Consider the following 125,841-nt stretch of genomic DNA (forward strand, 5'->3'; position numbering starts at 1 on the left):
TGCCATTTCATTCAAAAAACTGGCAACCAGCACTCACTTTTTGGCATTCAGATAGCAAAGAATTTCATAAATTGAAATGCTGTTCACAAGGGTGCAAACTGACCTCTTAGCATTGGTTTGGAGACTGTATTCCAAACAGCTGTGTCCACCCAGCATAAATGAAGCGTAATGTAGCCATCAGTCCTCTTTCCAGTGGTGTCTTACACTGCCTCTGGCCTCTCTGTCATGCTACATTTTTGCTTAGGATTAAGGTATCCCTAAACCATTGGGGAACATCCATCCCACACCAGTCCTCTCTCGGAGACTGTAATTTGAGAACTACTAAGATGCTAATTAAGGGATTGAGGCATATAAATAGTTTGTAGAGAAGATCATAATGGGGACGGAATACTTTTAGTCTTATCATTAGTTGTCTCTACTGGATCATGTTTTCATAAACCTTTAGCCCACAGCCAGCTCAATTTTTAAACCATTGCTTATGTTTGATCTTTGCTAGAGCCAAATACTGCATTAAGAAACTCAATGACAAGTGAGATGGAAAGCTACTGCTCTGAAGGCTTTTTTTGTTTGAGTTTGAGAGAGGAAAACAACTCAGTGCAGTTTAATGATGTTCTGGTGGATAGAAAGTGAAAATATTTTCATTGCTTTGGAGAACAATAGAGTTGGCCTAATTCAAAATTCCACTTTCAAGTACTGCAATTCCATTTCATTTGTTAAAGCTCTAAATGCACCTTTGATTACTTTCTTATTACTTTCTTATTACCTATTGTAAAAATAAATTTATTATGTATTGTTTATTTTCATGAATACTTAAGCATATCTTCACATTTTATCATAAAAACATTTTTACCTAATTTCTGAATAATAAATGATGAACTACGATCCTCACTGTGCATAGCAAATGTTAAATGTTGTACTGTTTGCAGACATTAAGCTGTCAGTGTTATTTGAGATCTTGCAAAATCATGACCCTTTTAGAAGAAAGGTAGCAGTAAAGCATTCCTTCCATAGCAACTATATTCATAGCAGCAATGTACCAGAGTCAGTCAAACCAAATAAACCATCAGAAATTCCACACTGCTGACCAGTCATTGGGGTTTCCATGGTCAGATTTTGTCTGAAGTCACAATACAGACAAGTGAATTGTAATTTTTTCACTAATGCAAGGCTTCTCATCAATATTACAGTTCGGTTTCTGTAAAGAGGGAACCTAGTGTGGGTAGTGGTGCCACATTTTACTTTAAAATGCTGCTATGGAAATCAGATTTTTTTTTTTAATAGAAGCTGACAAGAGGCAGATTATTATCTTTTTTCTTATTTCTTCCTGGCCTCAACTACATGCTGTCAGTTAGGAAGCTCACAGCTCTGTATTGAGGTGTGTGATTTCCAGTTTGTCTTCTGTGCTGGGATCAAACTGGAATGCATAGCATGTCAGCACAGCAGCATGGGTGATGGCATCATGCGTGACAAAGAAGGCCTGCTTCCCATGCAAGCATTCTCTGAAATGGGACACTCAAAAGACAAAACCTTGTTCATTTCTAAAATGTAATTTTTAATGTGTTCTGATAAATATGACTAGAAATTTGTATTTTAAGATCATAGAAAGCTCTGAAAGAAAAACAATATTCAAAACAACTCACAAGAAAACCCTTTTCTCGATTTCTTTGAGGCTTTTTTTGAAGAAACACAAAACTCCCGAGGAGTGGCAGGAAAGTAGAATATAAAGGCCTCAAATTAAAAATTCAGTTTTGTCTTTCCCTTTTAATATTTTTAAGGGAGGAAAGAAAACCTCCCAAATTTTAATTTTCAAATGATTAGTCTGTTGTTACATAGCAAGGAGGGGAAAGATTTTGTTTACTCCACTTATAATCATGGCACTGAAATCTAAATGAGCTTTTTAATCTCATTAATACAGCATATAATTCAAATAACTGACTTTTAACTTGTGAAAGATATCACTGGTTTTAAGGTGCCACTGAGGACACAGGTGCATGAACAAAGTTACTGTGAGATAAGCCAGGGTGCACATTTGCTTTGTCCTAGTGTGCATAACGTTGCCCGTCTGTGTGCTCTCACTTCATTCTCTGTGGTACTTCACTTCTAACGAGGGGCGAGATTTTCTGCTTCCTTGTGTGTAAACATGTTAACATCAGAGATATGTGCTTCCCTCACCAGTTTCTCCTCCTAATTGAAATAACTACATGACCTTGTGTCTGGCTAGCTACTCATATCTAAAGCAGTACCTACTGATGTACTTGTAACTAGTGAGATTAGCATGATATATTTTAGAAAACAGTAAGTTCTATGACAACTGTTGCTAGCTGATGCAGAAATTACCTTATTTTGCAAGAGGGAAGAGAATACTGGAACAAAGAGGAATTTATACCATCTCCTGCTTTGGTAGGTCCACAAAAACTACTTTTTTAGTAAATAGATGTCTCTAAAGACTTATGTGTCTTTATGTTAATTAATTACCTTTCCTCTTTCATTCAAATTTTACTAGATAGGTAACAGGTAACAGACTGAAACACTCTAAATGAAGGCTTCAAGTCACAGAGCTATGAATGAATGCAACCAAAGATGAGAGAAAAGTGGTCCCAATATTGTCACACCAGTCTTCCGTTACAGAAGTTTGAGGTGACAGTGAATGCAAATTGGACTATAAAACTCAAATGCCGTAGACCCAACAGAGACATGGTCGATAATAGGAGAGTATAGGAATTTCATCTCCACCTAGAGCTTAATGCAATAAAAACCTCTGATATTATATACTGGTAACTCAGTATTATAGATGAGGCATTTTCTTTGAAGACATAAAATGGTCATGATTTTGGTTTGGTCTGTGACCCTAAGGATGACTCCCTGTTACTGCTGGTCAGCTTGTTTGCTTGTTTGTTTGTTTGTTGTTATTTTGCACATCACTCTAGAGAAGTAGAGACTTTGCAAGAAGAATTAAACTGTCTTGCTTAATAGTGCTGCTATTGTAATTCCATAGAGTTCTATTATCTTCTCATGCAGAAGCACATTGTAACTTTTAGTTTTCATTGTTTCAGAGAAACAGTTACATTAAAAAATAATAATTCTGTTTCTGGCTAACATTAAGGAAAGTTGTGGAACTTCTAATTAGATTCTATGTAAAATGTAAAGGATTACCCTTCAGCATAGAGAGAGAGGGGTATCACCAGAACATCCCTCTCCTTCTCTCAGTCAAGGGAAAGAAAAACTTTTTTTTGTATTTTAGGATAGTCCTATTTTAAGAACTAGTCCATGGAGTAAGAGTTTAACGTCATTGCTTCAACTGCAATGTGAAGGGAAACTGGAACATGAAAACAAGCACAAGCAAAGAAATAATATTCTGGCAGTGGAGCATTTTGGTGTTCATTTTCAACAAGGAACAAATAATCTTGCTCCCCTCACTTTAACAACCTACATATCCCTCTTACAAAAATGAGAAAAAACACTAAATATGCCTACTTCCCACTTTCCTTCCTTGTGGAGGAATGGGTAAATTTTTCTGTCTATGCAATGAGTAAGTTGCTGTTATTCCTGGCGCTGTCAGTCTGGAACCATTCACAGACATCCTCTCTCCGTTTATCTGAAGACTCCAAATATATCTTTTAAAAAAGTTACATCCATTGGCAATGCAGTGAGCCAAGTTATTACATGTGCCAGTGATCCCAGAAACAAACTGAATTATCATCATTGTATTTGGTCACCAACATCTGCAAAATTCACATTATTAAATTATAGGCCAATATCACATATTGTACACCAAAATGAGCCCTTTGATTTTTTGCAATAAAAAGGTGCAAGTTGATTTTTTTTTTTTAATTCATACAATACAGATTTATGCCCACCCAAAGATCTCAGTTCCCTGACATAATTTCCCCAAATATATATAACATTCTTTAGAGAGTAGAAAATAAGTTCCTGAAAAGATGTAAGAAACCACTCCAGAGCAAACAATGAAGCCTCTTCATTTCAGAGACAATTTCTATTCCCAAAGGCAATAGGGATTTGATGGACCTGGCAGACTTAATTCCCAAGCCAAATTCCTCTTACAGACAAAACCCTGCTGGCTAAGCCATTCTTTCATAGTCAACGAGCTCCAGCACAGCCTCTCATCCAAAGCTGGCAGTTTGACACAGGAAGAGAAGTGATTTCTCAGGTGAATATGTTGCAAACCATGTCTCCTCTCTAAGCCTCCAGATTTTTTCTCACACACTGAGCAAGAAGAGTAACATCGGTCCCTGTGGTATCTTCCCTGTGCAGGGGAGCAATGACTCATCATTATCTTCTGAGTTTTCACAGAAGAGAAGGAATGGAGCCACTCAAGAGGTATTCTCTGTTGCTGGTAACTACAGATATCTCAACAAAATATCAGAATTGGATGTCTCAAAGGATAGTGGCTAACCAAAAATAATTTGCATTGTAATTTCTTTTTGATCCATAGCCTGGGCTGCTGCATACCCTGGCTTATAACGTGACTTGTCAGGCTGACAGAAATTTAAAGCCTTAAGTCATTGGAGTGTCTTGCCATGTTTTTTTAGTGAATTTGCTGGAAAAAAAATTAGTTTATTAGTTTACAGCAATCAAGGAAATCAGCACATAAAGTTATTTTTGCTCCTCAGCTCATTGTTTATCTGCACTGATAGAGAGATGTTATATTCAGCAGCAGCGATGTACCTCATCAGTTTTTGCTAAGGATGTGATGGTACCTCGCTGATTTTAAACTAAAAACTGATCCTATGGAAGGTTGTCATAAAAGACTGGCTGAAGTTCAGGCAAAACTGCATTTGCCCTATGAGATACTGTTTGTTTCTATAGGAATGCACAGCTTTGAGATGACATCTGAGCAATTTGACTTGAAAATTCCTAACAGCAATCACAAACCAATTCAGCTTTCAAATGAGTGGAGGCAAGTAGGATACATAAGTTGTCAGTTTTCACAAACTGTACTGCCATTGGGATTTTTCAGACATTAAAATGGAGCCATGGTCTACCTTGACGCACAACTCATCCTTGGATGGATTCTGGGCATTCTCCAGCAATTGATGGCCTGTCCCATCCACAAATGGGCCTCGAGCACAGGGCACCTGGACTCCTGCAGTGAGATGGTCCATGGGTCCACCCCTTCTCTACAATCAGCATTGGTCAGTGTTTTAACAAGTTCCAAATATGGCTTATTAATTCCTCATTATCATCCTTTCCATTTTGAATGCCTTTCTCAGGTTGGACTTTCCCTCTAACGTCTGTCTTTGTGATTTGTTCTCTTAGCTATCTTTATGGCTATGTGCTTTATATAAATCCACAATATAATTGCTTTTGCTTTCTTCTTTTCATCAGCCAGTAGGAGAATACTTTCTGGTGCTTCCAGAAGGTTTCCTCACAACCTTCATCCTTTCCTTGTCTTAGTAAAATTAAGGCTGAATTCCCTTAAACTATTCTAGTCTTCCTAAGGCAGCTTTCCCGTGCCTCTGTATTGTGTCTGATTGGCCATCACAGCTTGTACTTCTCACAAAGTCACTTCAACTTCAAATGATGAAGTTATGATTTGATGAGGTATTAGCGCCAGGGAAATGGTGATATTGAAACTGTGTTTGTCCACCGTGTATTTATCAGGACAAAGTCAGTCACAGTTTTTTAATTGTCGTTTGGTGCTTCCTGGGTTTATACTTGAAGTCGTTTTGGGTTTTTGTGTGTGTGTGTGTAAAAATGGAGCTACTGAATATAGCCAGGGATTTTAAACCAAAGACAAATGGAAATAATTTGCTGCAAAATGGCAGCTAAGAAATTGGACAACTTCTCAATCCCTTATGCCAGTAGTTTGCCTAAGAACTCAGTAAAGACCTTCAAATTTAGCCCAACATGATGAGCTGGTCTAATTCCTAGCCTTTCTCCAATAACATCTTACTTTTATAAACCAGTAATTGGCCTCCTGAATTACCAGCAGTAACTACCAAGGACTGGCAAGGAGCGAATTAATAAGTATCTGTTGTTCAAAGCCTTATTTCTGAGCAAATATGATGCTCAAAAATCAAGGGCTTAATAAGGTTGACTTGAAAAAAGGCAGAATGCAGGCAGATTCTGTGCAAGTTTCCCACACACATCTCTGCCAATGAATCTCACTCCTGACCTCAGTACCCCATGCTATTCCAGTTCTGGGCATCTGTTGAGCACAGTCTGTCAACCATGCTGTGCTGACTGCTTTGGTTTTCTGATGGGAACAAATAGGGACTAGGTGGAAACAATAAAAATCACATTCTTTGAGATTAAGGAAAAATAGCTGTGTTTTGAGGCATTCATTCAAATTATGGATTAGCTTGTCTTTTATGGGTATGTTATACCATGCATATTTAAAAGCAACTCCTAAACAAAAAGTCCTTTACAGAAAGCCAGGTCTACAAAGAAAATATATTTTGGTTTGATTTTGCAATATGTTGTAGGTATCTTTTAATCTTTTACAGTCATAAATTGAATTTAAGAGGTTTAAACTTGACACGAGGAGAAAATTTCACCGTGAGGACAGCCAGGCACTGGAACAGGTTGCCAGAAAGGCTGTGCAGTCTCCATCGTTGGGGTTTTCAAGACCAGACTGACAAACACGCTGAACAACCTGGTCTGATCTCATAGCTGACCCTGCTTTGTGCAGGAGGTTGGACTAGAGACCTCCTGACATCCCTTCACATCTGAATTGTCCTATGATCCTTTTGGGACTTTGTTGATGAGAAAGAATGGTTGATGGAGATATCTGTAACACCTGGAATGGATTTGCTGGCCCATGTGCTGTTGTGATTGTTAAGAGATACCATGGTGCTCATGGGGGAACTTTAAAGGGTGTTTTATTACAACTAACCCACTCATGCCACCCAGTTTCTGCTTAGTTCTATTTCTCGTTATTGATATAAGAAGGACTTAACGAGTCACAGAGCTGACTGGGAATTTCTGATAAAACTTTTTTGTAGCAAAATATGGAAGTGTGTCACTTTCAGTTACATTTTTATTGAGCTATTATAGCACTAGAATTACGTAGAGTTAGAAAATAATTTTCTCTCCTAATCATGATTTTCCCAACAAGGTCTTAGTTTCATTCTGTAGAAGTACAAAAGCAAATGAGGAACCATTTTAAATTTTAATGAAGAGAAATGCCCTTCTTCCTAGGAGTTCATCTGCTTCTATACCTGATGTCTCAGCTAAGTGGCCAGAGCTTCATCCTGTATTACATTACTGTCATTGTCAGAAGGTTCATAGGCTTCAGCTGGTCCCAGTCAGCACTGGCAGTTACACTATAAGTTTCCTGAGGAATTTTCTGCAGTTGAGCTACAGGGTAGCTACTACTGGCTCTAGTTTCTGTGGACGGCCTGTGGTTTACTACAGTGACATCTTGCACTCGATAAAATTAGACTCCTGCACTTTCTTGCAGATTGATAGGTATAAAACTTACACAAAGAACATCTATGACCACAGGACCTTGTACCTGATATTATGTGGTTATGATCTTTGCCACGTAACCTGTATATCTGTTCTGGAGTGCTGGTTCACTAACAGTGACTTCAGAGTAAAATGATGCTTTTTTTGGTCAATGTTGTGTGCATTGTTCTTAGGCTGAAAATATGAAAGATGGTATAGTGAATAGCATCTGAGACCAATAATGTGAATCACTAAGGCATCTGAAGTATGTGCAGAGCATAATTAGTTAATCTTACACTTTTTGATAGCATCTGTTTACTGTGTCACAGAAACAAGTTGCTTGCTCATAATAAGCAACTCATGAGTTACTAAAATTTAGTTATGTCTCACAAGCACACATCTGATACCACAAAACTCAAAGTCCACACTGTGCAACTGAATTGGGCACTTCTACATCACTTTTCTTGTTATGATTTCCTGAGGGAACACTTGTGGCAAAAAGACAACTAATATGTCAAACTAGACAGTAAATTGATTTGTTATGTCAAGCTCATTTAAACCAAGTTTTCTACTACAATATTCATTCAATTTTGTGCAGTTTTTTATACCTAAATCATAATAATGCCAAATTTACAGGGATATTGGCTAGCTGTGCATCAGGTTACATACTCATTGAAGCTGAGGTCCCTGTTCCATGGAATTCAACACAAGCAGAATTCAACCCTAAGAATTTACTTCAAAGCTTTTCCAAAAACTAAAAAGTGAAGAGTGTTTGGAAGGTCCAAAGAAGTGGATACTTACATGATGCAAACTAGTATCAATTAAGTTTTGTCAAGATACAGCAGATTAGTTGGTTCTGAAATCTGAGCATATCACGTGAGCAAACATTAAATTTTCTGCATGTACATATTCCTTCCCCCTACCCACACACAAATTATTGGAAAAAATGTATGTGTTATGTTTCAAAACAAAGAGTTGTATCTATTACGTGATTTTATCCATAGCTGCATCCTAATACAAAAAACTATTTTGATTTCATACCCGCAGGCAAATGCATTTAACTGCAGTGCACTGGCTGAGAGCTCTGTTACACGTTCTGTACTAGGATATAAGGTTTTTAAGAATATACAAACTGTTCACTTGTGGATTCAATCATGGCAGTGTGCCTGGGAGCAGCATTGCAGCCTCTCCAGAGCAAACTTAAATGATTTAGTGTAAAATTTAGACTATAGCACAAATGAAAACTAGAAGAAAAATGTCAATAAAATTGCAAGGGAGAAGTAAAGACCCTTATAGCACTTTGAAACATTAGCAATCTTATTCAGAAGAAATTGCAGTATATGCACACTTCCGCAGCATGAAAGGTCATGAATCTGCCTTCCACACTCAGTTGAGCTATTATATTAAATAAGAAAATTCACTCTGGCTGCAGTCATACTTGTGTACATCCCTGTATGCTTCCCCAAGGGAATATTGGGAGAGTGGAAGGATGTAATACATTCTCCCTCACCCATGTACCCTTGCTAATCACAGCCCTTATTTGCCAAGAAAACAAACAAACAAACAAAGTTGTATTCTTCAGTCATATCAGAAGTATTTTGAGAATGTCAAAAGTAATGCCAAACTGAGCTGAAGTTGCAATTACATACTCCCTTCAACCAGGACGCAAATTTGTAGGCACTCATACCTGGATAGGTATCTGGACCCTAATACTCAAACTCAATGCACGTACTAGTTCTCTGGCATGCCTATGCTGATGCCCATCTGCTAGAGTGGCATTGTGCCACTCACAAGGTAATAACACGATTTCAACCGGAGATAGTTGCCAAGCACAAACAGGTTTGTAAGTTGAGCCTCCAAAACACAGTGCTGTGAAAAATCTTTCCTTGTAAGATCCTCTTGGGAAAACACCCACCATATTATGTCTATATGCATGTATTTGAGTACTCGATGTCATGTCTTTTGACATGAAATATAGGATACACACGATGGAATGCTATTGTTATCCCAAAACATGCAACATTTGTTCTAGGCAGTTGGTGAGACTGAAGAGACAAGCCATAGAATCTCAGCAGCAATTAAGATGACAGTAATAATAATAATACAGAATTAATAATTAGTGGTAGTAGCATCACAACAACTGCATTGCTAGCTGCTCTTGAATACAGAGAAAGTTACACTGCATGTCAAAGAGTTAAAAAAACTGGATATTCATTACCCATTCTCAACCAATCTTGTATCTATTGAATTTTGACTGTAACAAATCTTAAATGGTAATAAGGGAAAATTTGGTAATTTCTGGCCAAATTTACAGACTGGCTGAGGTTGGAAGGCACCTCTGGAGATTATCTAGTCCAACCCCTTTGCTCAAAGGACAGTTAGCTGGAGCCGGTTGCTAAGGGCCATATCAAGCTGGGTTTTGAGTATCTCCAAGGATGGAGACTCCACAGCCTCTCTGTACAACCTGCTTCAGTGTTTGACTACCCTCACAGTAAAAAAGTGAGGGTTTATGTTTAAATGAAATTTCCTGTATTTCAGTTTGTGCCCACTGCCTCTTGTCCTTCCACCAAATACCGCTGGCTCCATCTTCTTTTTGCCACCACTTAAGGTATTTATACAGACTGATAAGACCCCCCTGAGCATTCTTTTCTCCAGGCTGAACACCCCCAGCTCTCTCAGCCTCTCCTCATATTAAAGATGCTCCAGCGCCTTAATCACCTTCTTGAAGCCGATTGGTTGGACTAGCTTCAGTAAGCCCATATCTTTCCTGTACTGGGAAGACCAGGAATTGACCCAGCACTCCAGATGTTTCTCACCAGGGCTGAGTAGAGGTGAAGGATCACCTCTCTCAACATGCTGGCAACACTCTTCCCAATGCAGCCTGGGATGCTGTTGGTGTTCTTTGCCATGAGGATACATTGCTGGTGCATGTTCAACTTGTTGTCCACCTGGGTCCCCCAAGTCCTTTTCTGCAGACCTGTTTTCCAGCTGATTGGCCCCTAGCATGTACCAGTGCATGGAACTATACCTCCCCAGATGCAGGACTTTGCATTTCCCTTTATTGAACTTCATGGGGTTCCTGTTGGTCCATTTCTCCAGCCTGTTGAGGTCCCTCTGAATGGCAGCACAATCATCTGGTTTATCAGCAATTCCTCCCAGTTTTTTATCCTCTGCAAACTTGCTGAGGGTGCACTCTATTTCATCATCCTAAAGTCAAGATAAACAAAATTTATTGCTCTTCCGTCATCCGCTGAGCTAGTCATTTCATCATAGAATGCTATCAAGTTTGTCAGGCACGATATCTCCTTTGCAAATACATTCTGTTTACTCCAAATCACCTCATTCTTAATGTGTCTGGAAATGGTTTCTGGATACATTCTGTTTACTCTGAATCACCTTCTTGTTCTTAATGTGTCTGGAAATGGTTTCTGGGATTATTTGCTCCATCATTTTCCCAGGGATCAAGGTGAGGCTGACTGCCTTGTAGTTTCCCAAATCCTCCTTCCTGAAGATATGACATTTGCTTTCTTCTAATCCTCAGGAACCTCCCCTGATCATCATGACCTTTCTAAGATAATCAAGAGTGGCCTCACAATGACATCAGCCAGCTCCTTCAGCACTTGTGGGGGTATTCCATCAGGTCCTATGGACTTATGTATGTCCAATTTGTTTATATGTTCCCTAACATGATCCTCTGCTATACAGCGTAAGTCTTCATTTCTCCAGATGTTCCCACTGGTTCCAGTCTTACCTGGGGGAAGCATATTTGGCTGGGTTGCATCAGAGACCATCATTCTTGCATTGGAGCTTGCAGAGTGTAGTTCAACTTACTGGAAATACGATGGATGATGAAATAGTAAAATATTTTCATAGTTGAAAAATATTATCAAGCCCAAGGTTATGAAAGACACCTCACTCTACCTCCAGTTTTAGGGTGCAGCTTTTTTCTCAGAATTTTTTTAAAAATACAATCCAGCGGGTATCTTTTAAAGCATGTTGCATTGCAGCATTCACTATTTTAGACTGCAAAAATTACTACAAATGTTGGCAAGATTATATCAAATATTTATAATATTGTAAATATAAATGTGTCAAAAGTTATGAAAAGGAAAGTGAGTGCCTTAACTACTAGATAACCAGCTAGTTATCTAGCTAGCTGATTTTTAGATATAGTCACACACTTAGCCCTTCCTTGCACTTGCTCCTGTGGTTAATTGTGCCTCCTGTAAAGTTAAAGGTTACTAGTAAAAAGTAGGGGAAAGAAAGAGAAGCAGAAGCTGGATTCTCTCTAGTGCTGAATGTATAATAACTGCTAAAGACAATGAGAAGTAAGGAGTTCCGGTTTTTTTCAGAATCAAGTCCTGTCTGCCACAACCCGCTCTTTCTCAATCATCCTTATCGCTCATGGTTGTAATATTCTTTTATCCTATATAAACTTCAGACATCCAAAACAAACGCAATGAGGCACAGGAGGCTGTGATGAAATGAGCTATGCTATTCATAAAAAGATGAGTTGAGAGAATGAACATTCTTGTCTACTCATTTGGGATCTACCTCAGTGTAGATCACATTCAAGTTTGTGAATGTTATCCTGTCAATAAGTCTTCTCCAAAGCTAGTTTTTGCAAGCTGATACAGGACTTAAAAATTTCTATTTTACTTAATTTAAGTGAAAATTAAAGACAAAATAAAGACATTATTTAAACCTTAGTAACCATGGAACATGAAAGGGTGTTATAAATTTGTACTAGTGTATGCATCTCCCTCACTAAAATTCAAGCCACAGACCACTTAGTAACATTGCATCCTTGACTTTTTTCTTCATGAAGACATTTTATGTTTTGAGAGAAGACACAGGATATGCATATCTTCCTTGCATAACCTTTAACGAGGTTTTTAACCAGCAGGGTTCTTTCAGATACTGGCAAGCAAAAGCAGAATTCAAGACTTTTCTACAGTTTTGGTGAAGAAAATGTCATTGTTTGTTCATGGCTCCATCACAGGAAAATTGGAAAAAAACTCCACATATTTTAAGGAAATAAAAAATCTGTGACGGAGGAAAGAGTTACACTGGCCTGAACTAAAGGCTGAGCAGGGCTTGGGAGCAGGAGCCACTCACCATATGCAATAACTGGCTCTCCAGATCTGGAGAAGGCAAGACCTCTGCATTCTTTGTGGGGAACTGGATATAGACACTTGAACACATTTCTGATAGTAGCAACTTTAGATCACTGCAAAGCAAGTGAAAAAAAATTATTTTCAAATAAGAAGTACAGAAAAATAACAAATTAATTTGTTTTTGTATGTAAAATATTATGAAATGCCAAGATTTTCTTGCATATGAAATTTACTTAAATGAAGGACAGAAGATAAATTTGAAGTAAATGATACACAAAGGATGGGTTTTGTCTGACTTCTTGGATCTGTAGACCTGGTCTAACCCAGATGATATCACACATTCCTTTGCCTAACTTGGGTAAAAAGGTATTATTTGTATGTTCTGTAACCTATCTAGAGGGAAAAGTAGAATGAGGATTGTGAAGAATTCTGATTCATTCAAACTACCATGTCAAATCATTAAACAGTGGCTACTTTGGCAAGGGTCCAAAACAAGGAATTCTGCAAAGTTCTTACTAGTACTTAAAATGGAAGAAAGGCATTAACAGAGAGAGGAAATTAGTCTGGGATAAAAGGAAGGGGGGGGGAATGATGGAAAGGTTAAAAGAAAGGGAAAAATGTGATGGAAAATTATTTTGTTTAAAAGCTGGCATTTGGTATTTTCAAAGGGCAAAATGTATTTTTTGTTTTATGACAAATGAATGTAAAAATGTGCATGCTTTATGGCCTAGAGGACAAAACAGTAGGATCAATGTTCTTTTTGTACTCTATGAAGCTTGAGATTAAAGTCCCCACTGATAAACTGAACATTCTTTAAAAGTGACCAGAAGCAAACAGTGTCTGTTTGCTGCGACTTTATTAGAAAGATACCACTGAGAATAGCTAAGAATACTATTTGATCTTAAACAGGTTGACCAAATTATTGCAGTTGGCTCCAGTACATGAGATGCTTTCTGCAAATTATTGTTTCTGGTTATAAACCTTTATAATATCTCAGAATGAATTATGTATGTATTTCATGTTTTCTTTTCTTTTATCAGCCTTGATGTTCTCATTTCAAGTTTCGCCCTAGCCTCCTAATAATGCAATATTGAGGCCATTCAGACACTAATTATGCCTCCATGGCTTTCTTGAAATGACTAAATCAGCATCAGTTCTATAATTATCATTAGCAAGTTTGTATCCGTGCCTCACATCACATGAAAAGCACAACTTTAAATGATTTATGAATATATGCATCTATAACATCGAATGTGCACTTTCTAGTAGTATACGTACAAGAGGCATAGAGAAACTTTAGACATATGCACACCTGTATATATGTTCTCATCTTCACTGAACTCTGCTGTGTATCTTACACAAACACAGCCTGATTGTATAAAAGCTAATACAATATTGTTTTCTTAATAGAGAGATGTATGTATGAGATACCCTCAAAATGTGTATATTTAAGCATCCCGACCATTTAAATAGTACAAAATGTAAGCAACTGTTCATCAAGACAAGCTTTCAGACTTGATGATTTCCTAATTTTTTTTATGTTTATATAAAAGCCTAGCAAGAATGACTGACAGGACAGAAGGAAGTATACAAATGCAATTCCTCTATATTTTCATTGTTTCTCCCTTTGAATTATTGATGTTGCCAGTAGTCATTTGTCAAGAAAACAAATCAAGATACATATACTATAGCATTGCACTTCTGTATGTTTGTAAACAGTTTACTCTGCATAATGCTTATATTTTAAGCAAAAGCAAAAAAAGGAAAATATAAAATAAATAATTTTCCTAATTTTTTAATAAAAAAGATACGAAAAATAATGAACATCCAACATAAAAATAGTACAGAAAGGGAGCCTTGAGTCTTTGAGTCAATTATACCCTACAGAATCATCTGCACACTTGGGAGCTGAGGAACATAAGTAGACATATGCAACACAGTATCCTGTGAGGTGGTACAGCACCTCATAGCCCAGTTTGGTCTCTGATAACAACCATTTTCTGAATTTCCTCCTTCCTCTCCTCCCTCCCAATACAGATTCTTTGTTTTGTATGAAAAGTTGTGCTGATCACTGGTATTTTATGACCTACATTATTACCCTCTAGGTAGCAGAATGATAGTGCCAAACTAATTATTGCATTGTCTAATTTTAAATCCAGGTCTAGCGAGATTAACAACTTGCACATTAATTCTGAGCATCAACAGTGCACCTAACATAATGCAGTTTTAAGTGAAAGAAGCCTGCTCTGAAAACTTTTACATACTTTCCTCTGGATCATCAGCTAATGTAAATTACTACAGCTCCATTGACTTCAATGGAATTATGCCAGTCTTCCCAACTGGATGATTTGGCCTTTTTTTTATTCAGGAAATGTTTCTGGTTTAAGCCATGTGAATGTCAGAGGAGAAAAAAATTATTTCACTTATAAATGTAAGATCTCATCTATGTAAGCCCAGAACATGTCTGTTAAACTCAATGGATTAATTCCAGATTTTTATCCCTGTAAATGAAATCAGGATTGGCTTGGAATGTGCTTATGGTTCCTCGACATCCCCCTCCCACAACACAAACACTCTCAGTATAGAGAAGGATTTTTCAGTTCTTCCTAATTAAAAAAAAAAGATAGAGGAAGAAGGACATTCACAGTCATGGAAAGTGTGAAAACTACTTTGTAGATAGGTAGAAAACCAGACTTGGCAGTGTGTCCTTACTTGCTGTTTCACCCTGCTAATTTTTGTGAAGAAACTTATGTGTTGGAAAAACATAGAAGCTCCCTATATCTGAATACTGTCAACAGTCAGGCAAATTTAGATCTAAAATGTAGCTTCTGATCCTAAAAAAACATTAATTTCATATTATTGAAGAGAGAAATGGGTCCTGGAGGTGTGCTGAACCATGTCCATTTAGCCAGAAAATTAAATAATGAAGTGTGTAGCACAGTGGGTATAAAGTTTCATTTTAGATTGAAAAGCTGCGACTGAATTGAAAAGATTCTTAGACTATTTTTCTGTCCTTTCAGTTGCATGGAAAGAAGAAACATCATCAACAATCCCCCTCCCTGCCTCTTCAGCATAATAACTGGCAGAAAACATTTAATAAAAACATTTAATTCAGAGTATTAGGTCCCCAGAATCAGAATCCTAGATACCCAAGGTTGTGGTACTAATGGCATCCTCTGCATGGCTGCTGAAGGGCTATGTTGACCCCCATGATAATATTGTACGGTACTTTGACTCATGTTTAATTCTGATTAAGTTGTGCAATTGTATCAATTTAAGGTCAAGGTCTTGAATAAATTCTTTTGTGAGAACTATTAGCAGGTCTTTTAAAATTAAAAAGACCCATGTGTCTAATGGTCTTATGAGAATAGAATTACAAACGATGATCTTTAAAACAAATTGTAATTTTATGGATACTTATTAAGAGAATTTATTGTATTGGTAATTTGCTATATCGTAAGTACTGCTGCCAGTTTAGTGACTTGTAACAGAAGAGAATGCAGCGGCTACTTATTACTGTATTTTTGTCCTTGCCTTTGGTATTGTTGATTTGGAGTGGGGAGAAGGTTTCTACAAGATATTTAAGGTTTGTGATCTCTTACCGTGCAGTAAGGATGACCTGCAAGTTGCCATGCTCTGGCCCTGATCCAGCAAAGCACTTAAGTGTGTGCTTAACTTTCAGCATTCAAGTTCCATTTACTGTAATGTGATTACTCATGTGCACAAAATTAAGCACATACTTAAGTACATTGTTGATTGCAGCCAATGCTGTGCATTTAGCAAATTTGAGCTTTCTAAGGAAGTTAAAAGAAGAAAGTACAAGTTAGCAAGATTTAGTTATTACATTACAGGCAGTGGGGAAGGATGCTCTCATTAATAGCACCAAACTCAACTGTATTAAATCGCTTTATTAACTTTGTCTCCTAAGTGAGACAATATATTTCTTGCAATGGAAGAATGTCATATGTAGAACAGCTGTGTTGCTCAGATTATCTGAATAGAGATGTTTGAAGTCTGAATAGTTTTTTCTTTTTCTTCTTCAAAAATGTAAGGTATACTTGTCTGATATGCTGGTGCTTTTGCATGTTGGAAACGTATTTTATTTTGGATATTTGACTAAGGCTCATAAACATGACACTCCTAAAAATGAATCCCTAGCAAGAATAGTTAAAAATGTTTCAGTTGTTTGAAAAGCTTTAGAGAATGAAAAGCTTTAGAGATTACTGCACAGATAGATAGATTGATAATGTTGTTTCATGACTTAAATACACCCACATCAACACTAAAGACAATGTTTAAAACAATAAGAGTCATAAACAGTCTTAATTTTACTATAAAAGGAATTTTATTCCGTGAAGATCAATAACATGGTGTAGGAGTGTTACTTAGAGCAAATATATTTTATAGTAAAATTAAGACAATGTTTATGACTCTTATTGTCATTGTCTTTAGTGTTGATGTGGGTGTATTTAAGTCATGAAACACCATTATCAATCTAACTATCTGTGCAGTCATCTCAAAAGAGAGAAAGCGGGTAAAAGTTTGCTCCTAAAGCAACAGCAAATAAAGCCCTATGGGTATTTTATCAGCCATGCAGATCCTATAGCATGTAATCTATCAGGTAAACTTTTTTCTGTGCATATGTGTGATTTTGAGCAATTCCAGTGTTCTGATAAATGTTTTTCTTTCCTTTGATTCCAAAGCTAATTCCATTCATTTGTAGGGTAAATGAGACATTTTATAATGTGCATTTGGAGATGAGATACAAAATGTTTCTGAGAAGAGCATATAAAGTGCTTGGGAAAAGCACCTGGGAAAAAATTGCAATTTTGTAAGCGTACTATTGTTTAATTTTCACCATTCCACTCCCCCTCCAAAATAAAGTGATTTTTTCTTTCTAGGCACTGACTAAATTAAGTCATTAAGTATTAAATACATTTTTATTATTGGTAATCATTAATTGTAGGCTCTTCCGGTAGGATACTTAAAGTCAAGGTTTCATTGTAAGAACCTTTTTCCAGTTGCTTGTAACTTTGTCAAACATAAACCACTGGGCAGCAATTTTCATGCCAAATATCTGCCTTGGGCTGTTTTTTCAAAACTTTCAGCAAATATGGTCAGCTGTTTCTCAGAATGCACTGAGGGAAAATCTGTTTTGCTCATGTTAAGAAATTTTTGAAATATTTTGTTGACTACTGGCTTGTAGTGGGACTCAGAGCTTGGGAAGGGATATTCCTCTTGTACCGGCCTATGAAGGTCTTCCTCAGTCTGGAGAAATCTGATCCTCCGTAAAATTGTTTGCATATTTCATTTACCAGCTTCTTCAAAGATTCTGTCTGCAGTGTATGTATTCTTTCCTGGGGCTTGCAGATCTGATCAGGACTTGCTCTCAGATTTCTTTTTTCAATTGCCAGTGGTGCTAAATACAAAGAGAATAAAGGTGTTTGTCAGATGTTCTCGGCCTTCTTCCTGCAAATCACCAGACAACATGGAATAAGAAGCAGCTTGACCGGAATGCAGAAAAGGGATACCATCAAGGAAGGGGAAAAAAAAAACAAAGGAAAATGCATTCGGGCACAGGAAAAAGGAACAAGTTAAAGGTCATAAAATGTGACGATGGTTTAGGACAAGGACTTACGAGTGAGACTGGTACTAGATAGGGGAGGGAATGGGAAGGATTGCGATTGAGGCATGGAATCAGGGAGGGAATGAGAAAGATGCTGGCACCAAGGCAGAGATAGTACTTGTAAGGGAAAAAAGGAGTTAGAGACAGGGAAAAGAGAAATAATGTGTTTGTAACTGTCATTCCTGTGCCTTAGTATTCCATTGTCACTGTCAAATGTCTCTGAATCCTACTGGCCTCATGTGGGCACCTCATCTTCCTCTAATTCAAATGAGGAGAGGTTATTTTAAATGAGGAGAACAAGTTATTAATGTATTTGTTAAGGCAAATAACAGGGATTAGTGTGGTTCTTACCCAGTTAATGAACAACACAGTGAAAAATAAAAGAAGACGGAGAACAAAAACCCTGAAAACATTCAACTCCTTCCTACAGTTCCCCAAAAGGGACTTTCTGCATTAAAGTTTGCTTTTTAAAAAATTGAGAAATTGTATTAAAAATGCATTTGCTACCAAAGTAAAAATATTAAGCACTCAAAATTCAAGAAATGCCAGAAGGCATAGGTCTTGTCAGATGTTTATGTGACAAACATCTATATATTGTTCTGTTATACAGGGCACTTGCTAAATGAATATTTTTGTTGGATATTGTGAACAATTTCTCCTCTAGGACTAAAATGGAAAATGGAAGTGACTTCAGAGACCAATAGTTTTGTGACGCCAACAGCATCAAATATTCAGCAAGACTGTAGAGAATGACCAATAAAGGGTTTGGCTAGAAATTTCACTGAAGTCAAGGCGACCCAGTCCCCATTCCACAGAAATGGAAACTAACAAACAAGAGAACAAAAATATTGGAAACGCTATATCTTCAAAACTCCAGAATCTAACCCAAAGAGGTTACAAGTTGTAAAAGTTATCAGTTTTTACACCAGCACAGCAAAGATGCAAAAAGTGCCTCTATGGACAGATGTACTCTATATAAAGTTTTTCTTTCTGACACAGTCAGGAATTAAATATGGCCTATGGTCAAGTGATGTTTTGTGATATTAGGTACTGCCCAGTACCTAAGCCAGCATGCTGTGTGCTAAAGGAGTCCAGGAAGACATTATGTGTTCCTGGCTTAGTCACTGACCTAGGGCTTGGACATGTTTGAAGCTTCAGTCAAACTGTGCAGAACAGCGGTACAGCTAGAAGGGAGGATTTCATCCCTTGCAATCTCCTGGGAAGAAGTGGAAGCAAAATGTAACATTAATATTTGGAATGCATTCCTCCTCTGCGTTTGACCATTGTCCCATTGTTTGCTATAGGGCTTATTTAGGGCACTAATTCAACTGAATGTTAGTTGCCTGTGTGCAGAAAAGAGACAATTACTTCTCATCTATATTTATCAATACTTTAAGGCCCACACAGGTGTCATTGCCTCTTGGAGTCTCAGCTCCAGCAAGCTGAGGCAGCCATTGCACTCATGCTGACACACAAAAAGGCGGTCCTAAAAGCCAGTAAGTGAACCCTTAGCTAAAGAGACTGAGGTTTCTGTGACTGACCACTCCAGTCAGAGAGAGAAGAGGTAGCATTTCCCACCTGATGAGGGAGGCCTGTGAAGGTCTGTCCTGACACACACAGTCTGGAAATGTCCCAGCATGTGGATCTGGAGCCACCTCAGCGGCTCAGTGGGGGTCCAGGTGGTATAAATATCTGATTTAGTTGCCTGAGCTCTTAAACAGGTTGTGCTCCTAACAAAGGAAGAAAATAGCCGTGTGTTCACCAATGACCGCAACTCCAAAAAAGAGCACTTGCAGGCTGTTTATTTAAGCACATCCTAGTAGGGAATTACAGCTGCGGTTGCCCCGCGTAAGGTCTGAGAGTGGGACACTGAAGGGATTCCTCAGGACAGAGGGAGGAAGGCAGGCAGGAGGCCCTGCCCTGAAGGTCTGTACTGCCAGCACATGAGGGGAACACAGATGCTGCCAACTGTCAGCATTAAAAGAACTCTGGCATTGTCTGCCACTTGGAAGCTTGCTCTGATTTAAAAATGAAATCCATGTAATTAATGTAAAGGCACTAAAAACTTTTCACAGAACACCGTTGTTTTCATTATAGCTCTTAAAAACCATTACTAGATATACTAAGTAGTAACTACAAAGTCTGCATGCATCACATCAGCATCCCTGGGAGAACTGATGCAGTAGCGTAGTTAGATGTTCTTGTTCTTTGCTTTCTGGGATTTTTTTTCTATTGTTTTGTTTTGTTTTCACAATTCAAATGGTTTAAATGTTATTAATCTAGATTTGCTGAAAAGGTCTGTGAACCTTTCAAGGAGCCTGGTCTGAGTTTGGAGTTTGTAACAATACCCGAAACCAGGCAAGTTTCATGTGGTTTTGAATTTCATTGTGAACGTTTCACCTAGATGTAGAAATAGGCTCAAAGTAACATTCCCAGTTTGAAAGTCTGAGAATTTCCCATTCAAAAGGATCGGGACTCTTTGGTGGTATTTTAAACAAAGAGTGGAATTCATCCATGTACAGATGAGCTGAACACGGCCTTCACTTCAGCCTAATTCAGACCTCAGAATAAGGACTTAATATGGTGTGTAAGCCTTACGCTGACCTTCTGCACATAGATGAATGTCGACCCATACAAACATATACTGCATGGCTACTGTTTCAACTCAGGCTATTTTAATGTGGCATGAGAAGCCTGAAGGGAAGAAAAATGTAGGTATATAAAATGAAAATACTGAGGTTAATGCAATACTAAGATTGATAAATATATTCTTCACTGATCAGAAAATTTCAAAAGCACTGGTGCTCATCTAATAATGCCTTATGATAGTTGCCATTGTTTTCCTACAACTACAAGTCATGGAGCTCTGTAGTTCTGCAAGAAACTCATCTTTCACTTGAGAGAAAAAGTGCATAGTGCCGTGGTTTTGCAAAAAAAAAATGGGAAAAGGAATCCAGATGTATAAAATAGCAAAGACAGAAAGAATCATTTTTATGTTTAACTATATGATTTTTAAACCAACTTCATGACCTTGGGACCATGACTTCTTATTTTTGGTGCTTGGTGCTGGCAACGCTGGCAGAGGCAATATGCTGTGTTGCAGATTTCAGCATCAGAGACTACTGAGTGTAATATGTATAGTTTGGTCAAATTAGTGAACACCAGAGGCTACCAATGTGCGTGTTACCTGCATTTGGAACAGTTGTCTGCTTGCATTCATGCCAAAGCTGCCACTTAATACCCACGAGCTCTTGCAGAAGGGACGATGGGTGGCTATCTGCACAGGTAATGGGCTGACTCAGGCTATGGGCCCATTGCTTGTAGCCACCCGATGCTGAGGGCAGGGAGAAGGTGTCAGAAGAGCACGCCGCAGACTGGGCCACAGCAGATGTGGTGGTGGGCTTTCTCATCTGCTGGCTGCTCTGGGCGGCTGTCTAAAAGCGATTTCTATAGACTTCTGTTGCTATAGCTATGTTGTGAGTTCTAAAAATAGCGCTCTCTATCCCAATATCCAGTTAAACTGTGTTTTCACGCATGTTTTGTTTTAGTTGGGATATAATGGGGAGCAAAAGCTGTTTTGCTAGTATAAGCTGTATCTGCTCTATCTATGCAGCTCCTTGCTTCAGGACACCTTGTTATTTCACTAGCAGTGCTCTCCTCATGTAGCAGTGCTAGCGTTATCCCTAGCTGTCCAAGCGAGCTAGGAACACCTTCCATAACCTTAATAAGCAGAAGTTTGTCTAGCCGTTTTGCTCTGTCCTTTTATTTCCAATCTCTAGGCACAGCTTTGTCACCTGGGGGGCTCAGGCCTCCCAAAAGAGTCTTCAGCTGGTGAAAATCATTTCGGGTTGACTGAATCACTTCATGGACCACATCAATCAGACAGGCCTTCCGGTTCTTTCTTTTCCTCTTCCATTACCCAGTAGGATATGGACTGGCTGACAGCTCACAGCAGCTTCTGCTGGCAACTACTTCTGAGTTTTATTTAGGCCTACTATATTACTGAAAAGGGAAACAGCCAGGAAACCAGCCCATTCCCGCTCCTCCAGATGCTAATCCTCTGGGGCTGGTCTCCTCTGCCTCCTCCAGAGTCCATACTCCCACTGCATCTTCCTTTTTTACTAAGAAAATTTAATCGGTCCTTTCCACATCCAGGACAAACAACCCTCCCAAGCCATTCTTAACTCCTCAGCAAGACCAGGAAGAGAGGAAGTGAAATCACTCCTGGAGGACCCTAAGCCAGAGGCCAGGAACAGCATCCGGACAGCATGGCCTCTTCCCTGTTAGAAGAGAAGGTAAAAGTGCTCTGATAGTTCCATCAGGTGTAAAACCAGGAATGTAGATCTGTCTCGTGGGAAGCCCTCACTCCCCTTTCCACAGCTGCGGTAACAGGGAGGTGGGCGGGGAGACGTGGCGTGGAGGGAGCAGGGTGCCCATGTGCCCCGGGCACCACGGCGGGCCGGCCACGCGGGACACAGACGGAGAAGGACCCGCTTACGAGACAGCATAACCGGTGTATGAGAGGGAGGGCCCAATTTGTGCTGTGTGGCCACTTTATGCCTTCCCTGCCAGCATAAAGAGGCTGTAAAGCCCGTCTAACAGCCCCCCGGGGAATCCCTCTTATGCAAGGGGAGTCCCCGGCAGCTGTGGGCCGGGGTAGCTGGCTCCCTGCCATCCCCCGCCGAGCCGGGGCTGGGGAAGTGCGGGCAGAGGGAGGTGTGGCTGCCGGGGTCCCTCAGCCATTGCCGGCTACCGGGAATGCCTCGCCGCGGCTGCTAGCAGCCGGGCTCCGGCGGGCAGCTGCTGGGGCCCCCCGAGAGCAGCGCGGGGACGGGGCACGTCTGCGCGGCGCTGGCCGCCGCCCGGGCCGGGACGAGCCCGCCGGCGCGCGGGGCACTTCCACCCCGGCCATTTTCCTCAGGCGGGAGGCGGTGGCGGCCAGCGAGCCCCGACACCGGCCGCCCGGGGACGCGGCGCAGAAGCCGGCCGGCGAGGGCAGGCGCACAGGCGGCCGCTGGCCGAGCCGGGACGCCCCCCGGCCCCAGGCGGGGAGGCCCGGGGCGGCCGCGGCGGAGCGGGGGCGGCCGCGGCCGAGGGACCTCCGCCGCCGGCTCACTGCCCGCCTGCCCCGCGGCCGCGGGCCGCCGCTAGGCCCCGGCCCGCGCCGCAGAGCGCCGCCGCGCCCGGGGGGGAGCCCCGCCGCCACCGCGGGGGGAGCCCGCTGCCCCCGTCCCGCCGCCCCGGGGAGCGGGAACGGGACCGCGGCGCGGGCGCCCCGCCGCCCCCCGCGGGAAGCGGCAGCCCCGGCGCGCAAGGCGGCGGAGCGCCCCCGCCCCCCGCGCCGCTCCCCCTTTGAAAACTGATCTTTGGCTCTTCGCGTGAAAGTGATTTGAATTTGGCTCGGCGGCGCTCTGCGCAGGCGTCCAGCTGCTGGCATGCTGGCTCCTTGCAAAGCAGCTGTTTTGGGTTTGAAATTCCAACATGGCAGAGGCTGCAGTCAGTCTTCCCTTCAAAAACTTGGAATGATTTCAAATCATAGGCACCTTCACTTAACCCGAGCCCCCATTCATCAGCAAACACATCGGATCGATGCTACTCTAACCTATCGGGTTCTTGTACCAAATCTCCAGGTAAGAGGATCTTTTTTTTTTTCCCCCCCCTAGTCTTCCTACCATCGTTTTAAATTTATTTAATCTTAAAGCTTTCCGAGACAGCCGCGTATTTTTTCAATCGCCCGCTCGTGCCCTAAATATTTTGCCTAATTCGCAGTCGTTTTCTGATACTAAACACTCCGGTCTGCTTTCCTAATCGTATCCTGGAAAGTACAGATATACAATCGCAGTGCATGGTTTTTCCTCCTTGATCATTGCCAACAATAGTAGGCAGATTAAGAGTTCGCGATTGCAAGCGCCCTCCCCACCTCCTCCTCCTCCTAATTGGATTTATTTTTAAGTTGCGTTGAAAATAATAAACTGCAGGTAACGCGGGGCTGGACTTTGAGGCAACTAAGTTCTGAGCAAATAAGTGCAAATAAGAATCTCGCAAAACAAAAGTTAGGTTTAATTTGCTGTGTCTTGGCCGGGGGGGCACGAATATGTCAGAGGAGCTGTTGCAGTAAAATGTAAGCACATCATCTTGGAGGGGGTACAGCGTGGTGGGCGTATTGTTGGCTCGGAAGGGAGAGAAAGATGTATAATTTAATGGTATATACAATCCACTGATCCTATTACTATCCTCCCTGGAGCTCTTGTTAGTTTCAATGGGAGTGAGTGAAATTGACATGGACTTGCATTCCTGGTCATGTGCTTTTTTTTCCCCTTTCTTTCTTCTCTTGTGATCTGAGATCCCCTTTTTGTTGATGTTGCTTTCCCACTTAATTATATGCATGTAGGTTAAATGAATACCTGACGAAAGGGCCCACGTTTCAAGGCAGTGACATTTGATAGCTGAGAGGAAAAGTGGCTTTAATGAAAAGCAACCTTTGGAATTCCTGCTTGTGAAAAATCCAATTCAGCTTTTTGTGCTGCCAGCAAGAAATGATCAGTAGCACCAGTGTTTATGGTATGTCCGTTTTGGGATCTACTTCCTTTGCATCTAAATAGCAAAGACAAATTTAAATAGCATGATAACGCACCGAGGACTCTGCATGCAAATATTTTGTAATTAATACCAAATGTTTAATAGTATATTTTCACTTGTGTATATATAAGCATTTTTTTCTCTTGCTATCATTTGTTTATCATTTCTGCTTCGATTATAGCATTAGTTTTGTCCATTGTATTGATCTCAGTTGTAAAACCTAAAGTTGCATGTTACTAGCAGTGCACTATATACACCACTGAACTCCAGTGGTATGTAAATTAGTAAAAGTCGGTGACTGGAGATGGGGAAAATGTGTAGCAATGAATATATACACCTATACATCTACGTACTCATACATACGTGCCTAAAATGCATCTTTTCCTTTTGCAAACTAATAATTTTTGAGTATTTATTTGAACTCCAGCTGCTTTTCCCTCTCTTACTTTCAGCGTAATCATCTGCTAGAGGTTTTAACTGATGTGGGGTGGGGGAATGTTTTGCATGTAAACAAACAAAATTACTGTTGTGGCCGAATATTTAATACTGTTTAATAAGTGGTTATTTTATGCTCAGTTTACAAGTGTCTGGTTCCCACTGCTCTGTTCTCAGTGTGTAACAGAATGAAATAATCAGGTGCTGAAACTGGCTTCATTTTAACGGTCACTCTCCAGCCCCCCACGCCACCCCCTCCTCCAAAAAAGTCAGATAAAATGGAGCATGGGGAATTTCAACAGATCTCCTTGTGGTGCAGTAGATGCACCTCTGGGTGTGCAATTAAGGCTAAGGAACTCACAACAGAAGCGACTATTAGTCTGTTTTGTGCAACCAAAAAGGGGGTACGTTCACTTTTAATTGCGTGTGGTAGCAACAAATAAGGATGGAGAGAGACCCTAGGAGAGCGAGCGAGCGTGCGTGTGTGTGTGTGCGTGTGTGTGTTTGGGATAAGGGGGAGGTCTGGCGTGTGTGGCTGATGATCTCTCGTAATAACATATCTGAATGCAAGAAAGAAATTGAGAGAGCAGTTGCACAATGTACACTCCTATTTTGGTGCTGTAGGTGACTATATTGCTAAACATATCCCGGGTGCTATATGATGGGAATGATCCGATTCCATTTTGCATTTAGAACTTGTTGACTTTGAAGCGATCAATAAGGCGACTGTTTATTTTAGATGCACATAATTTGCCCTGAGAAATGTTTTAAGGAGGAGAGCAAGCGAGCGAGAGCGGAACATTTTTTTTTTTCTTTTTTTTTTTTTTCCTAGAGCTGTTGGAGCGAATGTGATTGCCAGATGGGAGATTTCCCTCTGTGATGTTAAAGCTGTAATATATATTCAGAGCAGATTGGACTGCTGCTTGTGATGAGGAGGATATTACATTTATAAATTTTAAATCGGGAATCGGACAGTATGCTGAGAGCTGAAATTGGATGGTGTGGACGGTTTGGACTGTTAAATGTGATTCCCAGATAATAATAATAATTATAGTAGCAGTAATATATATATGTATAATAAACACAATACTATTAGGCAGCTATATATGTTCTGTGGCACTTAAGTATATATTTCCAAATACGATTTCTCCTCTCTTCCCCCCCTTCCCTAAAATGTTAGGGGTTGGAGGTGATTGGGAGGGGGGTTTAAAAGCCTACTGTTAGGAGAAATCAAACGTAATCAGGTTCCTGCTTGAGGAAAAGTTTCGCTACAATTCTTGTTGCAGATGCATCTCTTTCTGAGTTTTTGTTTTGCCCATGTATGTGGCCTGACAGTGCCACAGTCCTGAAAGGCTGGAAAGTGGGAACTAGTCACACTCGAGCAGCTCTGCTGTTGCAAATTAAAAGTGTGTTGTGGTCAGGAAATGAAAGCTACAATGTCTCTTTTGAACAAGTCGTTTATCAAGAGAAACATCTATCAAGTAGTGGCTTGTCACATTGATCCTCTAAAAGTTAGGTCCGAAGTGGAAGCTGCTTTGATGTTTTTGATCCCAAATTTATAAAATTGAAAAAGCTGGAGAGAGTAGGACCGATTTGCACTTAAAATTGACTCTGCTCTGGGCGTGACAAAATCATCAAGTATCTGTGATACAGAGCTGGTAAACCAAGGAGGTATCGGATCTTCTGCCTAATTTTTATTTTCATGTTGAAACTTTAGCTTTGCCACACAGGCATCTCTTTTCATACTTTTAAAGATCCTCTCTATATGCCTGTGCATTATTTCGTCGGGGACATTTTCTTGCTTAGGAATACATCTGTTGCTTCCAAATTCAACCTTTTCCCGTTGTTTTTGTGATGGTATTTATAGAGTTCAGCTTGAGAAGGCAATTTCAGGTTTTTTTTTTCTCTCATCTCAGTCTTGTTTCTTCTTCTGTATTTGTAATCTCAGTTTCTACCTCTCCTCCCCGTGAAGCAAAGTTTCTTTTACTGCCAAAGTAATGTTTATTGCAAGTAAGGTACATTTGAAGATATCTGTTTGCACAGCTTAAAACATGTTAAGAGTCCTGTTAAGTATGTCTTCCCCCTCTCATCCTCTTTTGGTTTCCATTTTTGACATGTGAACCACACTTTCATTCTCAACAGAAGCAGTGTATTTCAAATTGAATATAAAGTTGAGTTTTCAAGTAAAAAAAAAAAGACCAAAATAAAGTCTAAACTGATCTTTTATCTCTACTTATTTTCAATCATTCGAATTGTTTAGCAACTTTTTACAAAAGTTTTTCATTTTGCATGAAGTTTGTGTTTGGATTAGCAAGGAATCCCTTCGACGAAGCAGGGTTTTGGTGTTTGTTTGTTGTTGGGTTTTTGTTTTCTTTTCTTTTCTTTTTGGCTAAGGTATGAGCAAAATCTTCCTTAAAGCAGGATGCTTTGACTTCTTTTCTTCAGTGTCATAAATGAGACTAATACTGCTTATGGATACTTGCTAGGACCCATTTGCAAATAGGCAGCAAACAGCAGCGTGGTGGGAGTTTTGGTGAGTGTTATACTTGCTAATTAATCATGTTTGAAATGAAGGAATCATAGCATGGTAATAAAGGCTCATTGTTTGATGTTTGTAACAGGATGTGACTCCTACATGAATCTGGTGGGTTTGGGGTTTTTGTTGTTATTTCCCCCCCTTCATAATAAGATACCTTCAGTACTCGATCAATTTGTTTTTATTTATTGCAACATCTGTGACAGCACAGGGACACTTCCTTCTCTTTTTCTAGCAGTATTTTAGAAATACGAAGATTGTATTGTTATTGATATCTTCATCATACAGTTCATGGGGGAAAAAATGACAGTCTTATGTCATTAGCTGTTCTTTAAGACTTTTTTTGTTTAAACAGAGCCAAAAATTCTTCTGGGTTTTTTTTCTTCATATAAAAACCCTACTACTCTTTTTCTTATAACTGATGAAATGTCACTTCATGAACTTTTGTGCCCTACTTGCTTACGCATATGTAATAAGGGATAGCAACTAAAAATATATTTCAGAATAGTTTGTATACTAGCCCTTTAAAAATTAAACTGTAAAACACTTGGATGGTGTTTTTGTTTCCTTGTTTTGGTTTTTAATAGGGCTCTTATCAGATGGGTCATCTTTAGGCTTTATTGTTCACCTTTCAATTAATAACTACTATATACGATGGAGACATATGTGATAATCTCTTTCAGACTTGCAAAGGTTTAGTTTCAAAATTTAATTAATTAATTAAGGCTATTTTATGCTGCATGAACAAGGTTTGAAATCTGCTTTTGTTTAGATGGTCTCCTCCTTTTTTAAAATATAATTCCTAGAGGAAAATGATTGTGTACGGTTCCTGTCAATATGTTTTTTCAATGAATGCATACAAGAAGTATTGAATATAATGACTGATCTTCCTGTAGTCTTAATCATCGATTAATAGGCTTATCTGCTTGTTAGGAGTGGGTTTAATGGTACAGAATCAGCATGAGATCTGTGTATATGAAACATTTGTGTGTTGTTTATAACAGACTGAGTTTTGATCTAGCATTCCCAGATCTAATAATACTAATATTTGGCTCTTTGCCCTCAATCAATATATCCCTTAAGTGAACAAACTTCACATAATACTTTAATAAAGTGCCAGATGTATTGATACCGAGTTGATAAATTTAATTACTGGGGTTTTACATTGATTAATTGATCTTATGATTGGAGGAAATTGTTCTGCAGACATTTCTGAAGTATTGAGGAATATTGTATGTCAATAAAGCTTGATTAATTGATCAATCCGCGCTTTTTTTTTCCTCCTGAGTCATTGATAAGAAAAGGCATAAAAATAACTATAAAAAGAATTTGGGATAAACTAATAAGAAATTCTCATGTGTTATTAACAGAGCAGATGAGAAGCAAAGCACTGTGCAAGTGGAAAAAAATCAACTTTGAAGTGGAATTGTGTGTAGTGGGCCCAATCCTTAGCTGGTGTAAAATAGTTTAGCTTTAAAGAGCTACAGTAATTTACAGCTACCAGAATCGGGCCCACTGTGGCTTTTTTTTTTTTGTTGTTGCTTTTTCTTTTTCTTTTTTTAGGACCGTTCTTTAGCTTATTGGAAGCTGTTTTAAATCAGATCTTATGGCTACCAAAATATATGGAATTTTAGATAAGCATCTGATCCAAAATGAACAGTATAGCTATGAAAGTAATTTGAAGAGCTGTAAATTCAGGATTGCGTATCCCTGATATTGTTGCAGAGTATTAAACTCTTGCTGCTAGAGATGCTATCCTCTAAGTGAAAACTTATCTTCCTTATGGGAAAGATCACTTCAGGGAACTCTAGGCTGGGAAAAGGCCTGGAGATTTTTTTTGTTGCTAAAATAATAATAAAAAATTTCCAATACATAGAATTAGTTACAGGGATATTCTCTAGGTGAAAAACCTTACTGGAGTACTTGGCTCCATTTCTGTGAGGCATGCGACCTTTTCACCCTATGTCAATGATATTTTTATAGAGTGTGTGAGAAATGCAAGCATAAAGAAAATTCCTTAAGATCATTCAATTTTTCTTTTTTCTTAAAAAAAAAAAGAAGAAAAAAGAAAAATCTCTGAATCTCAAAACAACATATACATCTCCCTTAGTGAAACTATATTCCTTTAAAGGATGATAGCTAATACAGAAGAACAGAGAAAATCCACTTGCAATATGTTACCATAGGTTTGACAAATAACAATCTTATCCTTCAAGGAGCAGAGTCTCCTAGACTGTAATGGAGGTCAAAAGAAATCTAAGGCTTTCAGTCCTTTAATAATTGTACCTGCCACCCCCTGATCAGCATATTAAAGAGAATGCGTGTATGTGTATTATGTTCCTTAGAAGATAATTTGTATTTGCAGCAACATACTAAATACAAGTGGACTTTACTACTATTGCTTCTAAATACCTGTTGATGTTGGTCTCACTGTGTGACAAGTGAGGGTAAAATGGAAAGAGAAATAGTTGGTCAATCTTCGTTACCGAGTCTTGAGAAACTGGGGGGGAGATCGGGCTTTGACAGGTCAGTTTGAGAATGCGAAGAATACTAGAAAGTGTAATCTGCATAAAGCACCACTGATTAAGAGCATACGGAGACTTCTGCAGTGATGAAAATGCGGAGTCTGTGCTTCCCTTTTGCTGAGTTATATTGCTACGAGGTATTGGCACACACAGTATGGTAATAACAATATTGTATGTCTGTTCCTGTAGTGCTAGTAATGGTGCCTGTAAAACATATCATAATACTGAACTATCTGTTTAATCATATAAGCAACACTCCTCACTACAATGGCTATTGTATTTGTACAATAGAAAGAACAGCCATGCGTTATTAAATTTAAATAATGGAATAAAACTTTGTTCTTTAAACTGTTTTTCTGCATATGGAAAAAAGTTTCATCTGTCTCAGCTATAATTAAAAGTAATGCAACTACAGATGACTGTCATGTCACTGGCTGATTTTTTTTTTAAATAATAGTCTATTAAGTGTGTAGTCTGATGTGCCATGAAACACTGAAATAGCAATTACTAGTCATATTATTTAACTGTTACCGAGAAACGATTTCCTCAGTTCTTTTAAAGTATAGTGCAGCTACTGCTAGTATGTTGTTAGTTAAATTTCAAATATCCTGAAAGTAATGTGGAGAAAAATGCTGAGATTATTTTGATGCGATAGCAAACTTTGGTGATGCAAGTCCATTTTTGCTCCAGGTTCCTTGAAATCATGTATTGCTTGGAGTTTTTGTTATCTGTTTTTAACCCTTTCGTATTCTACTTTTAATGTGTCATGTACTCTTTGTTAAAGCATATGGTTCATTTTCTGTATATGAATTGCTCAATGCATGAAGATGTATGCCACAATTTCTTTTGTGTGATATTTTTGAATGTGTGCATGTATCAAGCTGGTTATAGATTGGTGATGATAAATTGGTTTCAGTAATCTGTATCTTATTTGCATTAATACCCTAGCAGTAAGAGCATACTGTGGTCAAACTTCATGATCTAAGATAGCTGTCTCGCATCTAATTAAGCAGGGTCTGAATGAAGGATTCTCTGGTATGGGTCATAATTAAACTTTTTGTTTCTTGTCTTCAGTGTGATAAAATACTTAAGGGACGCATTAATGCATGTTTGCATAACTCCTGCTAATCTGAATGGAATTTGAAAATGAATATTGAGAAGAGATGGGAGAAGGGGCTGGACCTGGTAGATTACAGGAGTTTGTGGCAGGAATGTGTCTTCACGCTCTCATTCAAAGGGTTTTTTTGCCTGATTTAGAACATGCTGTTTGCCTTTTAATATGTTGGAAATAACATCCCTATTTTCCTCTGAGAGGTTTTTCCCCTTCTGTCTCCTCCATTCTAGCATACAAGCAAGTCATTAATAAAAAAGTGTTTATACAGTGAGCTTGAATTATCACTTAATAAAACTATGAGAACTGTACTGCTGCAAAGATATTCCTAGACAGTACAACAGATGTTGCCGTGTGTACATTTCTTCTGGAGACATGGTGAGGGGAAAAGCCAACAATTACTTTGTATTACTGAATGACAGCAGAGGGTGGATGGGAATGATAAATTTATATGCAGAAATTATTAATCCCTGATAATAGTATCAATATTGACATTTAAAATATTATGAACTGATAGCCCTGCTATACAAACTTCTGTGATAGCTGTGCTTTTAGATGAAAAGTAGCTATTTATATATCTTACGGCTCAGTGTGGTCATGTTGAAAGTATGAACTTACTCATCACAGATTCTGAGAAAGTGCAGGTTAACGTCCTCTGTCTTCTTTAGACCTATCTGATTACTTCAGCCTCCTGTGTTGACACAGAGAAAGAAACAGCTAGATTCTATGCTGGAAGAATAAGGTTTGCAAGCACTGACTGATATAAGGTATCCCATTGTGATACCTAAACCAAATTTTAAAAAATCAAGCATCCTTTTCAAGTAAAACTTGAGAAACATAGAAAGGAACAGCAAAGATGTATCTGAACACACTCGAAGGTGCACCATTTACTTTCAAAAGAGATCTTTCCCATCACTCGTGGATAGCTCCACCATGAAGAGCGATATCAAAAGATCTCAGAAAAGTAACTATTCTTTTATGTCTTTGGGAACTCAGATGCCTACAAGATTGTTTCTGAGAAGGAAAAGAATTGATCCTATTTTCAGTCCCTTGTTGTTCGCATTTGTGGACCACATCGCTATATACAGTATTGTAGAAATAGTCTCTTGGTATATGAATACAGTTCTGTTTCCTCTTGCAGCTCTGAAAGAATAGTGCAATGTTGCTGTATGCAAACTCAGTTTCGACAGTGTGTTTTTATGAATCCTTTCTTGCACTCTATAAAATTGTTTTATTTAAAATACATATGAAGTTTGCTGAAGATCTTTAAGCTTAATTGATAGGTCATCTGCGTGATTAAAATAGAGAAATTCAAATATTTAAAATAGTGTGTATTGGTTTTTATGAAAGTAATATGGGCTTAAAGTCACCTGTGATAATTTGTGAACTGGATATCCCCATTCAGTCAGAAAATTGCTGGGTTTAAACTAGCAAGATTCAGTTATTTTTAATATGGAAGGAGACTGTAAATTTGCTAACTCTTCAGCTGAATGTACACTTAATTTACAAAAGTAAGTGGTTTTGTGTTTACTAGTGTTTGATCTGCAGCTTTATATTAACTACATATCTATACTGGTGCTGTATTGAACATACTATAAATAGGCAGATACTCTTTTAAAGATAGTAATTTTTCATGTCTATATAGAATTTCTGATAATTCTTTATTTCTTACTCTTTGCCTTCGATAAAAGCTGAAATAAATATATTTTGGTAACTGTTCATGCAGCAATGAACCTTTTTTAATCATTGGTTTTCACTTTATTCTTTGACTTCCATTCATTTCATTTCATACTCCTGTCCTGTGTAGGCGTTATTTATGCTATAACACTGGTGTATTTTTCTGCTTCCAGTTTAAAAACTTTAGCGGTAACATTAATTTAGCTGATACCATGGTAGTCCTATTGAGAAATTTAATCTATTATTCAGATTAATATTAGTGTTGGTAGAGAGCTGAAGCTGAAAGTCAGTAAATCCTCTGTAACGACGGGGCATGAAGCACTTCTCGTTATTTGGCCCCTAGCATTTGTCAATGCGACAGTCATATCAAAGGCATGCCTTAATATGCAGAGAACGTCTTTGTTGAGACACATAGTTAAGTAAGTTTGAGAAGCCTTTGTTTTAAGATTTTTTTTTTTTTTTAAGTTAGATGTAGGTAAAATACATCTTGTCATGTGCTTATAGAGACTGAATAACCAGCGCCTAAACGAATGACACTTTTAAAGTTTTCACTAGTTAGAAATGTTAAAAGAGTGATAATGTGATATTTCTTCCATCACTGAGCAGATTATCCATATGGTACAGAGTAACAGACAAACTGACACTAGTATTCATTTAGAGTAATAATTTTCACCGCTGATTAAGGAAAGAAGTTTTGTTATTAAGTAATTAGCAAACACAGTCTTCCCTGCCCTCCTCACCCCAAGATGTCAGCTGTTTAGAGATAGTAGAAGTCGTTGCTTTCATTCACGATAGGCAAGTCGTTTTTAGCTAAAGTTACTGTTCCTTTCTGTTTCAGAGCTGCTACAACAGCTGCAGTTTGAGCTTGAAGGCTCAGAGTGGCTGAGATAACATCATGAATAGTATTGCATCTCAGCAAGTGCAATTCAGGTTTCCACTTTTGGGTGCTCAGTTACCAGAGGCACCAAGTCCCTGCAATTTGCATTGACTTTGGATATGCAGGTGGGCAACAAATCTTAGAAGCCAGGTGATGGGTGTTACAAGGAATTTCCCCAGAAAATGGTAGGCATTAGCTTTATTTGTACTTTAATGCTACAATCTCCCTCTTGAGGTATTAATGCTGTATGATAGAGTAAATAGGGCTTTTGATTTTTTTTACTGGTGGTTGTAAGAACACATTTTAAATTCATCAGGACAAAAATACCTGTGTTACACAAAGGTATAACGAATGACTTACTTGTGATTTTGGATGGAGGAAACTTTAAACTCAGTTTGTTACTGTGTAAATGTTCCAAGGAGCAAAATGCAGAGTAGATGATGCTGTTCTAATTGCAAAATCTCCCTTAGTTACCTTCTCCCTCCTCCTGATCCCCTTCTCCCTTCCCCCTCCCCCCCATGGCTTTTTTAAACAATTACGGGCATTGTGCTCCTTAATGGTGCACAGCTACTGTAAAGATAGATGTCCTCAAATAATGAGTTTCTAATAATAATCAGAGAGAGTTAGATTAAACTGGTTTTGTATAGAAATCTTAGAGTGTGAAAAAGTACACCTAAAATCCTGAGATATATTTACAGGAGCTAAGCCTATTTACAGAGGGCTAACCCAATTTTGTATCTGTGCATGTGTGTGGGGAGGGGGGAGTAGAGGCGTATGTTTGTATGTGCCTACATTTTTTGACCACCTGCTTTAAAGACTTCAGAAGAAGATTATTTTTTTTAGTACAGATTTCTATTTTGCTTTCTGATAACAGAATATGTTTTTAAATCACAACATACTAATTAGCTTCTGTGTTTACACTGGAAAGCTTGCATCCCTTCAAATGACTTCTAGTGGCGCTCTTTCTCTCTGTTGCTTCCCCCCCTCCCGTCTTTTTTTTTCCCCCTCTGAGAGGCTTATTACATTAGATTTGTTGCTTTCTTCCTTGTTCAAAAGTTCTGAAGGGAGGTAAATGAAAGTGCTAAGTACAGTAACAAATAATTGCTACTTTAAAGAGTTGTCACTATATTGGCTAGGAAAAATATTTTTCCTAACAGGTACTGGATCAGCAAGGCCATACAATAAACAGAGCAAAATAGTTTTAACTTATGGTTTAGAAATACATATGCTATTTAAATGGAAACAAACCCCCAAATCTCCCACATACCTTTTTGGGGTTTGGCGAACAAAAGCTCGCTTGTATGCTCCAAATTCCCCTGGGCCTCAATTTGCAATACCATTATTTAAGCCTGGCTGATACAAACCCATTGCAGAGAAATAGAAGCTCTCCTTCCTGGCTTTTCAAAGCCGTTCTGTGCCCCCCTCTCTCTGCCTACCCACGTTCCCCAGCCCCCCCCGCCCTGTTCCCAGCCTCTCGGTCTTACCCTGCCACTGTGAAACTCTTTTGTATTTGAAATATAGTAAATGTAGAAATACTACGCTTCTAAAAGACAGAAAAGTGCCATTCTGCATGGTCTTACTGACATCTCTACCAACACACGTGTAATTCTATCTTCTGACTAAGATCAAGGCTATAATCACTTTAATATCTGTTGTGTCCTCTACCAGGTGACCTGCAGTCTTTCATTGTAAAGATAAGAGACTCTGATATAATAAGTTATTTCTTCTCTAAGTCTGATCTTATAGAAAATACTAACCATAAACTGAGGAGAAACTTGTGCCCACTTAATATGCTCCTGGGGTGCCAGGCTCTCTGGATATCTGCTCATGGGTACAGTACTGTCATCATCGGATGCTCAGCTGGAAGCTGTTCTGGAGCAGAACTGGGTTTGGGTGTAATCCCAGCAGCTAACAGTAAATATGGGAATCACTGTAGCTTGATGCAGCATTGAGTACTACAACTGTATTTATTTTGCTGCTAATAAAATGGCAGTCTAGTTTGTCATCAAGAAGCTTGTCTTTTTGAAATCGCAGTTGAGGTGCAGTTCTGAGCTTTTGAGTTAGTACCTGTTAGTGGGAAGAGCTAAGAAATAGATGAGCTGCATTCCTGAAAGTGGGCGGAAGGATGGTGAGTAATACATGCCTTGGCATGGCATCTGCCAGAAGCGGGTTGCTTTGGTTTTTCCCCCCTGGCTCTAGTTTTGAAAGGTGTAAGGTATTCTGATAAGCAGAGGGGAAAAAACAAAGGGGAAAAATACTTCCAAGCAAATCGTTATAGCATATCTCAATGACTGTGCTCCACACTTAGATTTAATTAGAAGACAACTGCACTGGAAAACTGGTCATTTTAGTCATAGTTAACGACTGGTTCTCTCCTACCCCCCATCAGAACCGATTATATGCTGTGTTGTATAATGTAATTTCTACAAGAAAATTAAGTATGAATAGGCACGATAGTATTGTGTAGTTGCAATAATGAGGTTTTCATTAATGATGTTAATTTATCATTTAACTATCCTTTTAGAGGTGAAAATAACTATTTTCCTTGTGGTGTTTCCTTTTACTATATATACCAAGCCGTATCAAATTGGGGTATTTTGTAAATATTTTAAGAAAAAGACTGTGACTGAACAGTTATTAATATGTTCATTATGTGGTAAAAAGGCACTGAAAGTGAAATCTTGTATACCTACATTTCTTATAGGATAACTAATTTCAGGAGGGATTTCTTTTATGTTGTAATATAATTTACTAGTGTACAGTTTCTACAGTGTCATGGGTAGTTCAATGCTTGATTTCAGGCAAGCAAGTTTGTTTCCTAGTTAGCTGTAATAAGACTTACTTGCTGTCAGTAGTAAGATAATAAGGATAAAAATCATGTATGGCTTAAGAAAAAAAAAATATTCATTTGCATTTGTGCACCAAGTTCCACTTGGCGATATGCTTGTTGGGCTGAGCTATTAAGTGCTATGTGGGCTGTATTTCAACTAGCGTATGATTGACTAGGTATATTAGAGCTTTTTACCTACTGCCAATGCAAAATTTGACCCTGGTTTTACCCTGAGATGTTTTTGCCTTTAAAAAGATCCATGCTTTATGATTACACAGGTGGGTGACAAATTTATTGTTGTTATTTGTAGGGTGTGGCTCCATGTAAGAGTAAGAGTAACCTGAATCTGAACTGATGCTGAATAGATTTTATTTTTTTTATTTTTTTTATTTTGATTCCAAAGTCCAACTGTGGGAATTGATATATCATCTTAAAATTTCAAATCTATATTTTATGCACTGTGCCAAAGCACCCATGAGCTCATTAAGCGAAGACTTTTTCAATTATATGTTGTGTTTATGCATGTATTTATACTTGACAGGAATCCTTTAGAGGTTTTGTTTGCTGTATTAATACTTACAGTGTCTTGGAGTACATAAAATATGCTTAAAAAAATAAAAAGACTAAGCACTGCTTACAGATCTAGTTCTGGTAGCTTCCTCTGTATTTTAGTAGCTGCTGAAAAGTTCCTTGGCCAGACATCCAGCCTCTAGAGGGCACGCCAATAACCTCCTCTGCCAGACCCTCACCCGCACAACCGTCTGCAGCAAGTTTTAACGCTGGCATCTACAGAGAGAATCCCATTTGTGTTGCATAATAAAATCTCTGAGTGTATTCCTTGTTGTTCCTGGAGTTTTCCTACAATAAGTGGTTTGCTTTCCTTTTCTTTTTCTTTTTTTAATCTGGGGGAAGGCTTTTGTATTTGTTACGCTATTTGCCTTTTTTTTTTTCTTTAGTGGTGATCTTTATGAAAGACTCAAATCCACTATGGTATAATCATGTGGCTCACTTACAGTTACTCCTTCACCTGGTAGAAATCTTTCTTTAGGTATACACTGCTCTTTACTGTAGTAAAGACTACAGAGGCCAGTGCACAGTATTTGAGACTTGCAAAATTAGGTACTAAAAATTATTATGTACTAAAATCTAGATAATAAATAATTCAGGTGGGATTAAACCAAGTCAACCCTACTCCAGTCGCCCAGGTTCAATTGCTCAACCCTTTTCTCTCGTGAAATGCCATATTAGTTTTTTGCTCTCCTATGGACTATTGTTACGAACACTGATATTTATGTGAAGTCATACTTGTTCTCCAGTTCAAATGTTTGACCATGGTTCTCTACTCCAGTATATCACCATTAGAAATCAGAGGATTTCCAATAATTCAAATGAATCTGATAGTCTGCTTCAAATTTTCCTTAGATCTACTGAAGTAGAACAAAAGAGCAAGTATTCTAGGATTTGGTACCATAAATTAAGACATGTTCCAGTCCATAGTTTAGTTTTGGTGTAAGAATGTGAGTATGTTTAGGGAGAAATATATATCTAAGAAAATTTTGTTGCACAGTGTCATTAACCAAGTATACAACCTTTCCTAAAAGTGTACTGGTTTAACTTGGGCACTTTCTGCTTGAGCATTTTTAAATACTATTTTGCCAATTGGAATCGAAATGTGGTTGGAGCACATACACTTTAGAAGGAGTAAAAGTATCTCCTGCTGATGACTTCATTAAGTCCTCTGTGTAGTTGAACAGATAGGCCTGTTACTCTGGGCAAACTTTGCTTTTTAATTGCATGAATACAGCGTTTTAACTACACATTTATTGTTGAGCCATGAAGCTTAACTGCATTGTTGAGTTTCTATGTTCTGTACAACATAAGGAAAAACTGAGAAAGAATCCAGCGAAAGTTAAGGGGATTGGTTTTGTTTATTTTGTAGGTCACCTGGCCTATAATCAGGAGATCTATGCTCAATTCCCATTTAGCTTTCCAACCTTTTCTTTAAAAGTAATTAAAAAAAAAAAATCTAAAAGCTGTTTGGTATATGAAGTGTATGGTTTCTGCTTTACAGGTGATACTGGACCAAATTTTGTTGAGGGAGTTTGACAATAACCCATGAACAGTTTGGAAGATTTATTTAGTATGTTCCTAGGTTGCTGCAACCCCATGTGCAAAGTTTTCCATTGCCTCAAAATGTCAAAGAGTTTTTGTTGGTCTAAGGACAATTACAGTTTATGGAGACACAGGAGAAAAAAAAATTTCCAAGACAGAGCACAATCTATGAAAGTGCTAGGTCATATTTTTTATGTCTTGATCACCTGTGGCCAATGGATAGTAGTTAACTTTCTGGAGAAATAATGGTGACATTGTTTTGTGATTCATCTAATCCGCTTTTTCCCAAGGGGCTGAGACAGTCACTAGTGTGTCACTTCAACCTTGGCATACAACCAGGTTGCAAACTTGTTCCTTCGTTCGGTGTTGCATGTTGGAGCTGTGCAGTGAACTGCCCAACATACAGAAATCTCAATAAAAAAGGATGTGTAACAGCTGGAGGGTGGCATGGTTAACCACTTCACAAACCTAATCTCTTCAGGGTTAGAATAAGCTTTAGCTGTCATGGAAAAGGGTCGGAAATATAGTTAGGATGTCTGGCCAGTCTTAAATAACCAAGTTTTTTGATGACACAGTTGTTTACAGTCAGAGACTGTCCCTGCTGGTCTGCCTGGGAGAGAGTAATCTTTTTTTCCTAACTGCCAGTAGAGGATTGGTATCATCCAAGCATATCCCTTATTGTTGTCCTCCAAACCCCAATATTCTGGGCCTTTCTCTTCCACCCAGCCAAATGGGTGGCTTTTACAGCTTGTCCTGAAAGCCAGAAAAATCAGGCTGTGTTCAAGTGAGTGGGGGGAAGCAAGTCCTAGAGCCAGAAACATCCTCGTGAGGGACACGGTGCCTGTGGTCCCTCCTGGGTGCTGGTGGGGTGCCCACTGGAGGGCCTCTGCCCACATCACCCGTGGCATCGTGATGGCAGGCAGAGCTAACTGACTCTCAGATGGATCAAAATAGCAGGGACAAGTGAATATGCTGTGAATGTATTGATACAGTTTATAGGATTTTTTTTTTTTAAAAAGTAGTTATGTGGGGAAAATAATTCAAAATTAATTTCGATGGGAAGTATTAAAGCACCGAGCAACTCAAATGTAAGCTGAATGGATGGTCTCTGATTTTTGTCGCTGGAAGGGCATGTGTCGTGTCTTTGGTCTGAATTTAGAAAAGTGTGAATTTTGTCCTTGTGGCGGAACATTATATCTCTTAAAAGTAGGAGAGGGGAGAAAAATGGCAAAGGATTTTTTTTTTCCTTCCTGATCAAATGAAAGCAAGAGCAAAGCCATCTTCATTTTAAATTCAGGCTCCAAATTTCTCTTTAAACCATTTTTAATAGAAACGGTAAGTTATAAATCATCTAAACAATTACCTGAACACAGAAGGAGTGGGGCCCAGCCTGGGGTTCAGCCCCAGATGTTTCTGCACTACAATAATGGCCCAGCCCAGATATTTACAGCTTAATTTCTGTTCATGTGCACTTGTCCATAGATGGTTCCTTTTCCATTCCCAGTTCAACAACTGAACCACTTATAGTAGAGAGTGATTTAAACTTGAATGATGCCAAATGTGAATAGAGACAGTTTACCTTTGGAAACTTTAAAGTCTGTTTCCAATATTTAAAATGTAAGGTAACTCTTGAACAGAGAATGATTGATCAGTAAGTGCCCCCTTTTAAATGCTGTATTCTTAATTTTTTTATCTATATATGTGTATAAAATCTGATTTTATACTTTTTTTTTTTCCTTAGCCTTGCTGCAGTTCGGAGCAGAGACTTTTTTCCTCCTTTTAATGCTATGCCATCTAGCAGTACTTGCATTGCAAGCCAGTGTCCCTAACCTCGCTCCTCTCCCCATTCCTGTCCTCCTCACTGCTCCTCCCAACCAGTCCCATTGCTTGAAACTAAACAAATTGAAAATAATGATTGGTAACCATCTGCTGTGCTGAAATTCCACGTACAGCAGTTAACTCCATTTTACAAAACAACTTCAATCTAGTGAATTACAGTGCAGTTCTTGGTGGCAGCAGATAGCAACAAGCAGTTCCGAGTTCCTCCAGACAAAGCAGTTCGCGTAGGGAGCATTATGCAGAGTCACTTGGTGGTGGTGGGGATACTTTTGCCATCAGACAGTTCGGTGTAATGCATTTGAAACTGGAGAGAGTCTAACCACGGCCTAATTGTTTCATCTGATTAAAAAAGAGGCCAGTCCATAAAACTGTGCAGACAGGCGATCTTGCAAACGTGCACCCTTTGGTTTTCTGTTTCTGCAGCTGCAGCGCAATGCGATGAGTAGCGTGTTCAGCTTTCAGTCACTTTCATGTGACTTTTGGAGTGCCCAATGAAAAAAACCTCAACCAAAAATTAGATTGCGTAGCTGGTCAAAGTGTATTGAAGAACAATAATTATTCACAGAGTTTCTATTGAAGAAACTCTTTTATTGATGCAGAACTGTAACAAGAAGCACTATAAATAGTGACGAACTGTCAAACAGCAGATATTCAAATAGCGACAGACTATGATGTAATATTAAAATAGGTACCATTATCATCCATGTTTTTAACTCAGTTTCAGTTATTTGAGCTTAGGTTTTGATCGTGTATAAAGAAAGTTGCTTAAAATGGGCAGTATATTGAGTTCAAAGGACCCATACAGTTCATAAATTCTCCGGTGTCTACTGGATTTTTCATCAGGGAGACTTCCAATAAAAATGATCTATTTTAGAAATAATATTGTTTAGTAGGTTGAAATGTGGTGTAATAAAATTAGACCTTCAGTCTTCTAAAGTTACTACTTAGATGGCACCCTTGGGATGGTAAAATGGCTGTATAAGCAGATGAATCAGACAGTTTCACTGATGGATACATTTGTCAGTCTCTGTTACAGATATAATATATTCTTATATCTGTAATCCTGACACTGTTACATCCAAATGAAATCAACATGAGGTTGTCATCTTTAAGCAAATATGTTAAGTGTTGTCTTTTGTGCTTTGGATTTGAAAGAAAGGGGCCCAAGGGAGCCAGCATCATGCAAATGGAACAAATCCCATTTCTTCTGAGCTGTGCTGTTTCCCCCTTCATGGCAGCTGGCTGTGTTATCTTTGTGTGTTTCTCTGAGTGCTGACAATTCTTTCAGTGATCTAAGTTAGGGCACATTAGAAAGTGGAAGCAGCTGTCTGTCGTTATACTGAGAGACGTGTTTGCTCTACTGCAAAGATGAAGGACCATGAATCCTTGACACACTCTCTCCCCCCTCCCCCTTTACTTTCCAACATGATCAACATTCAGACGCACAGATTGTCTGCTTGGACAGTTTTTTGTTCTGACTGACAGCATCTGGCATAGACAAATTTAAAAATACATAGCATGCCATGCTTGGAATTGGAACATCCCTTCTTTATTAATCTTCTCATTTAAACCATTCATTTACATTTCAAGAAAGGTTACAGCTTGATATGGTTGAAACATTTATTTTAAATGAATAACCTCCTAATGAAATACCTTGAATGAGCACCAAACAGTCAGTGTTCATTAAAAATTACACCTGATTAGTATGGCCTTGGAACTGTTGTGAAGACATAAGATTTCCCCATTGTCTCAATCCATAATAAAAAAAAAAAAGAAAAAAAAATGTTTAGCATGTGTGAGTGTGTGTAATTTTTTTTTTTTTTTACCACAGAGCTAAATGAGACTGGTGTTTTCACTTGCAACCCCCCATCATTTTCAAGAGTACCATGTTATAAAGCAGTAGCCTTTAAAATGCTATTTGTCTAATTAAATCTGTTTTTGCTGGAACAATACATTTGAAGGAAACACCTAAATAGTGTTTTGTTTTATTCTGCTAAGGCATTTATGATTTGAGAGACAAGATGCTTTATGATTTGATGTAATCTGAAATCCTAGATATATATTTTTCTACTGAGAAGTAGTCACATGTTAGTATATAAATACTTTACTAGTAAAATAGAACTGAAATGGTGGACCACCCACTAAAATGTTTATGCACATGCACATATGCACACGTACATTCTGTGCACTCTCATCTTCATGATCCAGGTTAGCAACACAGACATGCTTGTCTAGCATTTATGTAAAAATAATATGAAAATTGGCTGTACCAGTCAGAATATGGACTTTGAGTACAGGAAGGGCGGAAGAAAAACCTCTTCTTGTACTAGGCATTTTAGACGCTTTATATCACTGTGGATTGCAGCTTTAACTACTTGCAGTACAGAAAAAAAAATCTTCCGGGGGGGGGGGGGACCCCCAGTATTATAATAAAATAGAGGACTGTTCAAGTGCTTGGCAGTAAATATGTAAAACAAGTATCCTGGCGTATTTGGAGAGGAAAGAGATGCTGTAGCAGACAGGCTCAATTAACAATTGTAAGCAGGAGAGGACTTGTATTCCTTCGGTAAATGTAAGAGAGGTCATTTGCTTTAGGATAAATTCTGACAAATTTCAGATATAGACATAAAGGCTAGGATAAATATGACAAAAGATTTTCAGTTGCACATCAAGCATTTTGTATTTGCAATGGCCATTTACATTTTTTCTCAGTGAATAGATTTCTTTTTTATTAATGTTTTCCTGAATAATATATTTTTAAATTAATTGACTGTGAAACAAGCATTTTGGGACAATAGGAATTTTAATACAGGCTAGAAATATCATTTATGCTTTTTTAAAAATTCTCTTAGTAATGCCTAATCTATTTTTCTTTTTCTGGAGGAAGCACTAAGATGGTAAGTTTTCAGCACAGGTTTTACTATGCTAGTTATGTGTAATCATAAAAGTGAAATCAAATTTTATTTTAAATGAAATCACATTTTTCCCCCCCAAACTGTTCCATTTATATGATAAACTTCTGTTTTGATTTTTTTTTTTAATGACTAGTTATAAAGGCTTGTACAGATATGCATCTGTAAGCAAACTGGGAATAGGTTACAGAACGCAATTCCCTGGTGTAAAAAGCAAGGTTTAGCAGTAATGCTTTTAATCTGGACTTGTAGAGGATTCGGGAGCATCCATAGATCTGCTTCAGTAATTACCATACCCCAAGTGGCACTGGAAGAGACATTTGCCTAAAAACTTGATGTCTTCATTACACTGTTTACATTTTAATTAGAAACATGAAAATTAGTGATTCATACGGACAACTATAGTTTAAGTGGGTTTGCTCACCATCCAATAAATCATGGGGGGGGGGAAGGGGGGGGGGGGAGGCAACCCCACAACCTGCATCTGCAAGCAACAAACCCTCTCAAACCTTACAGTTGTAATAAATAGTTTACTAGGAATCATTCACGGGAATAATGTGTTGGTATTAGAAGCTGGTTAAAATGTGTTTGTTATTTTATTGGAGATGAAATTTCCATGTAAATTAGCGAACGTAATTTTAAAGATGAAGCTACTTGCAGGCGGTACTACGTGTATGCGAATGACGTGTGTGTAGGATATACATATGTAGCCTCTGTGTATGCATATATATAAAATTGTAGCTGTATTAAGGAGAAGAATTGGTGTAGGAATATTTTGGCAGTGCTGAGCACTATGTATGGCTGCAGAGAAGCCAGTTGAGCCTGTTTCAGTACGTCTCCATAAATACATGTAAACATTTGTATAGCTGCACACAGAGATGTATATATACAAATACACACGTGCACGCACACAGAGACAAGTAAGGATATGTTGATAATTTCCCCCTGAATTTTGCATGTACCTGTCAGCACCAGTGGCCTAAAACCACTCCGTCCAGGAGTGATGGGGAGAAGCAGCGGTGCCTGTCAGTGTCCCTGCCTGAGTCAGCAGCATGTCCAGTGCCTGCGCCGGGCGACAGTCACTCATCCAGCCCTGCCCTCCCCGGGGGCCGCCGGCCTCCTCCGCACCGAGGAGAATGACCCCTCTGTCTGGCACGCTCAAGATCCCGAATCGCACCGCATCGGTGTGCGAGTTCAAATCCCTACTCCTAAAGGCAGGGCTGGGATTCCAGCTAATGACTCAGAGATACAGAGGGTCAATGCACTGGTGATCTGGAGTACTGAGCCATCGCGCCGGCTTAGTTGTACTTCCAACCCCCCGCCTCCATAACTCACTGTCTCACCCTCTGCATTTCCACCCCCATTCCCTTATGATAAAAGCGATGATATGCAAAATTGCATTTCTTCTTCTAAGAATACTTTAGGGGTCGTATTCCTTCGGATTTCAGTTTGGTCCGCTCGATTTTAAAAAAATGTTTTGCTTGGGGGGGCATGGGGGAATTGTTTTCTACACTATTAACTTCATGTTACGTTAGTTCCATATAGGCTGTTTTGGGTGTTATGCAAATAATACATGGATAACAAATTTCTTTGAATGGGAGAGTGAGCCTTAGTAGCAATAAGTAAAAACTTGTTGGTTTAATATTAACGTCTTTTTCTTTAAGCAAAAATAAGGAAGTTTCCTTCTCCCTTGCTTTTTAATGGATTTGTTTTTGTCGGAATCCTTAAGGTTTGTAGGATAATCTCTTTCCAGAACTCTCATTTGCATTCTTTTATTTTCTTTTTTTATATATATATATATATATATAAAATTACATATATATTTATAATTCTTCCTGTGTACCTCAGATTTTCAGACAGTCCATGATATACACCAGAATAAGAATTTTATAAAGATGTTTCATATTTGCCAATATGAATTGTATTTTTGTTCTTTCATCATCCAAGTGGTATTTCTGAGCCAGAGAATAAGTGAACCCAGGTATATCCTGTGGCTATTTTAATGGTTTATGGAAGCATTTCACATGCCAAAAATAGACAATAGTGTCTCTTTTTTGCATTTGTTTTAATGTTAAAATACTGTTTCAGTTTATGTCAAACACTTCGTTTAATCTGAAGCTTTGTTCTTCTTTTTCTTAATTTAAGTTTTTATCAAAAGTTATTAGTATTGTCTCTAATTCCTGGTAATTTGGCAGCACTGCAATGAAGTAACTTGGGCGCAGGCTTTGTAGTGCGATTGACTTAGTGGCAGTACTCTGTCTTCATTTGTTCTGGTTTTTCTTTTTTCTTCTTCTTTTTTTTTTTTTAAACCCGTCTTTTTCGGGTCTAGGCATGTTATAAATGTGACTAAACAGAACTGTCTACATCTGCAAGGACAGAAACATGCCGCTTGCTTGTACGTACTGCAAAACTCTAATAGTTTTGTGCTATCTGTTAAATTCAGTGTGCTTTTTGCATTGTGGCACGGAACAGTTGTGCTGTGAGGGAAGCTGGCTGCCTGCCAGCCATTGACTATGAAATCCCGGGTACCTGAGAGCTTATCAGTTCTTTTGCTTTGTAAAAGAAAAAGTGATGAAAATGTTGGTAAACTGCCATGAAGGTTTAAGGCTGCTGGAATAAGGAGCCGTGTAATCAGATTGGAAAATGGAGCTTGAGATTCTCTGCATGGGAAGCAGTCGCCTGTGGACCTACCGAGATGCTGTGCAAGTGCCCGAGCTGACCACTTTGTTAGCAAATCAGCTTGTTTGCTGCAGCAGCAGCAGGGTGGAATAGGCTAGTCCTTGCGATGGTATGTAACACAAGTAATATCTCTTGCTTTGCACAATGTAATCAGCTTGCAATTAGCTCACTCTACATTAACCTTCTTGATATTTTTCCCTTTTGTAAGACTGTGCACTTTAAACAATTAACTATAGAAAGTAATCCTTCAAGCAAATCAAAGCAATCCTTTAATTTTATCACCCTGCTGAAAAAGTATCAGGTGGTCAACTGGTCTTCATCAGCTGCTGGAAATTCTCAGGCTCACTGTAGCGTGGAGAGGTTCTTTAACCCATTCACATTTAGAAAAATGTCAAGATTTTATATTTCTCACGTAACATAATGCTGCATCATGAAGCTGCAATTGGAATTGTTTTAATGAAAAGCCTTGGGAGAGCCCTTTCCTATAAAGACAGCTTTTACGCTTCTGTTTGTTTAGGCATTTCCATACACTACCTCTCAGAAAGCTTTGATGACACAGCCACTTGTACTCATAATTCCACTGCTTCACCTCCAGTGAACTTGATTCACTAAGGTTGGAGAGAACAAGGCTATCGTTGCTGATCTTGTGCATTGCTTTTTAATCCTCTGAAATAAAAGCCAGATAACGGGAAAATTTGTGTGGCAGGCAAACTTCCTTTTAGGTAGGAGAGTAAAAGTTTTAATGCCATTTGTGGAAATGTGGAAGCTTGAAGTTTAGCTGAGGAAAATAAAACTCATTTCAAATTAAGAGTGCAGAACACGATCTGCCTTGCTGCTATTTGAATGGCTTACCCACCCAAAAGTTCCTTTGTCTGTTTGATAGTTTTGGGTTTTATTACAGGCTTGAATTTTCCAGAGACATCCTGTAAAACATGTGATTATTTATACCCTAGTAATATAGTATAATAAGAATATGCCTGGTATTTCATGTAAAAGTTTGCTTCTATTTAAATAATTGTTTGACATGCCTTGATAATTTCTAAACTTAAATCGCTCAGCAGTTATGCTCATATGAATAAAAGCAGTGAAATTAGTGACGAAAATGTTTACGAATAATAATGCTGTGCATGAGCCTTATTCATCTTACATTCATTATATGAAAATAAATATCGTGGGTGATTTAAGGCTGTAATGAACAAAGTGATCTGAAACTTCTGTCCAGATATTTTGTTCAGAAGATGTTGGAAATGGTCAGCAGCTGCTTTGCCGCCCCCCACAAAAAGTCATTTCATTCATTTCATTGAATTCCAGTAGATCAGAGCAATAAACTGAATTTATAATATGTGATCCGCTTTTACCAATGATATCTGTGAAAGCAGTATTGACTGGCTGTGTTAAAGTCATCTTTTATCTCTCTTTGTAGAATGTGAACATGTTTTGAAAATACAAAGCCAGATACTACTAATCACACTACATTTATCATATTTTAATGTTGGCTTTGGCTTAGTTTTAATATGTATAAAAATTCTGGAATTTATGTGCACATCTGTTTTCTGTGTGCCCCAATTTAAAAAAAAAATGCAAAAAAAAAAAAACCTGCATACATCTTATGCTGCAAAGATCTACTTTATATTCTTTTAGAGGACAAACTCCATTAGATATGCACTTACTGTACATTGGATTGTAAATCTTACAATTTAATGGTAATTCAGTGAGCAGTTATTGCTTCTGTGGCCTTTTTTCTTTCTTTTTTGTCCCATCTCACTTGTGAAATAGGGTTACCCTTTACAAGTGTCACATCCATAGATTCATCTTTTGTACTCTATAGTTGTTCCTAGTGCATCATTCTAAGTGAAAAGAAAAATAGGAAGCCAAAGCTACAGGAGGGGCATTGGGGGAGGGGGTCTATAGATAGAAATACAGCATATAGCAGCAGAAAGACCAAGGCAGTTTAGCATCAATCTAACAGATTAAAATTTTGCTGTAAAGGTACATTTTCTTTAACCTCATTCTCATTCGTTTTTCCATACCACTGTAGCTGGCGTTTGAATTCCCAGGAAGCAGAAATGGTGTCTTAATGATACGAGCCTTTTTGCCTTGCTTACACTGTTAATACTCTTATCCCTTTTCTGATATGAAATACTTTTTGTAGAAACAATATACACATTTGTAAAGAAATTATAAAAGGATTCTCCTTTTGAAGATAATGAGTTCTCTTCAGGAACTGCAGGTTACGTGGAACACAAATGAGCTCTAAGTGGAGGGATTTAAAGTCCTGCTACAGCATTTAATTTCTTGAGGAAAGGAGTTCAGTTCAAGGTTAGCCTGTTATTGTGGCACTGGCAACTACTTCTCTCATTCCTGTTCTTCTGCCAGCGGTACCGCACAAAAGGCAGTCATTTTTATTTAATACGTAGGGAGGTATTAATCACTGCAGTGTTTTCTCGCAAAAATTTGTCTTATCAAATTCATTGTTTCACCACTCGTGACAATAATAGGTGTTTAATTACTCAATAAGAGCAGTTTATAGATTCCATTTTTCCTGTTTGCTGGACAAATGGTATTGATTTTGTACTTGGATGCAACATGAAACTGTATTAAACACAATTAGAATTCTAAGGCTGGCTATGTGTATCAGTTATGGTAACTGAGCTCCTTGCTAAAGAAACTGCATCTTCCGAATTTTCACTACATTTAAATTCCCAGGAGAAGAAAAGATCTTTAAGGACACTCCTTTTATTACACGAGTTCTTGGTGTGTTTTTTCTTGGTTTTCACTAGCATTTATGATTGCCACAAATTTTATACATTCAAGACAAATAGTTTATGTAATATTTTTTCAGATAATAATCCCTTTACAGTGGTAATAAGTTGTGCGCTTTCCAACCTCCTCAACAATTTTACCATTGTCTCATCCTACCTTCGTGCCATACTTACAAACAAGATTTCTTGTGTGAAAAATAAAAATTATGTTATACCCCAAGCTTGAGTTTGGACAGTAAAAATTTATGAGACTAGGGAAGACAGCAGACTTCTTTTTCTATTTTTCCTAGAGCTTTCAGTTTTCTTCAAAGGGTGACTATTAAGCCACATGTGGGTTTTTGTTTTTCTTTCTTTTTTTCTTTCTTTTTTTTTATTTTTAGTGATGGTTACTATTCTGCTGTCATTCATGGCATGTTATTGATATATCAGTATCTGCATAGGCTTGAGCCCTTTCTTCAGGTAGGATTTTAGCTGATTTGAAAAAGTTGCACTGCCAAAATAATTGTTCAACGCTTCCTTTGTGGGTCAGTACATTTTTAATTACAATTCTTTTCTGCTACTGGTGCTTTTGTAACAATTTCCAGTTGGGAGTGTTTAATGTTTTCTTATTTTGTGTTTGTTTTTGTTTCCAAAGAGTCAGAATTAAAAAGCATGAACTGAAGGTGAGCATACTCAAGTATTTATATCTGAATCAAGAAAAGAAGAATGATTCCTGTCAATGTGCATTCCACTGTACAAACTTGTTTAAGTAACCAAATCTTTATGATCTTTTGATGCTTGTCGGATTCAAGCTTCTAGGTAAATAAATTAGATAAAATCCTTAGTGGATAATTCCTACTTTTTATTAGTTTTATTTCTGTGTTCTGCTTGGAGCCTACATTTTTCCTTATTTAACTCAGTTTGTGTATTTCTTGAAAAGACAGACAGAATTTATGAAAAATATACCTTGATTGAATGATATTTTTGAAGACAGCATGTCATAGACAGAGATATCGGCGTTAATTTTTCTTGCATCTAAATGTTTTCAATGTACAATTGAAATAGATAAGGGAAATGCAAGTACTTGAAACATCCTTTGAATTGCATATGTAGGTGTGGTGTGTGCTTGTTGGGGAGCATGGTTAGTATCAGGAAACATAGAACATTTTATCACCTGTTTTTAAAGGAAGCAATATTTTTGCCCCCTCCTTTGGGAACCTGTTCATATTGCATAATTTCACAAATGCGTATTAACATACTTACACTCATGTTTTTGTTATAATTTTTCCAAATCTTTTACAGAGTATTCCCCAAACTCTGGAAAGCTCCGACACCTTATTCAAGCTTACTTTAAGAGCTTCAGTGGGACTACTCGTGCCTAAACTTAAGGACACGCTTAAGTGCTTTGCTGGGTCAAACTTTATACTGGGTGGACCTTCTTGTTTCTCCTTTCAGACAAATGATTTATTTCCTATGTGTTCTGAATAACTTGGGAACCAATGGCTCATTCCATTGTTTTTGTTTTAGACGGTGGGTTAGGTGTTCTTCGCTTTATGAAAATCAATACAAATTTCAATTACACGAACAGCAGGTAAGACATTAAAATAAAAAGGATGTAGGGTGTACATTCTGATCTGTGGTGATGTCTCAGCTATCCAGATGTTATGGGAAAATTGAATAAATGTAAGTGGGATTCTGAATAATTGAATATATTGTTCTTATTTATTTGGATTACTGTAGCACTTAGAGGTCTCCACCAAGATGGTGACCTTGTTGTGCTGGTATTGTAAAAACATGTAGTGAGAGACTGTTCTGCGTCAGAGAGGTTACATTCTAAATAGCTGAGACGGACAAAGGTTAATAGGGACACAAAGAGGCGCTGAAATGTGAAGAGACTTGCCCAAGGTCATATAGCAGGTCAGTAGCAGAGCCGTGAGTTAAGCCTACATCTCCGGACTCCTATTGCAGTGTCCTATACACTAGATTGCCTCCCCAATGATTAAACTATCTGCCTTTAATAGCTATTGAGGGAAGTAATTGTCTTTGATTTAGCAGGGAATTTTGGACAGTGCCATTTGACTGCATTTCTACTTGGTTCTTGCATGTCGTAGAAAATACAGATATAATTTGATAATATGGGAAGGAACATTAAAGCATGACTCTTATTTTGCCCTGCTTACTGCAAATTTAGTAAATACTTTCTGAGAGGTGGACACTATTTCATAGAACGTTAGCTACAACTGCTGGTGTTTCTTGCTGTTTTACACGCATATTTTTGCTTTTCAGGTGTAGCATACAAAATCAGAGGTAGGGCTAACCACCTTGATTGGCTCTCAGGGAATAATGTTTTAATTTCTTCGGCCAAGCCATCCTGAAGCCTGTATCCTCCTTATGACAGTTCACTTCAGAAGCTACACTGCTTCATTTCAGTAACTTTATTACCATTTGGCTCAGAGATTGCTATTTCGCCTTGGCCACAGATTTCATCAGTTGCCTGGTTCACCTTTGTCCACACTATACTTGTGAAATGACCTACTCCTTTAGTGCTTGTCAATAGTAAATTGCTGCATCCTCAGTGTCCAGGCTGAAGCACAGTAAAGAATACAACTCTTTATTAAATTACTGGATTTTACACTTAATTTTTTTGGATTAAACCTGAATGTGAAAAGTCTTAATTACCATTTAATACCAAGTAATTAAAGCACTGGCCAGGGTCAACTATATAAAGCACATCAGTCTGAACTGCCACCTGATTAATAGGCTTGGTGATATAAAAAGTTCAGCACAAAAGCATGCTCTGCCAGGGTCACTGCTTTAATAGCTGTGGAAAGTGCAGTTTTTTGCTGTAATTCTGTTCTAACAATTGGATCAAAATAATAATTTGTGAGGTGTTCATGGTTGGCTTCTCCAGCATGACGTCAGGTGAATTATTTGAATTTGACGTCAGTTAAATTGGTTTTGTGGGATATATTGATGAGCAAACCGGTTTGGCTCAGATCTTTTCTTAGTTTCTTTTACATTCTTCAAAGTGAACCATCAAGTATAATTTTTTCCAGCTTTCTCTTCCAGATGAGAGTTCAGTTTAGGGAAGGATAGAAGATACAATGTGCATCAGTTGTGTGTCTATGTTTTCATCTGTTTACATACATACAATCATCGATTTATTGTAGCTCAGGTGCTGTATGCACTTAGGTGTGTATTTGCCTGTCAGTGAGTGTTTGGGAGTGTGTGCACACAGGGTTACACTGAATAGTTGGCTTAATAGTTGTGGTTTTATATCCCTATCTGTCTGTCTGTCTGTCTATCTATCTATCTATCTATCTCCATATTGTATTCTGTTATGAATGCTTTTCCTGCGCCATGCTTAGCCCCAGAGGCTCTGGTCTGCAGGATCATTTGAAAATTGTGCTGTGTTCACGTTTAATATAGTGGGGTTTTGTTTTGTTTTTTAAACACTTAACAGTTTATTGATAGGGCCTGGGCAAACTGCTGCACCTTCAGAGGACTCAATTAGCTTTCGCCGGGCTCGGTGTGCGTGCAGCAGGCAGCCCATGCATTAGCAATTGCAGGATGGGAGCCATAATGATTTTCACCTACTGACGGGTCCGCGAGCACTAGTTTTGACAACACCCTACAAAGTAGGTAAGCGTAGTTATACCCGCTTTAGTACCGAGGCCTCAAGAGGAAGGATTAAAGCCTCGATCCCACTGATAAGTGTGCATGTGCTTAGCTCTAAACATGTAGGCAGACCTCAGAAAATTTGCTCAAAACATATGTCCTTAACTTTGCTGAAAAAGGCTCTCACACTCAAATACAAAGTGAGCAGAAGTTTTCCATGTCAGAGCTAGGTTTTGGGGTTCTGGCTTTGTTCTTCATACTTCAGCACCACTTTCAAATAAACTTACAAATACTGTTTTTTATTATTTACTATAACAATTACTTAATATATAATAGCCAGGGTGTCAGCTCTCATATTTCCAGTGAAGATTGCTGACAGTTGTGTGAGTTATTTGCTGTGAATTCACTTCAGCTTTGATGTCAATGTAGATCAGGTGTTTTACTTTGCTTTTTTGTTACTGTTTTTGAATGCAAATTTTGCTTTCACCTATGCTCTGTATAGTTATAGCACACAAAGTCCTTAGCTGAGATTTGGGTCTCTCTGTACTGGATGCCTCGCTTCTCTGCAAGAGCATGTGTGAAAAGGATGCAGTTAAAGGCAACAGAGAAGAAGTTGGGAGAAACAGTTCTCTTGACTTTTATTACTACAACCTTGTTTGAAAACCATGGCTGTGGCAGCTTGCCCAGCCATGAAAGGGGCCAATGTGCTTTTCTTCCAGCCTGGCTGGAGGTGAACCCCCCACCCCTTTAGGCAAGCCAAAATTTCCTTGAGGGAACTTCTTGGCAGAGCAGCCCTTGGGCTCCCTCGCTGCCTCCTGCTCCGGTACTCTCTTGGGCACTGGCCGCTGGCTCTGGGGGCTGCGTGCGGGTTTTGGAGGGAGCTGGGATTCGTTTCATCCCATCCTCTAGCCTGAGCCACAGGAGTTAGTTTGCGTCCAGCTCTACAAATGGAGCACTGCATGGGTAGTGCAGGACCATATTGCAAATGGTGCCGTGTGGGGCTGGCACAGTTGCTGCTGAGCCCCTGTTCCTTTCTCTCCGGATGCTCATAAAGCTCTCCTTTAGTTTAACAGTTGTGGAGTGCACATTTTAAATAATAAACGGGAAATCCAACTTCCACTCTTTTTTTGGCATTTGCTCATGATCTGCTTCTGTTAAGGATGAATATCTCCTGCTATATGGGAATGAACATGCTGATGTATGCTCACAGGCTCTGAGATAGTGTTCAAAGCAGTTACAGGTTGTTTTATCAACCATATACCTTTCAGTTTTACTCTTAAAACGGGACCAGCACAGCAATAAATTGAAACTTCAATTGTCAGAGTATTTCAGGTTCTGATAAATAGACACAGCAAGCCTAGCTATTTTTTAATATTCCTACTATGATGAAATAAGTTCAGCTGAATGATTCTGGAGAGATGAACAATTTCAGCATACTGAGCAAGGAAAAGGGAACCTTGCAATGCTAAGTAAGTGATTCACTGATTAAGCTATAGAAATTATGCCTCAGGCTGTGCTGTAGTTGGAACTTCCTATAAAACTGTGTTCTTTTCATAATATAGCTGATAGACACAAGGCAATATCAAAATGTCAGTCATTCAAATTTAGGCATTCATAAACACATTTCCAAAAGTGTTGCCCTATTTTGCAGGTGGCAAAATAGAGGCTGAGAAAAATTGCTTGAGAACTGTGATCTAGCAGACAGTGACTCTTGTGGTAGTCAGATGGGATTACTGAAGCTCCAAAGTTAACTTGTAAAAGGGTTAAATTTTGAAAAGGTAGTGGGGCGAAAAAAGAAAGGATTTATTAGTGTATTTGAAATTGTTTTCAGTTCAGTCAGTAGCAGATTGATGACAATAACACCAGCTTTCTTTCTTAAACTGGATCTAGGCTTCCGAAGCATTTTCATATCCTCTGGTAGAATCTGTTGGAAATCTGTCCACAGAACTCCAGATCATCATGGCTGAAAAACCTGGACCGCAAAAATCGGTGTGATGATAAAAAGAACCCGTTGTTTTCAGAGTCCCTTGTTCCAAGACTTAGTTTGACAAGTTCAAAATGGCCCTCCTGTGAATGCATGACAGAACTCTGAAAAATTAGAGCTCAAGTTCTCTGTCTTTTGATATGCTGGTTCTTTATTCTCAGAGATTTAAAAAAACTAGCCACTAGCTTAAAATCGCTCACTAACTCATAGAGAACACTTTTAATAGGAGTATATGTGTGAAAATGCTCTGTAGAGCCTCCCCCCCTCCATACAAACAGAACTAAATTAACAGCAGCAGGGTGGGTTTTGGTGTTGGGGTTTTTTTATGTTCTGGAAAACTGCAGTGGACAGACTAACTACATGACATTTTAGCCTGTTCTAAGGAGGTGAAGGTTAGTAACTGGAAGAAAAAAAAAGAGAATTATGACAAAGGTTGATACCAAATCTAAATAAATATTTGAATGTTCTTTAACAATTACAGCCTGTCGAATTTTTTGATGTACAAACCTATTCCATGCAAAGGAACGTGCTGAGTGCAGACATATTTCCATTGAGTGAAGTGAGTACATCTCAATTCTGATACCTGCTTGACACAGTTTAAAAAAGAAAACAAAAAAAAGAGTTTGATGAACAAAACATAGAATTGTTTGGTTCTATTAAGAAATGTCACCATTTATCTAAGTAAAACTATTAAGCCATAACCTGTATCTTTTCTTTCACCTTGGTGTATGTCTAGGGTAAAGGTTCAAACCAATCCTTTTCATGTAGATAATCATAGGCTGCAATTAATCACAATCTAGTTCTTTTTAAAAGAATCCATTAAGAAATCATACCAGATGAACAACCACTAAAGTAGAAAATCTGATGCATTAAGAGTTACAGGCTTGCCATGTAAAGTTTGTGTAGCCTTTAACAACACTTAGAAGTACATTAAGAGTAACTTATGTGTTACGGCAGTATTCACAGGAATGAAAATTAGAGGGGAAAAAATAACATACAGCTAAACCAAGCCCATGTCCTTCTCAGTAGGAGAGAACATTGATTGTCACTGTGCAGCAAAGAAAGCCTTTGCATGATCTTATGACAAAATGGAGGATGTTAAAGTTACTAACTAGAAAGTGACCACACAATACTGCAAACCAGTTGTTAATGTGGAAAAATTGTTTGTCTTCCATTAAAAGAATACAAAATAAACAGAAAAAAAGTAATTTGCTGTCCTGGAGGGAGATAAACTGCATCTAAATCTGAGTCCTTGCATAGCATTGCAGCTGCCACAAAGCAGCCCTGGTAGGCTGCTCACTAAAGCATCGGGCAGTTGAGGCACATCAGCCATTTCAGGTACCTAAACAGTGGGTGCACCGACCAGGCATCTGGTATCTGGAGGACCTAAGTGAGGTAGGAACATATATCTGAAATAAAAAAGTATGTTTGCAAGCATGATGACCATAACAAGAAACATGCGAGGTTAGATTGAAGACCTGCCTAATTCTGTCTCTCGGCAGAGGTCAATAGTGGATGGTAGAGAGGAGTGTGAGATCCCACAAGTGTGGAGCTACGCAGGAGCTGTGCAGGCATTGCGGCAGAAGGAGCGTGCACCCACACCGCCATAGGCACCGCAGGACTGGACTGCAATGCTCAGCAGGGTGTTTAGTTTCTAAAGGGATGTAAGTCTGTTTGCACTGTGTAAAGCTATTGAATGACAAATAAGAAAGTTTTAACTGATTGCCATAACATCTAGCCATTGAAGCAGATTTAGGGAGGGCTTTTTTTATACAACGGACAATTGTTAATTATTAGCTGGAAATATGCTAATGAATCTAATAGGAATAAAATAAGAAAGAATTCCATAGAAATTGCTCAAACTATTACACTTAATAAGCAGTGATAATCCTTCTGTAGTTTTTTAATCACTCTATCAAGTTCTAGAGAAGTAGTATTTTTTCCCCTGTCCAATTTCATAGATTGGAAATGTCTTAAAATTGTAATTTCCAGTAAATTTATGTAGAGTTTTTCATAGGAATACATATGCTGCTGCAGGTACTGAATTAGCAAGTTTTTAAAAGGAAATAATTATAAAAGTAGAACCTTCCAAGACACAATCTTCATGGAGTCACTTGGGAAGAGTCTTACTTGTGGTACCTCCAAAAAAGTACCAGAAAAGTTCTGCCAGAAAGAAATATGGTATTTAAGACAGAGATAAGAGAATCATAGACTTTATTATATCCAAAAAAATTTTTTTTTTTTCGGTGACAGGCTCACAAAGTACAACTGGTGTGGTGGAAGGAGAGAGAGCTGCTGTATCCTAGCAATATTTAATGACACTTAGGAAGGGCTGAGGAACGTAGGGAAAGGTTTTGCAATGGTTGTCCTTGGTCTGAAAGGCCCTGTGGGCCTGCTCGTGGGATGCTTGACAGGGAGCCAGATCCTGGGGTTATGCTTCTGGAGCTGCAGGAGAGTGGCTGTGGGACGCGCTGGTTGTCTGCATCTTCTGGAGGTTCACCTCTGCATCGTCCTCGCCCTGTCATCAGACTCCTCTACACCTTTTACTGTGTAATGGTGGTGGTGGTCGTGGTCAACTTCTGGAGGCAGAGGGGCGGCAAATGCAGTTTTAGTATGTTTATAAGAGATGTACCTCTGCTAAGTCAGTAGTAATTGGAGAGAGAACTGGAAAAAATGTACGACTGGGGGAAACTACCATGAGTTTAAGTTGCTTTTGCATCATTTAAGTTGCTTTTGCATTGTTTGCAGGATAGCTTTTCAGTAGCAATCTTTGTGTTGCTTATACGCTAAAAGCCTCGTTCAGGAAAACCACGTTTAGGTATGGTTTTAATTAAGTACATAAGTAAGTTTCAACTTTTTAAAATTGAGATGCTCCCCCCTCTCTCTCTTTTTTTTTTCTTTTTTTTTTTTTAACTTACTATACAAGGTCATGTAGTTAGGAAAAAGCAGACAAGTTTTCAGCACTGCGAGCCTTCCTTTAGGTAAATACATCAAGTTATTTGAAATCTCTCTTCTTAAAATGAAAGCATTTGTGTCACGTGTGAAGTCCAGTGCTTTGAAAGTCATCAGAATGTGAAATAATAAACTTACATGTAAAACTACTAATGAGAAGCAAAACATTTTCAGTAGCGCTTAAATGCATTATCGAAATGTCGAAGAATATTCACTAATACCATGTTGCTGCGCCTTACATTTCCAGGTACACTGCAGTCATTAAATCCTGAGAATTGGCTCCAAATACATCAAAATTAGGAACCCCTTTGCACAACTTTCATGTTCAACTCTTCTTACAAGTTGGTAATTAGAGTATTTAACCTTACTCTCCCTCTGTTTATTAGAAAATGCTATTTTTTTAACAATTACAAAAATACTAAAGCAGATCAAGCAGTTATTTTGACAAACAGCTTGAAACATTCTTGCCTAAATTCCACAAATAAAAAAGCCAACTAAATAATCACCGTGAGCAGATTTTCACAGGGACCTCAGTCAACCTTTATAAAGGATAATTACACTGGCTTTTTAACGTGGGGCAAAGGAAATTATAAAATTAGGGCATAAGAGACACTATTCCTATTTTGAGAAGGTAGTAGAATAATTAGTACGGGATTTTTATTGCCGTTTTATTATACAGAGGGGTTTTTTTACTTTCATATGGTTGGATTTCTTTTTTTTCAGGCTCTTAAGCCATGTGTTTAGTGGCACGAATCTGGGCAGAGTGGGTAAGAAACTGCATTCAATGAGATCTCCCGATGTATTAATAATACATTTTTGAAGTTGTGGATGTTTGTGTGTGTTTTAACTCTGCAGCTTCTGGCACCTCCCCCCTCACTAACTCTCTCTCCCCGTGCCTTGTGTCTGGTAGATTAAGAACATCCATTTAAATGCTGCCAGCACTTTACCAGTTACTACATTAAAGTAAGGACTGTGAACCATTGGCTGGGGTAGGTCCATTGCTAGCTGATGCCTTTTGGGGCACTGGAGTGAAATACTGGGTTACAGGGCTCTTCTGATGTACCCGGATCAGAATCAGCCCATGAATCACATGGGCTAAATTGTCTACACGAAGTACGTTGTCCCATATCGTCTACATAATGTTGTGTAGTAGAAGTAAAAGTACATTTGGCATTTCATCCTTTCTTATTCTTTTGTATATCTGTAAATACAGGGCAAAACTAAATTTTTCAGTTTTGTACTGCCTTAATTTGAATGTTTCTATTGAGTAAAATTCCAGAATTAAAACAGTGACACTGCAAACATCTTACAGTCCTGAACACCTTTCCCAGCGTTGCTGTAGTACTTGTGTTCTGTACTGCACCATCATTTCATGAGATCTAAAGATTGGGTTGCAGCAGCAAGGGCAAGCATCACTTCAGTTGGTACAGAACTGGCATTTTAAAACAAAGTAACAAACATTCATTACATTTTGCTACATTTATTTGACAGTTTTAATTTTTTCAAAAGAAAGATTTAAAAAAAAATATTTGATTGCTTTCAATGGGTTTTGTTTTCTTGGCTTTCTTGTACTTTTTGCAAACAGAGAAGGAACTTAACTCTTCTAGATTCAATGTCTGTCCTGGTAATAATGCAAACCTATGTGCTAAAGGAGAGTTTCACTGTTAGGGAATAACTGTAAACAATAAATATGCAAGTAAGAGAGTAACTCTGTGGGACATTTAGCTATTGCCTTATCTTCTTTGCTAAAGGATATTTAAAAAATATAAATACAACCCTGAAATTTTTCATTTTATCTTGCTTGTACTTTTCCAGGCCCACTGTGATTAATTTAAAACACTTAGAAATTATTTTGAAAGGAGTTGTTCCGTGCAAAATATAGGCATGAATTCATAGTTTTGTTTTGGGGTTTTTTCAGGATTTGTTTGACAGAATTTCACCTAACGCTCTATCTAAACCAGCAAGCTTCACTTAGTTTCAGCCCCAAATTACATGGTTCGACCCCAGAAGTTTCCTCCATTTCAACAAATCGAGCCCAAGTTTGTGTGACAGTGGATAGATGAGGTGAGCTGATGAGGGTCTGGGAGGCATTGCAGTCAGAGTGGCAGGTGAGGCAGCTCTCAGTGAAAGGATTTGAAGGACTAAATGTGAGGGTTTAGAAACGGAGGAATTGCCATAGTGGATTACAGCCAAAGTCCATCATGAAAATATCTTAAGTTTGTCAGTAGCTATCAGAAAACACGTTAGAGAAAGGTGTATGGAAATTGTAGTAACAATCAAAAACAAGCTGAGTGAGAAGAATTGTATCAATTAAGTCTAGATCTGTTTTACAAAATCTGTGCTTCCTGAAGTTTTCTTTTGGTAATCTTAACCCAAGGCAGTTTATCTTGGTATAATTGAATTGCACACACATCATCAGACTGGTATGAGTTTTCTTTTCTTCTTTTTTTTCCCCCAGCTGTGGATTAATGCAGTTAGACAGTGCGTTCCCTGTGAACTGTGAGTTATCAGCCAGTAGATACTGAGACTAAGATGAAGAGCAAGGACTATTTTTACTGTAATCAAACAGCTTAATTGAGTTTGGAACATTTGTTTTGGGTTAGATATAGTGGCAGGATAAAATTGTAGGGAAAGCTGAACCTGCCTATACTAAAATTTGCTCTCAACATGGAGACTCTTACAAGGACTGGATAGGTGCAGAGGACTCACATGTTACAAATGTACACAATTCAATTGGTCTTTTAAGTTTTTAAAATTACATTTGTCCTCTTGCTGCACTGTTTTTGCCAGTGTAAAGATCATAGGTTTTATTTGATTATATTTTGGTAATCTGTTAAATGAGACTGGGTCACCTTGCACCATGCAACATTTCACTTCACTGCTAAAACTTAATGCCATCTTTTTATCTTTCACTGAGTGGATGTCAGAGGACATAACATTAACATAAGACAGGCATCTCTAATATTTCATGAATGTCCTTTAAAAAAAACCTCAAAAAACAAACCTAGGAATTAAAAATTGACACTAGACTAGTGAATTTAGTTACCTTTCTCAAATGTTGAATGGTTTTCATTTATGTATCTCATCTATTACAAGACCTATTCTTTGTCAGGCAGGCTATTAAAAAGCACAGGTAGCTTCCTCAGATTGAATATATTGTTTTTTCTCTTGGGTTGGGGGGATGGAGAGATTTTCATGAAAAAGTGGTCAAGAACTGAAAATAATACCCCAAAATAAGGCTGGTAGCTTTTCAGTGGGTTAGAGTTCACTATTAAAAACTGGGAGGCCTGGGATTTTGTGCTTCTTTGTAATTTTTTTGTTTACCTCACTTTCTGTGCCTTAAAAATTAGTCTATACTTTCCAGCTTTATAGGGATGTCAGGTAGGTTCAATCAAGATCTTATAAAGTGTTCTAAAAAAGTACATACTATTAGTAAATTATGGAGCCTTTGCCTCCATTTTTTATATACTACATTTATCAAATGTACTATTCCAAAATCATGTGGCAATATATACGGATGTGGATAGCTATGTGTACAATTATATTTTTTTATGTTATATGTCTACAGATTTATTTAGACATATGAGAATGTTGGGTTAGATACAGCTTTTTGTAGCAATATCCCTGCATGCTAATTTTCATATGTGGTAGAAGACACATAATGCTTACTGATAAAACGTAAGGATGATGTATTTTTTTGCATTCTCTGATACTTAAGGGTAGAACTCTAGTTAAACTTCTGAACATTAGAAATTTCAATGTCTAATCCTTCATTGGACTAACTGTGCCATTAGTTTAAAGCATAAGAGAGAGAGAGGGATGGCTATGGCAGTGTGCAGGACTTACCCATGAGTTGAAATAATCATGAAATAGTCTGAATGATGTAGTGAGAGGATGTATTCTTGTTTCAACTCTGAATATTCATGCCCAAAACTGGATTAAGCTACTAGTGACACCTGATACCTAATTTATATGTAGTAGTTTTGGAAAACGAGAGTGGAAGAGACCTCTAAGATCATCAGTCCAGTCATCTGTTATTGCAGATACCATGTCATATAATATCTTCCTAAATTTGTTGAGTTCCATAAATTTATGGAGCTCCATGCTTAGCATTGATTATCTCCACAAAATTGATATTTTATTTAGCAAAAATCAGTGTTAATAAGTTCACCTATATTAGCATAGTAGAATTTTAGAAATTACTTTCTAGACATACGGGCCAGATAAACAGTTTGGTAGAGTTAATTCATTCCTAGTTTCTAAAATAAGTGTGTAAAGAACTGTCAGCAGTCTTTTCTCTCCCTGCAGTTCTGCCGTCTTTTAAGTACAGAACAAATGCAGATCTGCCCTCAGTGTTGGCATCCCCCCTGGAATTAGGTGGTTTTAACAGACTCCTCGATTTCTTTATAAAATGTTGGCTACGATAGGTGGCTTTCCAGCCAGATTTTGTGAACTAATAGTGACCTCTACCACAACCAAATGACACTGTTAAATTTCCTTAGCCCTTTAGACTCAATAACTGTGTTTTGTTTGTTCTGGTTAGTAATGTGGGTTCTTTTTAATTCACATTATGCAAATGTAAAAATCTATCACCATATGACAATATGTAGATTTGTGGCAGTCCCAAGAGGACCTTGAGTCCATAAACCAGTGGCTTTATTATATAATGCTGCTTAAATGCTGTATTTTCATCTGTGACAGATATAATCTTGAACCTGTATTTTTCATGTTACTTAACTGTTTCAGAACATCATGTGTGAGAGAACGCATCAAAATGGAAATTGCTTCTACAGAGGCAGCAATAAATATTGGTTGGGTATATTGCATTGTTGGGCTCCATGTGTTTTAGGATGTTCTCAATTCTCTTGCCCTAATCAACACTGTAAATACATGCTGCATTTCCTGGTCGTCCATTTGTTGGATTAACAGTTCGGACCTTGCAGTTTCTACCATACATTTTGATTCTTTACTGTATATATTCATGGTTATTTAAGAGCATCCCCTAACAAAATTACTCTAAAACCTCCTGTCCTTTCCAGCTATTCAAAGAAAGGCAAATTATGCAAATTCTGTGCATTATATGTGGGGTTAACTAGTAGGTATCTGAAGATTAGCTAGTTAAAAAGCTGAGAAAAATCTTTACATTCATGCAAAAGTCTGTAGCCCTGTGACACACAGAAATTTGCCATCTTCTCATTTAAATATTGGGAGGGTTTGTGTTTTGGTTTGTTTGAAGAAAAGGTACTTACCGTATAACCTCCAGCAGAGATTAAAATAGTTTATACTGCATTATTGAAATACATCAATATTTGCAGTGATATATGATGTTAAAAAAAAAAAAAAAAGCAAAGGGAAAATATGTCTGATTCTGACAATTCTGTGCGGGAGGTTTTAGACAAAGTTGTTGGCATATTGCTTCTATTGAATATTCCCTTAAAGGATTTTGCTTAAGTCATTTCTCCTTTAAAGTCTTTATAAACATGTAGTTCATGTCCCATTTTTTATCTACTCTCTGCTTTATGCTGTTGAGTTAGAATAGAATCAATCATAGTTCCCCACCTTGTCTTTCAAGTGAGCATAGTACTGTGATGGCCACGTACCTTATTTAGTTTTAGGGCCCTTTATTGTGTCAGTGATAGCACTGTGTTTCCTGTGGAGCCCAAGTACTCTCATGAATGACTTTCCAGCACCAGACGTAGTATATACCAATTTTCTATTGTATACTTTCCTCTGTGGATCAATATGGATTTTAATTAACATCCTAACAAAATTATAGTTATGCTCAAAGGTCTCTCTCCCCTTGTATCTTGCCAGGAACTTGGTCTTCAGCAAGTTCCTATCATACTAGACGTTGTCAAGAACAGACATAATTGAAATCCCTTTTCATTTATCCTGAGGCAAAGGCACTTTTCTTTCTTTCCTCTTCAGTAGATATGCACAGAAGTTTGCTAACTGGGGGGATGGAGCTGCAAGCCTACTGTAAACATCAAAGGTGACTTGATACAGAGATTCTTGGAAGAAGTTTCCACCATACTTGGAGTGTCGTGACACTGTTTCATTCAACTGCTTTTCCACATTGCATTACATTAATAACCTCCTTGCAGGTTTCTTGGCAGATGAGGAGAAAGGGAGGCCTTCAGTGGAAAGTTGGATGATGATTTTGAATGAATGAGGATGAAGATGAACTGTTAGCCTTAAAGCTTGTATGAGGTAGTCAGAACACGAAGAGCCGTGAAGTAGGTCAGTACTTTTGTCTTCTTTTTACATCAGTTGTTCTGCAGAACTGCATTTACAAATGTTTAGCTTATATTCACACATAGCACCGATATTTCTGTGTCTCCTCCTTGACTGTACACTATCCTAGATTATTTTCTGCTGTTTTATCCCTTCTGTCATGTAGCGTTTGAAATCTCTTGCGCTAATAAGCATCTGATACATCTCACCAGGAGTCTTGGCTTCATCTTTAGTCTTCCTTCATTCTAACAATTCTGCCTACAGTACATACTGTTCGCAGGGTAGATCTCGCATATTGCTGTTCAGCTGCCAGGCTCTTGAGTAATAAACCCTGCATTTCATTTCTGAATTACTGTAAATTATGATTTTAGGAGTGTTCTTCCCCTGACAGAAGAAAGTCCAATGCCACATCCTTGACCATGGCTGAAGAGTGCACAGCAGTCTGGGAAATGAGTTTGTCACTGATCACTTGGTTTCTTAGGATGCTTGCAAAAAATATGCTTTATCTGACAGTTTCTTCTTGAGGTGGAAGAGCTTTATAGTGCTCCGTCTGGTTCTTTTGTATGGGATTCAGAAACTTGGCCATTTAGTCCACAATGCCATTTCTTTCCAAGGTTCTGTGACAGTACTGCTAAAAAGGCAAGTTAGCATTCAACACAATTTCAAATTATACACAACCAGCCTAATAGTGAATTTTATTACTTAATGCAGTTAGACTTTGAGATGTTTTGCACTGTGACTTAGACTTAAGAAGGTGAATCCAGTATTAATCAAAGCCAGAAAGCCCATTTTCTGTGACTGGATTGTGTTTTGATGTTCAGTTGTCTAAATATTGCGTTATTGTTACTTGCCCAAGGTTCCTTTAGGAAAAAAGGTAAATTTGATGCCTCTTATCTTCTTCCTTTCTGAAACTGAAATAGGGCGCCCTATTCCTCCCATGTTATAGTACCCAGCAACCTCAGGATGATCATTTGCATCCTTTAAGGCTTGCAACTAATGTTTCCCACTGTGAACACACAGATAACACTACATGCAGTGGCAGGGGGAAGGAACCCCAAATGTTATTAATATCATATATACATTATCTATTAATTTCTTTCTATGTATGTTCTCTGGTAGCACCTTAAAAATTACCACCACTTGCCCACATTGATTAAAGAAAGGAGTGATACTGCTGTGTTATAATATGGATTGGAATCTAACTGGGCACCTTTTTCAGTATCTGCATCATTATTGTCCATTGAATCCATTAGACTTAAGGATAAAACTTTTAGATCATTACTTAGAACAACTTATACTTTTGCTTAATAAGTTGTCCTTTATCAGATATTACTGTCAGCTGTGCTGTATCTAGTACAAATACTGCATATACACCATAACCAGCTTAGATGTCATTTTATTAGGAGTTGCTGTCTCAGCAAAATGAGAATATTAATCTAAAAGAAGTGTATTTTTTTTTCCAAGCAATGTAAACAAATCTATCCTACTTAGAGCTGCAGTGTCAATATTTTGTACTGCCTGTATCGACTTACTCGTTGTGTTTTTTGGCATATGGGACAACTCTGAAGATTCCATTTGTGGCCTTTCATTTTAGGCCAGTTCAGGGTATTTCCAGCCCTTATCTTAGATATTTTTTCATCCCCTGAATAATTTTCATATATACTTAAATGTACATTCTGAAATACCTTAGAAATTCCTTTATATTTGAACATAGTCCCATGCTGCACTGAAAAGTGACTCCTTGGTGATATAGGGAGTGGGTACTCCAGTAAGTTTGTTTCGTTCTGGACAAAAGCTGTAGTAATTAATATTTGTCCAGTGTTCTAGAGAGTGTCTACAACTGCTGAAGCTTTTCGAGCTTTGACCTCAGCTTGCAGATCTTCCACTGATTGCTGAAAAAGAAAAAAACCTCTATCTACCTGGGAAGTTTGCTGAGCATTTTTAGCAAAGGACAGAGATAGCTTAAGACCCGTTTTAGTCAGTGCTGGGTTCCTTTCAATACCAAAATGTCTTAAAGACTTACTCAGTGGGTACTTTTTAGCTTTATTAGTGTTCAGGATATTTGTATGTTTAAATGATACCATTGTAGGATCATTATGCCAGTAATATTCTCACTCATACACCTGTAGAAAATATAATAGGTTTCTGATGCAAATCCTAACAAAGAGATGAAACATTGATTGACTTGTTGAAGATTTTCATTAGAAACACTTTGCTCAGATGCAAATCAGCAACTGGTTTAGACATAAAGTTCTTTACATATGTTCCTCATTCCAAAGCTCATTCCAAAGCATCATTATACCTTTTGTTTGTCTGGTAGAGCCGGTCAATGATAGCCTCACCATAAAATCAGCTTTTTCAGTTAACTTCTTGCCTGGGTTCGTTGCTTCCACTCTCTAGAATGTACATGTTTGCTTAGCTTTAGCCTTTGAAAATTCTGGTTCTTGCTCAGAACCTTCTGGCCATGCTGTCTTGCTTTTCACCCCACTCCAGTTCAAAATGGTATTACACAAGTAAAAATCTTTGTATCATTTATGTCATCAAAGTTGTCTTGTTGAAAAAGTGCCCCCCCCCCTCCCTCCCAATTACTCTTTTACAAAGGTGTTCACTGCTTCTGTGAATAATTCTTTGCTAGTGGCACTACTGTTGTTTCTTTGTCCCTACCATACGTGCTCTGTGGGTTCTTGCTGATTGTCTGCAAAATGATGCAATTGTTGGTTTTTTTCCCCTGTATGTTAACCTGTGTATTTCCACATGATAGTTGTCAAAGCAGGTACAACTCCAAGAGGTGTTTTTGTTAAATTCCAGCTTGAAATCCGTATACTGTTCTGGCCAATGCTTCTCGTAACATTTCTTGTGATATTTTGAATTCTTTCTAATGTTGAAAGGCTATTGGCTTCTGTAAGTATCCATCCTTTCCATCAGACCATTCTTGCCTTCAATAATGTCCACTAAACTGCATGGTTGCCTCTTTCAATCCAAGATCAATTCTAAATCCACTTCTCTCTGGTTTCAGTTTGAACAGTTATGTTACTTGTTTTCCTTTATCACACGAGTGTAGAGAACAGCATTCTTCAAATTCTGGAATAACTTTATAGCCACCTTCAACTGAATTTATGGGAAGCTGATATGTGTGTCCTGTGCTTCAGAGACAGTTGTTATCTAAAGCACCTGACTACCTTTCTCTTTTGCTGGCACCTTTGTCCTGCAGATATGGAATTTCACTCTCTTATTCACTGTTTTGGGAAGTAAAAGTTGGTTGGGCACCATATTTGCTCTATTTATTTTTTGGGGGTGTTTTACTTATCTTCCTCTCACTCCTGTATGTGCAGTGAGACTTCATCACCTGACATGCACATGAGATCTCCACTTTATTCTGTATCTTTCTCCAAAATGAGAGCTCCTCAGCACTCCTGCAGATAACCTTTTTGAAGGGACATATTAAAGACACAAGGAAGGACAGCACAACAGTGAATGCCGTGGAATCACCATTTGTCTGTAGTCTTATCACCTCTTGTAAGCTTACTACCATTTTCTCAGTAGTCCAGCGGCAATCTTGGCATGCGAGGAAAGTTTCCATTAGTTTCTGTCTTTCCCTAATGGTAGCCCGCCACAGTACCAGCAAAAGTTATTTTGCTGGCTTAGCTTCACCCAAAGGTCTTTGCTTTAATTAGATCACCTACCTGTCACTGATTCTGTAGACCTTAAGCCAGAATTATCTGGCAAAACGTGGGCATGAAGGATGCCTGGGTCCAGGTCCAAGCATGTTGAATATGATTCTGTACAATCCTGCTGTTACTTAGTATGGTGCCAACACCAGTGCTTGTGTGGCTAGGTACAAGATCTTTCTTCAGCTGATCTGGAAACAAAACATTAAAGTGGATCCTGAGTACTGAGGTTATGTTACTGATACTTTGTTAATCAAAATCCCTCAGTTTATGGAGAAATCATCTGCAAAATTTCAGCGAGGAATTAAATTACCGGTTGTAACACTAGAGAATCCTTCTTGTATATATGTTTTTAATTGTTTCAGTTACAAATCCTAAAATGCACATGCTAGATTTAATATAAATTACTTCAGAGATGGTTTTTAGCAGGTTTTTCTCAAAAGATCTCCTCCCCTCTGCCCTGATCACAATTCTTCTGATACCCATTTTCCTTGCCAGCCTGAAGTGAATTAGGAGGCTTTGCATGGTGCACAAATGGCCAGAGTTCTTTTGGCCCAGTGAGGAAAGTGGTTTGGAATGGAACATCCATCATTAATAAATAGCAGAAAAAAGGGTTATATATCAAGGTTGCCCATGTGAGTCACTCCTCCAAATCTACTTCACTGCAAACAGGCCGAGATTTCTCTCTCTCTGTTGGTTTGTTTTTTTTTTTTGTTTTGTTTTGTTTTTTTTAAGGCTCCCAGTTGTGGCCTGAGAATAACTGATTTTTTTGCAAATACCTTAGTGAATAGGAAAACATAGGAAAACAAGTATGGGGGTTTCCCAAAGAAGATACTAATGCTTTAGAAATTATATGTCACAATGGAGGGACATATTACTTACGGAGGGACAGCAGCTTAATCTCACAGTGCAGTAGTTGTAGCAGTTGATTCCTGTAACCTGTGAAAATTAAGAGAGAGGAGACTGTTGAAGAGAGCAAGTCTAGGCAGCTCTCTAGTATAGTTCTAAGATATTCTAGAATTTTAGAATAATATTTTTAGGAAGAACACTTTTATTTCTCAGGTTAATAGAAAGGCAGAAAGAAAACCTAAAATAATGCACAAGTCTGTGATGACCTTGATAATTAGCATTTATACATCCAAGTGTATAAATAAATGCAGCCTGTTCTAAAATGAGCCCCACGAAGGCAGACACCTCACAGGATTAGTTTTAGTTCTTGAATTTTCTCTCTTTTGTACCAATTGCTTCAAATGATGACTTCAAATTGGAAACATTTTTGTTATTCTGTAGCCAGGCATTTTCTCCTTTTTAGAAGAAACAGAAATGATAACTGAGTATTTACCAGGACAGTTACCAAAATGAAATTATTAATATAGTTGTCTTTGGGACAATGGGGATTAGAGTAAAGGGACAAACATCCCTGTTCGTGAAATAAATCAACCTTAAGACTCTGTGATATGTATCATTTATGAAAATACATACTCATATATTTGTGTAGTTTGTACAACCAAAACATCTTGGTTGTACATAACATAAATGGTAGTGAAATAACTCTGTAGCTGTTATTTCCATTCACCAAAATACTATCAACGGAAGAGACTGAGGCAAACTTAAACATAACTGCCCTCCCCTCTCAAACCTTATATCTAACATGCCCTTCCCTTGGTGTCATTTTTAGGTGGCTTTTTGTGGTGCCCTCTTTGAGGAATTCTGGATCTGACCTCGCTCTTTAATACAAATATTTAAGAAAAAAAATACTTAGGCCATGTTTAAAGAAAAAAATCTCATATGGACTGTAGAGAAGATGTATTTAATATTAAATGCTAGAGCTATAGAGAGTTTAAACATTCTTTGCCCATATTAGAATTAAAACACATTAGTTGAAAGGTTTACAGAGCTTGATTTAAAAATGCAGCTTTTTTTTCTTGCAAAAGTCCAGTTGCCTCTTGTGGATCAAGTTGGAGCCATCTAGGAAGGTCCTGCCCTCAACCATTAGTTATTTCTCTCAATTGGAAGTTGAAGAAAAGTACCACAGCTGAAGTAAAGGAAATTTTAACCTGAGGTGTTTTGCTTTGTACTGAAGCAGACCACAATTGCTCGTATCTCAGGTGGGAAAGGTTGTCTCCAGTGGATGGGCAGATACTAGGAGCTGAGTGTGATAAGTATTTGAAACAGTTGGATTTGCAGCTCTGCTCATGTCCTTAGTTTTAGACAAGCTCTCTTAGTAAGGCTGTATATTTTTTCCAAAGTGAGAATGCAATAGGTGTTCATAATTTATAAAAATTACTTATCATGGTGTTACTGATGCGAAGTTATAAATCACAAATTGGGAGCTATGCTATTAGTGGTTCACTTCACTGTTAACGCACACAATATATGTAAACAATGTTTAAATGTCTTCACCAGGGTTCTACTCAGCTTAGCTATTGCATCTTATCTAGCACATAAGAAAAAATTTTATTTCATAGTGGTGACTTTCTGCTATATTTTTTTGTTCATTATTGTTTAACCAGAACAGAGAAAATTAACAGCAATGGCTTACATGCATGTATGTATGTGTCTCTGTATATGTATCTGTATATACATACGTAGATATACACTTATGTATTTACATACATGTATGCACATATATACATGTATGCATGTATGTGTACACATCTGTGTATGTGTATGTCAAAGCATCAAAAGCATAACTAAAAATCCATACAGTAGGGTATGCATGAAACCTGTAAGTTACAATGTGTTACTGATTTTAAAAAAACTTTTCTAGTGTTAAAAACAAAATATACTGTCAACATTCAGTATCACTAGTCCTCCTCCTTCCCCATGAATTCAGTGCTTAATGTGATGCTTTGGGCTTTAAAATTGAAGAATTTTATTAGTTGCTAAAGGTATTCAGTAAGAGGGTATTTAAAAAGGAAACGTAAATTGTAAAATTCAGATGGAACACTTACTGAACTGTTGGTATTGTTTTGTCAAAAACTGATTTAAAATGAACTAGAAAATTGCCAAACCATCAAAGTATGGGATGTGGGAAAGTTAATATGTTAAAGAAACACTATCATGAGAAGAAGTAGTGCCATTTTAAAAATGATATTTTAAGAAATTCACTTATATAGAGAATAGGGCAAAATCATAATCCTTTATGAGCCCAATAAAGACTGCCTAGCTACTGCCACTTGATACAATACCTTTCTTATTGAACTTGGAAAAAATCTACTATGGAGGGCTTTTTTTGTGCAATATAGGTTTAGTTGGCTTTTTAACTTAAAATGGAAGAATGATGATACTGTGATAAGCGTGCTTTGGACTGGCCAGGCTGGTGCACGATACCCTGGACCAGCACGTGCAGGCCGTAGTGTACATACGAGCAGGGCTGGTGGCCCTGCAGCCAGGGTACTTTGGTTTGACGTGCTGTTACTGCACTGTCTATATTGGCAATCTAAGTGGCTTGGTAGTGGACTTATACTAGTGCCTGTTTTAAAGACAGAAATATGCTTTTCTTTCTTCAGCAAGAATTGGGGATGTTATTTTTGCTTTAGAGACAGGCAGGTTGTGCAAGTAGCTGAACAAGAAGTAAATCCTTCTTATTTTATTTGATGTGGCTTCTTGTGACTGGCCCACTGTATAGGATGTTCATGTGGCATTTTGGAAGATCAAAAAACGAGATGTCATTTTACTTTAGCTCACTTGTTAATGTTTGTTTAAATAGTTAACTCAGGCATGTAGACTACAGACAAAAGATAAGAACAATTAGTATTTGTACTTTGCTTTGTATTTGTGTAGCTGGTGGTTCCTCTGAAAACTACCTGGTGATAGTAAGACAAGGTAAAATATTTCCATTTCCTAGTCGTCTTACCGTGACTGCTTTCTACTTCAGTCTATTCTTACATGTCCTTATTCATGGTGTGTAAGTCACTGCAAGGGTGTGGGCTGTTTAATTCCTGGTAACCTACTGAGCTGTAAAAAACTTACTATGGTGTGTTGGAAATACGGGTTTTCATGCAAAGTTCAAATGCAAGAGAATACTGCTCTTATTTTATAAGGAAACCTGCCCTTAAAGGGAAAACCAAGTTGAAAAGACTTCCACCTGAAATTGTAATCTAAAATGATTTCAAGCACCACCTAGGATTATTGCATCTGAAGTATAACGATGAGGCTTTTTGAAGTCGGTTGGCTTTGCTTATTTGACGGTATTTTAGAGAAAAACCAAGTCCTGTCAGTGTTGGTAACAATATTCCCATTGACTTCAGTGGACTCTTGAGTTTAACTCCTATTAAACAACTGCTCTCAGTGGTCTGTGGCTGCTCAGTGGCGCTTACTTTCCCATGTGCTGCCATGGTGTCTCTGGCTTTCCACTTCTCATGAGGGAGTTTGCATGCAAATCCCATGCAGCACAGAAAGGCGTTTGCTGGAAACGCCTGCACTGCGTCTGAGCCGGCCTCAGGGAGGTGCATGCAGAGCTAGGAGTGGAAAGACCAGAAGATGTTTGATAGTATCCTCTATACATCTACAGTATTGAAAGAGCATCTCTCTCAAACTATTTTAAGCTGAAATTATTACATTTCAAAATATATTGCTTACATTTTAAATTGAATTTTGCCTATCCCATCATCTTCAGCAAGCGTTAAATAACTTGAAAAATCTTGCAGTCCGTGCTCATTTATAACGTAGTGGCTGTAGTTAGAAATTAATTACAGTACTGTTCCTAAAGCACAGCCTGCCTCCCCATCAAGAAAGCCCTTGTTTCCTTATAAAGAGCCTCTTTGCTGCTATAACGCTTTTTAAAACATACTCTCTACAAGCCATTTAAGAATCAGCAAAGAGTTCAGATGTGTTTCCTTCCTTGGGAGCCTGAGTCTACCTTTCACCCATCTCGGCACCCTGCCCTCTTCTCCCCACCACTTGGAGAAGGATGTCTGAAGCCAGTTGTCTTCTTACCACGTCTTCCCACCTGCTCCGCTCCTCTGTACCCAAGTGCTTCCCACAAGCAGCAGAAGGCTTCTCTGGGGAAGGTGAGTCCAGCTGTTTTGGCAGCCTGCTGCTTTAGCAGCTGAAACCCAGCTCTCTCCTTTGGCACAGACAAAGCAGTCTTAATGCTGCTCATCAAAATACATTCACCGTGGTAAGCATGGGAAAATGAGCCAATGGGAATGCGATATGAATAACTGGAAAAACTGCAATTATGATTAACGCTTCAAGTGCTATTTACTTTAACATTTGACCAAGATAACACTGCTGATTTCTTTTAGCTCAATGTGAAATTTAGAGTCTGATTGTTCTAATTGGCAGAAAAGGGAAAGCTGCCAAAACCACACACTGATTTACCTCCCCCTTGATTCTGTTGACATCACTGAAGTTGCACAGGATACTAATTGTTGAAGAAAGTTACTTTTGGGCTTCGGCTTCTTTCTGCAAACATCCATCTCTGATCTAAAATTTAAGATCCTCCAAGTTAATGCTGTGAAGCAGATGAAAAAAATCCATTAGCTCATCTTTTGCAGCTCTGCAGTGTCCTGCAACTTTGGGGATAGTGGCTTAATTGATCTTTACAAATTAAAATCACAGATGAACCAACCACTAGAAAACAGCAGTAATGGCTAAAAGAAAAGACATCTGTGAATTTGATAGGGACCATTTAAGTATCATAGCCTATAGAAATAACATATGAAGCATTTGGAGAAAGTAGTTCAGCTCTACCACTGAACATCTTCAGGCTCAGACACTTACGAAGATTATATACTGACATGAGAGTGGACTGGTCTAATCTAAAATCCATTAGGCTACCAGATCTATCGTTAAATGAGTAAAATCCACCTCTCTGGTCCGTAGACTGGTGGGATGCATGGATGGCAGAGTGATGTGGGGGAACCTCTCACTGCCATGAAGATATTTATCATTGAAATAGGGAACAAACTGAAGGCCCTCATGTAACATGCAGCAGAGACAACAGCCTTGATGTTCCTGTCCCCTAAATCTTTTTCAAGAAAAGGAAATTGCAAGTACTCTTGGAAGCAGCGGGAGCAAGGGGAATGGCTTTTTTTCTCCCTTTATCCCTCCCAAGAATATACCAACCTCTTTCCAAAGAATTTTATTATGTCTTCTTTCACTGAAACCTTTGCAGTCTTTAGTTTGCAAAATTCCTCTCTGTTTCAAATAGTACTTTGTAAGAAGTGGTATAGGTTATACGTGGCCTGTTTTATCCCTTTGCCAAGTATGAGGCTCTGAAGATATGTGCATTTGTCATACTTTATTTTTACATCTTTTTCTGAGTAGGCATTAAAAAAAAGAGTGAACTTTTAGAAAGAAAAAAACCAGTCCTGATGTTAGAAAGGGTGTGAAAATACTTGGAGAACGTTTTGGGGAAAAAAAAACAAGAAAAAAAAATGAACGCCCCCCCACACACACTCTCTCTTATTAGGACAAGTTTTCACAATATTTCATGAATAATCACCTGACTCAAAATGTATTCTAGTGCAGACTGTTTAATTATGTGTGTAAACAGCAGGATCGCAAGATCCAGGAAAGTATTTAATAACCTTTCAAAAAGTAGCATAGAGTTTGAGCCAGGCAGCTTCCTAATGTCAGTATTTTGTATAGCTAAATCCAATGCAGTGGTGCTGGTTAGTGACACTGATGACACTGGCTGGGGTTATGGGCAAATGCAGGCAAAGGGACAGAAGTAATGGTAAGAGTGTGTACCTTCTGTCAGCTAAAGCCTAGCTGCACTTTTCAAATACATATAAAGAAAAAGAAAGAATTTTTGGTATAGGTTTGGTCAATGTGAAGATCAAGACCTCTTAAAATTGATGAATCTGGAGTTAGCCAGCTGCCTGTTGACATTATTTCCTTCACGCTATCGGGAATAATACAGTATCAGACAGCTAAAGCAATGAAAAGTTTTTGGTGATTGTTTATGCCATATATGTTGCTTAACACATTGCCTACTTTTGATGACCTCTGTTTAGTAAGTTTGAATTGTAGCGAGTCCTTATTTGCATGTGCATACATACTTTTTACGTTATTAAGTATCAGTTTCAACATCATTTTCCCTTTTAGGTTTATAACAAGTGGCCCATCTGAAATCTTTACGGCTTATGCATCTGCTAAGGAATGGTACCTACTGTGTACTATTTTAGCCCAACGGGCACGTGAGGTAATATGGCTTAGTCCTTTTTCATTTCAATTTGTGTTGTCTTGCTTAGGCTCTGGGTGAAAAGGGGACATGTGGACGATGACATTGGCTTAACTCGTTAAGCCAAGATAATTTGATTGTGTGGCTGAGTCTTATCAAGGCCAATCAGTGCAATGGTTTTGGAGAGAAGATCTATCAAAGGACAGACATCCTTGAAGTAACTTACCAAGCTTGTTCCCCCCCCTCCCCCCCCCCTTTTTTTTTTGTCTTATTTTTGCACATTTTAGGACTTGCATGCAATGCTTTGGTAGATCAGAGATCTGTCTTTTGGGGAAAATGAAGGAAGAGGGTAGAGGACGCCTCTCCTTTCTTCAGGCTCCTTTTTCTTTGTCAGTCTCCAACCTTCTTTGCCTCCCTCGGGTGTTTTTGTCACCCTATACAGAACCCATTGCCGGTGCTATCGCACACCGCACAGCAGAAAGGGATTGTTTTATTCCTGCTTAGCACTGTGGATTCACACCCTACAAGACTTCTAGTTGAAATCCAGCCTTGGAGAGCTGGCCTTCTCAGTTGGGGTGGCAGGGAAGGCTAACAGTTTCCTTGGCTGGAAGGCATCAAATTGGATAAACAGAAAACGGGGGCCTGGAGAGTGGGAAAGCTCTTGATGGTGATTAGTTGTCATCCTGCTTGTCAGAACAAATGAAGAAGAGGAACACAATGTTTGCACTGTTTGAACAAGCCTCAGAGAGCAAATTAGATGGTAAATGTGATCATAATTTGCCTGCCTTTCTTGAAACTCCCATGGTGCTGTTAGTGTTTTTCTTTTTTCAGGTAAAAAAGCTTTAACAAATACATACTTCTGTGGAAACTGAAGTGCACTGAGGTTGTTTACAGACGTGGTATGCAAAGATTTCTGTGGTTTAAGTGATAGTGCTTATTGTATCTACATACTGCAGGCTGGTGCAAGGTGTGTAATGTCATTGGAAAAGATAACGTATTTCAATATCGCACATGATGTGGAAAAAAAGATATAGATAGCTATCTATACAAGTATATATTTAGATAGGTATGCATATATTAAATAAGCTTGTGCCTGAGCTTTATATTGCACTTGGTTGAGTACTGTTGATAAGCCAATTATGGTATTTTTTGGAAGGGTATCTGGAATGTAAACTTTTCTGTCCTATTATCCTTTGATAATGTGCAGTGGCAGGCTGTGCCCCTTGCTGAACTGCCGGCACACCTAAGGTGACCACAACTGTTACTAAATAAGAAAATCAGCACTTCTGTGTTTTGTGTATATAGAAACGTGGAGTAACCTGTAGCAGTTAGATAATGAGTTTGAGGTGGAGATGGAGAAATGCTACTTACAGTTTATTTTACACATGAAAGTATTTCACACATAGCAGAAATCGTTAGTGTAAACAAGTATCAATTAAGAGAACAAGTATGAGCATTGTTGGAGAATAAGGTAAAAGCTGTGATGTGAAAGGCTCTCTTGGGCAAAGATGGATGACTGACAGTGAAAAGATTTAAAGTATTTTGATTGCCTTGCAATGAAATCTGAACCTGTGGAAACTAATAAAAATTGACTGAGCTTAATTAGAGACCTATAGGAAGCAAAAAACCTTGTTTAAAAAACAAGTGCTTGGACTGTCATATCGCTGATTTGTAGTTACCCAGCTAGATAGAAAAACATCAAACTGCATCCAAAGTCAGAAATTTCCTCAATGTATTGTAAAAATAAATAAATAAATAGTAACAATAATTGTGGATTCACTGTATCACTATGACATAAAGGGTGATGACAGGAGAATGTAAAGAGGAGCATATTTATTTTTACCTCTTTATAAAGTCATTTTAATATACCAGGCAGCTCAGACTGGTCTTGTTGCTCTCTATCAAATTGCATTTGCCTTTGCATCTCTCTTTATCTGTTATCCATCTTGGTAGGGACCCACTGGTAAAGTACCCTGCTGAAGGGCCAAGGCCAGAGTGTCAACATTACCCAACATGAAAAAGAGAAATTATCTCCGTAAGTAGAGAAGTGCAGTACTAGAGAAGTAGAGAGCTGCTGGCTGTGGTGCACAGCGCTTTAGGAATTACAGTGGCTCTTGGAGTTTCCTTTAGAAATGTGCCTTGTTCTGCATCATATCCAGCAAAGCTCTGTGATGGACATAGATATTCTCTACAGATCTGCTGGGCCTACTTCAGACAGAAACATGTATGGTTTTTTGTTCCTGTGTATTTTGGATGAGCTCAGAGCAGAGCAGTAGAATAAATGAAAAGTATTCTGCTTCAGTCAGTCACCTAACAGTGCCAGATACCGTATTGTGCAAATACAAGCTGGTACGTATATACTTTGGTGGCTGATGCAGTTTTTACCAATATTTTAAAATACTGAAGTTCCAATGAATCAAATTATATTTATAATACATCTGGCAACATACTAGTGTATTCCATATTAGTAATGCACAGTGGCAAGCAATTACATTTCATTTTTCTTTATTGACTATTTGAGGCTTTAAAATATTTATTTGGCAAGTTTGTGTCTCCTTTTTGTTATTTTTAAAGATATGAGTACTTAGCAGGCTCATACACTAATGGTTTTTAAGCTGCAATAGAAAGCACATAGGATATGAACAGTAATGTGAAATAGATTAATTAAAATCAATGTTATTTCAATGAATACTAATTGAATTATTAATGCTTGGATCAGGGTTTTTCCCCGTTTTGTGATTATTCAGCTTGTTGGCTGATGTATGCATTTCTGTTGATGAAAGCCATTTCTCCATCTTCCTTTGTTGTTTTGTTTTTATTCTTCTCTCCTGCCCCTCATTAAAGGAATATGTTATCGATACCAAATAGGAGATAGGGACTTGCTCATAGCCAATTTACTTTCTTCAGTGCTGTCTCCGTCGTCTTTTCCAATCCTGAGTACAATAGCACACAGTCTGTTGCAGAAGTAGCCTAAAAGCTCTTCAAATGCGCTATGATCAAAAGCGGGCTCGGCTGGTGTCGGGAGGGCCGTGGTGTGAGTCCGTAGCTGTAGCTGGGGTGGGCTGTCAGAAACTGCCAAGCCCTGATGCCCAACGCTACCTCTGCGAGCCCACTGCCGCTGGGCTTCCCACCCCGCTGGCCCCATGCGCTTGGGTGGATGGTGAAGAGCTGTGGAGAACCTGCTGCCTAGCTCTGGGCTGAGGAAAATTGCTCTCTTCTCTTTGCCCTGACTGCTATTAATATCCCTTCCCCCAGGCTACTGGATCATATGATTTCAGCTGAAATAGATTAAAAGTTCCTCTGTTTTGATGCCAATAATAATGTGATAAATTTGTTTGCCAGTTCTCTGGGGTTTTTGTTTTTGTAACTTGAAGAGATAAGCTCAGGGTCCAAGGGAAAGACTGTGATCCCACTGAATTTGGAGAGTGGGTTTCCCCACCCCCACTATTATAACAATTATATTATTAGGAAATAGTCTATTAAAAATATGTAATTCACCTCTTAATTATTTACTGCAAACAGAACAGTTTTGTGTGTGCGTATGTTTGCACAGAGCAGAGGAGACAGCGTCTCTTCCTGGAGTGGAGGATTGTCAACAGAGCCTTGGCAAAATGAGCAGTAATTTTTGGGTTGGCTATGGAAGAGCTACAGTTCATACTACTGAGACCTTTGGGGAAAACGTCTATTGCTATGAAGTACGAGAGCTGTTACAGTACCTGTACACATAAATAGGGAAGGACAACAACTTGGTATATTATGGATCTTCAGAGAAGCTAATGCTTTTGAACAACATTTGTTTAAATATTATTTGTTGGATTACAATACATTATGCTGGATTCTCAGACACAACTGAGCTGTAATTCTATTCTTTTCTAGCCAGATAGGATTTGGTCTTCAGTTGAAGACATTGTACATCTCAATAGTAAAGTGTAATGCTCCTGTCTTCAGCAGTATCTGTAGTTCTGTCAGCCAGGTGCAGTAGGGCTTTTTCCCTTCACTGTGAATCAGCAGTACATATTATTTCAATTATTTATTAAAACTGCTACTTAGGGAAACTGCATTAACCAGTAGTACGATTTGCATTTCTGTAATGCTTTCCGTAGCACTCTGAAACTTTACAGATCTGTTATGAAACATGGCTTAGATTGGAAAACATTTTGGGCAGTAACCAAGAAAATGAAATGGTTGTTGAAAGGCAGATTTGTTGCCATCACAGATTCTGAGTGGAGAAGTTCTGAGACTAAGTCATTTGTCCAGTGCCTGTGTCATAGCACTTCCAGCCCTCCTAACAGCGGACACAAAATATCTTTCACATACATTTCTTCACATACCTTTTCTCTTAATTATCATCTCTACCTGATGGGACACTTAAAAGACTCTGGACATGCTTAAGGCTCTGCTGACAAGCAAGAAAGGGTTCATGAAAGTGCTTTATTCATGTATTTATCTTTTCCACTTTTTCTTTTCCCTTATTTTCTGCCCCCGCTGATCTCCATATCTCTGTCACTTGATCTGAATGAGGTTTCTGATATGTCGTGTAACAAGATTTTAGTGATATCCAGCCATTCACCTAAGCAGTTTTTCAACACTGCTAGCAATTGAAGGAGGAAGGAATGTAACTTTTCTTCACATCAAAGAAAATATTCTTACTTTGTTTGGCAATAGCACTGGGAACAGCTTGGTGCACTTATAAAGTATCTTACAACTTGCTGCTGCTGTAGTGGAAAGGGATTAATCAGTCATGCAGAGGAAAGAATGAAATGACTCACATGTGGGACTTGGCATAACACAGTGTCAAAGTCCCAAATCTTTCCTGCTATAAATCTCGGTTCCCCACAGCCCTTCCACATCATTTCTCTGTAGATATTAGCTAAATACTGTCATTCTAGACTTCCATCCAACCCTAAGGATCCCAAAGAACTTGTTATTTAAATGGGTTATCCATATTTGAATATGACCCCTTTACAAATACTTAGGCAAAAAGTATGAGTTACTACAAAAGATTTACCCCACTGCTTCTCAGTTAGATAAGACAAGTTGTTTAGGCATATCAAGGGTTCAAAATTCCTTTGTTTGAGTCTCTGATCTACAACATTCCTCAGATTATGTTCTGATAAAAGTGAGAGAGAAGAGGTTATTTGATTTGACTTCTTCACCGGCTGCTATAAAACTAACTTTCAGCTCAACCTCAAACCATTTTCACTCTTCCCTTGAATTCTCTTTTGCTGAAAGATATGTTTTAATGGGTGGGAGTAACTTGTTGTATCCATCTAACTATGGATTCTTCTTCCAAGCTTCATCTTAAGAAGGATGGAATTGAGGAAGAGAGACTAAAGGATTCATCTTGGGGTAAGGGAACTTATTTTTTTCCTCCTTCAGAGTTATTTTTCTCAACTTAGAAGCTACTGTTCCCATTCTAATACATATGAGATTCTCATGATTTGAATTTGATGTGTTTAATAGAATTTTAAAAGGGAGGAAGAAGAAGGCATCCTAGATCTTCTTCATTTGAAGTTAACAATAGACAGGAACCATTTCATGTGAAATGTCTGGCTTGTATTTCAAGATATATCTTTATAATATTATTTTTGCTCTTTATGCCAAAGGAAGATTTTCTTTTCATTATCCTTTGCAGTTGGGATGATAACTGTTTCAGGCAGTACTTTCTGGGCTCTTCAGTGTCTTGTGTTGAGCCTCCACAAAAAGGCAAGCCTTTGAAACTTGTTGGTTCATTGGTAGAGTAATTCATAATTCAGGTCTACAGATTGTCCAGTAAAGACTCTTGGACTTTGGACTTATTCCATCAGGTACATCCTTTCATCACAGTGATGCAAACATAGAATGATTGAACAGTATAAAGCAAAGTAATTAGTGCATTCTTTTACTAGGCTCTGCAAGAGAAAAGCTTTGAGATCCATAGACATGCTATTTGGATTGCTTGTTTTTCCATCTTTATTGGTGTCCTGTAACTAAAGTAATTTCTGTTTAAAGTGTTTTGTTAAATGTTCTCTCTCTGATGATGATTCCTTTCCCTCTCCTCTTTGTTGGAAATACTTGTTTTTACTTCTTCCCGTCTGTATTGGGTTGACAAGACACGGGGTAGCCATGCAAGAGAAGATAGAACTGATTTCTTTACCTATATTTTTATCATTTCCAAGCTTGGGGATTGGCTCCATCAGAATTCACCTTGTGTTTATCTAAAAGTTTCTTTATGCCTTATAGGCTTGTAAAATTAAGAAAATAATATTTTTTATTGCTAATGTAAGGCTAAATAAATGGGAAAACACTTCAGGTTTTGGAGTAATTGCTGATGGGGGAAAAAAATAATGGAGAGAGGAGACATAAATTATTCCTAGACTTTTTCTGAGAAATAATTTTTCTAAAGTAATTTTTGGTCTTTTATGTCTCTTCAACTATGGCAGAATGCTTGAGCTTTAAATTGCCTGCAGTAATGAAAGGTGACATCAGGTGAAACCAGAATTCAGTGGGACTAATGGGATATTTCATGGGAGTCTGGTGTCTGTATACAGACACCAGGTAGAGTAGGAAACAAGTCTATTATGAAAGGTTAAGAGAATGGCATGTGTCCGTTTGAAAATTATAGGTAAAGAAACTAAATTTGTCTTTCAAAGAAGGATATTAAAGGGCTGCCTACTATTATTTTGCAGAGGGGAACACGTTGTAAAACATCATCTGACCATGCTCCAAAAAGTCTGTTTGGACTTTATCTCTTTTTTTTCTTTACGTTTTGTCTTGTCGGCATGACGTGGCTACTGTAGAGAGTTGATGAAAGAAGTTAAAGGTGTTTAGTCATATTACTGGAGTGAATGAATAAAAGTAAGTAATAATATAGTTTTATGGTTTAGTTACCAATTATAACTGAATGGCATCTTTCACAGCATTGAATCAATACTCTGGGTCAGAGACTGCAAAATTATTGACTCCCAGTGTGATTGGTGGCCAACAGAGGAGGGGAAAAGTGTGTAATGCACAGAGGAAAAATAGGAAGTCAATGAGTGAAAGAAAAGATGCTCAGTAGATGCTTCCTTTGGTGACCTGGTTCCCTTTTAGAAATACTCTACACATATGCAGCTGCCAAGTGGAGACTAGCTGATTAAGATAGGATAAGTTTCTTTTTAGTTCAGTAGGACATACTGTCTTTCTAAAAGGTGACAGAAATCGTGCGAGCATTTCCTACATCAGGAATCTGGACAGATGAAATTATGGCTCCTGATGATTCAGCATCAGCAGTTTTCTGAACTCTAAGTCACTGGGATAATTTTGTCTTTTCTTGGAATAATTTGATATGTTAAATTTTTGTTCCAGTTTCTCTATTTCAGTTTGTTTGATAATGATTTACTGTCTATTCCCCTATTCTCATATTTTGTCTGTGAAATTCTTAATTACAGACTGTTCTTGGCAATAACTGGCATTTGTCTTAGTTTTTGCCCACGGGTGTCAGTCCAAATGCTTGTGGGAGTTTACTGATACCATAAACATTTCTGCTCAGTCACCAAAATCCTTACTGGAGGTTGGCAGATAATGCTGTCTCTGCCATTATGCTTTCTCCAGCACCTCAGGTTTAGATAGCTTTAAGTTTTCTCTTTGGGACCAGAAGATGAGATAAACATGTTTATCCTCTGTGAAAGGCGAGGGGGAGAATCTTCTCTGAAATACAGTGAAATCTCATTCCCTCCCCAGACCTAGTGGCTCCCAACATTCAGATACCCAGCAGAAGCCAAAAATTTTAAGGTGTACTAATGTAGCACACCTGCTTTAATGTGGCAAAAGGCTGACAGTAGCTGTACAGTCAGTTATGATCATATTTACTCTGTAGCTTTTCTCCTCTGGTTGTCAAAAACCTCTGCTGCTTCCCTGGCAGGGAGGCTTCTTCTGACAGACCTTATGATCGGAATATATTTTAATCTTATATCAGGATTGGCTTCCATGATAACTCTAGTATTGTATCACTGGTAATTATTCCTCTCAAGTGCTTCAATCCCTGCTTAATGTTGCCAAAGACACTATGGTTCTGGTGAAAGCATTGCAAAATTTTCAGCAAAGGTAGCATCTAGTGGGTCTAGAGAAGTATCCAGCTGCTTTCAACCAGTTCCTATCAGGGCAAATAGGAAGCACTGCTGTTGCCAGCAAGCTTTCTTGTACAGACCTATATCCTTCTGGAGCAGGGGATAGAAGAATGACACCAGGTTCACTTACCAAGTCATCACACTGCCCTTGAGGAACTATTACAGCTCAACAGATTAATCAGATAGATTAATACTCCTGCTCTCTGGTGATTACCAGAGGTCTGTTTTGATGGCTCTCATTCTGGCACTTTTCCCACTGAAACCCTTTTCCATGTTAAAGTGGAACTAATTAATTCTAGGGCAATACTGAATGGTTTCTTTCAGGTTAACAGTTCAGCCAGTTTATGTCTGGATGCTCCTAGTCCCACTAAGATATCTTAAACCAATTCTCCAGACAGTGTAGTAAGGTTACCTTGCTACTGGATATACAAGCTTTTGAATAAGTGAGATCATAAGTAGTTACAGTCTTAAACATTTATAGTTTTTGTTTTTTCTGTCATGAACATGCCATGTTTGTCTTTTACTGAAGATCACCTGTATTTCTTCAGTAGTACTTTCAGATAGACGGCATTCTTCTGCACAGGGATCATAATCTGCCATGTGTTAACAGAACATGTCACTCTACTCCAGAAGTGGCTGCGTTGTGGTGACCGCCTTTAAGAGAGAGTATCTATCATATGATAGCAACTGAGAGGCATGACGGTTGACATACAACAATGAAGATGATACTATGGGAATTATGTGCAATCTTTAGTCAGGCTCTCTGAGCTTTTGTAGCAGAGGCAATAATATGTATTACATTTGTAGCAAAGTAAAAATTAAACCTGCCTGCTTCTGTGATTATCAAATAATCAAAACCTTTGATTGTCAAATAATCAAAATAATCACTGCATCCTCAACCATAAAACTTTACATTAACATTTTTTTCTTCCTCAGTGGATAAGATTTAAGAGTTGAATGACATATGACTGTTTTCTTTCTAAATAATTTTGATTTTAAAACTGAATTCCTTGTCTAGACATATTAAAAAATTTTAAACAATGGTAGAAGAAATCCAAATATTGGCCTCCTTTTGAGAGCCTATAGTCTGCTCGTTTTTTGGTATATTTTCAACTTGTGTTGAAAATACTTCCCAATGTTATATTATTCTGACAGCCTAGCCTAAAGTTCTAAAAATTAATTGTATCTCTACAACATTTGAAAATCGTCTTTTAAAAACATGATTATGAAAAATGTTATCCTTTAATTAGTTCCAGAGGAAATGTAATTGTGGAAGGCTTTACCAATGTGAATCTTCTCTAAAGAAAAGCATTTTGAAAGAGCCAGTTTGGCAAGCTGCTGTCTTGATTGCTAAATACCAATTCAAGAAATTCCGATTTGACTTTAGGGTAGGCACGTTCCTACTGGAAAACACACAAGGTTTTGCAGTGATTTATATACTTTTTTTGCCAACTCAGTGCTGTGATGCTCAATATCTTGAAGAATGAACTCTCTAGAATTAGGCACTTGGTAGCCTTGAGCACCTCTTTGTTCTCTCAGGTTTTGTGCTTAATTGATTTGCTACTTATTTTTGAGTGTTTTTTTATTTTTATTGTGCTACCATTAATAGTTTTATTTCTTATTCTTTTCCTTTTTATTGGAGCATACTACACTTGACTTGGAGCTCTTAGCATATTTATTCTGTATTAGATACTAGGCTAGCGAAAGCCAACCCCAAAGGGACTCTGCCATTTCCAGCTGTGTCTAAAATAATCTCTATACTGCTGTGAGCAACAACTGTCCCCAAAAGTGCTGAGTTGATCCTTGTGTCGGGAAAACAGTATTACAGTGGTTTGATGATTTGCCATAACTGAGTAGCAAAAGGACAGGAAAGTCTTGAAGAAGATGAAGTATATGATCCTCCAATTCAGTCTGCAGAAGTAAGGGTATTCTTGAGAAAATTTAGACAAAGTAGTGCAAATTCAGTGACTTCTAATCTCCGTTAGATTGACAGCAGTATTTCTAGATTATATATCAACTCTCTGAGACAAGGCAGGCTCCATTTTTGCCCTCAATGTTGCGAGGGAACAATATATACATACCTAATCCCTTCTCAAAAACAACTGAAACCTGTATTCCAGAAAGAGCTGGGATCATTTGGCAAAGATGGTGACACTATACTTGGCTTTGCTGACCATCATCCTTCTGGAATTATCCAAAACAATGGATAGTTGCATGTTTTACCCCATTGCAGGTGATATGGCCGCTGTACTGATGATTGTCTTATCTATTCCTTTGAGGTTGTCTCCCTGTTACAGCGTGATCCATTCATCATCTCTGTTCTCACAATTTGTAAAAATGGCTACAGTCCAAGAGAAGCTGAATAATCTCCTAAATCTCCTGGCAGTACTGCTGGGAGAAGAGGTCCAGTCTTTGTACTTCTTGCATCTGGTATCAGACTGTAAGGGAAATAATAGCACAGCACAAGATCTAATGGGGAATTCAGCATGCAGCTGATTTGAGGTACTACACTGTGTTTCTGGAATGATCAAAAATTCTTAAGTGATTCACAGAGAGCAAGTTGAGTTGGGAGGGACCTCTGGAGGTCATCTAGCCCAACCTTTTGCTCAAAGCAGGGCTAATTCAAAATTAGATCAGGTCAGCCAGGGCCTTGTCCTGTTGAGGTTTGACAGTCTCTGGGAATGGAGATTCCCCAGCCTCCCTGGGCAGCCCGTCCCAGGGATCAGCAGTTTTGAGACTGGTATCTGTACTACGCCCTTCCCTTCAGCATGGCCACTGAAACACACACTGCTTTTTTGATTGGTACGTTTGCAGCATGGTCCATTTCACCTTTTATTGTCACCTCATATAGAGGAACAGTAGGCAACAGCTAAGATACGGTTTGCAATGTACAATTTTCAAAAGTACTTTTTTGGCGGAGGGGTGGGAAAGCACGTGTATGTAACTATCATAGCACACAGTAGTGAAAATCAGACACCTCTACCTCTAGCTCTGAGAGGATCACTTTGATTGTTCCCTTCTGGAATTGTCACTAAAGGAAAGGTGGAGAAAAACTGATGCATAAGCACTAGTTAATTTCTGAAGGGAAATGACAGTAGTGAAACATATTTAGTATAGCAAGGAGGTTACCAAGGGAGGACGTTGTTTATTTGAGGTTCTTGAAAGGTATAGACATCAAGGAAGAAGAGAAATTCTTCAGAGGGGGACATGGGAGTGTAACTAATGGATTGGGAGAATTAATGGGATAATAAAATAATTAAGAAAGGAGAAATTTCACCCGAGGCTGTCAAATTTGACATAACTGATAGGAGATGGAATTTCCTAGGTTATACTTGAAGAAGAATTAATTCAAGAAGTGTCAATTGGCCAATAAATCATTTCAGTTGGAATTGCAGAGGAGGTTTGTAGCTTCCAAAAGAAAATTGAGTTTGTTTTTGTATGTGAAAAGATCACCATATAGTATGCCAAACTCTGTATAAATGTTGGCAGCCAGGACTCTCTGAACAAAGACTGTTTCATCACTTTAAGCACAGGCATCTTGTGGATTACTGTGCAGTGAGTGTTTTATTTATTTGTATTTCAGTTGTTTTCTCTCTAGTTTTAAAATGAGTTTTCAAAATGATCTGTTCCTCTTCTTTAATTTGTATTTTACTTCCTCAACGTCTTCATTTTTCACAAGCTAAAATCAGCAATAATGCAAATACTTGGGTAAGAGCTTTGAGTGACTCTCTCTTATTTCTGGACATCTTTACTGCTCTACGTTGTATTTAATCTTTCTTCTCTTCCCCTTCCCTGTTATTTTCCTGTCAGCCAAAAAAAAGTTAAATTATATGGGGATATGGGGTGGCTCTTGTCCTCTGATTTTTTTAGATGTTTTCTCTCTTTAGAAGGGTTGCAGTTCGTTTCATTTTGTTCCAGCTTTTTCAGATGAGAAACTACCATAGAACATATCTGCAAGAGCGATCACGGGATTTTTGTGGTGTGTGTGATATTCTGCAACACAGATAGTGCTATAAATACAATCCTACATCTATCAGTGAACTAAGATTTTTGTCATTTTAGCTTCTTGTGTGCATAGTTTTTCTGCAGTTTCTGTTATGGTCCCAGACTTGTGACAAGGGAAGGGCTCAGTTTACCACTAAAGTGGATCAAATCATTTGTTTGGTTAGGAGAAAAGGTAATTTACAGGCTGTTTTTACTTGATATTTTTACTTATGTCAATTTGTAGCAACTCAAAGAGCCTGCTGGATTTTGTGGAGACTGCTGTATTTACAGTCAGTGTCAGGGTTACCAGTAAGTAGCCAACAAGCCCAGTATGGAATGGGAGTAACATTATCAGTCATCTTTTCTCCTGTCTAGACTTGCAAGCAAGGGAAGTACATTCACTTGTCTGAGCTAGTGTAGGAGGTTGTATGTGTACATAGATAAGAAATTAACTCTATTTATGGGAAGGAATCCTTCTTCCATTTTGAACTGGCAGGCTGAGCGAAACGGTTACAGTTCTCCTTTAAGTAAATGTCAGATTGATGCCAGTCTTGCCTCAGTCAAACCTTAGAACAGTTATTATCGCAAGACAAGGCGATTTCTGTTCCACTGGCTGGTTGTCCCTCTTGGACATGGCTTCAGCTGTTCCTTTGAAATTCCCATTGAAAATTTTTGAGTTTAACATGAGCTAGCATTTTAAAACATTGATTTTTGCAATTGCCCATTGTGTTGGTAAGGTAGGGTGACTATTGGTTAAGTGTGTCATAGCAATAGTTTACGTTTCATTTCCTTGCTGTGCAGTACGATCTGTGCTCTTCTTCTGTGGCATTCTCTTCTACTTGAAAAGCTTGACACTAAGTGGATATATATTTTTAAATATAGACAGGAAAGCTATTATTTTTTATTTAGCTTTTACTGTGTAATGGAATTTGTGACAAGGTTATTTGCTTCAATATAATTTTGTGTACTGATTAGTGTTCTTTGGAAAGGGCCTTGAGGCGTGTTGCACGAAAGACGCTATATAAGTAGGGAATGGAAGGGTAAACGACCTTCATTTAAATGCAGTCAAGTAATCATTATCAAAGTTTTAAGCAATTTGAACTGCCTAACAGGAGGTATGATGACAATAATTGCCAATGTCCTTAAAGGACAGCTGTACCCATTTGATCACTGCCACATGCTTAAAGTTCATAAAAGGAAAACCACTTTTCACAATCTCTAAGCAGTATCTGAAGATATCTATTAAAAAAAAAAAAAAACAACCAACCAAACCAAACAAACAAAAAAAAAATCCCACAGAAAAACACATATTACAAAATGGATATTTTGGAGGTCTCTGCATGTAGCCCAACAGAATTTTATCATGTAGCAGTGTAGGTGCCAATACCAGAAGGCATGAGTGAATTATTATTAGTTAAAATAAAGAAAAAAAATATAAAAAAAGAAAAAAGTACAGTAGTATTTAAATAGGAGTGAAGCAGGCAGTGCACATCTAAAGAGGAATGGTTTTGCCATGCAAGTGGAAGGAATGCTGGGCTCTGCAATGCTGTTCTGAGCTTAACCTTTAGGTAACTGGGGACAAGGAAATGAGTTATGCTGAAGAACTGAGCAGAAATATATTACAATTTCTATTTACACCTTTCCCTACCAAAAATCATCTTGAAATATACCCACATATAGACATGCACAAGCAGAAATGGACTTTGCCCATTCTCTGGGGTACATATAGAGGAGCTGGCCCCAGTTTGGAAGCAATAGTTCATTCCTTAGTGTGGCTCTGCGCCAAGTTAGTATTTCCTGTCTTTCTCTTAATGTTCTCGTCACTGGCCTAGTCCCACCAGTTTTCCACAGGCTAAGATGAGCTCTGTAACCCTTCCGAGATGGGTATATAAAATACAAAAGAGCCTAGGGAATCTCAAAGTCCAGTCCCCTACTGTCACTATATATTATAATATAAAATGATAAAGCTGTGTCTTAACATGAGCTAATTATTTTTGTCCTTCAGGACTCTGGTTGGCTGTTCAGTAATGTTACTGCCCTGGGAGTTACAAATCTTCTAATTTGCAGCATAAATTTATTTATGGCTGTTTTATACTTATTTGTTCTTGTGCCAATGTTGTCTTTTTGACTTAAATTGTTCATCTCCAGTGTATATGCTTTGCCGATTATATTTTTACAGAGGAATCATATTCCTATTCAGTCTTGGCAGGGTAGAGCAAGCCAATGTCTTTTATTCTCTGTGAATGTACACTCTTCACTCCCAGTGTCATCCCTATAGCCCTTCCCTGATATTCTTCCAGTTTAAATTAATCTTCCCTGAAGAAAATCAGAATTACAGTTCTGGTGAGGTTTCACTGTGTAATGACATTAATACTTTCTGGAGAAAAAAAAAATTGCCTGTTTATATTTTACAACTGCATATCTTGTTTCCATATTTACATCAAATTAGTTGGTGAAAGTCCATCTTCCAATCAGCTTATACGTTTCAGGTTTTTTCCTTTTCCTTTTCTTTGTGATTAAGTTTCAACTTTTAGCAATTTTTTTCATTATTAATTCATACTTCGTACTACTACTTTATGTTCATTACCTGTGTTTACGTGGAACATAATGTTTTACCTGTATGATGTTTTGATTTTTCTTTCTACTGGTGGTGCCTCCTAATTTTGTGTAATCTGCAAGTTTCCACTGTGTGTTCCTACTTCTTGTGTCATATTCATATTCAGTAACGAATTTAAGGGAGTTTTGCAAACTGATCTCTGGGGAGCTTCATTACCAAGCTTCCTCCAGTTCAGTAGATGCCCTTTCAATACTGTCTGTCATTATGCCCCTTTTAGTATTTCCTTAACTAATTTACAGTCCTTTTACTAATTCCTTTCCAGCTGTTAATGCATAAGGTAACCTATCATGTATATGCAGATGTGCAGTTAGATGATTCAGTAATTTCCTTTGCTTAAAATCAACATATTATCAAAGAAATTAGCTTGGCATTAATTACCTTTGATAAATCCATTGTGAACTACATCCCATTTTTCTACTCTCTCTCTCTCTCTCTCTCTCTCTCTTTAAACCTTAAACTAATAGAAGAACTATTGTCTGGATCAATTCACCTCTTCTGCCTCCTTAAATATCGGTGCCCCCCCCATTCCCTACAAATTCAGATATAATCTGGGAGTTTTAATGCATAATCTCTAGGACTGCTCCAGCACGCTTCATTTTTTTTTTTCTATTATTTTGACATAACCAAAGTGTTTTATCCAGCATATCCCTTTTTATGTCTTCACAGTCTATAACGTCATCAGACACCCTTTTCCGTCTATTTTTGTTTTTCCTAAAGAACACATGCATTTTGGTATCTGTGTTCCAGCCCTGATTGCTGTTGCAATGTATTTTGCTTTCCTGCAATAGCTCATTCTACATCCTGCAGCACTTCAAACTTTTCCATTTTGTTTAAGAATGCAAGGAGTCAGAGCGACAAACCTTAAAAGTATTTCTTACTGATTGGATCCAGTTCCCTAATTAGTCTATTCATGAACCATGCCATCTAACTGATGATTATTTGCATCAAAATTAGTATTTTCTGCTAGATGTCCATCGTATTTCCCCCTCTGTTCTTTAAGCCATTATTGTATCCCTGTTTGCTTGATTTCCCCCTTCCTTTGAATCAAATCCAGATGTGGAAAATATGTGCCTCTCCCAACAGTCTTCCTTTTTTTCTTTTTTTTTTTTTTAAGTTTACAGCTAATATATGCGTAGCTGTGCACTCATTAACGAAGGAAGAAAGGAGATCTCAATAGAAGTTTAGGGAAATAGTGAGTAGATGCAAATTGTATTGCAAAAATAAAACGCAAGATTTGCCTTTTTGAAGGGGGTCATCCTCTGGTTTTTTGATAGATCTTTCGTTCTCTGTTTTGGACATAATTTTTTTTAAACTATAAAAAGTTCCAGTAAAGACTTCTGGAAAACTTTGAATATATCTCACTGTGTTTTAAATTGACCTACCATGTATCTTCCACATGAATAAATAAATGTCTAATAAATAGGAAGTTGGCATAGATATTTCACTGTAATTACTAAGTAACTTAATGTCAGTGACATTCTTCAAAGTTTTGTTGTTCCTCTGGAGTCTCCCAGGCTACATCATATAAACTAAATGGAGCCAGGACATATACTCAAGTGTGGGCTCAAGAACCGCTAACCTCCATACTGTGCCACTTGTCCTCAAGGCTGGAGACTGGGACCTGGCCCACTTTATTTGTTAGTATAAGAAGTTATTTTTGGAGAGAAATAATATTTGCCAAGTAAGTTCCTATCTGTACGTCTTGCAGGAAGTATTTTTCCCCCTCAGCAAGAAGTGAGAAATGCTTGTTTTCTTCTTAATTAGTAAGAATGAACGATAGTAATCATGGCAGGTGAGAAGGGTTTGGGAATGAAGATTTATGCCTGAGCTGTTAAATTTCCCAGGCTTCAGCCTGCTTTGGAATGGATTGCTCTGAGTTACTGGGTAGAATGGGGAGAAGGAAGGAAAGTATTTTGCTTTTTCTGAAGCGAATCGCTGTCCCAGGCTCTGTGTGAGAACTGGGGTTCTTTAGAACTAGGAATGTCTCTCCTGCATCTCCGATTAAAACACACTGCCCTAGTTTTTGTTCTTTCTACGCGCTCACAATTATTGTCTACAAATGGTTCATACCAAAGTCATCATCTTTGTACCTTACAGTCTTTACTATGAGAAAAAGTGCTGCTGTCCTCTCTCCATCTTCGGCATGCCCTCTTCTCTGTCGTCTCGAGGTGTAGAACCAGCCTGTTCTAAATGAACAACTTTTGCATGGAGTGGGAGGGAAAAGGGGAATACTTTTCAGTAGAAAACAGTCAAAATTTTAGGATGCATCTTTGAACGGAACAGATTTTGCTTGAGCCTCCTGAGATTTTCTCACCACTGTTACTTGGTGAAACTGTATTTATAAGATTATTTTAGCATCAAAACACAACTGCATTTAATTCCACTGGATTGCACTTTTGTACTTTGAGCAGACGTTGATGTGTATATCAGCTCTGCAGAGTTCTGAAAGAGATTTAAGAAACAAATATCATAAAACAAATGTCAAAATAAAAATGCAATTATAAGTCAAAATGTCTTGTGGTTTAGGTTGAAGGAAGAAAGGGAAAGCTAATAAAAGAAGAACATATGTATATTTTTAGCCACAAAAGGGGTTTATTCATTTTTCTATGCCACAGTGCTACATTATCTCATAGAACAGGTGAACAAAGAAATACTGCGGAGAATAGTTTTTATAAGGACATTTTTTACATGTAACTAATTAGCAAAGAGAGTTCAGATGCTTGCAGTGATAACACAGGTATTTTTAATATGAAAATTGCAGAAAAGCGCCGAATAACTAGAGTAATGATGAAATTCTTTGAGTCCACTGGGGGTATCTTTTTCAAAGAGAAAATAGCCTGAGCCAAAAAGTTGTAAATTGTAGAAATGGAACACAAAATTTTAAAATAGCAGTCTATGCAATGCCATTACAACTTTCTTTTTCTTTTGAGTTCCTGTATTTGGGGAGATTCATTTTATATTGAGGAACTTTCTGCTGCGTTATTTACTAGTTTCGCATCTTCTGATAAACTTAGCAACACTGCAGATAGAGATTAGATAAATACAATTAGAATTTTTTCACCATTCTCTATTATATTACGTATGGTTACGACATGACTATTATCTTTGCTTCACTGTACGCTACCTATGAGAATGACCTTGCTCAAAGCGAAAACTCCCCCTGATTTTAAGCTGAGTAACAGTCAATGTTTTTCAATGGGAAGCTGGTGATGATCTTGAGGACAATTGTTGACTACAACAGGAATTGCAATTGCTCATTGTTTCCTTAATTTGTACTTGCCCTGGGAAAGTACTTGACATGAAATATTTGTTTTGTCACACTTAGACTTGATGGCATTAGGCATAATTCTGACTTTATAGATGGCTGTCCTCTATCCCAGCCGTAACCAGGACAATGGCACCAAAAATGTTGAACAGATAAATATGCTTCATTTAAATCGTAAGTTACTTTGTTGAAACTGAGAGTATATCTGTGTTGTTCTTTTCCTGGCGGTACAGCTGTGTGGTAAGAGTGGAAAGAAATCTGATCCTTAATTTCCATGTTGGCAAAATCCTTTCAAAGACTCAGTTGTAGTGTGAATAAGGTAAGCGGTGCTTTAAATTGTTGTAGTTTTCCTCACTAGCGAGGTGAAAGTGAAATTAAGCACAGTACTTTTCCTGTATAAATGGCTCCTAATGCTACAGTTATAAGCTAGATGTCATGAATCAGCAGACAAATAAGTCTGTAGAGTTGCTATGCATGAAACAAGTTATCTTATTTAGCCACATGTTGAGACTAACTCCATTTCTTCCTTGCATGTGGTATTTTAGCTAAGCAGTAACTTAATTTGAATACACAAAGTAGTAAACTGCTATCCCTTGGAATCAATTTTACAGAGACATTTAGTCAATGCTGTTTGGAAAGAATAAATTCAATATATGCTGTCATACATTAATAACATCTAAGTTATTTTCTGGACCAAATACATTGAAGTGCTAGTGTATGCTTCTTTTTCTGAAGTATCTGTGAACATTTTCCTTTAGACTATATCTGACCATTTTTGTGATAGGCTGGGTAGTGCATGGATGGCTTTTATGTGTGAGTCGGTGCATTTTATATTACTTAGAATAAACAAGGTTACATCTTAATAATGCTTTAATAGGAGTTTCATTGATTATGTGTCACTCCTGTTAGTTCATAGGAGTTTCTATTAAGCATTTACCTGGGTGCATTTTCTGTGATTATGGCAAGCTTTCAATGGTTGCACCTCATTCATGGGCTGTATTTAGCATTATCTCCTTTTTTTATTTTCGTTCATCTGTGAGATTCTGTGTTATTTCTCATGGAGGTTTACAATGGAGATGGGAATACTGCATTAAAAAAAATGGAAGGATATTTGTGCCCTGTTACAGATTATAGTAATACGTATGCATACCTGTTTATTTGAGAGAATATTTATTTTTTTCTTAGGCATCCATAGTCATTTCAAAATACAGCATGCAGTGCAGCAGTTCTATCAGATACTGTATGTAATGTGTTCACATAAGCCTCTCAAGGCATAAATCTTCAATGCACGGGAGTTGTTTTATATCCCAGGCTTTCTAAACACTGTACTAACTCTACAGACTGTATCAATCTGATAGTTTGGGACCAGAATTATAGAACATAGAAGTGCAGGGCTGTGTGAGAGGTGAGATCTCTGTATTTGAATTTTACTAGAATTGATCTATAAAGTTATTTTTAGAAGTTACATTCTCATAACATCTACATAACCTGGTTTACTCTAATCTGATTTTTCCAAGCTTTTTAAGCAGTGCTGAAAATTACTTTAGGGAATAGATTTGCTTTCAAACTGAGTTTTCAGAATAAAGTTTGGGTCATTGTGTTCCTTAAGAGATTGGCTGAATGCCACTAATAGTGTGTTGTGACTGTTCTTAAATCTGACAGTTGGCTACAATACACTTGAGTAACTTCTAGCTTTATTGTCAAGCCAAGGTATGGTTTCAGTAGAGATGTTATCTGGCATCCACAGAAAATATTATGATAAGTTAGAAGTAAGATGCACTTCATTTTTTGCAGGTTTAGTCATTATGTTGTGCCCTTTGTTTGAATTGTTTGCAAAAATTTTATTTTAAAATGTAAGATTGCAGTTTAGTAGCCTTTGAGGTTTGACATGAATATCAATAAATAAACAAAGCTTATGGAGCACATTTAGTATCTCAGTTTAGAAGATGCTTTAAAATATGTTTTCAGATTACAATAATTACATTTCAGAATTAGTCTCATTGATCTGAGAAAAGCCAGATTTGTAGATGCAGATAATATCCTTTATTAGACTAGTGGCTATAGCTGGAACTGTTGAAGAAGTGTTTGTTTAACTATTCCATCTGGTTTATGAAAAGAATATTCATTATCATTACTTTTTGTGTAATATGGATGGAGTCAAAGTGAAATTATGCACCAGCATGTTCCTGGTTGCTGAGAGATGCTAAGTGAAGAACACTACCAATACAGAAAGTATCACTTCCAAATGTATTTTTTTAAACACCTCTAGGGGATCATGCCACTGCACAGACAAGAAGCCTTTGAGATCTCACCTTCTCAGGCAGTTCTGTTTCTGCCCAGTTTATCTTATATTAGCAGAACAATAATTAATGGGATGACTTTTTTTATAATGCATTACTTCTAAAATGTTAACACTTGCTTAACTGTGGGCAGTTGATATTCTTTTTTTCTCTGTTTTTTGGGTCTCAATTAATTTGCCATTCCAAATTACAAAAGTCAACATTGCTTAAAGCATATACTTCTTTCTATTTTTCCCTACAAAGGTTAGTTGTTGTAGAGTAAGATGTTAGGATCGTGGATCTACATGAATACATATGCACATCAAACCTGATTCTCTCCTGACATGTCCATTCATTTAAAGGGAATAGCACTGAAGGACAATTGGACCGATAGTTTAGTCTAATAGCAAACTACCGTGCTCTACGCTGTATTTTTAATCTTGTGAATTTGAGCTGTACCATGTAGGTCTTCAAAGCATTAAGCATTTGTGAAACAGTTTATTCAAGCTCATGAACATCACGAGTCAAGAAGACTTTTAAAGGTATTCAGGCACCAAAAGATACAGATTTAGATCCCTCGTGAGGTTTTGAAAATCACTAGTTTGTGTGTTGAGGTCACGTGTCTGATCTTGAGTCTTCAGCAGCTGCGAGCCAGTCCTTGGATGGAGGTTGCACATATTTATCAGACCTGATGATTTATCAAATGGGATCTTTTATTCTAAAGGGCAGCCAACCTCATAACGCCTGCAGCTGGAGTTAAGGGAGAAAAGCAGAATGGTGGGGCTGGCCACTTCCCTGACTTGAGTTCGATTCTGCCCAGCTCGTGGTGTTGGCACAGCTAGGACCTGAAGGGCTGCAGGCTGAGGGGGGTGACCTCTGGGTGACAGAGGCAGTGTGGCTGACTGAAGAATAACGTGAAATAATTTGCAAGTCTGACTTGCTGTTCTTGCAGAGTGGAAGTTGTTGGGATGCCGTTTCTGACGTGAAGTGAGATGGGGGTTGAGATGGGGCGTTTGTACGCAAATCCAGATATGGCTCTGCAAGCCCATCTCCGGCTACCATGTGTGGCAGCAACAGCAAAGATGGTCACACCTCCCATGTAACAGAAATATATTAAAATTTATAGCTTTTATTTGTAAACTCACAGATCATGTGCCACACTGCGTAAAGTGTGATTTCCCCCCCCCATTTTTTTTTCTTCTGGTTTAATGTTCAGAGTTAGTGTCATCCTAATTAGTTTCCACTGACAGAATAAATATTGTTCCATCTGTGCACTATTACAGTCAGTGACTGAAGGTTTGAAACGCTTGAGCAGTGGATGTCAAGTAGTCTGTAAAGGGACTGGAAAGCAACTCATTTTGGATTATTTTGCATATATCACCGTTCAGAAGGAGGTTATGGGAACACTTCTCATCTGTACTGCTATCATCCCAAAATTATGCTGTACTTTTGTTCCCTTTTTTCCAACAGAATTTACTTGATAATGATCATGAATACTAAAATGAAAGGATTTCATGCATTATGACAACATAAAAACATTAAGCCTTTTTTTTTTTTATAAGTTTGCAAATGTGTTTTGAAAGGGAAACATTTATTATCATATTGCTGAAAGTGGGCCAGATGAACTAATATCCTTATTTATTTGACAATCCTGAGACCAGAGGCAGAGCAACTTGTCAGGAATCTCCTTTCCTTTTCCAGTGCACATACGATGTAAAAGAAAATACACATTTATATAACTCTATTTATGTAAGCCTTATTCCTGGAAATTTCTTTGGCTGTGATTAAAGCAAATGAAATTAAAAACAAGTCAACGCTGTATTTAGAGTTCATTTTGGTGTTGTTTTGGAGGGCTCTGATAAAATAGTCAGGCTGGAGAGACAGGCACATAGAGTTCTCTGTAAGAAGTATAGTTAGTTTCTGGCTGCAAGTCTGTCTGACATTGAAAATATTTTTTGTGAGTAATAATCCTTTACTTAACGTGATGGAATTTTTCCAGTTCAACTTCTTGTCCTTCTTGTAGCTTGATTAAACAAATTAATTTTTACATAATTGGAAATCAGCGCAGCTTTTCATGAAGATGTTGCTCGGTATTTAAGAAATAGTCTTAAAAGAACTTAACATCTCAACTATTTAAAAAGAGGCAAATCCCAGGCAGCGTCCTTAGGAAATGCTGTAGACTATATAAATCCGATTACCCGAATTCTTTCTTAGCTGAAGCAGGATCATATCTGATGATATCTATGAAATGTATAGCTAATACCCCCAAGTATCCAAAAATACTCAGTATCTGCATATTATATTAATGACTGAAATTGTCCAGTATATGTCCCTTTAGATATCAGTTTGTTTTTTTTTTTAAATTCTCAACAACATTAAAGTGGAGGTAGATGTAAATATTTTGTTAGCAATTATATAATGAGAACCTTTAATTTGCATAAAACTATTGTATTTAAAGAGCATGCGTTCAGCTATAGAAAGCAGTTGGCTGCCAACCTCATTTTCAAAGGTACAGAAACCTGTGCAGAGTTGCTGCGTTTTGTTTTGGTTTGGTTTTTGTTTTCCTACATGTTAAAGTTATCACACGTAAAAGAAAAAAGATGCACTTGCTCTTCTGTGTTTCTTAACATGTTGAGGAATAGTACGTTTCACTTTGAATATATTGGTTTTGCTCTTAGAAACAAATAAAACTACTGTAGACATAAGGGAGGAAAAAGCAGCACTTATTGGGAATTTAACAATTCAGCCTTCTTTACTGGAAGCTTTATTATTGGAAGTGTTATTTTGTATAAATTTTGCTATAGAGATTAAATTATATGGCAATTTTAAGGAACTAAAACTCATAAAAGAAATGGCCTTAGAGAAGTGTTATTCTACATCATGTTTAAATAATTAGACTTCTGTCTTATTGAAATATATGTTCGTTGGATTTAAAAAGAGATAAAAGCATGAATATTGGCATGATTAGGAAATTATATTGTGTCGTGGTGGGATTGATTGATAGGTAGTTGAATGAAAATCAACTAAAAGGCTTGTCGAAGTAAATGTGTATTCTACTACTGCTTAGACAAACGTTCTTGTGTTTACCTGAGTTACAGGAGAGTTATGGAGGTTAGAAGAAGCATCTTTCCTTTCTGTGTTTGGTTTGTGCATGTCACTGTTTTTGCTGTGAAATCAGTCATGAACAAAAGAGTAAGTTCACACTGAAACAGAGCATGCTTTAACAATTTAACGATTTCACAACTGTTTTTACATCATCTTTACACCAGAAAAAAATAAGTGAACAAATGGAAACCCATCAAAATTAAATATGTGCTGAAAGAGCACGCTGGCCTTTAATGTTGGCTATCTGGTAAGGACCCCTTATTTATTTGAGCTTTTTTTTAACCAATTTCTGTAACCAGCTAGGCCAAAGAGATGCACATCTCTGAGAAAATTATCTAAGAAATAATTTAAAGGTTATAGTTAGAGAAATGCCTTTTTATTATTATTAAAACATTTTATTGATTTCCCCCCCCCCCTTCCCTCCCCCCCCCCCATTTATTATCTGTCCCCTAAAGGCCTCCTACACATTGAAGTCCACAGTGGAACTCACTAGTGGGGATGAAGCAGAGAAACCACTGCAGGATTCCCTATTTCAAAGCTGAACCAGTATTCACCATTGACACATTCATTCATCTGCGCAGGGTCATTGGAAATCCTCTTTCTCTAGTTTTTCCTTCCCTTCAGGGAGCAATGCTTAAAAGAGCAAACCCCTGGTGTGAAGAGATAGAAGAATTCTCAGCGTGGCCAGTGGTGCCAGGAATCGAATTAAAATTGTCCATTTACAGATGACTGTATACTCAGCTCCCAGCATATTCAGCTATGGGGCTTGCTGCTGACGTTTTATTTGAAATGCTGTTGGTGGCACTTAGTTGTTTTTTAAAAAAAAAAACCAACATTGGAGCAAAAAGTCATTTGTCAAAAATAAGAAAAAATGCTGAATTTTAAAATGCGTGTGATTCCTGCTGTTACTTTTAGGTCAGGAGGTTGTTAAGGATCATAGAATCATGGAATGGTTTAGGTTGGAAGGGACCTTAAAGATCGTCTAGTTCCAACCCCTCTGCCATGGGCAGGGACACCTTCCACTAGACCAGGTTGCTCAAAGCCCCATCCAGCCTGGCCTTGAACGTTTCCAGGCAGGGGGCATCCACAGCTTCTCTGGGCAACCTGTTCCAGTGCCTCACCATGCTCATAGTGAAGAATGTCTTCTTTATATCTAATCTAAATCTACCCTCTCCCAGTTGAAAGCCATTACCCCTTGGCCTATCACTACATGCCCTTGTAAAAAGTCCCTCTCCAGCTTTCTTATAGGCCCCCTTCAGGTACTGGAAGGCTGCTATTAGGTCTCCCCAGAGCCTTCTCTTCTCCAGGCAGAACAACCCCAACTCTCTCAGCCTGTCTTCATAGGAGAGGTGCTCCAGCCCTCTGATCATCTTCATGGCCCTCCTCTGGACTTGCTCCAACAGGTCCGTGTCCTTCTTATGTTGGGGGCCCCAGAGCTGAACGCAGTGCTCCAGGTGGGGTCTCATGAGAGCGGAGTAGAGGGGTAGAATCGCCTCCCTCGACCTGCTGGCCACGCTTCTTTTGATGCAGCCCAGGATACGGTTGGCTTTCTGAGCTGCAAGCGCACATTGTCGGGTCATGTTGAGCTTCTCATCAACCAACACCCCCAAGTCCTTCTCCTCAGGGCTGCTCTCAATCCATTCTCCGCCCAGCCTGTATCTGTGCTGGGGATTGCGCTGACTCCTGTGCAGGACCTTGCACTTGGCCTTGTTGAACTCCATGAGGTTCGCAGGGGCCCACCTCTCAAGCCTGTCAAGGTCCCTCTGAATGTGCCAAAGAGGTAAATAATTACAGAATTTACTTCTCTGGGTAATTTAACACTTGTCACTTATTCTGCTATTGTTGACATCTCTATTTTGGCATAAATCAGATTTTGACATTACTAAACCTACAATTTTGTTTTTCTTTGCACACATTATCTCTTCCATATGAAAGGCACTGGGAAGATGCAGGCTGCCATGAAATCTGAAAAGCCTGCAGTCAACACGAAGAGCGCCTCTTTATTTCAGTTTCATTTCCTGTTAAGAGATGAACTTGGTGAACACAGTGGAGCACATTTAGAAATTGTCAAACGGAGATTCTGTAAAAGGAGTTCTGAGAATTTAAAGAAGTCTCTGTCAGTTTGGAGGATGAAAGGATAAGCATAGTTAACCATTTGGTCACCTGCCCAAATTCCCATCCCAGCAACACAATCGTACTCCCCCCACATGTGGGTGGCGGAGGCGTTGGTGCAGTATATCCCTATCCTTGGTGACTGCTAGGAGGTTTAAATTTTGTCACTAATTTCAAAGAAATCTCAGGCAAAGGGTATTTCTGTGAGTAACGGTGGCACGATCTGCCGGCAACATAAATCGCAGTCTCTTCAAGGAGCATCGGGAAAGGGAAGTGGGAGAAAGAGTTGGAGGCTACAAATTATACCACTACCTAATTATGCAACTTTAGTCATATCACTAGCGAGATATCCACACACATATTAGCAACACGGAGGCCTAAATTATAGACATTAATAACAACTTGAAGAAGGGAGCAGGGGAACCGTTCAAACAATTTAAATTCTCTGTCATAGCAACTTGTGGCTTTAGATAGAGCTATCCCAGAAATATAGATTAAATTTTCTTTTTTAACTAAATCACACAGGTGGTATCTTTATGCACTGCATATAAAAGTAAGCTCGTTGTTCATCCCGTAACTAGCACTTCTATACCCAAGTATGTGAGGTGTTATAAAGAAGTAACATTACAGTGAGATATTTTAATCTAGTTGAATGACCTTACACAAGGGGAAGAATTTTTCCAAGAGGGGCAGCCCAGTAATGAGGGTGAGGTGTGTCCTAAAATGGCCCAGAGCTCATTCTAGCTTATCAACTACTGCTACAATTCCTAATTTGTGGGGCACTAGTGCTTTTTCCGGGCAGTCTATCATTTAAAGTGCTGTGAGAGACAGTTTAATCATTTTAAGAGTATGCTATGTAACTGATCTTGGAAGTGCCCAGTACTCGCCAGAGATTTATGGAAAAAACATTTGTAGCATGACTGTCTTTCCTTCGAAATAGTCAAAATATTAAAAAAAGCAGTCATGCTCAGCAGCAGTTTTCATTGATGCATTTAGGGCATTCCTCCTCTTTAGCAATCCAGACCTTTTTAAGAAATGTCATTTCTGGTTATCCTCAATACAAAATGGCCCATCAAAGCTACCTTGGTGCAACCTTACCTCTTAAATATCAGCCTGTGCCCTCTAACCATTTGTTATCAAGTACCTTTTAGTTCAGTCATGGCAAACTCTCTGTTTAATACATAGAATGAACAAGACGCATACAGCCCAAGGCATTTTTCATTAAATCAAATATAGGATATTTATTTAAAATGTTTTTGATGTATTCTTGGAAAGGTGGCACAAGATCTTTGTATCATAATGTGCCTAAAGAATTATGTGCCTAATGAAAACAACATGAAGTTTAAAAAAAAAAAAATCCAAGCAACTAACAAAAACTTGAAGTAAGGCCATGGACAAATTTAAAGCCTTCCTTAGCTTTAGAAAGTACTCAGCGAAGGTTTGAGTGTAGTGGTCCTGCCTCATTTTCCTGTCTTTCATGGACTAAAGTTTCTGAAGTCCTCATAAATGTGACTTCCTTGTTTCTACTGTCTACTTTACTCTTTATTCTCAGATATATCTTCAGAACAGCTAACCCTATATACTGGTATAGTGGGTTAGGTATTCACCTGCCACTCAATGAGTGGGCTGACATAGACTGAGACGGGATCTATCCACGCGAATTTCACAAGCCATTGGGGGTGAGCGTGTTGAAGGGCTGTGCTGTATCTGCAGAGTTAAATTCCTAAAGTGAGTGGCAATCACCCAACCTGGCCCTCAGTACATGAAGAAACCAGAAACATGCTTGATAGGAATAGGAACAGGATGCTGCTTTGTTAACTTCAAAAACCTTTGCTGTCCTATTTTCTGACCGCCCTTTAGCACTGCTGCTCTTGATTTGGCACAGCTTTAACTTTGAGATAGAGGACAGTGCAGAAATGCATGTAAAGAACTGGGGGAGGGGGAAGGGGAGAAGGAGATCATATATGTGGGATACAGGAGGAAAGATGCATCTGAAAGATCTGTGTCTGTTGGGGGAGATCTCCTGGCTTGCTGCCAGTGAATAAACGGTTAACATTTATTGAGTATGAAAAGCAATTAACGGAATGGTTTTTACTTTTTTATGAATAAAACTATGTTGTTCTCATGGCAGAAATAATCTTGCAGTACACTGCAGCGCAGCGGGATGGTTGCTGAAAAAAGGGTCACTTAGAATTTCTCAAAAGGACATATATTTGGGACTGCAGTTGATACAGACTTTATTGGGATAGTCCAAAACATGTTTTTTCTGGTTGTGTGTTTTTTCGGTCTGCTAGATTCCAGACTAGAAACTGTGCCATCACTAGAGACAAACACCATCCCTGCTCTGGGAGGGGAAATAAATATGTGTGTACAGTTATACATACATACATATATAGGTATAGATATTCTCTGAACCAAAGCTTTATATTGTGTCTCTTTAAAAATCCATATAAAATACAAATACAGAATCAAAACTATAATAGTGAGGAACATATTTCCCATCTTATGCTGTAGGGTATAAGCTAATCTGTTGCTGAGATCAGGCAGGAACCCCCCTTCAACCCTGTGTTGTTTTTCATTACACAACTGGCTGTTTGCATTATGTTTTTTATTAGAACTTGATTGTTTAATGACAAAGATATGGAGTTATGCTAAAATAAATAGAAAGCTCTATAGTGGAAAAGCTGAAAATAGACTCTATGAAAGTAAAAGTCAAGGACTGCTACATTCTGCTATGCTCACCCCAATCCCTCCAAAGCCCGTGGATGTTTTCCTCACTCACACATGCACTTTCTTTGTTAACCCCCATCCCCCAGACAAACCCACAGCTGTATTATATAGAACCTGGTGTTCTTCCTTTTGCCTCCTTCATTTTATAAGGAGGTAATTCCATAAGCAATTTCAGTCAGGGAAGTTGTGTGCTAGACTGCTCTACCTTTAAAGACCTACTAGGCAAGTCTGAGTGTTTAAACCAATCTGAAGTGCAGGGAATATTGTCTGCCATAATACAAAGGATTCCAGTTCTGTTGGACAAATGTTCTCATCTGCTGCCAGTCATCTATTATGTGGCTTTTGTAAATGTGTCATAATAGAACAGTAATCTCGGCAGTCCACAGAGGTGGTTTGCGTGCAATCGTTTGGACAAGTGGTTGCTTCTGTTTGGAACAATTAAGTTTATTTTTGTTTTTTGGGGGGTTTTGATTTTTTAAAAAAGCCAACAAACAAACAATGCAGAACACCAACTGAAACAATTTTGTATGGTATTTCATCCAAGCCCCTCCCTACTCCACAAAAAAGTCAAAATAAAATTGCCATATACAAGAGAAAGAGAAATCTGAGGTGTTCTGTACTCAAAGGCACCCTACAGATTGTTTATGGTACATTTTGCTGAAGGGTAAACTGTGATTGATGCTGGGTCCTGACTGGGAGAAGTTGGGCTGTAATATTGGAATTTCACTGACGGAGAAGAAAATAATGTCTATGCTGCTGTAGTAGGTGCAATAGATTTCACATGGACTCCAGTTTCTGCTATTTATGCTGTCTTTTGGTGGAGTTGTCCCGAGACGAGCCACTCCAGGGCTCACCTTAGGTTTCGATAGCAGCAAGCATTACCACTAGAGCTGTCTCCTCCTGCTTGGCCGTGCCCCTGTGGAGAGTCCTCACCGTCTGACACCACGGAGGTGCTGGCCGATGGCAGCACCTTAACTTCAAGATGGGTCTTAAGATTCTTCTCGATGTCCTTTTTTTAGGATCCTATTGCTCTTTCTCATCAATTCACAGCGTTTTGGGGCAAATTCTGACTTGAGTTTAACCTGCCCCTGTAGCTTCACCTCCTTCTTTGACTTCTTACGCTTTTGCAATTTCTTATGCTAGTCTGTACTCCTGTATATATGACACTCAGGGTAGCAGCCTGTAAGTAGTGTAAAATTTGGTAGGTCCTAGTTCTTCAATGGCAACTCCTCTAAAAGTCTGATAAAGAAGGCTTTTGTGTTGTGGTCCGGCTAAGCAGGCCTAGAGATATTAGAAGGAAGAGTCTCAATTTCTATTGAAAGTCAGGCATTGTTTGGGGTCAGCATCTTAGGTGAGCAGACTGGTGTTTTGTAGGCTTGATAAAATACTGATGGATCTGAGGCTGAAAAGTGATTTTTTTTTTTTTTTTTTTTTTTGTGGTAGTGCTAGGATGCAGAAGGAATACACTGAAGGTTCCCCCCTGCTTTAATTTTACGTTAGAAGTAAGAAAGGATGGCAACCATAGTTTTATAATGATGCCTAAGATACCTCCTGTGGATGCTACATTTCTGTCAACCTCAGTTTTAAACTACTAAAAATATCATAATGTATGGTATTTTAGGACTTATTGATGAGCAATTGATGCTTCAGAGCATCTGTGCTTAGTAAAATCAACAGTACAAAATGCATATTACATATCTTAGAGCATCGGGTTGTCATTCACAAATGATGGGAAGTTTAATGCATTATTCAGAAGTACAAGAGGAGGAGACAGTCCAAAGCAGCTGTGTAGTCTCTGTTATTTTATTTTCTGTTACGTTATTTTACAGACAACTGAAGCTAAGTGTGTGACTTAAAGGTGCAGAGTTTGGAATTGCGTGATAGGGTAGGCAGCACTAAAGATGTTGGGTCTGAGTACAAATGCAGTCCAGACTTAAGAAACTGGAAGATATTTTGATCTGAAAGCTACAAAAATCCATGTGGGAATGAGTTCTTGTGTGGGGTTGGGGTTTTTTTTTTTCCTTTTTCCACTTTGTAGTGCAAAGTAGTGCATACCACAAAATCAAATGAAACTGGCATTAATTTGGTAGTCTCAGTTCTCGTAGTCCTATTGATTCAGAAAGCTGCAAACAGATATGGAGGCTTAGAGGCTGCATTTAGGATTACTGAAGTTTGGGGGCTAGGGTATATGAAAGATGTAATGAGAGCATTCATTAAGTAAAGGAGCTCTTCTTAACATCTTAACATGGAATTCTGATATAAAAATCTCAGTTCAAGAGAATTAGTCTTCATCATTTTGTTGGTGGTTTCAGTATTGATTACTCATCTTTATGCACTTCTTTCCAAAGTCTTGGCCGCCGACACAAACCTTCTCCGGCAGAATCTCCAGTAAGCAAAACAACATTTGCATCCCTATGTATTTCTCCTAGTGGGAGACAAAAAAGTAGTCTTGGTCATTTCTTATTGATAACTAATTGAAATATTATGTCAGACCTAAATCAATCTGGTGAGAGAACAGTGGCTATTCCTCAAGATTCGCTCTGGATATTTAATTAGCTAGAGCTTATACATGCAATTTATTTTCTTTTTTGCCTCTTTCAGCATTTGTTAGGTACTAGTATTGATATGACTAGTGCAGCGAGGTGTACATCTAGTTAAATTGAACTTTCTATTGATGAAAACTTATCTCTTGCTGATGGCTGTGTTTTATGAATAATATATGTCAGCGTTAGATTTTCAGAGCTGTGGTGTTCTTTACGTTAGGAACTTGAGTTTTTTGGTGCTAAGTAGGTACTAGGAGTTGATGGTATGTGAAACATGTAGGAAATCCAGCATTAGTTGTATATGTGTGTATGCGTAAATATATACGTATATTATAAATCCATAATTTTATTTTGAAACCAAGCAATTTGCTTTTTTTTCTCAAGCATTTTCAGTTGTTACTGTGGAAGAAGAACTGACAAGTGTTTCATCAAGTATCTTTTTATTGGCCATTTTTGTTCATTATCATTCAGCTGGTGACAACAACATTTATTATTTGTATATTAATGACTGGAAATTGTTAAGTGATGGAAGAGCAGTCAAACAAAGCTAGGTGGAATTAACTTTATGCATGCCTGCTGGATGATACCTGACTTACAGTACTCCGTGCATTCCCCAAATACTCTCTGATTAAGTACCATTTACAGAGCTAATCCAGTCTAGCAGTTTTAAATTTTGCTCTGGAAATATTATTGAACCCCAAGTATTTTCAAATATATTTTCAGGGGGAAAAAAGTCTGTATTGCAGTAAATCTATAATCACAGCTACCAATTCCTTGAGCTTAATTATGACACTACTAAATGTGAAAATCTATTCAGCGCTAGGAACACTTTTCACATTACATTCACGCTAAAGATTGGCTGTTAAGAGCTCATTACTGGTAGTTTTCTAAAGAGCGGTTTATTAAACACTGTTACCTAATAAGCATCTTTGGTGGTGCAAATTGCTGAAAACAGTAATGAGTCTGATTAGACTTCATTTCAATTACGACAGCTTGTCTAGCAAAAAAAAAAAAAAAAAAGAAATCTCTCCTTGATGCTTTGGAATCTGGCTACAAGGCATTAGAGGTTTAAAAGCAAAACGCCACCTCTGTGTTTCCTTTCCACAGTTCAGTAATGAATAGAGAGCTGTCCAAGTAGCCGTCCAATTTAACACATGGGAAAACTAGATGGGCAGCGTTCGAAGCACAATCCTGTTTGCTTAAAAATTCTACAAAGGCTTTTCAGTTAATATATCTAAATAGGGTCATATTTAGGTTTCCTCTGCTTCCCTTCTGTAAGAACATAAAGCCATAAGAAGAGAGAAAATTAAAATGATTCACTCCTACCTGCTTTGCAGAGGTTATGCATTCCTCCGATTAATGTAATGCACCTTTCAATTGTCATCTGTAAATCTTTTACAGATCTGTAAGATCTGTAAATCTTCTACTTGCAATCACAAAACTCTCACAGCTTTCACAGTACCTCATAATTTAACCTGTTTCTTTTTTTTTTTAACTTCTAAAATTTTTTTCCCAAAGTAAAAACAAAGCTTAATAAATTTGTGCTACTGGTATCAAATACTTCAGTGAGTATTGGTTAGTTTATGAACTTAATTTTTTATGCTAAGTGTGTTTAACTGTATTAATGTTAAGCTTTCTTTTAAGTCATTCCTGTATGTTACTTACACATTCTGGATGAAAAGAGAAGTGTTAACGGAAGAAAGAATTTAAGCTGATAGTTGCTGAGTATTTAGTAAAATCCTAATGTTCCTGTTGATAGTGTAGAGCATTTTTAATTCTAAATTCATGTGGATGCACTTTTATAATATTATTTAACACAAAATTTGATGGAGGGTTTTGTAACTAAAACCTTGTAATAAAATCTGACTGGGGAAATGACAAAAGGGGGACTTCAGTGCTGCTGAAGACGGCATGTTGGACTGGGGTCTCAGAGTGCAGCTGACATCAGACTTCTGTCCAGTCAGTTTTCAGCAAATTTTAGGAAGGTTCACATTCGATAACGTTTGAAAGCCACCTTATTAGGCATAGGAAATAAATCAGAAACTGAGCTAGTGCAGCAAATACCAGAACTCTCGGTCTAGATTTTAACAACATATTTTCTGTGATGAGTTTTTATTATAAATGTGGCACAAAACCCAAATGCTGGTGAACAAAATATCATTTGTGTAATTAACTGCTGAATAATTGTTGCCTAAAAAAAAAAACGTAAAGTAAAAAGTCGGGCATGTTTATCTCCTTCACAATAAATTGTAAACTTCAGTGGGTCTTGTGACTTCAAACCAGAGAAGTGACAAGAGAATCAAGTCCATGAACCTCACGGTCTAGGCATCTCATATTGACACCAAAACCACTTTTTGGCTCTTTTTGTGACGTTACCTTTCTACCTTCTCTTTGAAATTCTTGCAGTTAACTGTGATATATTGTATAATTTGTGAGAGAAAGGAATTTCATCAGTGTGCATCATCAAACATGAAGTAAAATAGTGCATTTTTTTTGTTTTTTAAAACATCATACAAACACAGGTGCTATTATTCAGCTATACAATGTGTGCCTGTAGTGCGCTTTGAGTTGCTAATCAGTGGAGCTTGACTTCTGTACCCTGAAGCAAATTTTAAAACTATTTCATCATTAGGTGACTACATATGCAATAACACTATGGACAAAATTACAGGAAAAATAAGACATTTTATTGTTATTTAAGCTATCAACAGTGCTCAGCTAGTTATTGATATGATCATCACATGGTTTACATTTTTGTGATCTCTCAAAGGCTGTCTACAGAAAAGGCTGAATTTGTGTGATAGCTGCAAAGGAATGTGACATTTTATCAGCTGGGCTCTATCGTTTCTTTCTGTTTTTAAAACCAGCGCGTTATTCTCTTCTGCCCCTTGAAATGCCTGTGCACCCTCTCAATGACATACTGTGTGTTTCAGGACATGGCTCAACTTTTCCTGTTACAGGATGAACTTTGCTCTTTTTGGGAAAGGAGAATCAACGTACAACATGAGGAGTTAGGTTTTTTTCCTTCCCACTCTCTCCAGGAATATGGCAAAAATACCAGCATACATAGAGTTAAATTTCTCAGTTAAGACATTCTCTCTCTGGTGCAAGTGTGTGTGTAAAATATATAAATGTATATGCATATATATAGAGAGATTTCTATATTCGTCTACAGAAAATTCCCTGTTCCTCCTTCCCCTGTCCCCCGGATAATTTGTCAAGCTAACTGAACAACCTATAGTTCCTTTCAAACGCTCAGGAAACAATACAGTAAGTCCCAAACCAAGAGCATGCAAAAAATAGGCTAGATTCCATTTTTCAGTAGTTAATTCAGATGCATTTTATTGAATGAGCAAGAATCTTTGGAATTTGTGGAATACAATAATTGAAAGGTTTAAGTGGGGAAAAGATTTAGCTCCGCTTAGTGTTTCTAGGATGTCAGTTCTTTGGTTATGCTTTTGCTTTTAATCTTGTTTCTCTGCTTTGGGGGGAGCAGGAAGGAAAGGACGGGTCAGCTGCTCGCGCAGCCAAGCCCGGGAACGAGCCGTGCCAGAGCTCTGTTTTCCCTAAGAGCGTGATTAGTACAGTTCTGATGACTTAGCTAAGGTGTTCCTTACCTTGCGGAGGAAATCTCGGGTTCCCTGTGATAACATCATCCCTTCTTACAACGTCATCTCTCATGTTGAAATATAGATGTTGTTGTTTGGTTTTCGGGTTTTTTTAATGGAGAGACCAAATAAGTATACCGGTTGATAACACAATCCTTTTATGCAGAATATTCCTTTTGGAAAGACAGTGTATGCCAGTGCTAGCCGCTCTGATGCATATAGCAGAGAGAAATGTGTATGGTGTGTGAATGGTACGACGGGGAAAAGGGAGAGAGTGGATGAGCTCTGCTAAGAGCTCCCTGCTCTTAATCCTGGGCCACGTCAGGAGCATTCTAAAGCAGTTTATCTTCATATGCCGTCTTGTATATAAGAAACAACACTAAACCCACCAAAACTCATTTCATATGTAGCTTTTTCCACAGCCTTCAGATCAAAGTTATTTTCTTCAGGCTGGACTAAATTATACGCAGGTCCCAGGAGTGAAGGACACTGAATTAATGCACTATGTCACCCAGTCCTGGCTATAGAATATTTTTACCGAAGTGTGAGATGCAACATCTCTTTACTATTTCATTAAAAATTAATGTGCAGATTGCCAAAACGCAAAATGCGTAAGTAACATAAACAAATTTTGCGAAAGCTTTGTACACTGTGGAGTCATCTTAAGAAGGGTTTTTTTTCTTGAGTATCAGATTACTTCTATATATACATTTAATCAGTATTTGTTCTCATTTAGCTAATTAGCAGAGGTACTCTAATCTCAGTAAAGCAACTGTTTATACCTTTCCTATGTTGGCAGGTTTTGGAATAAGCATTTTAAAAGGAAAGCAGTATTCCTGGGTACAGGCTGGAGCATTGTGTTATTGGCCCATATAAATTTGCTTTTTCACTCTTGTTAGCTGAGTGTATTGGGTCAAACCTGACTACACTTATTTGAAACTTACTGAAATTGATCTTTGCCTTCATATTTGTAAGACGAATAGGGCTGGTTAGATAAATCTCTGGAACTTACCTTCTCTTGCTATACATAAAGCTATGAAATACATACATTTTTTTTAAAGTATGATGACTGAAAAATATATAAAAAACCATAATGTAGTGGAATTTATACAGAGTGCTGCTGCTGTTAATTGGAGGGAAATATATTTTAAATAACTCTTGCTATGTAACTTGGTTTTGTGTTTTAGAGCAAGATTATTTTCTAACATTTTGGAACAGCATGATATAAAAAATAATTCAGCATCACTTAAATCTCTATTTATTGTGCACCCACTTTGTTCAAATAAAGTATGTCCCTTTATGGCAGTTTTAACCCCATTTATCCTCATGCACAAGTGCTCACCTGTTATTTACTCACATAAGGAAGGTCGATACTGCAGAACAAGGGGAGTGCTCTGTTGTGACATAAAGCATACATATTCATGAGCTCTGCTGTCCCTATGGACACGTGTGGTATGTCCTGATGATCTTCGTTTGGCAAAAGGAAGTGAGCTTAAGAAGGAAATTGTCTTAATGGATTTAAGATACATGAAAAAAAGGTTTTAAAAATGCTTTGTTTACGGTGAGGAACCACGCAATAATTCTAAGTGTGAATGAAATATATTCCTGTAAAAGGAAACAATTTACTGAATCATGATTAGCAACAGAAATAGAAAAAATAATAGAATCCAATATTTGAAAATTATCATTTTCAGATTTTTTTTTTCCCCTGGAAGAGTTTAGGTCAGGATCCGAATGTTCCATGTGAGGCTCCCTAGTGCTGAAAATTCATTCCTTTTGCCTCTCACTTACTTGCTAAAAAACAAGTTCAGGGTTCTGTGTTTCACCTGCTGCAGTTGATTACGTGAGAAACACGATAAAGCAGTGAGTGTATTTTATCTGCTCTGCTTTTAAGGATTTGTGTTATGCTCTTTCAAGGTAAATGTGCCTCAACTCCACTTCTGGAAGGGGAACCAAGGAAAAGGCTACTACTGCTATTTTGTTGCTTAAAAAGAGAGCATGCATTTTGCTGCACTTCTGAAAGCCTCAGCTGGGTTTATTGGAGACTTGAAGCAAGCAATTCAGTGGGAGCAGAATCATGCTCCAGGTCTAAACTATTTTGCATTTGCAAATATGCATAAATACTTGTGCCAAGTGGCCAAACTCCATATTCATTTATGACTATATTTTATCATGTGAATACTTGAATTCTCATAATCACTAGAGTTATCCTGCAATAGTTATATTGATTCTCATGTTTATATAGGCATAAATTGCACGTTATGTGGTATATTAAATCTTTTAAAAATACATTATAGCTATAAGCGTGTATTCAGTGGACTACAAAAAGTGACTTTTTTTTATAAGTTATGCTTACTTTTGTTTGCAGTTACTGTTCTTCTGAGTATTCTCTCAGAAATTATTACGGTCTTACTCATTTGGCATTGACAAAATATGCTAGGTCCTTTAAAGGCATGTTTTGGAGGTACTTGACAGAAACAGCTTAAAAATGTAAAGCCTGGGAAGAGGAAGCATCATAATAGGTTAAAAGAAAACTCATTGCAATTATTGTCTTTGTTAGTGTGTTTTCTAGTCGGTTTAGAAAAGTGTTACGAGCAAATGAGTACAGTGAGGGCAGACTCATATAGTAAAATATTTTAAAGATAAATGACAATTAATCACAAATACGACCAATTCCCTATATAGAAGGGTTCTGACACATGCATGCATATGGTACGCAATGACAGTGCATCAATGTGATTATGCTGCAAGGATGGAACCCTGAACTGGGAATGTTTTTGTGCTTAAGGACTGCTGGAGCAGAGAAACCGATACCTCTGAGGTGGGCAGCATCCTGGGAGGTCCCGTGTGGTGCCTAATAGCTACAGTCCCTATTATCCACATCTGTGGGCTGCTGCTTGGTTGGCCTACGGATCCAACATGCTCCTGCTGGCAAACTATGATAGTGTCATCTCTGGACCTAGCTTCCCTTTGCTTGCTTGACTATTATTTCTCCTTATTTCTGTTTCATAAGGCCTTTGAAGCTGATGGATCTGCTAAAGACTGTTTAGCCAGAAATGTCTTTGTGACTATCAAAGGCGCTGCTTTATGTAAATGGCAGGGAGGGGGCTTGGAGGGAGAGAACTCATTTGCTGTAAATGTATTGCAATTTGCTGTTGTGAGGTGTGAAAGTGTGATTTAAAAGGAATAATCATTTGACAGTATTTAAATTAGGTAATTGGGATGTATTAGTTTGAGATTCCATGTCTGGAATTTCGTTTTTAACCGGTCCAGGCTCTCCTAAAAGGTGTTGTGTTTTTCTTACTGCTTTTATCTTTAAGTGCTGTTGACATATATTTGATCCTCAATATTACTCGTGATTTAAGTGTTTTGTTTTAAAGATTGAAATGTTTTCACTAGCCCTGCTAGATGGGAATCATATCGTAAACACCCTGCCAGCAGCTTGCCCCCACTGATGTGCATGGCATGCATAGGCTATATATAATAAGAGGAAGAACAGACCCCTACCAAGAAAATGCTGAGAGCACTTTCCAGGCCTGTTTTCATGAGTTTGTAACTGCCACTTACTGAAAAAAGCTTCCAAAGTTGGGCCCGTATGGCTGGGCAGCTCAGTTGGAGGCTCTTCCTCCCACCGAATCCTTTGACGTCAAAGGAGTTCCTCATGGACTGGAGCAGAGGTCTTCACTGAGTAATTAGAAAATAAATGTGGGAATCATTTTCTTTCTTTTTTTTTCCCTGCAAAACATAATTAGCTCAATCCACTCTTCAAAATCCCTCCTGTTTCCAATTAAGAGAGATCAGTTGCACTATCTTCAAACAGCTGAAATTATGCTTATTAATAAAAAATGGAGTCTAAAAGAAATGTTTTATCTTGAATTAATTTTTATTATTATGGGACATATGACAGTATACAGTCTTACAAAATATTATCAGATTTAGCACAAACCCAGGGAGTTTTGTGTCCTACATCTCCAACAGTGGTTACAGCATGACTCATTTATTCAGCTCTGTCCCATGCTTAAGAAGGATTTTAAAATGTGGATTTAGGGCCTGATCCTCAAGGTACTAACACCTTCGTCTCTCATGGAAGTATGAGGTTTGAGGAGTTCTGGCACGTTCCCAGTGAAGTGCCTATTTAAGTCAACAGCTGTTTTGGCAGAGCTGACCTCTGCATGTCCACAAGAAGCAATCCCTTGGCTAAAATCATTGTGGTCTGTTGTGTAAATATTCAATGTCTTGAATAATTGGAGGCAACGCTGAAAGTAACAGTTCAGTGGGCAGAGGCAGCTTTTGGAGTCTTTGGCTAAATGTGTAAGCAATCCAAAGCGATGAAGTTCACATCCACTTGCAAGTCTAGAGGGAAGAGGGTTGGTGGTACTCAGACCTGTGGTTTTGGAGTTGTTTCCTCCCTTGCAACAGTGTGCTCCTATGAGTCTGTTATGGACAGTTATCAGAAGCATCTCATCTACTTGTTTGCCCCGGTACAGTCTGACCCTTTTCAACAGCGCATTAAGCAGTTGCTCAGATCATATTTAACCACATGCCTAAAGTTAAGAACCTGCTTGAGCTACTGATGTTTACAAATGAACCTGCAGACCTGTGCTAGATAGGACCTAAGGCACTGCAGGGATGAACAGGGCAGGAATAGAGAGACCACAACAGGAGAAGAATTTTTTTTTTTTTTTGCCTCAGGTATGTTGAAGGAACGGTTGGAGGCCTCTGATCCAAACTGAAACTTTGGTAGCTGGTTGGGAAGGTTGGTGTGCTGCCCTGTTTCTAGTTCTTCGTGTACAGTAGCTCTGTGTCATTTAGGTTTTGTTCTCCAGCATCTCTGGAAGTGCAATGCAACCTCTGCCGGTACCTTCAGAAAACCACAGTTGCATATGATTTAATTTTAGCTTGATTATTTTATTAGAGATGTGAATAGATGAGAGGTTTACTAAAGTCCCCGTGTCCTTTGTCTAAAGCAGATCGTTGCTAACCAAGGTGGTTAGTTGGAAGGTGATTGTCATCATTTGGACTTGTCTGTGGAACACTGTAAATCCTTTGTTGTGTTTTCACCCAGTGCGGTCCTAGCTAGTATTTCTGGCCTTTTCCATGCCTGTTTTCAACAGAAACCCTTCAACTTAAACTGAAAGGAAAGGCTAGTTATTTATTTTTATCTTCTGTAACAGACATAATCCTGTAAGGGGCTGAGCAGTTTGATCTGATACTGAGGGCACCAGTGGAGGAGGGTTCTTTATATGCAGAAACTCACTCAAGCTCCCAGCAGGATCGGGCCCCGCTGGACATCCAGGCCGTGTAGAACATTGCTTGTTCCTTTTTGTGTTCAGATAACAATGTTATTTTTTCCTAACTCTGGCATTCTTTTTTTTGTTTTGTTTATTTTAATTCATAAATCTGAATATGTAAGTAGATTTCTGCCATATGGAATTATTGTATGTGAAACTGATGTAGTATTATATATTAGATTTTACATTTTCAGGCTAAGTGCACAAAATTAGAAGGGGAAGAAAATGGGCAAACACTTGGTTCAAAGTAATTGAATAATGAAATTGTTGACTATAATTACTTTAAATGTAATTCAGATAGATCCAACTGGAAGAATTATGGAGGAGGGATGTATAGCAGGGCTGTCAGGAAAAGGAAAAATAGATACTGCTAAAAAAGCCTACACTGCCTCTCCTATATAATGTATTAAATTTATCTTAAAAGCAATTCTTTGATAAGTACATACCTGTACTTAAAGACAGAATCCTTTCCTTTTGCCTTTTACAGCCCATACCAGCACAGTTTACGCAGTTCAAAAATGTCGGTAGCTCAGAGGATTCCTAAGTTAGCAAAGATTTTTTTGAAAAATACATTCAGCCTTGCATTGCTTCTGGATTTTCAGTAAGTTATTAAGCAAATACACTATCAGCAGGACCATGGTTTATGTCAGAGTTTAAATTGCACTAAAAAAAAATGCAACCTCTAAATATGCCCTTATTTACCTGATTTTAGATGTTTATATTGGCATTTGGATTCCTAACAAAAGAAATGTAGGAGGGCGTATCAGCTCAAGCAAAAAGCAACTAATAAAATACAATTTAAAATATGGAGAGGAAGTGGCTGCAAACATTAAGCAACTGGGCGGGAAGTGTTTGCACAATTAAAAGAAATTACAACTTCTTCTTTTTTTCCTCCTAAATCAGGTATTTTGACTTTTGTCAAACAATTATTGAACTATTAACAAACGGAGTCAAGCCTAGCAAAAGTTTGCTGCTTTTTTGATTAATATCAAATTGAGGAAATGGCTATTTGTGCCCCCCAGTCCAGACCATTCCAGTGGACTCCACGTAAATACAGATTTCTTCACTGCATACTAATGCAAAAAATATGCTTATGGTTAACTATTAACCTATGCTTCCAAATAACACTAATGATTGCAATGTGCTGGAATAAATGCTCATGTTTCATGGGATGAGAACAGTCCTGTTCTCTTAAGCTTATCTAATCAAAGCCCTATCCTGCCTTTACAGCCTTTGTTAAATGCATTGGTATTTAATATGCATCAATAAATAAACTTTCAATTATTGTGCAGTGAGCATATCCAAAGATAGCATGACAATGTGAAACTACTGGTCTATCTAGTAATTACTCCAAATAAAGAATGCTGATGATGTGATTTCCTTCCTCCTCTTATAACGGATAATTCAGATTTTCTGACATTCTTTTGCAGCCTTATAATAAGGAAAATAAATTAATCTAGACAAATAAAATTCAAAGAATTGAATTTTTACATCATCTAAATACATCTCCCCATTGTGACTAGAAATAGAATTATTTTATTTTAAAAGCACACGACCCTTTCTAAATAAAAAAGACCAACGGATGAAATTTTTAAAGTATTTGTGAAAGGTATTTTGAAAAGCTTGCTAAGTGGGTAGTGTATGATATATGTTGTTGTGCTCTGACCTAGTGCATTCTTTTATCTGTTTAAATTGAATGGTCTTTCTTTTACAAGCCATTAAAGACAATGTGCCAAAAGCATATTCATTAACTACAGTACAAGTGCTAGCCCAGCCAGATTCTCTGCTCCATCGATGCCTATTTCACCTTCTTTTTCAAAAGTTTCACTGCTGCTTTAGTGCATTCTTTGTGAAGTCTTTCTCATGGCATCCGTTCATTAGTATCTAGTGAAGCATCAATCTGCTCAAGTTCTTCTGCATCTCTGCAACAGAAGCTTTCAGTGTTTTGGTAACCTTATAAGCCCAGTATCACAGAACACAGGTTTTGTTTGGTTGGTTGGTTTGTTTGGCTTTTTTTTTTTTTTTAATAGGGGTAATGAACTTGTATGTCTGTTAGGCAGTTCTACGTTACAGGAACATTAATGTTCTTCCCTTTTAAAAAAGCTTGAAGTAAATCCCATGACAGTAGAAGAATTTTAGATACTGATTACTTGCGATTGGCTCTTGGTGATTTGCTCTTCAGATTTCTGGCTGAATTTAACAAAGTATGATTTCTGAAAAGCTTCTGATAGTTTCTCATTAAAATTGCATTTTTTTCATATGAGCATGATTTCTATAATTTCACCCAATTTCATGATACATTTACCCCCTCTGAAAGGCAGTGGTTGAAACATCAGAAACAATTAGCAAAAAAGATTATATTAATGCTAAATGAAAGAAATAAATCTGCCAAAAACTCAGTCTCAAAGCTGCATTTGTCAAAAGCACTTCTCTGAATTAACTTTTATAGGATAACTGTATAATTGTTAACAGACATTTTTCTCAAGTTGTCAAAGTGTTCGAAAAATGAGAGAGAAAGAGAACGCTCAGGAAAAAAAAATCCACAAGTAATCAATGGCATGCTCATGTGGACTCAGATTTGCAGTACTCGTACTAATAAAATATAAGGCTCAATTAGAGGTACTTTGCAGTTTTCAGGCTAAATTTAAATGATTTGGTGATTTGCAAATACATGAATCCAAAGATAAAAATGAAGAATCCAAATGCAAATGAGTGCAACTGCAATAAAATATAATTGCAAATGAATCTGTTGCTTTATTCATTTATTGTGTAATTACTGCAATCCTTCCCACCTTGTTTTCAGTATTTCTTAATCATTAAGTTGGAAGCATGACAGCAGTGCCAGCCCTGGCATGATTCTCTTTGACTAAAACCTTGTAAATTAACACAATTAGCACAGCATCATCCTGCTAATTAACTTCCAGTGTCTGGTGCAGTGGTTTTGCAAACAAGGAAGAGGGAGTCAGAAGGGAATAAACATGCCATTCTGTTACCAAACTGTGTGCTATGTTAGGTTTAGCTCAGTGAGGCTAAGCTGGCCATGTCAGATGCCAGAGTCAGGCAATGAAGAGCTAAAGGGGTTGGGGAGAAAAACAGGAGGGGGTAGAAGCTGTCAAAATAGACTGCAGTAATTCAGAGGGGAGCTCGTGCCACAGATGCTTCATTTCGACTAGGCCTCCTCCTTATCAGGGAATCTGTGCCAGAGGGCTCAAGACAGTTTGCAAAAATCACTTTTGGTAATACGAGAGAGATTAAGGAGGTCTATTTGATACAGCTGTACAAAAATCAGCAATGTGTTTACCATGCATAGGTACGAGTCGGAGGGGATTATCTTAACGCTTGTAAATTGCTCTTGCTGCGCACGGTGGATTACGAGGAGGGGGGATAATTCACATCACATTATTTACAAGATTAATTGCTTTAAAATGACATTTGCATTTTTTCTTTTTTCTTTTTTTTTTTTTTTAATTGATGGGGGGTTTATAGCCAGCTGTGGAAGCCACAGAACTTTTAGGGACTTGGCTTCATTTCTTTTTCCTTTTCTTCACCTTTTTTTTTCCTTTTTTTTTTGTAACCCTCTTTCTTTGTACCCTGGAGGCTGTGAGGTGGGGGGGAAAGAGAGAGCAAGCAAGGAGACCGACAGACAAGTCATGCTTGGTTTTTTTCCAGAGCCTCAACAACAGAACTGAGAGGCAGAAAGAAGCCAGTTGTAATTCATACCGAGTTGTAGGCTTTGTGTGATGAAAGCGACGGAGCGCTGCCTGGGAGATTGCTTTGCTGCACTCCACGAAGCAGATTTGAAACTGTCGTGGACCACTTTAGATGAGAGTTGGATTATGGAATGACCTGCTATGTCTGTGTCATATTGTTCTGCGCAGGGTGCATTATACTGTGCTAACTAGGTGTTCAGTACCAAATAAGAGAGGTATCCTAGATGGGATCTGTCAGCTGTGTCTCATAGTTTTATATTGGTTAAAATATAAAACTGAAACAGTGATGAGAGAGGACAGAGCAGTTGGATGCCTTGTATGTTAACAATAAATCTGCACTCAGAGTATTTAAAATGTACTGAGTCTTATTTAATTACTTTGAGAAATCTGGCATTACCTATATTTTTTTAAACCAAGAAATAACCCCCTACTGAATCGACAAAAAATGTGGTTCCGTGTGTATGTGTCTACAATAAACCAAGCAGTTTATACTGCTTCATAAGGGCATTGTATTTTCTTTCCTTAAGGATTTGTGGTGTTAAGTACAGTGTTTCAGAGAGCTGAAGAAGTTCACAGACAGTATGTTTGAGAACTCATTTAAAAGCATCTGAAAAAGGCCAAGCTCGCCGTTAACTTTGTTTTTTCCTGCTGCCCTAGGCTTGAAGATGCAGTGGACGCCGGAGCATGCCCAGTGGCCAGAACAGCACTTTGATATCACTTCAACCACCCGGTCCCCTGCCCACAAGGTGGAAGCCTACCGGGGGCACCTGCAGCGCACCTACCAGTATGCCTGGGCCAACGACGACATCTCAGCTCTGACTGCCTCCAATCTTCTGAAAAAGTATGCAGAAAAATACTCCGGTATTTTGGAAGGCCCGGCCGAACGGCCCATTCTCAGCAATTACTCTGAAGCTCCCTCGGGGCTGGTGAACGGCCGGAAGAATGAAAGCGAGCCCTGGCAGCCGTCGCTGAACTCGGAGAGCGTGTATCCCATGAACTGTGTCCCAGACGTTATCACTGCCAGCAAAGCTGGGGTAAGTGCAGCCCTCCCTCCCGCAGACGTCTCGGCCAGCATTGGGAGCTCTCCTGGGGTGGCCAGTAACCTGGCTGAACCCAGTTACTCCAGCAGCACCTGCGGAAGTCACACCGTTCCCAGTCTTCATTCAGGGCTCCCATCTCAGGAATACGCCGCAGGATACAATGGCTCGTACTTGCATACCAGTTACAGTGGCCAGCCAGCACCTGCACTTCCATCCCCTCATCCATCCCCCCTACATAGCTCGGGACTTTTACAGCCCCCACCACCGCCACCGCCACCAGCCCTCGTCCCCGGCTACAACGGGACCTCTAACCTCTCCAGTTACAGCTACCCTTCCGCCAGTTATCCTCCTCAAACTGCTGTTGGCCCTGGGTACAGCCCTGGGGGTGCCCCACCACCCTCGGCGTACCTGCCTTCAGGAATCCCTGCTCCGACCCCTCTGCCCCCGACCACCGTCCCCAGCTACTCCTACCAGGGCCACGGTCTGACACCCATCGCGCCGTCTGCCCTGACAAACAGTTCAGCCAGCTCTCTCAAAAGGAAAGCTTTCTACATGGCAGGGCAAGGAGAAATGGACTCCAGTTATGGAAATTACAGCTATGGCCAACAGAGATCTACACAGAGTCCCATGTATCGAATGCCCGACAACAGCATTTCAAATGCAAACAGGGGGAATGGTTTTGACAGAAGTGCTGAAACATCATCCTTAGCATTTAAGCCAACAAAGCAGCTAATGTCCTCTGAACAGTCAAGGAAATTCAGCAGCCAGTCCAGTAGGGCTCTAACACCCCCATCCTATAGTACTGCTAAAAACTCACTGAGTTCAAGATCGAGTGACTCGTTTGGGAAGTATACCTCCCCAGTAATGAATGAGCACGGTGATGAGCACAGGCAGCTCCTCCCTCACCCAATGCAAGGCCCGGGACTTCGTGCAGCTACCTCATCCAACCACTCTGTGGACGAGCAACTGAAGAATACTGACACACACCTCATTGACCTTGTTACCAATGAGATTATCAACCAAGGACCTCCTGTGGACTGGAGCGACATCGCTGGCCTAGATCTAGTAAAGGCCGTCATTAAGGAGGAGGTTTTATGGCCAGTATTGAGGTCAGATGCATTCAATGGACTGACTGCTCTACCTCGGAGCATCCTTTTATTTGGACCTCGGGGAACAGGCAAAACTTTAATGGGCAGATGTATAGCTAGTCAGCTGGGGGCCACGTTTTTCAAAATCACTGGCTCTGGCCTTGTCACAAAGTGGTTAGGGGAAGGAGAGAAAATTGTCCATGCCTCCTTCCTCGTGGCAAGGTGTCGCCAACCCTCGGTGATTTTTGTTAGTGACGTTGACATGCTCCTTTCCTCTCAAGTGAGCGAAGAACACAGTCCAGTAAGTCGGATGAGAACCGAGTTCCTTATGCAGCTGGACACTGTACTGACTTCTGCTGAGGACCAAATAGTAGTAATTTGCGCCACGAGTAAACCAGAAGAAATTGATGAATCTCTTCGAAGGTACTTCATGAAACGACTTTTAATCCCACTTCCTGACAGCACAGCGAGGCACCAGATAATAGTACAACTGCTCTCACAGCACAATTACTGTCTCAATGACAAGGAGGTTGCACTGCTTGTCCAGCGCACAGAAGGCTTTTCTGGACTAGATGTGGCTCACTTGTGTCAGGAAGCCGTGGTGGGCCCACTCCATGCCATGCCAGCCACAGACCTTTCAGCCATTATGCCCAGCCAGTTGAGGCCAGTTACATATCAAGACTTTGAAAATGCTTTCTGCAAGATACAGCCTAGCATATCTCAAAAAGAGCTTGATACATATGTTGAATGGAACAAAATGTTTGGTTGCAGTCAGTGATACTACTTAAAAAAAAATGTAATGAATGTTGGCACACACAGAACCTGCTACATAGGGTAGAGAACCCTTTTCAGTAGTGTTAAAATTGCAAAGGGTACTGGGAAGACTACAATTTACCTTGCCTCTAAAGAGCCAGGGTAGACTTGAAGGAAAAGTGCATCAAACGAGCTGCTGATCTGAAAAAGCCACACATGACAGAAAGCGTATGTTGATGCTCGGTTCTGTTCAAGCTAGACAATACTCACCAAGGAGCAAGGTGCAAGTGGGTTGATTTCAGAAGGACATGAACCCTGTGTGTTGATTCCATTCTGCTGTTCTTGAGATTTAGTTGCTGTCAAGTGCCTGAAGTGGTGCTTTATTTTTTGTTTGCCTCACAATTACATTGGTGGCATGTGCTAATATAAAGAGCTTTAACTTCAAACATTATTGGACTAAAGAGATGAACGGTTGTGTTGCGACAGAGAACCAGATTTTTGCTATTCTAAGAGCAACAGTATTCCTCAATCCTGTCTGTTCTGCGGTGTTAAACTAAGAACAGGTAAAACAGGGTAATGGTAATCTGGACCTTAATTTCTGCAGTTCATTTCTTTTAATGTTCTGTCTGCAAAAACTCAGGAAAGTGATTGTGATTTGTACAGTACCTCAAAGGAATGTGTTGAAAGCACTATGTACTGCTGAGAGTTATAGGCTAGGCTTCAATGTTACTTTATATTAAATATGTATGTTTACCTCAACAATTGGAAAATGGCAAGGAAAATTACTTTGAATGTATCCAGGAAAAAACTAAAGTGTGATATGGCTGAAGCTTTACAGTTTTTAAAAATAGAAACAGAAGGATTTCCCAGTATTCAGAAATGGTTCTTTTGCCAATTTGTCAGATCAAACCAGAGCAGAATGATTTTTCTTGTTGGTAAACTGTAAGAGTTTTCAGCATATTGCTCCTTGATAATTACGTGATACAGTCTTTAGAAGGTGCATAGATGAAAAAAGAGCCACTTAATTGGTTTATGTTAGCATCCGAAACAGTCAAACGTGAGATTTGGTAGGACTCCGAGAGGCAAATTACCTTAAGCTGTGACTGCTGGCCTCTATTGCGCGGCTCTAGTCGTAGTTTTGAGGTTATTTTGGTGAAGCTGTAGGGAGTGGGATCAGTGTAGGTCGCTGGCAGAGCTATGGGTTGCAGAGCTGTTTATAGCAACGCAGTGGACTGTGACCAAACAAACAGTACAAATAACAAAGCAAAACTGAACCCTTGAAGTACATTTATTTCCCTTCCCAAACTGTAAAGTTGAGTTTTTGTTGTGTACGTACGGCTCCATTGTCCTTGATGCGATCTTCATTTAGCATCCATTAGAAATCTTCCAGGCTGGAGTGTGCCCACCATTATTTCTACCTCAGTTTTGTTACATTTCTCTTGGAAAGCAAAGTAAGAAATAGGGCAAAAAACGACACCAACACAAAAGTCAGATTACATTAGGAATGCGAACCTGCTAAACAAGTTTCAGAGCGCTGCTGTTTTTTCCCCTGAAGTCAAGTTTTTCTCTATGTTAGTGCTCTTTACCCCCCTTTTTCCTCCCTCAAATATACATACTCTGGTGTCTTCCTTCTGGAAAGACTAGCTGGCATGTGTGGCATTTTGCTCAGTTCTCCCCCACCCCCCACCTTTCTTTTTATCCTTTAATGCTTTCCGTGCAACTCTTTTGGTGACAGCTGACTGATGTTGGGTAATGTCTCTGAGCAGGAGCAGTGCATGTTGCAGCTGCCCAAAGCCTCTGCCATCACATGAGCAGAACAGCCTTGCTTTTTTGAATGTATTTTTTTGTTTGTTTACTTTAAAGAGACAGTAACAAAACTGTTGCAAAGCACTGGCATTTAATGTTTCTGTTAAGTAATGTACATTCAAACCCATTAAATAAATGCACTGAAAAGCCCCAAGAAGAGAGATACCAATCTGTTACTAGATCATGTTTGTCTTCTCAAAAATTGTACAGACCTTGTTTGTTTTGTTAAATCAATGGAGACATTTAGCGTTCAGAAAGCTAACGAGGGATTTTGTGATATTGCTGGAAATTTATGACTCTTGATTATTACTTTCCTTTTATTTTTCTTTTAAGATATAGATATATATTTAGATAGAACATGCTAAAACCAGAGCAAATAAACCAAAATCTAATTTAAGATGGATTCCTGGCAAACATTTTGTCTATCTAAAACTTTATGTTTTAAGCATAAAAGTACCATTTTAAAAACAGTGCCTTTCATTAAGGATATAGAAAGTAAGACTTAAGTACATCACCTGCTTTTCCTTTTTTTTTTTCTTTTTTTTTTTCTTTTTTTTTTTTCTTTTTCCTTTCAACAGCAATTGCAGTCTATGGTCCTTGTTATGACCCAGTCTTTCAGCTTCCCCAAACTTCCACAGGCTGCTTCTTCACCCTGGTCATTCCACCATCCTCATATTTGGGAGATCCTGACGTCCCCATTAGCTGTAGGTTCACGCTGATCACACTGGCAAGTACGCTATTGCAGATCGCTGACCCAATTTCTGTCTTAGACATTGCCTTTCATATCTGCCATCGAGCTGTGCTCATTTGAAAGGCTCAGGCAAGTTTTGATAAACCAACTCTTGTTACCTGTTTATCCTAAGCATACTCCTAACGGATTTTTTTGCAGCTGGTAAAATGAAAGCTACCCACTAGAGTGGGTTTTTTCCTCTTTTTATCCAGTAGCAAAACCAAAAGCAAACAAAATTGTAGATGATCCCTTTGGCTTCCAGCTTTAAATCATTCTTTTTAAAAAGTCACTCCAGGAAATGGATTTTTCAAATGTTAACCAAAGTGAGAAGCAGGCAGAAACTGAGATGGTGTGAAAATGCAGGTTCCACACGTGCGCACGCACACGCTCACACTTGTTCTCTCCAGGGCTCGATTCAGCTTTGGAGCAGCAGAAGCGGAAAACTTCACCACTATCACAGCAGCTGTGAGGAGAGGAAAACAAAGCTAGATTGCTGCCCAAGTCTTTCCTTACCAGCAGCTGTCCTTGGCATCACTCTGGGAGAGTGCCTTTTGAATTTGGTGAGAGCTTGGCCAGGTAGCGTTAACAGGAGGCGCCTCAGCCCTTCTCCAAGTGGTTTCTGGCCACTCCTTTGATGGAATTTCCCCCAGTGCGAGGAGGCTGAGCTGGCTGAACCCCCTGCCGTGTCCTGTCCTTCTTATTGCTTTCCTCCCTCCTCCCACGTTCAGCCCCTGTTTTCTCCCTAGTGAGCAGGTTTTGCCATGCTGCTTCACCCCTCTCAGCAGCCTTCTTGTCAAGGAGTGTCCAGGAAGGGCTGAAGCCACGATCCTGAACTTGAGCGGGTCCCAAAGGTTAGGATTGTTTTTGAGAAGAGAGACAAAATATGTTCTAGTGGTGTCTTCAGGATGAAATATTTGCTGGTCTTTGACATTTCCATGGTAGAAAGCCGTTTGCTGTCTTTTACGACTGGGCAAAGCTGGGGGCTGCTGCCACAGAAATGCCCAAGTGGTTGGCTGGGGCTTCCTGGCCGCTGGCGCAGCCCTGGATTTTAAGGAACCTGAAGTGGTTGAAGAGCATCTGCTGTGTCAGCCTATCACTGCAGATGCTTTACATTGTATTTTTATGTGTGGATCCCATTCTGCATCAGCTCATTTTCTTCCTTGTACCTTCAGTAACAATTCCTACGGCAACAAAAGTAAAATAAATTGGAGGAATATTTCTGCGAGCTGAAGGATCAATATCAATTCAAGGAGGAGTTCATAATGACCTTATGTGAGACAGAAATGGAAATACTCTATACTTCTGGCATGTTTCTCTCCAAAATATTTAGAACATTAGTGACAATATAGAAAAGTTTGCTGACTGAGCTGATCAATGGAATGTGAAGGCAGTTTACTTTAAGGCTATTTACTTTCACATGGATTATTTATCTATTAGTCAGTTTGTATTCTACTCAAATGCAGATAGATGGGCAAAATGTTGTCTTGAGCATTACAAACCTACCAAGGGGAAAATCAACCATCTGACTAAAATACATAGGCCAAATACCATCTGGGTGTCTTTACCAGCTATTTGGAGGCTGTGCTCTGTAAAATGGTACAAGGTCATATTTAGGTGGTTTTTCATAGGATGTTTCTTTAGGGGATCGTCTAGTCAAAAAGATCCAAATTAATTCCTGCATCAAGATGTTAATATATTGAAAGCAAATCTGGGGATCTGACTGGGGTTTTCACTGTCTGCAAATATGTACGACTTCAGGTAAAGGGCTGTTCTTATAATCCCCCTGCATTTTTCTCTGAAGTACTCCATCACGAGGGAGAGTGCATTACTCAGATCTGAAGGATACACCTTGTCACAAAACAAGGCCGCCAAAAGTTGTAGGGCCTCCTACCCTTTCACTTATACCAATTTGAAGGTGGTATAACCTTGTTGACTTAAAGGAATTACTCCTGATTTCTGCCCTTGTTAGAAAAGTCATCCCTCCAGTGTATAATAATCTATGTCTGTTGGTTTTCATCATCAGCTCTGAAAGCTAACCTTGTCCTCACAGCACTAACTCCTTTCCATCTTGTATGTGTGCATGTGTGTATATAATATTTATATGTGCATACACACCATGTCCAAACAATAGCTTTGTCTCTTTACTTAAAAAAAAAAGGCATTTAATCATCTGCAGATTTATATGAAGCACATTAGCAAACATGGAGATACTAGTATTTCAGAATTCAAAAAAAGCCCAGCTGTGCTGGTGACTAACCAATACATGAACTGAAGCTCACACTCTGCAAGGACCTTTGGTTGACATTCGATTTTGAACCTGCCAGATGCATTTTTGTGAACCAGGGATACTGCATCTTTAATGAACAAGTCTCTACTCTTTCCCCTGTTTTTAAATACAACACAAGCAGTGTAGCACTAGGCACTGCAATTGTCAAAGACAATTAGACTGAAAGCAGGAAAATTTCACCTCCCTGTCTCAGTGATATGTAGAATGTC

General features: G+C 38.4%; 1 protein-coding gene across 1 annotated transcript; it reads left to right on the forward strand.

The window, feature by feature from the left end:
• The first annotated feature begins 24,694 nt into the window (after positions 1 to 24,694).
• FIGN (fidgetin, microtubule severing factor) lies at positions 24,695 to 121,196 on the forward strand. Its single transcript, XM_076340766.1, has 2 exons — positions 24,695 to 24,714; positions 118,586 to 121,196. Exon 2 carries the CDS (start codon positions 118,594 to 118,596, stop codon positions 120,832 to 120,834), a length of 2,241 nt encoding a protein of 746 aa, XP_076196881.1. The 5' UTR covers positions 24,695 to 24,714; positions 118,586 to 118,593; the 3' UTR covers positions 120,835 to 121,196.
• Positions 121,197 to 125,841: the final 4,645 nt, after the last annotated feature.

This window comes from Aptenodytes patagonicus, chromosome 6, assembly GCF_965638725.1.
Source record: "Aptenodytes patagonicus chromosome 6, bAptPat1.pri.cur, whole genome shotgun sequence".
Classification (NCBI taxonomy): domain Eukaryota; kingdom Metazoa; phylum Chordata; class Aves; order Sphenisciformes; family Spheniscidae; genus Aptenodytes; species Aptenodytes patagonicus.

Excerpts from the sequence above, each read along its gene's own strand:
- FIGN (XM_076340766.1), top strand. The coding sequence starts at position 118,594 with ATGCAGTGGACGCCGGAGCATGCCCAGTGGCCAGAACAGCACTTTGAT.